General features: G+C 44.1%; 7 protein-coding genes and 1 long non-coding RNA gene across 39 annotated transcripts; 6 read left to right on the forward strand and 2 right to left on the reverse strand.

Moving 5' to 3' along the window:
* Positions 1–7,599: 7,599 nt before the first annotated feature.
* LOC117639723 lies at positions 7,600–13,857 on the reverse strand. Its single transcript, XM_034375599.1, has 6 exons — positions 13,691–13,857; positions 12,767–13,022; positions 12,585–12,674; positions 11,801–12,222; positions 11,622–11,681; positions 7,600–7,750 (listed from the first exon to the last, which is right to left on the reverse strand). Exons 1-6 carry the CDS (start codon positions 13,840–13,842, stop codon positions 7,600–7,602), a joined length of 1,131 nt encoding a protein of 376 aa, XP_034231490.1. The 5' UTR covers positions 13,843–13,857.
* A 5,358-nt stretch (positions 13,858–19,215) lies between these two features.
* Positions 19,216–24,794, forward strand: LOC117639554. 7 transcript variants are annotated; one of them, XM_034375341.1, is made up of 4 exons: positions 19,216–19,241; positions 21,899–22,191; positions 23,424–23,574; positions 24,197–24,794. In XM_034375341.1, exons 1-4 carry the CDS (start codon positions 19,231–19,233, stop codon positions 24,285–24,287), a joined length of 546 nt encoding a protein of 181 aa, XP_034231232.1. In that variant the 5' UTR covers positions 19,216–19,230; the 3' UTR covers positions 24,288–24,794. The 7 variants fall into 7 exon arrangements, with proteins under 7 accessions (XP_034231232.1, XP_034231234.1, XP_034231233.1 ...); XM_034375343.1 differs by lacking the exon at positions 19,216–19,241 and adding an exon at positions 19,494–19,746 and having other exon boundaries at positions 21,902–22,191; XM_034375342.1 differs by lacking the exon at positions 19,216–19,241 and adding an exon at positions 19,496–19,746.
* A 2,869-nt stretch (positions 24,795–27,663) lies between these two features.
* On the forward strand, positions 27,664–44,582 carry LOC117639234 (dynamin-1-like protein). Of its 14 annotated transcripts, XM_034374694.1 has the most exons (13): positions 27,664–28,099; positions 28,654–28,759; positions 32,039–32,159; positions 33,794–33,911; positions 34,610–34,833; positions 35,129–35,339; positions 36,369–36,469; positions 36,540–36,686; positions 36,774–36,934; positions 40,692–41,049; positions 41,457–41,679; positions 42,726–42,931; positions 44,206–44,582. In XM_034374694.1, the coding sequence occupies exons 1-13, from the start codon at positions 27,853–27,855 to the stop codon at positions 44,248–44,250; spliced, it is 2,268 nt and encodes a 755-aa protein (XP_034230585.1). In that variant the 5' UTR covers positions 27,664–27,852; the 3' UTR covers positions 44,251–44,582. The 14 variants fall into 14 exon arrangements, with proteins under 14 accessions (XP_034230585.1, XP_034230587.1, XP_034230590.1 ...); XM_034374696.1 differs by lacking the exons at positions 27,664–28,099; positions 28,654–28,759 and adding an exon at positions 28,967–29,095; XM_034374699.1 differs by lacking the exons at positions 27,664–28,099; positions 28,654–28,759 and adding an exon at positions 29,170–29,273.
* LOC117639240 lies at positions 37,529–57,097 on the reverse strand. Its single transcript, XR_004587358.1, has 3 exons — positions 57,087–57,097; positions 54,135–54,136; positions 37,529–37,834 (listed from the first exon to the last, which is right to left on the reverse strand). It is a non-coding gene; the product is annotated as an uncharacterized LOC117639240 (long non-coding RNA).
* LOC117639239 lies at positions 45,214–47,306 on the forward strand. The gene is made up of 3 exons (XM_034374723.1): positions 45,214–45,466; positions 46,388–46,538; positions 47,152–47,306. Exons 1-3 carry the CDS (start codon positions 45,229–45,231, stop codon positions 47,240–47,242), a joined length of 480 nt encoding a protein of 159 aa, XP_034230614.1. The 5' UTR covers positions 45,214–45,228; the 3' UTR covers positions 47,243–47,306.
* LOC117639236 (dynamin-1-like protein) lies at positions 51,502–73,004 on the forward strand. 13 transcript variants are annotated; one of them, XM_034374708.1, is made up of 12 exons: positions 51,502–51,781; positions 55,639–55,759; positions 57,719–57,836; positions 59,466–59,677; positions 64,766–64,976; positions 67,466–67,566; positions 67,637–67,783; positions 67,871–68,034; positions 68,546–68,903; positions 70,210–70,498; positions 70,754–70,959; positions 71,937–73,004. In XM_034374708.1, the coding sequence occupies exons 2-12, from the start codon at positions 55,652–55,654 to the stop codon at positions 71,979–71,981; spliced, it is 1,959 nt and encodes a 652-aa protein (XP_034230599.1). In that variant the 5' UTR covers positions 51,502–51,781; positions 55,639–55,651; the 3' UTR covers positions 71,982–73,004. The 13 variants fall into 13 exon arrangements, with proteins under 13 accessions (XP_034230599.1, XP_034230601.1, XP_034230610.1 ...); XM_034374710.1 differs by lacking the exon at positions 51,502–51,781 and adding an exon at positions 51,902–52,116; XM_034374719.1 differs by lacking the exon at positions 51,502–51,781 and adding an exon at positions 52,174–52,195.
* A 479-nt stretch (positions 73,005–73,483) lies between these two features.
* On the forward strand, positions 73,484–86,701 carry LOC117639238 (dynamin-1-like protein). Its single transcript, XM_034374722.1, has 12 exons — positions 73,484–73,611; positions 77,128–77,248; positions 79,640–79,772; positions 80,774–80,979; positions 81,120–81,330; positions 82,073–82,173; positions 82,868–83,014; positions 83,253–83,416; positions 83,507–83,864; positions 84,544–84,799; positions 85,584–85,789; positions 86,087–86,701. The coding sequence occupies exons 2-12, from the start codon at positions 77,135–77,137 to the stop codon at positions 86,129–86,131; spliced, it is 1,941 nt and encodes a 646-aa protein (XP_034230613.1). The 5' UTR covers positions 73,484–73,611; positions 77,128–77,134; the 3' UTR covers positions 86,132–86,701.
* Positions 86,702–90,336: 3,635 nt separating this feature from the next.
* On the forward strand, positions 90,337–103,869 carry LOC117639544 (dynamin-1-like protein). Its single transcript, XM_034375326.1, has 12 exons — positions 90,337–90,513; positions 91,096–91,216; positions 92,081–92,213; positions 93,883–94,085; positions 94,981–95,191; positions 96,794–96,894; positions 96,975–97,121; positions 98,064–98,227; positions 98,942–99,302; positions 100,106–100,355; positions 101,744–101,952; positions 103,736–103,869. The coding sequence occupies exons 2-12, from the start codon at positions 91,109–91,111 to the stop codon at positions 103,784–103,786; spliced, it is 1,938 nt and encodes a 645-aa protein (XP_034231217.1). The 5' UTR covers positions 90,337–90,513; positions 91,096–91,108; the 3' UTR covers positions 103,787–103,869.
* Positions 103,870–112,027: the final 8,158 nt, after the last annotated feature.

Here is a 112,027-nt window from a genome sequence, read left to right on the forward strand (position 1 = left end):
GGTTGTGGCGTCCTGAAAGTTCAACCATAAGATTGCTGCACCAAACCATCCGTAACGTACAAATCCTGTGTCCGTAAAAACTTGCACGGCAGAAAAAAAAACAGTATCCGGATTTCCCGGGCCCAACCTGGGAAAGGGTCCTCTTTTTCCAAGATGGGCCTGGAAAACCCGGACACTGTTTTTGCCGTGTTTATACGGACACAGGTTTTGTACGTTATGGATTGGTGCAGCCATTTTATGGTTTAACTTTCAGGACGCTACAGTCTTTGCAATCATGTCTAACGCGCCTGTATTGCAAACAATATGAGCAAAATCAACTAAGACGGACCACTTCTTCCGGTGACCCTCTCCGATTTGCCTGATTTTTTGTAGGCTTAATAACTACCTAAAGGAGAGTCAAAAGCCAAAATATTAGGTCCGGCAAAAATTTATTGACCGAGATATGGCCAATTTAAAGTTTAATTTTTGGGGGAAAAAACAAAAATTGGGTTTTGGACTAATTTTACACTTTTATGGGAGAGGGCTAAAATTTGGGCACCTTATGTAAAATTGACCAAAGGGAAAAAGAATATGACCTCAGATTTGACCCCCGACGAATACCTGCAGAGTAAACCCCCCAAAACCCTTCAAAACACCTAAAAAAACAGTTTTTTTTTTTTGGGGGTTTTGGGGAAAAAAATGTGGACAAAAACTTCTGATGATCTTATCTTGTAGAAAATGACGCGATGAATCGAATGAGACCACGCGCAGATTTTTATGTCAAACCGTTTAGGAGATATAGTGATCAAAGTATGCAAATTTTGCCATTTATTCTTTAAAAAAAGGAGGTTTTGAGCATAGTTTAACGTTATCTGCCTTCTTGGTGTGGTGGGTGATCCTATTTGTAAAAAAGACGCGCTGAATCGATTGAGACCCGCACAGAGTTGTATCTCAAAACCCTTTTGGAATATAGTGGTTTTAAAATGTGGGGACGGGAGAGCTCCTGTAAACACCCGACAAGGCAGGCCCGCCAAACACGCCGTTGGGGGGGCGGGCCCACCGTGCCCATACTTTAAACCACCATATCTCCTAAACGATTTGAGATACAACTCTGTGCGTGGTCTCAATCGATTCAGCGCGTCTTTTTCTACAAAAAACGATCACCCACACACACCAAGAAGGCAGATAACGTCAAACTATGCTCAAAACCTCCATTTTTTTAAAAAATAAATGGCAAAATTTGCATACTTTGATCAGCTATATCTCCTAAACGGTTTGACATAAAAAACTGCGCGTGGTCTCATTCGATTCATCGCGTCATTTTTTACAAGATAAGATCATCAGAAGTTTTTTTTCCACATATTTTTTCCCCGAAACCCCAAGAAAAAATGTTTTTTTTTGGTGTTTTGAAGGTGTTTTGGGGGTTTTCTCTGCAGGGATTCGTCGGAGGTCAAATCTGAGGTCATATTTTTGTTCCTTGGTCAATTTTACATAAAGGGGACCAAATTTTAGCCCCCTACCCTGAAAAGTGTAAAATTAGTCCAAATACCCAAATTTTTGTTTTTCCTCCAAAAATTTAAAATTAAGTTGGCCATATCTCGGTCAATAAATTTTTTTCCGGACCTAATATTTTTGGGTTTAGACTCTCCTTTAGGTAGTTATTAAGCCTACAAAAAATCAGGCAAATCGGAGAGGGTCACCGGAAGAAGTGGTCCGTCTTAGTTGATTTTGCTCTATACATCCGTGTTTTTGCTGCACAAGTCTAGTCGTCACGTGCAAACTCGGTATCCGTGCGCTCATAAAAGGCTACGAACGAAGCTTCTGCTTTGTAACTACTAAGGTAATGCAGGCATTGCTAAAATTGCTTCACATATTACGACGGATTTTGATCATCATAGTACGAAGCATTTCTCAGTAGAACTCCAATGCCTTTGTTCTCCTCATTTTACAAAGCGATAGTTTGTAGGCTTTTTCAGTGGGCAATTTATTCTTTTTCTGCTGGCTTAGGTCGTTGTTTCCATCTGGTCGTGGATTGTACACTGTACAGCGACTGTTAAAAGTGCAGTGAGAGCGGAGTGACGGTCTAGTTTTCGTTGCACTTTTCGCAGTTCTGGCCGTACTTTTTACAATCTCTGTTCCTTAGTTGTCTTAATTTTGTTTGCGGTGTAATCCCCGGCCCGCTCTGGGGCAAGGGCCTTTCCCGGAGCGCCGGGCAGCAGCCGGGAGATTCCTGGAAGGACGGAGGCTGGGCTGCTCGGCACTTCGGGGAAGCCTCCCGGACCGAAGCTGTGCTGCTGCACTGTTGTGTTGCTACTCAGTAGAGCTTACTCTGCAAAATCAACTGTGAACTCAGTACATTCTCTTTAGTGTGTACTCAAGAGTACGCTCCTGAGGCATCCGGAGGTGTGCGCTGGTCTGAGCACATTACCGCAAGAGTGCGCTTGTGAGCACACGCCGAATAGAGTGAACTGAACACAGTGGTGGCTCTGTGTCTTGACGAAATAAGGTCGCCGCACTCTGCAGTCCTAACGGATGCAGAGTTTGTGCGTTACGGATGGTTTTGTGCGGCCATGATAAGAAGTGAGTTCTGATGGTAATGCAGTGGTTTGTCCGCGAAGCAAAGAGTTTGGTGTCCTGTAAGAATGAGAATACGCCTTTTTTTTCTTTACGCTTGCGGACATCAAGTCCTTTTAATTACGCTCTAAAACATGTGTGTACCGCAAACTTCGTTTCATAGCCGCTCAGGATTATCCGTCGCGTACAAATTCTGTATCCGTAACACACCAAATATTTCTACACAAATTTTGTACGAGATCAGTTTTTTTTTGTGCACACGACATTTTCGTACAAAATTTCTACGGAAAGTTCGTGTGCACAAAAAACTATGATGTCTCGTAGAAAATTTTACATTACATTTAGTGAAAGATTGGAGGAATCACCAAGACTACTGTTCCACTGTCATCCCAGGAGCGTGTGATCACGTTGAAACGAACGTTCTTCTGGGCACTGTGTCACATTTGTGTGTCTGTGGATAAGCTAATTTCTGGCCGATTCGCATCCCAGCGAATGTGATACAGCTCAAAGGAACGTGACTGTCACATTCGTTAACGTGATGTCACGTTTCTGTTCTAAGAGTGACGATAGCGCACGCTGCTCTGGGCTGAGGATTGTCGAAAGTTGTTGCGCCAACTCATTCTATTGAGGCACGAAACCCCGTTGGCCCCGAGACATGCAGTACCTGAGTCCGCCAAATTCAGTCATTTTCGGCGTTGACACTTCTGCAGGGCTCGCACACACCGAAGTCCTCACGGACACACGATTTGTACGTTACGGTCCGTGGTATAGTGCAGCGATAATACGGGTATTATGGCTGCACTGTACTAACTGTAACGTACAAACCCTGTATCCGTTAGGACTTATGTGTGCAGATAGTTTTGAGCATCTATGGTTACTGCGTCGACGCAGGAGCTGCGTAGGAACACGGTGACAGTCAATGTTCTGGTGTTAATGGTTTCGACATAGACCCTGGCAAACTTATACCACAGTCCCTCAGCCAAGTGGATATCGCGTTCTTTGTGAACAGTGATAGCTGCAGTTCTCTCTATTGTAATTGATTCCGGTACGTAGAGATGTGCGGCATGCTCAGCAACACTAACACACGTAAGGATGACATGGTTTTCTAAGCGTGTCACTTATACAGATGTGTGAGTACACTGAGACAAGGTGGTGCCCTGAAACTGACCGACTAAGTCGCCCGCCCCAGTTTTTAGGGCGACTTGAGTCGCCTACTTTCTGGACGACACAGTCGCCTAGTTTCTGGGCGACACAGTCGCCTAGTTTTAGGGCATCTTGGTCGCAAATACAGAGCTTACTTATCTATGCTGGCCCAAGGCATTGCACACAAGTTTGCCTGCACATGGATAAACTCAATGATTTCACATTTGGGTGGCGTCAGAGATGCCCCGAATCTAGGCGCAATACACTCTACAAAAAATGTCCTGTCAACGCCGTTAATTTATTACCAATGTTTGCTGTTATGCAATTCACGGCGTTTGCTGTGAACTAGTTCACGGCGTTCACTGTGATCTCGGTTACAGTGTTCACTGTGATCTGGCCACAGTAAACGCCGTGAATTGGGGCCTGATTTGCAGTACTTCTGTGCTTAGCGGCGTCAAACTCACAGTGTTTACTGGGGACCAGATCTCAGTGAACACCGCGAACAAGATCACAGTGAATCCCGTGAGCAGATCACAGTAAACGCTGTGAATTGACCTACAGTGAAAACTGGTAATAAATTAACGGCATTTACAGAACATTTTTGGTAGAGTGTAGGTGCCCCGAATCTGGGCAGCAGTGGTTTACATTAGGTCGGACCAACCCCAAAGGTGCTCAGGTTGAGGGCGCCTTGGGCCAGCATTCATAAGTAAGCTCTGTATTTACGACCAAGATGCCCTAAAACTAGGCGACTGTGTCGCCCAGAAACTAGGCGACTGTGTCGCCCAGAAAGTAGGCGACTCAAGTCGCCCTAAAAACTGGGGCGGGCCACAGAATCAGCAGCAATTTTAACTATACACATAATTGCATTTAGAACAAACAAACTAGGCCAACAAAATATTACAGAGATTTCTAACATTACCCATTACCTTTGGATTCTCTTTTGGGTATTCCCACTTATGGACAACATCCATGTAAAAACGCCAGACTGCGGAGATTTTATCTGGGAACCCTAAGTTAGATGAGAAGGCAGCTGTCATGACCGCATCAATCACGCAGGCGCAGGCCATCTCCCTCTTTGCTGGAGCAGAGGACTTCTCTCTGAAAAAGGACTTTTATCTAGAAGTCCTCTGCTCCTAACACTGTCGCCTGGTTCGAAGTGCTCCTGATCCTTAGAACAGGGCATTCACCAATGGGAATTTCCTGCAAACAAGGATATGAAGTTACTGGTAGCCAAACAATGAGGGGCAATCTGCAACACGATGCAGCTACTTACATCATTGATGAGCACCCATCATCTACGGAGCTCTTTCACTAGATAGGGCAAGTACATAATGGCAAAGTCTGTGCTATATTCTGCAACGGAAATAAGAGCATTACTTATGTGCAACAAGAATCAAATATACAGGAAACTCGTAAAGCAGATACCCACCATCCTTGTTCGCAAGTCCATAACACTGTAGCCTATAAAGCTCCGCAGACTCCCTGACCCTGCTGCTTTGGGCCTCAAACACAACCTGCACAGAAAAACAAACAGTGTTATGACTGTCACATGGATTTGACGAAAAGATAATTTCAGAAATATGTGCTTACCTGGTCTACCCTGTCCTTTCTCCAGAAGGCAGCTGTCCGGAGCTCCTTCACTAGGTACGGCAAATACATTATGGCAAAGTCCGTGCCTCAAACACTATCTGCACAGAAAAACAAACAGTATATTATGAATGTCATGTGGATTTGACAAAAAGACAAACTGAAAAATATGTGCTTATCTGGCCTACACTTGCTACACTGGCAAAAAGATACGGAAAATTCTGTTAATTTTTTTTGCCAGGATTCTCCGTAGCCCTCTTATCAATATTCTCCGTAGGCTCTTACAGTATTCTCCGTAGGGCCGCACAGTATTCTCCGTAGGACCACACAGTCTTCTCCGTAGGACCTGGAAGACTGTATAGGCCTACGGAGAATACTGTGTGGTCCTACGGAGAATACTGTGCAGTCCTACGGAAAATACTGTAAGAGACTACGGAGAATATTGACAAGGGGGCTACGGAGAATTACCACAAGCTGTTTACAGAATTTTCCGTAGCTTTTTGCCACAGTGTATATGCTTGGGAAAAGTCAATAGTGGGTATGCGATGCACAGCTGACAGATTTACCTTTTTAGGAGAAGGGGATCAATCTCCTTCCGCCTAGGTGGAGTTGGATCAGGGCGTTTCTTAGGCCGGTGAGGAAATTGGAAAACTCCAGCTTTCCCAAGTTCCTGCTCCTCCTGCGACGACACACTAGGTGCTCTCTTCCTAGAACAAGAAAGTCACCAGTGCATAAGGCTGTGCCATGTAGACTTCTTCGGAAAGATCTTCATGCAGAAAGACGGTTTTAACGTCCAAGTGTGCAATTTTGAGGTTGAAATTTACAGCGACAGAGAACATTGTTCTTAGGGACTCCTTAGTCTCACTACTGGTGCGTATACTTTAAATAATCCACCCCACACTGATGGGTAAAGCCCTTTGCAACCAGTACATAGTAGTGCCATCAGCATTTACTTTGAGCCCTTCTGCCACGCGCGTCGCACCTTGTGCACGCGCTCACTGTGCCGTCGGCAGTGGCCTTAGACGGGTCCAGGGGGTCCCAGGGGCCTCCGGCTGGCACTAAGTTTCGTTTTCTTTTCTGTAGACTGTCCAGATGGTGCTTTTGCAAAGTCTTCCAGATTAACAGGGTTTTTCTTAAACATGGGAAGAGTATCAATAAATCCTATGACTAACTCAGCTAAAGACGGTAATAAATAAAAATCGGCACAGCCTTTGATTAGGGCATACGCATCACTATAAGCGTGGTGAGCTACTAATACAATTGCTTTTTCAAATTTTCTCAAGAAAACAAGAAATGAATTAATCACAGTGAAGAGGGATGAGCAGGTCACTGCGTTACCTTTGTAACACAGTTCACCCTCAATAATTGACAGAGAACTCACTCCAGTCGCGTACTCAGTGATATCCTTGGGAGGATATGCATACTTTTGCGGGGGTTCATACATTTCTACTTAATTGCTCGTCGCTACAGAAAATGGTAAAGGTCTCTAGCTGCTCTCACTGCGTGTGCGAGGCAAGAACCATTGTGCGGCGCTTCAGGGAGATCACGGTAAAAACGTTACCTGGTTTTCCCAGGAAGCCTATGGTAGAAGCATGGGCGCTTTCCAGGGAGTTCCTGGGAAAACCAGGAACCGTTTTCACCGTGATGTCTGGGTTGAATATAGTTCTATTTAACTGGATTTGAGTGATGTTGAGCGATAAGAGAGCAGGAGAAAAGAAACGTCACTAACGCGGGTGCGGTCCAAAACTTGCTCTCGACGGCTTCTTTCTTCGATTCCCGCAGCAGCACCTCCACCACCACGTCCGGGCACATGGTGACGGTCCCGTCCCGCTGGGTGCTGGCCGCCGTCCTCTCCACTTGTACTCCGCGTTCACGCCACGCAGAATGGCCGCAATCTCGTCCAGGGTCGGGGGTCTGGACGCGTTGATCTTGGACAGCGCGTCCTTGACCCTGAAGACCAGCACCTCCAGGGAGCCGGTTCCCTGCTTGGCGCCCAGGAGATCGTCGAGCAGGGACAACTTCCTGTGGATGCCCGTGCCCTCGAAGGCCTTACAGAGGCAGCCCCATCCATACCCCTTTGGTGGTGTTGGCCCCCCGGACGTTCGATGCTGAGGACCAGCTTGGTCCTTGCCTTGCTATCCCTCTTCACGGCAGCCGGGACTTCAGCGTTTGGCTCGCTGGTGAGGCAGTCCTTGATTTCCTCGAGGCTGAGGTAGAGATCTATTAGACACTTCCAATCACTCCAGTTCTCGACCCCTCGGAGCTTTTCAATCCGCGGCAGCGTTGTGTTGACCGTGATGGCCATCAGTGGTGTAACTAAGATATTCCTGTGAGGTCAGAGGTGCTTCCTGGCTGCTCAGGTGGCTCATCATCAGAATCTGAGACGAAAAGGAGGGAATGAAGATCACTTATAAGAACATTGTCATCTTCCTCACAGTTCGAACTTCTGCTCAGAGTTGAAGACAGCCTGTTTACAATCGCAGTCTTATATGCTGCAACGAACAAAGTGCATGTTGGGCTGTCATTTGTGACTCCACATGTTGTCTTATCATTGAAAATTTTTTTCCAGAGCATCTTGATTGAACTGTCTCAGATGCAAAAATTTAAAAGCAGATTGGTTGAGCAGGTTCTTTAAGTGTAGCCACAGATCTCTCATCCCCTTCACTGTACGCTCCAGCCCTGAGACACAGGGTGGTCGATCTTTTACTAGTTTTCCAGTGTCCTTTTTCCGCTCAACGAACACCATACTTTTAGCATCCTCAATTATGTCTTCCCATTCTTCCAGATGCTTCCTGGCTGCTCAGGTGGCTCATCATCAGAGCCTGAGAGAAAAAAGAGGGAATGAAGATCACTTATAAGAACATTGTCATCTTCCTTACAGTTCGAACTTCTGCTCAGAGTTGAAGACAGCCTGTTTACAATCGCAGTCTTACGGAGTCACTCCTCTTGTGGAGGCCCGCGCATAGGAGACGTGGTATGGTAGCGTGACTGTTAACAGCTTGTGTTCTATATAACTCGTAACGGCCGGCTGTTCAACTGCCTAGCAGAGGCGGCAAGGCGCGTTACTCGCGGCGGACACAGGGGTGCACACTGTATGGCTCAGAGGTGCCACAAGGTCCGATACGAGTCCAGGCGGCCGGGGTGCTAGTCACCGCTAGGGCTACACAGGACTTGGGAGGAGAATGAGGTTACAACGCGGCTGAGGCCCTGAGGCGGAAAAGACGAATAGCAAGGGGGGTCTAACTTAACTGTATTGATATGTCACATCCAATGTTCAGAGGAGAAGGGTAAAGTAACAAGGCAGTGGTTATAATTGAAATTGACACTACTATATTGAATCTAAATTGTCACACGAGCACTTTACAGAAGAGAGATGATGGGCGGTACACACTCACGTTGTTCACAGAGGGTTGACGAACGCTGGCACAGAGAAACAGCAGGGGTGGTGAACACTGAGTTGCGCTGCACTATTTCACTGAGCACTGTCACAGGAGTAAATCACAAGTCTCCAATTTCACTGAAAGTTCACAAGTTCTACACTGTCACAGAAGTTCACTATTTCACCGCACACGGTCCACTAGAAATCACACACGCACGCACTGTCACACTACGCTCTGCTCCGCTACTCCGGGTTGTCTGACGTGCTGCTGCCGAGCGCGGAACGCTTTTCTAGGGCCGGCAGCGGCCGTGTGCATTTGGGCCGTGTGCATTGTTTGCACGCCCTTCTGCCCTGCGGCCCGCTGCCCTGGCCACCCCGTGACCGGGGATATTCCGCCCCGCTAACGGGTTCAACCGATAACGCGGCTGGAATGACCCGGCTCCAGTTTGAACAACGGTGTTTGTTCCGGCAGAGCAGTCAAGTCGACCTTTGTCCTATTTAGATATGTAGTGGGTGAATCCGGGCGGATTCGCCTCTCTACAATGCTGCAACGAACAAAGTGCAGGTCGGGCTGTCATTTGTGACTCCATATGTTGTCTTATCATTGAAAAATTTTTTCCAGAGCATCTTGATTGAACTGTCTCAGATGCAAAAATTTAAAAGCAGATTGGTTGAGCAGGTTCTTTAAGTGTAGCCACAGATCTCTCATCCCCTTCACTGTACGCTCCAGCCCTGAGACACAGGGTGGTCGATCTTTTACTAGTTTTCCAGTGTCCTTTTTCCGCTCAACGAACACCATACTTTTAGCATCCTCAATTATGTCTTCCCATTCTTCCAGATGCTTCCTGGCTGCTCAGGTGGCTCATCATCAGAGCCTGAGAGAAAAAAGAGGGAATGAAGATCACTTATAAGAACATTGTCATCTTCCTTACAGTTCGAAATTCTGCTCAGAGTTTAAGACAGCCTGTTTACAATCGCAGTCTTATATGCTGCAACGAACAAAGTGCAGGTCGGGCTGTCATTTGTGACTCCATATGTTGTCTTATCATTGAAAAAAAAAATTTCCAGAGCATCTTGATTGATCTGTCTCAGATGCAAAAATTTAAAAGCAGATTGGTTGAGCAGGTTCCTTAAGTGTAGCCACAGATCTCTCATCCCCTTCACTGTACGCTCCAGCCCTGAGACACAGGGTGGTCGATCTTTTACTAGTTTTCCAGTGTCCTTTTTCCGCTTAACGAACACCATACTTTTAGCATCCTCAATTATATCTTCCCATTCTTCCAGATGCCGGGTGCTTGTACCCACGTCCTTTCTGTACATTTTCACATCCTTTACATTGGCAGGTGCGTTTGTCCGGTGGCGCCTTGTTTCTGGAGCCATGGTTTTTGATTTCACTGAGACAATGCCACTGCACTTGGTTTCATTGCACTGCACTCGCGATCCAAGGTGGCGCACACCACGAGACACTGCGGGTCTATACTTTCTGTTTCTTTCCACTTGTTTTTTCTCGCCTCCTCATTCAAGAGTGCGTTCAGAGTGGTGCGTTGGTTCATGAACTGGTCTTCTAGCGAGAAATGTAAAGCCAGCTTCTGCAGTACTTCGACATCTTTTGCAGCTTCATGGGCACCATCAGAAGGCAGGTGCACGAACTCACTATCTATGATATCTCACAGAGTATTTAGTAACCCGTATTGGATATTAGCAGGTGAAAAGACCGCTTTTCCCGGCCACCTTTTCCTGTCTCGATTTTCCAACATGGTTAAGGAAAATAAATGCCAACAGAAATTTAGCAATTTTCCATATAATTCACAATACCCCCCGCCCCGTACAATTGACAGTTACGACCCCCTCCACGAATAGGTCACGCAGCCCTCCTTGTAAGATCGCGTGTCGTCAATAGTTGTGGTGACCTCCGACCTCATGCGGCGGCGGGCCCACTCGAACAACCACCGCTCCTCTCCTTCTTCCAGGTGCATTTCCAGCTGGTCCGACCAGCCGTCGTGGTCCCGGGCCACCATGACCCAGGACCTTACCATGCGGCCGCGACGCCGCCGCAGCTGGCACTGGTGGATTTTTAGCGACACCGGCGGCAGGGGGACAAACCAGGAAGCGGGGAACCCACCCACGCACTGTTCCCCCCACATGTCATGCTGGTGTCCCTCAAACACCTCCTTTTCCCTGTTGTGAGGGACGAAGTGATGCCCCCTCCCTGGAAACAGAACACCCTTAGAATCCGCCCTTAGCACCCCACTCCCGAGAACTGTAGTCCAATACTTACGGTTTAGGTAGCACAGCCCCCACCGGCCACAGAAAAGGCGAAAGCCCCCCCTTTTCCAGGTGGACTCCCCACTGAGGATAGGCAGCTTGCACAGGCTGTCAAACGACTCCATAACGAACGAAAACGCGGGCCTGGTTCAGGGCCACAGACAGCACGGTTTTTAGATAAGCTAGCACTAAGTGGGAATCCTGCAGATACACTGTGAAACAAACACTATATTTACTCACCTCTGTTCGAGGTTAAAACTCCAGTGCACAGCGACGCAACGACAGCGCTGACCTTCACTGGCGACGGCGAACACACGGCAGGAGACGGCAGTCCAACGACGAGGAGCGTGCAAGCGACAGAGACGAAGCCCAGCGAGATACTACCACCCTCGCCACTTCGTAGCAGCCCTTGGCCGTCCCCGCCGCGGCGCGGACGCGCTTCGTGGTGATAGCCTTCTCCCGCTTCGCCACGTAGCCCTTGAGCACCTTGTCCGGCGTCCGGCCCTGCTGCAGTTTCCGCATCACGCCCAAAGCGTAGCTGGGGCCTCGGTTGGTTGCCAGGCCTGCGATGTCACACCGCCGGCCGACACGGCAAAAGTACCGCCTGGGATTCCCAGGCGGTGCCTGGAAAATAGGCCCTTTTGCCCATGATGCGCCTGGGAATCCCAGGCGGTACTTTTGCCGTGCGAATGACCCATCGCGAGAGTTGTCCACGCCCTTGTGACCATTCATCTTCGCTACCTTGGTCATGTACCTGTAAACACAAGCAGCCGAAAGTTACGACACTTCTAGCCGTTTAAAGAGACTGCACTGGGCTGCCTCAATTTGGTCAAAAATATCCACGAGATACTGGCCTCCTTGAACCGTTCTTACCTTTCGCAATCATTGGTGTTTTCGTTGAAAACCAGTGATGCCGCGTGGACAAGCAGCTTCTGCTCCACCTGCTCACACATGGCCTTGAACACGGTCCCAGCCTCCTCGACGAGGTCTTGCTCGCCTTTGTCCTTCCTCTTGCAGTAGCGCTCATCGCAGTTTCCGTGCCGGCCAAGCACATGGTAGGGCAGGTTGGCGAGGTCCTTCTTGAGCTGGGCCAGGGCGGTCTCGCTCACCTTCCAGCGGTCGTTTGGGCACAGCTCACGCTGCAACTTGCCGGCCGCCGCGATGGCCTTGCGCGCCCCCGTGACAAGGTGGTCCGCACGGGGGATGATGTCGCCAGGGGTGTTTGAAGTCATCACCTTCCTCTCCGCCAGGGGCAGCTTCCTGTTGTAGGAGGCAATCTCTTGGTCAGAAACCATCTGCAAACAAAGAGAAATGTCAAACAAATGCAATGAATCATAGTCAGCTCAAACAAATGCGGTTTCTTACATCCCACTCGGAAATCACATGAAAAACCCTAAAAGACTTTACCTACAACTTTTTTTTTCTATCACAGACCGTAGTCGATCCACGATTGTGAACATTTCATTGGGCTCTCCTTTTTTGTCTAGAAATTTTTTTTGTTTAATCATGGTGTTTCTTGTGTCCGCTCACTTTAACAGTTAGGTCAGAAACGGCATAACAAAAGAACAAACACAGGTTTCGTTTTTTTTCTTTCATCATTGCTGTATTTGACTGGATGTGCCTTGTAACTGCATTCGTAATTTATATTGTCCATTGCCTGAAAAACCAAGGCACAAACACTTGCATATAGGTCACTTACTGATGAATTGACCTGATGTGGATTGGGCTGCATGGGAACTTGACATGCCTGAAAGTTGAAACAAGTGAACTTATGAATGAGGAAATGAAAAGTCATTGAAAGCAGACCAATCACATAAACTAAGCAGTGGCGGTGCTTGCATCATCAACCGGAGGAGCGGCAGAGGTACCAGCAATAAAGAACTGTTTTGTCACTTGTGTGACGGTGTTCCACCACACATTGTGCCGGTACATGAACCCTATCCTAAGGAGGCCTTTAACTGTGGAACCAGCAGAATGGTATATCACCTTTTTGGTCTTCTGGGTCATAGTAATCTGTCTCCGTGGCTGCTCCAACGCTGTCACTGCCTTGATGGTCTTCAGGTGTTGCGCCGTCATTAGTTCCATTAAACGGAACCAGGCGCGGATACACGGGGGGGGCAAAGGGTGTTTTGCCCCCCCCCCAGAAGCTAAGGCATGCTGAAAAAAAATCGCGCATTTTGCCCTGTCATTGACCAGTGGAACTGGTAGAACTGCAAAATTTTCTCAGCTCGCTTCGCTCGCAAACAATTTACTTTTACCAACCTAAATATCTTTAAGAACCGCAAATTTTCTCAGCTCGCAAACGAACGCTGACCACCCTGGAAAGTCGTAAGAACCGCAAATGTTTTTAGTGCTCACTTCGCTTGCAAACAAATTACGCGTTTACCACTCTAAAAAGTCTTAAGAAGCGCAAATTTTCTGAGCTCGCTTCGCTCGCAAACAAATAACGTTTGCCACCCTATAAAGCCCTAAGAACCGCAAATTTTCTGAAGCTCGCTTCGCTCGCACACGTTTAGCACCAAAAGATCCTTAAAACCGCAAATTTTCTGAGCTTGCTTCGCTCGCAAACAATTTACGTTTACCACTCCTTTAATACATTCAATCGTGTTAAAAATTGATTTAAAAAAAGCACCTGCAGAACCTCCTGATAAGAAGGCAACCCTCATTGCCGTGCTTGTCTTCGTCCGGCGGCCCCTGAAAGTAGGCAACCCACCATGTTTGCCCCCCCCAGGACGGACGTCCAGATCCGCGTCTGAACGGAACAGAAGTTTCTGGCACACTACGGACACCACAACTGTAGGTGCCTCTTCAGGGTGGCACTGCCCGAGGAGGAACAGGGCTTCGGCCCTGGTGTCCGCAGTGCCCAGAAACTTCAGGACACTTGATTGAGCCCTCTCCACAAAGATGTGAGGCATGTTGGCAATACTTTGGTGGAGTCACTGGTAGCCAACGAATGTGACGTCATATTCGTTGGAGTGAGAATTTTGTCACGTTCGTTTGAATATGATGTCATATTCGTTTGAACGAGACTCGGCCGTTTAAGTAGGGCGCCACATTCGTTTGAATGTTGATCAACATTCAAACGAATGTGACATGATATTTAAACGAACGGGACGAAATTAACATTCGAACGAATATGACGTCACATTCGTTGGTTTCCAGTGGTGGGCTAAACAGTCTCACGATTAAGAGGTCGACAAACTGTGCTCACTCAGGACTGGCACAGTTGTCGACCAGTTGCTGCACAAATTGTGTGGGGCCATCCATGCCCCGCAAGGCTTTCCTCAGGTCCTGCAAGGCCTGAGGAGCCAAATCTCTGGCCCAAGAGGAGAATGTGCTCACGCTGGGTAGTTGACTTAGGAGATGTGAAAGATAGAATCAGAAAAGATGAATGAATACGGAATGTGAGAATGAGAAGTTTGTAATGTTGACATGGCCAGAACTGTGTTCAGATGCATACCTTCCCAGACGTGGGTTTTCATGTGCTCCGCATACCCTCCAACGGTCTTGTACCGATTAGGGCAGCGGACACATTTAACAATCACACTCTCCTCACGGAAAAAAATACTCAGTCAGTCCAACCAAATTTTGGTTAGCGCAACCGATGCTTCGGTTGGTTTTGGCCCAACTAAGATGTTCCGTACCAGTAACGAAAATTTCGTCAGAAGAGCAGAAAAGTTTGTTGCCTCAACGAATCCATCGTTGCGGTAGCAAATTGGATCGTTGCAGTAGCTGACTCTTAAATCGGTCGTGCCAACCAATGAATTCACTGCTGCAACAAACTTTCCGCTCTTCTAACAAATTTTTCGCTCTTCGAACGCAATGTTCGTTAATGGTACAAAAAATCTTAGTTGGGCCAAAACCAACCGAAACATTGGTTGCACAAACTAATTATTTTTTTCCGTGTTTGGGCCCTTCTTGGGGTTGAGGGGATGAGCCGGGGCCGGGTTGCGGTCGGTGCCAACTTCCACGGTGGAGATCGACGAGTCAAAGTCCAACTCATCGAAATCCTCGAGGAAGCTGATACCTTCCCACAAAATCGAGTTCGCCGAGTCGTTAAGTAAGTCGTCGTAGTCACCCATAGTCTTTGTTTCAGTCAGTCATTCAAAGGTGCAACTAACCCCTTCCCATTGAATACTCCCTAGAACACAATACACTCACAAAGCGATGAAATGACGTCAATTTAACCACGATCTTACCTCAAGTGCAATCAGATTGACATCAAGACGTCCATTAAGAGTGTTTCGTGTTCCTTTGAAGCATTCAAAACCCTCAACAAGTCGCTCGACGCCCGGCCCTCCTTCCTCGTCCACCCACGCCACCAACGCCACCCAACTCCCGCCACCTGCCTGTCCGCCCCCACCAACCCCCTCTCCCCCGGGTCGTTCCACCGCAGCAGAAAAGGCCATGACCAGAACCGGACGCAGTGAGCTTCAGGCGGCGCCGACCAGACACCACTCCAGTAACAAAGGTCCTACTTCATGCTCTATTACCCCCGAAGAATCGATTTTCACTGACTCTCGAGAGTCGACTCCGATTACTCGACTCCTTGGCCCGAAGAATGGACTCCTGCACACTTAAAGTTTTTGTACAAATTTTGTACGAGACATCACAGTTTTTTGTGCACACGATCTTTTCGTACAAATTTGCACAAAATTTTGTACAATTTTGTACGAAAATGGTGAAATATGTGCAGTTTTTCGTACGAAAATTGTACGAAAATTACGTGTGCACTAAAATCTGTGATGTCTCGTACAAAATTGTATAGCATTGAGTGTGCAATGCAGCCGCAGGCCGTCTGTCGTCTGTCCACTGTCCGTCCGTCCACGTGCCTCGCCGCTGCTCCCGACTGGCCGCTGTCTCAGCAGAACCGCTTATCGCAGAAATGCGCCACAACGACACCGGCTGGAACCCAAGGACCGACCACACGGACATCACGAGGACAGCACGCAGGAACACTCACATCTCAGGAACGTGACATCACGTTGTAATGAGTGAGACAAAATTTTACGCTCCTTTGAGCATTGTCACAATTGCCGGGAAGTGAATCGGCCATAAGCTGGGCTAATGTGACACAACGCTCAAAGGAACGTGACATTTTGTCACATTCGTTTCAGCGCGATGTCACGTTCACGGAAAGAGAGTGAAATTGGAAATCAAATCAACGTAGTGAAGGCAGGGTGGAATGTCAAAGCATGGGGAGATGACGTAGGGGGACAGTAGAACTTAATTTGAATTGAGTCGCAGTGAAGGAGCTGCAAGGGAATAGCGGTCAAGGAAACGCTAGTATAGAATTTTATGGGTAGACCCCGCAGTAGAAGCCCGCGTTAAGCGTAACGTTACACAATTTTTTTTTTCTGAACGCCAATTTTACCTTAAGTAGCTGACATGAAATGTGGTCTCACACATATTGGCGAAACGTCACGCGGGTCCTTTTGAACACCTAGGGAGAATGTTGTGCCACGCGGACGGCATCTTCGCACTGAAAACCCACATTTCCTTCAGTTTTCAGTGGTGCATCCAATGAGGAAAATGACCCATGAGGAAAATTGGACTTTGCATTTTATCGGCAAACAGCGGACAAAGCGAAAAGGGGTGGGGAGGGGGGGAGGAATGCGCTGCTGCTGGCTGTGTGATAAGGAGCCAGGCCCGACGGGGCATGCCCCGGCCGCCTCATGCAGCACGATTCTGACGTCACCTTGTCTCTCTCACACCCGAGATGTTATTGAGTTAATCTATTTCGGGACGTTAAATTTTTTAGAGCAGATGAACTCTGTATTGCGAATATTGACTCGATTTTCCGCAAGAACGGTTGAAGTTGTGTGGTTCCCCGATCGAAAATGGTGTAAATAAACCTGCACTGGGGAAAAAAGTACAGAAACGGTAGTCTGCAAGCTAAGGGGTTTTCTCAGGTCGCCGAGTAAAGAACAAAAGAAATCAAAACGTCAAGAACCACGGGAAATGTTCTTACTGGTCCCTGGCTTTTTGATGACTTTTGGTCTTCACTCGGCGATCGTCGTGCGAAAGCGTCTATTTGTCCGTACCTGCCAACTATGAAACTTGCTTCCTTCTTGTGCAAATAAAGACGGGCCGTCCTTTCTTTTTCTTTCGTACTTCCGTACTTCCGTAGTATATTCTGTACATTTTCTGTGCGAAAGAACCGGTTTTTCAACATTGCGTAGGTTCAACAGAGACAGCGATAAAACCTCGTCTTGCTACTCAAGAGGTCAGACTTCTTGCCAAGTTTTTGTCAGACGTAAGGGTCTCGAAAAGTTTTGGTCAGACAGAAAAGTCTCGCCACGGCAAGACTTTTCTGTCTGACTGCGGTAAAGGCCCTAATTAACGTGCGTCAAAATTGTCAGACAAAAATGTCTCGTCGCAAAATGGCGACACTTTCCTGTCTGTAAATTTATAGTGGTTAGGCAGGAAAGTCTCGCCATTATGTGGCGAGACATTTTTTTTCTGACTGTTTTGGCGAGACCCTTCAGGTCTGACCTATAAACTTGGCAAGAACTTCACATCTGGTCTCGCCGGCGCAAATTCTTTCCATGTAATTTGCAGTGTTTCCATTACACTGAAAATCCAGAGGCCTTTATCCTAGGAGTCCCGAAGCGGGACAAAAAGTCTCCCCAAGTTTTGGTCAGATCTGAAAGTCTCGCCAAAATATTATCAGCTCAAAAAAATCCTACGACTAGACATTGCCGGCGGACGGACCATCGAACAAGCTCCATGATAACGCACGTAAATCCTGAATGTTTTTGTGTAAATTTTGTACGAGACATCACATTTCTTGGAGCGGACGAGCTTTTCGTACATATTTGTTGGCAATTTTGCACGAAAATGGTGAAATCTGAGCAGTTTTTCGTACAAAATTGGTGCGAAAAGTTCGGGTGCCCAAAAAACTGTGCTGTCTCGAACAAAATTGTAAATAACGTTTTGTGTGTAGGATTCCGAATTCAAGCCTGTCTCTCCTTCGGAGAGGCGGTAGGCGTGATTTCAAGATTTTCAGCGTTTGTCTCAGTTTATCGCCGGCAAGGTCCGTGTCACATGGCAGAGGAGGAGGGGCGACGGGGTATGCGCATTGTTCGAGTGAGACCGATTCTGATCCAGTCGGTATCGACGCCGGCTATTCGCCTGCACTCGGATCGCCACACGGACCAACAAGTTCCAAGAAGTAGGGCCGCCACCGCGCGACGCGTCGTGGACACACTGAATGTTACGTACAATTTTTTACGAGACATGACGTTTTTAGAGCACACGAACTTTTCGTACAAATTTTGTGCGAAAAACTGCACAAATTTGACCATTGTTGTGCAAAGTTGTGTACAAATTTGTACGATAAGTTCGTCAGCACAAAAAACTGTGATGTACAAAATTTGTACAAAAAACATTTAGAGTGTGGTGCAAGGCCGAGTGAGGCATTCGTGCCGGCGACGAGCTGGGCGTCAAAACACCGCAACGCGACCCCAAGCGGGGCAGGAGGTGGCGACAGGGACTCGCTCGCTGACTCATGCCTGGACTGCGCGCTGAGAAAATATTGTTTCATTTGAAGACATCACTTGTGCACACGAACTTTTCGTAAAAATTTGTAAGCGGTTTCGTACAAAACGGGGGAAGTTTGTGCAGTTTCTCGTAAAAATAATTGTACGAAAATTCCGTGTGCGCAAAAAACTGTGATGTCTCGTACAAAATTGTACATAACATTTAGTGTGTGGAATTAAGAAAAGAGGGAAACGAAGGGTGGGTGGCCTGTGAAAGCGAGAGAAAAACCACACCCAACTTGTTTGGATTACTGTACGCGGCTGAAGCAGCGGCCAGCAGACCGCGGTCATAATTTCACACAAGCGTGCCGTCCGTCGCTCGCTCTCTCTCGCACCCACGCGCGAAGTCTCACGAGTGCGAGAGAGACTCACCGACGACGGGGCTGTGTAGATTCCGTTGCTGCCAGCGCAGCAGCCGTGGCGATAGTGCGGGGAATAGTGTCCAGACCGGGGTCTCGGCCAAGGCCTTGACCTCAGCATTACGATCGAAACCAAGGGGGCAACCACTCAATTTTCTTTCACACACAGGATTCTTTCACGGAACGGATTTTGCTCCAAAATTATGCAAGATTTTGCAGTGTTTTGATGGAATTTCTCGAGATTTCACCAGATCACGAAGGGATTTCACAAGATTTCTACCGATGTTGCGCAAGATTTCGGCTATCCCAGTGTACGCAGGATTTCGCGAGTGGTTGTCCCCTCGATCGAAACGGTTTCCGAACAGATATCGGATCTGACCGTCAAGCACAGCCCATCACAGCAATGCCAGACTGGTTGGTTCATGACTACTTTCGTTCTTCACTCGGCTATGACGGAAATGGTCTATTAAGTTACGCAGATCTGGACTTTAATCAGGCCCGGGTGAACCTATTTCTGTCCGAAAGCAGTTACGGTATTCCCCGCACCACGGCGGCGGGAGTCACAGCAGCGCCGGTGGCTCCTCTCCCCCACTCTCCCCTTCCCTTTTCCTCCCCGTCGCCCTCTTCCCCTCTCCTGTCCGTCCCCCTCCTCTTCCCCCTCCCTCCTGCGAGCCCACACTGCCGCCGCCGCGCCGTCACTGCCTGTGCCCTGTGCCTCGCTCGGCTGGCTCGGGCTCGGCTCAGACAGTTGACGCGTGCACATAGCAGAAGGACGCCTCAGCCGCGCAGTTCGCGATCGCTGTCTCGTCGTGCGACCCACTGTAGTGCCACCAACAAGAAGGTGACAAGAACCACTACAAGTTCCTCCAGCCAACCGTCGTCTCCCGTCTACTTCTTGAGGATTTGAGGAGTCTGTGAGGTAACAGTGATAAACGTGTGTTACGCAGGCGCTTCGCATTTAGAAGACGATCCCTTCATTTGATGCACGTGCAAAGTGCTTTCGGTCTCGATAGATTGCAGAGCAAAGAGTGAAAAGAGTTATAGAGCATTCTAGTCGTCGGCGAGTTAAGATCAAGAATCAAAAAACCGGAAATGGCGCCGGCTACTTAACTACCGCGATCTTTCCGATGCATTTGTTCTAAACTTTTTTGAAGCGTTCCTGTCTCAAAAGAAATTCAATCGGTTTCAAATTCTTTTTGGTAAAGGAAATATTCATATTTGTCGATGTTTTTAGTTGAATTCGGTTACTGGCTTCTCCCTCTCCTGCTTTTGTTCCTTGATCGACGACGACGTGACTGCGCTGATGGTTGTTTTACTCGCATATACTGGAAAAGGACATCACCGCCCGAATCGATTGGTTCCTCGCCTAGTACATACTTATCTTTTGAGGTTGCGTACATCTTATGCACCTTTCTGCGCAAAGAGTACGTAGTGATGCGTTATATATTACTCAGCTTACGTATACTCCAATGTCTTTAAAAGAAATTTCCCAAAACGGAAGAAAATGGCGCAAGCATGATACGAAGGGTGTTTCTATTCGTATTACGAAGGTTTTCCTTTGTATTTTACTGTGAAATGTTAAGATTCTTATTTCGAAGAAGCTTCGTATCATGCTTCCGCCGCATTCCTTTTAAACAGCTCAATTGTCATTGTGAGACATTTAAAGTGTGCTTGCTTGCGCCATTTTCTTAGTTTTGGGAAATTTCTTTTAAAGACATGCAAAATTATGCAGGAAAAAGTCCACGAGAGTCAAGTTTTCACGCTTGATTGACTTGAGATGACGTCATCGGTGGCGTCAGTCAATCGTCATTTCGAGGATGCAGTTCGGGTGGCACTGCTGCTCTCCTTTCGCCCTCAGTTTGATTAGATGAAACGACCGGAAGTATTCCGTGCTGTCGTCTTCGTGCTATTGCTGGTCTTAGAGTGAAGATAAGAGTTTTCGGAGCCGACAAGGCATCGTTCACTGCAGTTAGTGGGTGCTGTTCGCACCGCCTTTCTCGGCTTGCGTGGAAAACGTAGCGTAAGGAGCTCCCGATTAAGGGTATTCCGACAGTTCGGAATCATACGTGCAAGAAAGGTAAAACGCTTCCTCTGTTGTTTCCGGTTGGACTGAGGACTGTGCACAGTCATGGAAGTGTAAAGTTTCTTCCGCTGGTTCTGACGGCATTTGAGAATCAGCAGGGGTCGGTAACTTAGAAGTTGATGAGTTGGTTTTAATTATCAAAAATTTTCACGTTTATGAGCATTTTCGAGTATCCCGAAAATGGTGGAAGTCAAAATGATGCGACCGTTCTTCACGAGGACCTTGGCATGTGTTACATTTGTTATTCTTTCGTTCGAGGCGACCAGACGCTTCCTTCCCGGCGAAAGTAATTTAACTTAGAAATAATTAGATGTAAAATGTTGCTTTTAACTTAACTATCATTTTCGGCCATAAGGAGGTGTCTAGTCGTTTCCAGTCTTGGCGTAACTAGAATCCCCCATGTCAACACCTTTGCAAGGAACCTAATCACATCATTTTTGCTTCCACCGATTTCGTGATATGCTCAATAATGCTCCAAAACGTGAATTTTTTTTGGTTTAGTGACGGACCCTGGAATCAAGATACAGTAGGAATGTTAATAAATAGGAGGCGATTGTTTTCCTTGCTGGTTCCTGTTCTGGACTGCATCTGGGCAATCTTGTTGTAGAATTACCATTATGGAACAAACTGAGGGCGGCCATCAGGAAGCTGAACCCACAGTTCCGTTCATGCTGATTTAGCATCTGATGCACCCAACCGGCCGCTACTCCATCGGGAACACTCTCATTCCAGGAACGTGACATCACGTTGAAATGGATTTGACGAAATGTCACGTTCCTTTTGTGTCACATTTGTTTCGACGTGAATCGGCCAGTAATTAGCTCATTCACGTTGAAACGCATGTGTCAAATGCTCTAAGGAACGTGACATTTTCTCACATTCGTTTCAACGCGATGTCACGTTCCGGGAATGCGAGTAAAGTGTTTTCTTAAAGAGGCAAATGGAGTTACCTGGGTTACGGTGTGTTCACCCGTCGCTTTGCTTTCAGCAGGATGGCCGAGAAAGCTTTGGGATTCGAGGGCTACGAAGAGAAGAGTCGGCCGTCACCGCCGCCGAAGTACGATGAAGCTCATCTCCACCAGTACCCTCAGCGCGGTGATGGTTTCTCCACCCCGCCGTACCAGCTCAACCAGCACCCACCCCAGCACGGTGGTGGGTTCTCAAACCCGCCGCATCAACTCATGCAGTATCCGCCTCAAGATGGTGGTGTTGTCCCCAACGCGCCGCTACTCACCCCTCAACCACCAGCCCCAGCCCCAGTCACCAACGTGACGATAAACGGTAAGGTTTGTTGCAAGTGGGAGTAGCTCTGAATTTCAGTGTCCAGATTTTTTCATTCTGCATGAATTTTTGATGAATTTTAAAGAACTGCGGTGAAAGTTTCATTAGTTTCGATATGAACTTCATTCATTTTGTAAGAATATCTTTAAACTTAAGATAAATTTCACCAAATTTCAGGTAATTTGACTTCATTCAAGATTTCCTAGTTGAAGGTTTTTTGAGTTCCTTCCCTTTGGTTAGTCTGTGCTCAAGTGACGAATGTACACTGGTAAAAACGAAGGCACAAACACTTTGTCCTTGTATGGTGCTAACGATATATGCCCCTGAAACGGCTGAAATCGGTCTATGCTCATGGAAGTAGGCGAGAATTAGTGGGAACTTCATTCTATTCTGCATTCCTTTAAAAGTGTGACTTGAAACTAAAAGCAATTTGCCGAGGGGGAAATCACTCCTAAAACCTGCGACCCGACTATTACGCCTATGACGCTTTATTACGCCTCAAAATATTGGGATTTAGCTGAAAACAGACCAAAAAACCCTTAAAATAGATTAAATTTTGAGAATTTCGGCTATTACGCTACTATTACGCACACACTACAAATCCTAAGGTCAGATTTCTCGCCACTCCGGGGGCAAGACATAAAAGTCTCGCCAAGATTTGGTCAGACCTGAAAGTCTCGCCAAAATTTGGTCAGACAAAAAAGTCTCGCCTTAAAACGGTCATACACAAAAGTCTGACCCCAAAATGGCGAGACTTTTGTGTCTGACCGCCACCTGAAGGCCGTAATGCGCCGGACGGTTACGGCCTTAAGGCCGTGGTCAGACACAAAAGTCTCGCCATTTTGGGGTCAGACTTTTGTGTATGACCGTTTTGTGGCGAGACTTTTTTGTGTGACCAAATTTTGGCGAGACTTTCAGGTCTGACCAAATCTTGGCGAGACTTTAATGTCTCGCCATATTTTGGCGTGAAGTCTTTCCATCCAAATTGCAGTGCACTATTACGTGTGCTATTACGGACACAGTGACCCGACCATTACGCGAGTGCTTTCCCCCTCGCAATTTGTGTTTCATGATACAAAGTTTTGAAGATTTATGTCACAGCTAAAATACACTTCTGTGACTCCAAGACACGTACAGTCAATAATTTTAGACGAATTTTGTGGCGGTGAGAACGTCATTGCCTGGGGGAGTATATTCTTGATGTACCTGATTTTTGTGTTCTTTGATCGCAGCCTCTCCACCAGCAGCGCAGCAGCCCGTCATCGTCAACAACATCGTCGGTGGCGGCATGATGGCGTGCTCCAAGTGCGGCTCCAACTTCGTCTCGGTCAAGATGGAGTCCTCCTGTAAGACCCACTGCTGCTGCCTCATTTGTTGCTTCACGTAAGTCCTAAATACTTCTAGCAGAACCGTTCTGTCAAACCAAGTGTGGAAGACTGTGCCCAAAAATACTATGAGAGTTTATTGAGTGGTAATAAAATAAAATTTGATCCACTCACAGAATCGACGTTGACTTCGATTATATGGCATTTGTAATTTATGCAGCAGTTGTAAATGATTATGCCTTTTTATTTTTGACAATTTTGTCAGCACTTATTCACTTTTTCACTTGTCTTCAATAGTCTCTGAAATGCTTGCACCGGTGCATGTACTGTAAGCTCAAATTTCAACTAGACATTTAGAGTGTGGGTCTGCCTGGTGTCACGGCGCACAGTGGGCCAGAAGACCGACGCCGCCGGCCCAAATTCTAGACGCGTTTTGAGCTCCTGAGTCGCTGCATGGGACTCCAACCGAATATGTGACCCCACCAATGGATAGCTCTCCGATCGAGAAATCCATTGGTGGGGTACGTTTGGTTCCCCGTTTAGCGGCAATGGAGCTCAAAACGCGTCCAGAATTTTAGCCGCCTCCACTGATCTTCTGGCCTACTGTGCGGCGTTAGTTATTTCCAGGACCGCTCTTTAAATAATAAAATAATATCGCTTTTCTTTTTGTTTTTCGCCAGGCTCCCGTTTTGCTTCTTCCTGCCCTACTGCTGCGATTGGTGCAAGAAGCCCGTGCAGAGATGCAGCCGCTGCAAGGCCAAGCTTGGCTAATGCAACCGCAGCTGCTGCACCCGAAGTGAGGAGCGTCGGATAGTTGAAGAAAATTCGCATGCGAGGCTCTGTTGTTCTAGGTGCTTACACAAAGTATTTCTTCAAAACCATGATTTAAAACCTACACTGCCTCCGATCTCTCTGCGGGGATCAAGTTGGGGTTCCACTTCGCTGAAAGATGTCTTGTGTTATGTCCTTTCGACGTGTATTATTTGTAATCTCTTCGTAGAATTGCCCACGCCGATTGAACAAGCATTCATCGTTTTTACTGGCTACAAATCTGACAGCTAGCGTGGTTTTGTTTATATTTAGGGGTCACCGGAGTAATGTTTGAATTACTAATGTGTTTGCTTTTAAGACTGTGTGCGTTGTTTTAGTTTGCGTGTTACGCATTTATTTTTAGTAACGATCGTAGCAATATTGGTCCATCTGTCCCTGTGTAACGGCTAGATGATCTTTTTATTAGCTGTTGTCATGAGACACCCATTAACAACAGTACATGTTTCGTTCAGAGCTCTCTGTTCGCATTTTAATTTTGTGTCGGAGAATGTGTGTATCACCTTTTTGTTGTTATTTTCAACTCATTATTTCTCTACACTGCTTAAGTGGATTTGTATTGGTTGTTTAATCTTTCCTATTCTGTAAATTTCTTGCCTACCCTGATGGCAGAGTTGTTTTTACGTTAAGTATCGCTGCTGAACGATCCCTGCTCTTGGAGGCCGTCTGTCTTAAAACATTTAGATCATATTTTTAAATAAATTCTTATGTTTAATTTGTCTTAGTAGTGGAAACATTTCTTTAAACTCCCTTGTAGTCCTAAAAAAAATTCGTCATTGACTCCACGCAATCTCAAATGAGATCTGTCGCAACTATTTCAGTAAAATTACAACTCAGTTTGGGAAAAGGAACACAGGCTCTTACAATGCGGGCAAGATAAACAACACTGTAAAGCCAGCAGTAAGTTTGCTTGATACAAATTTGGAAAGCTTGAAAACTTACGCTTGCCACATTTTGGAGTATTTCGGGGCCAAGATTCCTAATTTTTTGGCAAGCAAACTCACTGCTTACTTTGCTGTGAAGTTTGTCAAACCACAGGGTTATAGACTTGCCCAAAGTTGCTTGAATGGGTGTCATAATATGCTGTTGAAGTGGCATAGCATTCATTCAAGGTCGAAATTAGCCACAAACATAGAAAAAAGGCAGCGAAAATAGTAATTTTGAAGTCCAAACTTGCCGCCAGGATCTAGCTTGGAGACACTTAGCAGCATCCTCAATTCATTTCTTATGGTGAGAGTGGCTTCAAACTTTCAAGTCAAGCGTCTGAATTCTTACTCAGTTGTAAAACAATCACTCAGCGGTCAGTTGTTTGGAAAGTTGGAAAGCTCATTCGCTAGAGTCACTACCATATTAAATTAACAAAAACTTTTGACAGTTCTGGTTCAAGCCTTGCTTGAAATTTCGTCTTCAATGACTGGCTGACGCTATTTGGTTCAGATTTCTCAATGTCAAGCCTAATTTCCTTTACAGGTTTAAAAAAAGATTGATAGAAGGACAAACTAGACACTTTGTAAAATTTTACATTTTCTGACAAGTGAAACGTGACTTTGAAAATTTCCTGGCTAAAATCTGCAGACTTTATCTCAAGCAGGAACTGTCACACTTGTGAAACGATTTAAGACATGACTTAAAGTCGATGTTTGACTACTTTCAGTACCGTCAACGAGGGGAATCTAGGCCACCATGGTGGGTAATAGACCACCCCTGAAATTCTTCTCAATGATTGTCTTCAGCCAAGTAATATACGAGTTTGGATGCTAGTGACAGAAACGCTTTTCGAGGTCATTGCTACACTGTTAAAAATGGTCGTAGACAAAAAATAAGGTGAGTGAAAATTTAGTTGTTCCAAAACAAAGAACCAAAGCTGCTCAATTAAAGTGCATTATGGGTAACGATCTATTTCGTTCTTCTAAGTTATAAGAAAATTACTATTATTTAAAGTACCATGAAAAATAAATTTAGCGACAAAAGTACTCAATGAATACTTGTCGCAGACATTACACAATCTTTTTGACTTACAATACTTGTTGTTGCCTTGTTGGCCAACGAGTTGTTTTTGAGGGTGGACTGTTGATGTGTAAGTTTCTCATTGTGGAATTATCCTTTAGTTCCACAACAAATCTTAGGACAAAATTTTTATCAGAGTACGCGGCATCACCATTAGAGAAGGAATATCGGGGGTGGTCCATATTACCCGCTTTTACGCTAGGTGAAAAAGGAGCATGCATAAAATGTGTACTGTAATCATAGAGCATGATTTATGAATTGAACTTAAACTACAGACAGACCCTTCGAGGAAGTTTTACAGAGGAATACCGCTTGCGCCGCGAACTTAAATTTGTGCACTCAAAACAGTCTATGAGGAAAGTGAAGGCATTAAAGAACTGCTTTGTTTAATGACGAAATGCTTAATGTTACGAAGGGTTTAGATTCATAACACGAAGCAATTCCTCGTAGATTTCGTTTTCTTCGTGTTGCGAAGCGATGCTCTTCGTTAAGGGGGCTAAAGCACTTTGTAAAAATTTTCTTTTGATGTAGACGGATCAAGATTTTACAATTTCTGTGTTAATACCCTTTTAGATAATTGAGTAAGCTTCATTTTGACTTAAAGGAAAGTGACTTAGGACATTTATTGGAGATTTAGTCGAAACGTTTAAAATTTTGGTTCTCGTAAGATTTTGTTCGCACACTTGCTCAGATCTGTGGGGGAAAAATCAGGGAGACTCATCCCTAGTAGTGTCATAGAATTGACTACAATGGGCTTTACATCTACAATAGTTTTCAAGAAAAAAAATAAAAACAATTTTTTTAACAAATTTTTTAACAAAAAATTGTTTTTATTTTTTTTCTTGAAAACTATTGCAGATATAAAGCCCATTGTAGTCAATTCTATGACACTACTAGGGATGAGTCTCCCTGATTTTTTCCCCACAGATCTGAGCAAGTATGCGAACAAAATCTTACGAGAACCAAAATTTTAAACGTTTCGACTAAATCTCCAAAAAATGTCCAAAGTCACTTTCCTTTAAGCCAAAATGAAGCTTACTCAATTATCTAAAAGGGTTTTAACACAGAAATTGTAAAATCTTAATCCATCTACATAAAAAAAAAATTTTTACAAAGTGTGTTTAACATGTATGAGCCCCCTTAAAGCGTGAAAATCTTGTAATAGCGTAAGGAAACTCATCTGAGCGGAAGGAACTGATCGCCACCCGAGGTATAAGGGACCAACAAGGCGGTCCAAATATTACGTCACCCCCGAGGGGTCGGCAACTCACATATTACTTCGTACGCGGTGGCTATATTACCCGTATACAGGGTGAGTTTTTTCGATGTGTCAATAATTTGTAGGAAGTTTAGGCACCCCTAGCGGATCATTTTTCGCTAGTGAACTAGTGGGCGCAAACGTCTAGTTACTGAGATAATAAGTGTTTTGTAATTTACCTTCGCGCCCACGAGGTAGGCTCTCGCCGCCACTGAGGGTGGTGGGAACTCCCGAGTGGGTGTCATGGGACTCGCAGTACCCGAGGGAGTGCCACTGACTTCACGGAGAAACCGTGGAGTCCTGCCACCCTCGCTAAGACAGCCGCGCGAGATCCACTGTTACGCAGGCCACCACGACAGCCACTTGAGACCCTCGGCAACCCCTCTGAAAAGTCAATTGAAAGGTCCGCCGCACCCCTGCGACCTTCGTTGCATCCCCGCTAGACCCACGACATCCTCTCGTGAGGTCTTGAGATCCTCAGTGGCCGCAGGTGTGTATCTGGCAGGTGCGAATGCCCAATTCTAAATATCATTTATCTCCGTACCTAGACGTTTGCGCCCACTAGTTCATTGGTGAAAAGAGATCCTCTTGAGGTGCGCAAGCTACCTACAAATTATTGACACATTGTAAAAACTCACCCTGTATTACCTGTATATTACCATATATTACTTGCATATTACCACAATTTCGCCTCAATAATACCCCTATATTACTACATATTACTTTGTATTACTTCATATTACACATATATTACCTATATTACTGGTAATATTCGTATACTCCCTCGTACACGACCAAGGGAATTCCCGTTGCCGACCCCTCGGTCACCCCTCTTAGGTCTCTTGTTGACACCCCCCCCTCCCCCACCGGGCGATGACGTAATTTTTGCACGACGGCCTGTGGAGTGTGAGATTTGAGCGAGCTACAGCCCCATTCTCCCAATAACCCGGCACTCGCTTGTCGATCGCCCCCAGCAAATATTGCAAGGGTCAGGCAACCGTACGACACCATCGTCACCCGTCCGTGCGCCTCTGTTCGAAACAGAGAACAATCCGTGTGTTGGAACGCAGTGGACGCCTCCCTCAGCCAGTCTCCGTGCACTACCTTCGGCGGTTCCCGAGAGCCGAGTCGCTGTGGACACCAAATTAAGGTAATGTTTCATCGCGCTCACACCGTAAAACGGTCCCAGGTTTTCCCAAAAGCTCCCTGGAAATCGCGTACTAGTAAAAGCTACGTGGGACAACCAGGAACCGTTTTTTCGTGCATTATCCTGAATGGGGGAGGGCAGAATACGCAATACGCCCCGACCGTAACAGGAGATTTTTTTATCTGTACGCGGGAGAACTGGCAGGTGCTGCTGTTCGGCGTATGTCGTTTCACTTGAGCGTCAGTGTTGCCGTCGGTAAAACTGCGTGTAGTGAATGCACATTGCCGAGTACCCTTTCAGAAATGGTGTTTTTTGACAATCTTGGAATAAGGGATCGTGGTATGTAATGTACAGTTGAGTTGAAGAAGAAATGTGGGTTTACTGTGAACCCCTGGACCGGAAGGCAAAGAGACTAAGCAAGTCCTGATACACTGCTTCTCGTGCGCAGACCTCTCTTTCACTGACTTGTCCTTTTTCTTCAACTTCCGGTTCAGGACTTCGTAACAATAGCCTGTCGGTAAACGCCCTCTGACCCTTTGACTTGACAGACGCCCAAGCCCCGTGACATACTTGCGAAGTCTGTCGCACATTTCACTTCTCGAGTTCAGTTCCGTTGACACTGCCGTGTGGAGTTCTTATTGGCCTCGTCTCACATCGGGCGCTCGTCCTGCTGCTCAGCGAACACTGGCCATTTCTTGTACGGCTTCACTGTTATCCCGTTTTATCCTTCGGGTTCCATATCCGTCTGTTCAGCTTCTTCTACAGCTTATAGTCTTGCGTTGCTGAAGGTATCGCGTTGAATTATGAAGAATTGACGCATAACCGTGATTGTGCTGAATTGCACAGGGCGGCGCTTTAGTTAAGAATTGAACTGCGGCGGCAGTCAACAATCAACATCTGCAGCAGATCATAGAAGTCAGTAATCGCTACTATCTAGATGTGTGCTCCTTTTCCCTTTCGAATGAGGGAGGCTCAACAATACGAATAGCTGTCTCAACCCTGATTGTGGTTCGGTTTGGAACCATTTCAGAGTTTCCGGTCTACGGCCTACTCTCCACTTGGGTTTCAATCTTCTGTCAGGGCTTTATTAGTGGGCAGGCATCAACCATTGAAGTGCTCGATAAATTGCTGGTTAATCTGGGAGGCCATCGAGACAGTGGTGTCAGAATCTTGAACTCCTTCGGCGAGTAGAGTATTGTAGTAGTTGTTGCCGATCGATGAACGAGGAAGAACTAAACCGGAACATTACCCAGCGGAATTGTACGAGTGGATTACTTTCAGAGTTTTCCGAAGCGTATCTCCTCTAAAAGCACTATCGCTGCTTTCAAATACTGTTTGACAGAGGAAGTAAAATTATTTGTTAACATTTCTCCCTTTAACCGGGCTTGCAAGGGCGTTTCGCCTCGCGTAACAGCTACGGTGTAAAGTTTCAAAATCCTACCTGCACCTGCTACTATTCTCATTATACATTACTCTCGTAATCGTCTTCGTTCTTCGTAGACGCTAATTTCTGTCTGATTCACATCCGAAAGAATCACTGTCATTCATTTTGCGATACTTTTACTACAAATTTTTGCGATAAAACCGAGTTTGCGATTCCCACGATTTATCGCACCCGGGAGTGCGATAATTTTATAATTTTTGCGATAGAAGAGCGTTTTGTAGGAACTTTAATCACGTTTTTTCTGCGATAACTTTTTATTGCAGATTTTTAGTTGTCATGATTGCTAAAATATGTGATAAGTTTTTTATTTCAAAATATAGACAGTGGTTATCGCAGTTTGAGTAACGGTGAAGCGACGCAATGCTCAGAAGAACGTGACGTTTTGTCAACTTCGTTTCAACGCGATGTCAGGGTCCTGGAATGGGAGGGCATAGGACTCAATGGCAATGTATTATCTTTCATCGCTGTTGGGGGCCGTCTCTAAAATATGCAACGCTTTTTGAGGCCATTTCTGCCCCCCCCCCCAAAAAAAAAAAAAATTAAAAAAAGGTGCGTTACGTTTAACAAATTGCCAAAACATAAAAAACCGCACAGAAACTGTCAAAACGTACGATGCAGCCGCAATTGAACGCATTGAAGTCGAGGGGGAAAGCACTCGCGTAATAGTCGGGTCACTCTGTCCGTAATAGCACGCGTGATAGTATGCGTTAATAGTAGCGTACTCTACAAATCAAAGAGTGTACATGGTACGCTCTAACTGGAGCATGCCTGCAAGCACGCTCTTACTAGCGCATGCCTGCCAAGCATGCACTAACTAGTGCATACATGCCATGTACACGCTAACTGAAGCATACATTTACTGCATAAGGGGTAGGGAGTTTTCTGCATCAGGAAGCGTGTACATGGCATGTATGCACTAGTTAGTGCATGCTTGGCAGGCATGCGCTAGCTAGAGCGTGCTTGCAGGCATGCTCCAGTTAGAGCATACTATGTACACTCCTCGATTTGTAGAGTAATAGCCGAAATTCTCAAAATTTGATCTACTATAGGGTTTTTTTTGGTCTTTTTTCAACTCAATCCCAATATATTGAGGCGTACTAGAGCGTTACAGACGTAATAGTCGGGTCGCAGGTCTTAAGAGTGATTTCCCCCTCGATTGAAGTATAGGTGTACGGGTCGTTCGTAACATAATTTTCTTACGAAGGTGGCATAAGTCTCCGATGAAACGTGACGTCACATTCGTTGAACAACAGTTTCTCAACTGACAAGGTAGGTGTACGGCAGACCGTGTCTTGTCGTAACAGGCTTCGCGATGCTGCGCCAGTTTCGACAATCCACGCCTGGCGTTACACCTACCTTGGCCTGCGGCGCTTGCCTAATTTGCGTGATTGAAGGTCAAAACAGCATTTGATTTCGTGCCTAGGGCTGCATTGGCCTGACTTTTTAACTTGTCGAGGCTGGGGGGCTAGACCCCCATTGGCCTGACCTTTTAACTCGTCGGGGCAGGGGGGCTCCGCCCCCCAGACCCCCCTTCCTTCAGGACAGAAATGATCTGCCTGCAGAAAACTCGATTTTTCGCCGTTTTTAGGTGTTTTTCGGCTATAAAAACCGAACCAGTTGAGCTAGGATAGTGAAATTTCGCGTGTGCCGAGCCAAGGACATACCAAAAAAGTGTGCAAAATCTCACCGAGATCGGCCGAGCCGTTCAGGAGGAGTAGCGCGGACACACACACACACACACACACACACACGCACGAAGACAGGAAAAATTTTTCAACCCCACCTGAGTAACAGGCTTCGCTATCGCTCAGCCAATTAATTCTCTTTTTTGTTTCCAGGTGCACTTCCATCATGGGGATGCAGAATTTGCTGTCCAAATTGAATGTAATTCAAGATATTTTCTCTAAACTTGGTTATGATCCGATAGAGCTTCCCATTATTGCAGTCGTGGGCTTTCAGGTATGTAACTAAAATAAGTTCGTCTGGTCTGATTTCTAGGTGTTATTTACATTGTGTGAATTCACACCAAATGATTATATTTGTGCATAAGCTTGGCATGAACCTGAGCATGCGTTTCAAAATGCACGTATCTGTACGCAACTGCGCACGAAAATGTGTGTTGTTGCCAGTGAAATTCGTGCTTTTTGAAACGCGTGCTCAGTTTCGTTCAAAGCTTGTGCACAATCAAGATGTGCCCTAAAATATCGAATATGTGGACCTTCAAAATAAGTATTATTCAATCAATGTCTTTGTAGTGTGTACTCCTGATGAGTGTTAGCATTTATGCTCTCAGATTTGATGGCATGCAATTTGCCCCCATGTTTCCTGTCGTTAAAGCCCCGTTTTATTAAAAAAATTGTTTTTTCCCTTCAATTACCAGAGCCACATTGTCGCTTCAAAACTTAACTGACCGAAGAATCCATTAAAAGTTGATGTCCTCGCTCCCTTTCAAAGGAATTTTAGTATGTTCTATTCGACGAAATTAATATTTTCATCATTCATTTTAATGAATGGCACCAAGCACTTTCAGGAAGCTGATTTGACAATAACTCTGTTATCAAAAGAAAGTTACTGCAATTTTATGGAGGTTCGGGACATAAAATTTCAGTTGGATTTCGGTAAATGAAAATTCTTATCGACAACTTCACTTTGGTAATTTCTGTCGTTGAACCTTATTGTCTAATGGAAGCTTGAATTATCAGAAAATTACACTGGTAAAACCTAAGCGTGATATCACCCTCTGTTTTCAAGCGTTATCTGTTGCGCTTGAACTGAAGCGTAGCAGGATCATCCTCCAAGATTCCCAAAAGAAGATTCTCCTATCTGAATGCTGAAGGAAAATTCTAGCCTACGCTTACGCTTCATTTCAAGCGTAACATGTACACACTCTACAAAAAATGTCCTGTTAACGCCGTTAATTTATTACCAATGTTTGCTGTTAAGCAATTCACGGCGTTTGCTGTGAACTAGTTCACGGCGTTCACTGTGATCTTGGTTACAGTGTTCACTGTGATCTGGCCACAGTAAACGCCGTGAATTGGAGCCTGATTTGCAGCACTTCGGTGCTCAGCGGCGTCAAACTCAGTGTTTACTGTGAACCAGATCACAGTGAACACCGTAAACAAGATCACAGTGAATCGCGTGATCAGATAACAGTAAACGCTTTGAATTGACCTACAGTGAAAACTGGTAATAAATTAACGGCATTGACAGGACATTTTTGGTAGAGTGGCACGCGTAACTTAATGCTCGACTCAAGCGAGATGCACTTTTGTTTTACCCTTGTTATTGGCAAGAGGCGAATAAACTCCTTTTATCAATCACACTCATTCCAGGAACGTGACATCACAGTCAAACGTATGTGACCAAATGTCACGTGCGATTGAGCACTGTGTCACATTCGTTGAAATGTGATTAAGCATTATTTTCGTCTGATTCAGATTCCCATTCAAACGAATCTGACACAATGCTTTAAGGAACGTGACATTTTGTCACATTCGTTTCTACGTGATGTCCCGTTCCGGCAATGAGTGATGTGACGTCAAAGCCTAACAATAACGTGAACATAACCATAACTTGCGATTTTGTTTCAGAGCGCGGGCAAGTCGTCAGTGCTGGAGACGTTGGTGGGCCGGTCTTGCCTGCCACGAGGCTCTGGACTAGTGACGCGCTGCCCTCTGATAATTCAGCTGCACCATGTTCCCAGTAGCAGTAAGTTATCTAAACTCAACTCAAGCTTCAGTTGTGAGAAACTCACTGATTGTCATGAGACGTGACAACGACGCCTCCTAATTTAATAGTTTTAACTGTAGATTCAAGACAATCTTAGCTGTAAGAGCAGATCCAAGACAATCCTAACTGTCAGAGCAAGTCCTAGACAATCCCAACTGTTAGTGCAGAGGTACCTAAAAGTCTTCATAAACTATCTTCGTTTGAAATCAGTAAATCGCGATATCTCTAAAATCTATGTCCACGTGGCCTATTTAGTGCATGCCAAACCAACGAACTCTTGGAAATTCATCTCTTCAGTTTGGATGAAACCTTTTTTTAGGGGAGGGGTGGCGTGGTTAAGCATGCGCTTGTAAGTGTGTTCTCAGTCGACAGTTCGGTTTGTAGTGTAGCGAAGTTTTCACTTTGGTCAGAATCATGACATTTTCTTTACGTTATCGTACTTACTGGAAGTTTTAGATTTTTTTTTCCGACAATGGTCTTTTTCTTAAAAAGAGCTGGGGAGCTCGATGGAAATAGTTTCGAGATGTCGCCACTGTGGCAGTTTGAATTATTCTGTTAGGACGCGTCGAAGTGAACTAAGGCCCCTTTCATCAGCCGCTTCAACGTGCCATTTGCTTTATCTTAATAATCGCAAGGTTCCTTCATTTGGCATTTCATGCGGTAACTTTGTGTTTCAGAGAACGTCTATGATCATGAAGAGTGGCGAAACGAATGGGTTAAGTTTTCGCACGCTCCAAATAGTACGTTTTACGACGATGAGGAAATTCAGAAAGAAATAGAGGCGGAGACTGACCGTTTGGCCGGTAAAAACCAAAACATCATATCAACACCGATAACCATGAAAGTGTATTCGCCCAATGTGGTGAATCTGACGCTCGTCGATCTGCCGGGCCTCACCAAGGTATGCGGTTCGCCTGACAAGTCATCCTAATCCTTCTTTGCATTGCGAAGTATTATTCTGCAACTTGCAATGAAAATGCTGCGCAACGTTACAAACCAATGTTCGCTACGTTGCGCACATTTTCCTTCAACGTACGATCTACTTCTCTGCAATGCGAAGAAAACAGGTTCGCAATGGAGTTCGTAGTTCAAAGCCGGAGAATTCTTCGCACTGCAAAGTACTTTTCTTTGCAAGCTTTCAAGAGTGCTTCTCATTGTTTCCGTCTCTGCTCGTTACACTACGTTGTTTCTTTCAGGTCGCCGTTGGTGACCAGCCTGAGAACATAGAGGAACAGGTCGAAGAGCTGATCATGGATTACATCACACCTTCTTCTACCATCATCTTGGCAGTGGTGGCGGCCAATACAGATATGGCGACAAGTGAATGTCTGAAACTCGCCAAACGGGTGGATCCGACAGGGGAGCGTACGATTGCAGTCGTAACGAAAATTGATCTTATGGATCGAGGTAAGCCGCACGTCGTGTACGTAGGCAGACGGAATCTACTCGCGAAACTGAAATGCTTGCCTGTAGTCAGGTACAAGCGCTGTAAGCTGTAAGTACATAGGAATCCTAGGCGAACCCTGGAAAAAAGTGAATTTTCCAGGAGCCGTCTGGGAATGCAGGGTACTGGCGTTTGCCGTGTAGATTCATGATAGATAAATCAATTGCCAGGCATGCTACAAACTATGGCGTGTGCACGCGTTAGCTGATGCGCGCATCGGCTAGAAATCCTAACTGTCTGCAAAGTCCGTACTTACATATGATCTAGGAAGCGGAAGAAGGGAATAACTTGACTTATCTCCAAGTCCAGATGGTTTTTCATCTCAACTCCAATTAATCTGACTGATTGCCTAGCAGATTAGGAGGAAATGATTAATAGGAAAGGATATTGTAACTGAACCTATTTCACAATGCAAATTTCATCTGAAAATGGAGTAACTCAACGGATAGCTCTCATGGCCCTGTTATGGCGAAAGGAGGTAACTTCACTCGTATTTTAATGAACACAATGTGAAAGGAGGGCTCTTAACTTGCGTCCCTTTAGTTCAGATCACTAAGAAGTTACTCCTAAAATGTACCACATTGCAAGAAAAAGTGAGAATAGAACTACAAGAGTTCAACAAAAACTGTACAATTAAAGTAGGACAGGGATTGTAGCAAGTACAACGAGGATTGTACAAACCACAACGAGGCCTGGACTGCACAGCACTCGTCATGCCAGGCAATTGGACTTTAAAAGTACTATAAGTTCCTGATGAAAAATTTTACAGGACTTTGTGTACTTTTGTTGTGGTTTTTTTCTTGCATGCAGAGCAATATAAACTGCGGAGACCTCAGCTTTCCTTGAATTGTCTCCACTTCGCTCGGGTGATCGAAGAGAACATGTCTCAGTAGTCCATTGGTGGTCTTACAGTTTTGAAATTCTCATTTCCTCGATGAGAGGTCACGGCTATTCTGAACATGCATTTAAACCTCGTCGATATCTGTTTGAAGGTACCAATGCCGCGGACATACTATCAGGCATGATCATCCCTGTCAAATTAGGAATCATTGGTGTGATGAACAGATCGCAATATGATCTAAATCAGAAAACGGTAATTATCTTTAATTGTGTCCAATCCTTGTCGGGTACAGTTCAGTTTTGAACGGTTCTTATTGTTCCAGAGCGTGAAAGAGATGCGCCGAAAGGAAAGACAATTCTTTGAAGAACATTACAGGGCTATTGCTGACAGAGCTGGTGCTGAGTATCTGGCTACTAGGCTTGAAGAACTACTTTCAAATCACATCAGTCGATGCCTTCCTCATGTCCAGGCAAGAGTTAAATTTCTTTCTCACTCCTAAATCAAACAAGTGAGGGATCTAATCCTCGTTTCATTCTATGAATGTTGTGTGTTTCAGAATAAACTACGAGAAGAGATTAAAATCTGTGCAAAGATTCTGAAAGAATACGGTGATTCTTTGCCTGACAAGAAATCAGCTCTGATAAGCGTTGTAAATGACTTCAGTAAACAGTTCAAAGATCTGTGTGATAAGGGACCTGCCCATCTATCCTTAGAATTGTAAGTATACTTACGTACGTTCAGCGGGGTTTCGTATTTTTATCGACTTTGTCACGTAGTTAAGTCGTTTCTACAGCTGTAGAATTGGAATGTTTTATGGTATGTTGGACACACCAGCTTACTGGTACTTTGACAAAGTGACGAAAGTCCACAATCTCTTATTTTTCAGGAGAGTCAAAACAAGTCTAAAATTTGAGCTGCAAAATAGAGTTTTGGGATTTGATGGTTGAGTTTAACACCATAGAATCCTGAAGGCATGAGTGTTCTTTAGGTTCAAGAGCCATTGCAATCGGCAGCTTAGTTCCCGAGATAGTGGACATTCGCCATTTCTCAGCGTACGAAAATGAGGTCAAAACGACGAAAGTCCAACCGTACTTTGACAAAACGACGAAAGTCCAACCGTACTTTGATAAAACGACGAAAGTCCATACGTAATTTGACAATATGGCGAAAGTCCACCTTTACTGCTAACACAAATAAAATGAAACTTTTCAACTCTGGCATGTTTTATGTTCATGCCGTCACTGAACTCATGAATAATTATCTTAATTGGAAAGCAATAGTTACCTACGACCGGTTTTGCAGTTGGGACTTTCGTCATATTGTCAAAGTACGGTTGGACTTTCGTCGTTTTGTCAAAGAACGGCTGGACTTTCGTCATTTTGTCAAAGTACAGTTGGACTTTCGTCATTTTGTCAAAGTACGGCTGGACTTTCGTCATTTTGTCAAAGTACAGTTGGACTTTCGTCATTTTGAAGTATTTTCCTACGCTGAATCTATTAGAGATATCGACATATGCTTTTCACCAGTCGACAGAAAATCAAAAGTTCTAGAACGCAGCCAAAAATCTCATTTTAACAAAATTTTGGACTTTCGTCACTCTGTCAAAGTATCAGTGAGCTAACCCAGGGGGTGGCAACGGCCTAGGCGGCGCGTGAAACGATGCTCCCCGCTCGGGCCGGCGAGCGACGAGCGGCCGACCGCTGTGCACGGTGTCACTAAAATCAACATAACTTCATCAAAACTTCATCAAATTGAAAAACCCAGGTCATTTTCAGCATCTACACAAAATTTCCCATTTGTATGTAGTCATGGTTTACAGTTTTAGACCCGTTCAAAATGTTAAATCTCGATTTATAATCAAATTTACCGGCAATTTTAGCCAATTCAATATTTTGCAACGACGAAAAAAGTTATTTCCGTTCGTTTTAGGTCCATACATGCAGCGAGCCGATTGTTGGCCTCCACTTCCCCTATTGCGTAAGCATACTGGAATGCCGATACGACATCTGTGACGGTCACGGTGGCCCATAATGTAATTTGCAAAATTAGACCAAAAGCAGTTAGACTGACTTTGGGAATATTTTTCGTAGCTCTTTCGCACTTGTTTATCGTTCTGCAATAGCCTATACCACGCAGAATTTAATTCTCTATCGCCCTGTGGTAACGGTTTTTCAAACGGACGTTTCAGTTTTCACATTTCGAATTAGTTTTAAAACACTGCAAACTAACCCTAAAAGTACACGTATTTGGTAAAGCTTCACTTGAATAAACTAGGTGTCGTATCGCAAATCTGACTTCACCACGTTGTAGAGCGGACAATTCTACATGCCCCCGTCAAGTTTCATCACAATCGGTTGATTAGTTTGATGATAGCATTCAATTTTCGGCAACTATGACGACATAACCGCCGCAGCGATTTCTCATACTTCGGCTGCGTGACCCGACTCGTCGCCAAGCCCAAAAGCGTCGTCTGCCTTTTCAAATATCTTTGAAGCATTCAAACCAATCAACCGATTGTGATGAAACTTAACGGGGGCATGTAGAATTGTCCGCTCTACAACGTGGTGAAGTCAGATTTGCGATACGACACCTAGTTTATTCAAGTGAAGCTTTACCAAATACGTGTACTTTTAGGGTTAGTTTGCAGTGTTATAAAACTAATTCGAAATGTGAAAACTGAAACGTCCGATGGAAAAACCGTTACCACAGGGCGATAGAGAATTAAATTCTGCGTGGTATAGGCTATTGCAGAACGATAAACAAGTGCGAAAGAGCTACGAAAAATATTCCCAAAGTCAGTCTAACTGCTTTTGGTCTAATTTTGCAAATTACATTATGGGCCACCGTGACCGTCACAGATGTCGTATCGACATTCCAGTATGCTTACGCAATAGGGAAAGTGGAGGCCAACAATCGGCTCGCTGCATGTATGGACCTAAAACGAACGGAAATAACTTTTTTCGTCGTTGCAAAATATTGAATTGGCTAAAATTGCCGGTAAATTTGATTATAAATCGAGATTTAACATTTTGAACGGGTCTAAAACTGTAAACCATGACTACATACAAATAGGAAATTTTGTGTAGATGCTGAAAATGACCTGGGTTTTTCAATTTGATGAAGTTTTGATGTGGTTATGTTGATTTTAGTGACACCGTGCACAGTGGTCGGCCGCGCGTCGCTCGCCGGCCCGAGCGGGGAGCATCGTTTCACGCGCCGCCTAGGCCGTTGCCACCCCCTGGCTAACCATTCATTTCAACGGGAGTGGTTCAGTTTGAAGGCCCAGAATCATGTTGAAAATTTTTATAAGACTTAACATGTTTTGAATGCAGTGAAATTATTAGACTTTTTATGCCCCGATCCGAAGGCAATGTGGACCGGATTGAGATAAGTCATGTAGTGTGTTAACCTTCTCACATCATCCTGAAAGAATTACATTTTTAGTCGAAACACCCATTTTTATTCAGAACATACTAAGAAGTAAATTGACAACTTTGAAAACGGCTCTTGCCTTACTGCTTTGAAGTTGGGATGGGAGGGGTAGTGTTATGCTTCGAAAGCTTCATGACCACGGTGCGTGATGAAAACCGGGTAATAGGCGAGCCAACTCGACCCCTCCCCTCAAAGTGCCTCACCCTGCCCCGCCTCACACCCTTGCCAGCCTGCCGCCGCTGAGCATGGTGAGCGTGCAGCAGTAGCACGCTCCAGCTAGCAGGTAGCGGCAGCAGTCAGACCCTACCCCCCGCCCTGCCCTAAGGTCATATGGAAGATAGGTCTATCCGCAGACCTATCTTCCATATGACCTTACCCTGCCCTCCACCGCCCGCGCTGCCCTCCAAAGCGAACCCACCACCTCGTGCGGGTTGGGGGGGCTGGTGCGGGCTTTATACAATGGGCTTTATATCTGCAATAGTTTTCAAAAAAAAAAAAAAACAATTTTTTTAACAATTTTTTAAACAAATTTTTTAACAAAAAACTGTTTTTATTTTTTTTTCTTGAAAACTATTGCAGATGTAAAGCCAATTGTAGTCAATTCTATGGCACTACTAGGGATGAGTCTCCCTGATTTCCCCCCCACAGATCTGAGAAAGTGTGGGAACAAAATCTTACGAGAACCAAAATTTTAAACGTTTCGACTAAATCTCCAGAAAATGTCCAAGGTCACTTTACTTCAAGCCAAAATGAAGCTTACTCAATTATCTGAAAGGGTTTTAACACGGAAATTGTGAAATCTTCATCCGTCTACTACATCAAAAAATTTTTTTACAAAGTGCTTTTAACATGTATGAGCCCCCTTAAGCTTTTTGAGCGGGCCAAAAAAGTTCAAAATTTTTCTGAAGCTCGTTACGTAAAGTTTCGTCAGAATCCAAGACATCGAGTTCGGAACCTTGGGTGGCTGGGGAAAAATTACACAATCCACGATGGCTTGGTCCAAATCGTTCCTAATAACTTAAGTCTCACCATTTCCTTACAGAGTAGGTGGCGCCAAACTGCGCGACATTCTGCACGTTAAACTAGAAACGGCCTTGACAATGGCGGCTCCTTGCAAATCTTACACCACTGATGAAGTTTTGATTGCCATGCGACAGTCAAATGTTTTAGAGTCACCATTTTTGGTTACACAGTTATCATTTGAGAAACTGATGATACCTCTGATAGAGGCAATGCAAGGGCCGACCGTGGCGTCTGTGGAAGCCGTTCAAGACGAATTGATGAAAATGTGCCAGTTATGCATCCCGACGCAAGCTCAACGTTACCCACGCCTCAAACAAGCTATAATCGAAGCGGTGGACCAAACTCTTGAAAAATGGGTTGAGAAGGCCAAAATTATGGTAAGTCCCAGCAAAACTTTTTGGAGTTGTGTCCCACCCTTCAAACTAGAGTGCATCTACAGATTCATAGTTGCACTCCGGAAACCTTCCAAACTATTTTAGGTCTTACAAAGTAAAGCAGCTTATTATAACGTAGTATTTTGAGCCTACATAAGCTTACAAAGAAAATGCTTCGTAATTTACGAACTATTTCTTCGTATAACAAAGTTAATTAGTTTGTACTACGTATGCTGAAAGTATTTTGCAAGGTTTTAAGCGTGTGAACGTACACACCTACAGATGCATACTTGGCTGAGTCTCAACCCTATTGGAACGTCCTTTGCGTTTAAGCTGTGGCTCTCACTTTGTGTGTGTGCGTGCGTGCGCGCTCTTGTGTATTTATATGACGGTATTTTATCCCTTTTCAGGTGGAAGAGTTTGTGGCGTCTGAATGCAGCCACATAATGTATCATCGAATACCTAGCGACGAAGATGATATTCATCACGAGCATTTCAATGAGGGTGGTACAATGAGGCTCAAACTTGAAAGGGAAAATAAAAAGGTGGAAAATGAAGGACGAGCCGGAATGGACTCTCAACTTGAATTATTGAATATGTCTAGTGAGGACGAGAAGCAGATCGACACTATAGGTAAGTTATAGAAGGGCATTGCAAACTGTTCGAAATCATACCGAATCTACCTTGATTCGATTCTTTTCGTTTGCTAATATTCGATGGTGAATAGTTCGGATCCAACGACACACTGCTTCTTCTTAGAATTTTTGATCGTAAAACGCCGATTATGCCATTGCAATCTGAAACGTTCGTTTCGAATCTGAACTTAGTGGAGTTTGAGTCGAGTCATCAATTCTTAATCAGATTTGATTTGAAAAATTCTGAGTTGATTCTATTCGATTCGAAGTGACAATCCTTGATTCGCTCAGCCCTAAGCTATTCAAGCAATCATTCCAATGAGGTCCCACTCCTCTCTTTGAGGTGAATCCATTTCTCTCACGCTTATTTATTCATTTCCGCTCCTATGGGTGGTCACAGACACAGGAACTTACTTGGATTGGCGAAGAAAAACAATGCTCAGTGGTGAAATATAGGCATAGAAACTATGATCTAAGGGGCCGTAAACGATTCACGCCTCTGGAAAGGCGTGAATTCTTCTATGCCCTTGAGAGGGACGTGAATTAGTATAGGCCTTCAAGGCAAAAATGGATGCCTTTCGAAAGGCATTATCTTATTGTGCCCTTAAAGGGCGTGAAAGACTGTTAATGCCCCCAGGGGCGTGGTCGTTATGCCTTTGTTTAACCAGTGCTCCCTCAGCCTGTTGATGCATACTTCGCGATGAACATCTTTCGGGGCGGTTATCTGAGCAGTGGAATCGGGCACTCTGTGAATCCAAGTGGTAGACAGTCTCGCACTATTCTGTACGAACTACTGTCTCACGCTTGCAAGTGTGAGCCACGTTTTCCCACACTTGCAAGTGTGAGGCATCGGCGTCTTACACTCGTAAGCGTGAGGCATAGTGGTCCGCTCTAAATGCAGTGAAACTGCCTCTTACTTGGATTTGCAGTGCCGGTGCATGTTCTGTCATGGGCTGGACGACACTACACTTCCACGCCGCGTGCTTCATTCACATTTCTTAGCATTTTTCTGAAGTGATGGCAACTATCTTTTTCCGATTTCAGGTAGAATGATTGACCACTATCACCGCTTGGTAGCACGAACTTTGCAGGACTGCTCAGCCAAAGCAGTAGTCAAGTTCCTCATGAAGAAAGTCCGGGACTCGCTGCCCTTGTCCCTTTTCACTGACCTGGAAGGAGATTTGGATCGTTTGTTTGAGGAAAACGCAGACGTAGAACGCAAGCGTCGCGAAACCCGCGAGAAGAAAGACGTAAGTAGTTCCCACACCACCGTTCATTGGCATTGAATGATATGCGATGGATGCCCTTGCGTAACTACTGACACCGGTCGCCTTTGTGCGTGTTCCACTTTTCAGGGCACCTTGTCGCCCAGTTTCTGGGCACCTATGTCGCCGGGTGACATACGCTCATGTCGCCTAGTCTCAGGGTGCACCAAGCATCTTGCCTTCACCATGGCTCCACTGCAAACCTAACTGTCTACTAACTAAGTACACACTTACAAATGCATGCTTGCAAGTACACAGTTACATGCGTTTGTAACTGTGTTCTTGCAAGCATGCATTTGCAAGTGTGTACTTGGCCAAGCTTGCGTTTAGACAGTTAGGTTTGTAGTGTCGGCAGCGTCAAAAGGTCGCAAAGGTGTCATGAAGCTGGGCAACTGTGCATGCTTGGCACGCGAGCAAGATGATTTGTGGGCCATGGGGCTGCGTCAAAGGTGCCAAGAAACGGAGTGACACTTGGTGCCCTACACACACTGAAAAAACAAACGTGGTCTAGACCACACCAACTGCTGTGGTCAAATTGACGCGTCCTAATAGAAAAATCCTAACTGCTAGGGTATTCAAGACAATCCTAACTTTTCGTGTCAATGCAGAACTATCCTAACTGCTACGTGAAAAGCGGTGTTTTCTCAAAGTCCGTGACGCCAACATACTTCATAAAATTACTCGTCGAAGGGTTTGTTACAGAGTTTCATCCTTATATAAATACGTGGACATAGTATCTCAGGTATGTCGAGATTCTCTGATTTGCAGTGAAGATACTTTATGAACACTTGTAGGTACCTCTGCACTTAGGATAGTTCTAAATCTGCACTGACAGTTAGGATTGTCTTGGATCAGCTCTGGCAGTAAGGATTGTCTTGGATCTGCTCTCACAGTTAAGCTAGGATTATTCTAGTATTAGGACGCGTGGAAATGGATGCAATTTTGACCGCATCAGTTGGTGTGGCCTAGACCACGTTTAGTGCGTTTAGTGTGGTCATTGATGGAAAGACCACTCCAAACGTCGTCTAGACCACACCAAACGTGGCCAAACGTGGTCTAGACCACACCAACTGATGCGGTCAAAATGGCACCCATTTGACTACACCAGTGGTGTGGTCTAGACCACGTTTGGTTTTTCAGTGGAGTGAAGCAGGCGACAGGCGCCTAGTTTCAGGGCTATGCCAAATTAGGAGTACAGAGCATACCAGAAACCACAATCATGAGAGCTCATACACGTTAAATTTGTTGTTTTCTTTTAGGCGCTGACGGACGCGCTACGAGTCATCGTAGACCTGGAAGATTAATTGAAGTTTAGTTACAAGTGCTATTCTATTTGCTAGGTTTTGTTGCACTCTCATCCCAAAGAAATTTTTCATTTTCAAAAACCAGTTATTCACGTGGGATGAAAAGATTCTTTTGACTTCGAATATTTGTGTGCTGTTTCAAAAAAGCTGCTTCACTCATGTAACAGATTTTCCTTCTTAATGGAAAGGTTTGCTAGCGACACCGATCGTTTATGAAATAATCGTGACGTGAGAGCAGTTGGTTCCTCGTGTTTGACTGACGTGTTTCTAGCAACCCGAGACTGTTTGATTTAGGTTTACAAAAATAAAGTTTTGGGGTTATTTTTCGCAAAGTAAATGCCTATGAGTTATTCCATTTAAGGCCTCACATCTACTTTAAACCGAGGTTTAACATCATTTTAAATACTCATTTGAACACAAATTTTTTGGGAAGATAAGTTGTGATCTAACCTAACCTAGTCCAAAGTAGAATCAATATCCTTGGAATGATTCGCCGTGAAATAAAGGGGGAATCATCGTCTAATCGATAGAAATAATCGTTTTTTGTAAAGCTCGTACCCAGGCGAAGTTGTAGGGCTCCGAAATGAAAGATGAGTTTCAGTTTTTGGGGTGTCAAACAATTAAGGAAGATGTGTCATCTAACAAAGGCCTCTGCAGTTCAACAAGGATGAAGACCGACATCTATGTGTGGCGGGATATCTCAGGCGTCACGGAATCTGTAAGAGTTTTCAAGTTTCTGTATCTGCCGCGGGGCAAACAACTTGAATTTTGGTGTACATTTCTCTTGAAATAACGTGAATTAATGTTGAAATAACGGCGAAGTAACGTAAAATAACGTGAAATAACCTGATGTAACGCGAATTAACGTTGAAATATTCATGAAATAACTTTGAAATAACAATGAAATAACGTGGTGCAATATGGCTATCGCATTGCACGTATGGTGCGATATCTCAGCTGCATTGCACCATACGTGCTATGCTCATAGCGTTCGGAATCTCAGTGGAAGCTCATCTCCACCAGTACCCTCAGCGCGGTGATGGTTTCTCCACCCCGCCGCACCAGCTCAACCAGCACCCACCCCAGCACGGTGGTGGGTTCTCAAACCCGCCGCATCAACTCATGCAGTATCCGCTTCAAGATGGTGGTGTTGTCCCCAACGCGCCGCTACTCACCACTCAACCACCAGCCCCAGTTACCAACGTGACGTTAAACGGTAAGGTTTAAACCTTAAACACTGAAATTCAAAGCTACTCCCACTTGCATCAATTGTTGCAAGTGGGAGTAGCTTTGAATTTCAGTGTCCAGATTTTTTCATTCTGCATGAATTTTTGATGAATTTTAAAGAACTGCGGTGAAAGTTTCATTAGTTTCGATATGAACTTCATTCATTTTGTAAGAATATCTTTAAACTTAAGATAAATTTCACCAAATTTGAGGTAATTTGACTTCATTCAAGATTTCCTAGTTGAAGGTTTTTTGAGTTCCTTCCCTTTGGTTAGTCTGTGCTCAAGTGACGAATGTACACTGGTAAAAACGAAGGCACAAACACTTTATCCTTGCATGGTGCTAACGATTTATGCCCCTGAAACGGCTGAAATCGGTCTATGCTCATGGAAGTAGGCGAGAATTAGTGGGAACTTCATTCTATTCTGCATTCCTTTAAAAGTGTGATTTGAAACTAAAAGCAATTTGTGTTTCATGATACAAAGTTTTGAAGATTTATGTCAAAGCTGAAATAAACTGCTGTGACTCCAAGACACGTACAGTCAATATTTTTAGACGAATTTTGTGGCGGTGAGAACGTAATTGCCTGCACTGAAAACGTAATGGTCGGACACATGGCCAAATTATGGCGTCACGCCGAAAAACGGCGTGACATGCCGTCATTTGGCGTGGATGACCACGCGTTTTATGAGACAAGTCACGCCAAAAAGCGGCATGACAGGAAATTCACACCAAAAATTGGCGTGAATTTTTGAGTCACGCCGATTTTTGGCGTGACTTTTCTGTCATGCCGTTTATTGGCATGACACTTTATTCACGCCCCTGCAGCGGCGCGAAGTCACGCCGGTAGATTTTCAGTGTGGGGAAGCATATTCTTGATGTACCTGATTTTTGTGTTCTTTGATCGCAGCCTCTCCACCAGCAGCGCAGCAGCCCGTCATCGTCAACAACATCGTCGGTGGTGGCATGATGGCGTGCTCCAAGTGCGGCTCCAACTTCGTCTCGGTCAAGATGGAGTCCTCCTGCAAGACCCACTGCTGCTGCCTCATTTGTTGCTTCACGTAAGTCCTAAATACTTCTAGCAGAACCGTTCTGCCAAACCAAGTGTGGAAGACTGTGCCCAAAAATACTATGAGAGTTTATTGAGTGGTAATAAAATAAAATTTGACCCACTCACGGACAAGACGTTGACTTCGATTATATGGCATTAGTAATTTGTGCAGCAGTTGTAAATGATTATACCTTTTTATTTTTGACAATTTTGTCCGCACTTACTCACTTTTTCACTTGTCTTCAGAAGTCTCTGAATGCTTTCACCGAATGTGCTGTAACGTAGCTCAAATTTCAACTTAAGTCATTTAGAGTGTGGGTGTCACGGCGCACAGTGGGCCAGAAGACCGACCCCGCCGGCCAAAATTCTGGACGCGTTTTGAGCTCCAGTCGCTGCATGGGACTCGAACCGGACGTGTGACCCCACCGAACGATGAATCCATTGGTGGGGTCACTGCCGGTCACACGTTTGGTTCCCCGTTTAGCGGCAATGGAGCTCAAAACGGGTCCAGAATTTTAGCCGCCTCCACTGGTCTTCTGGCCTACTGTGCGGCGTCACTGTTATTTCCAAGACCGCTCTTTGACTAATTAAGTAATATCGCTTTTCTTTTTGTTTTTCGCCAGGCTCCCGTTTTGCTTCTTCCTGCCCTACTGCTGCGATTGGTGCAAGAAGCCCGTGCAGAGATGCAGCCGCTGCAAGGCCAAGCTTGGCTAATGCAACCGCAGCTGCTGCACCCGAAGTGAGGAGCGTCGGATAGTTAAGGAAATTCGCATGCGAGGCTCTGTTGATCTAGGTGTTTACTCAAAGTATTTCTACAAAACCATGTTTTAAAACCTACACTGCCTCCGATCTCTCTGCGGGGATCAAGTTGGGGTTCCACGTGGTTGAAAGATGTCTTGTGTTATGTCCTTTCGACGTGTATTATTTGAACATCTCTTTGTAGAATTGCCACGCCGATTGAACAAGCATTCATCGTTTTTACTGGCTACAAATCTGACAGCTAGCGTGGTTTTGTTTATATTTAGGGGTCTCTGGAGTGATGTTTGAATTACTAATGTGTTTGCTTTTAAGACTGTGTGCGTTCTTTTAGTTTGCGTGTTACGCATTTATTTTTAGTAACGATCGTAGCAATAATGGTCCATCTGTCCCTGTGTAACGGCTAATGATCTTTTTATTAGCTGTTGTCATGTGACACCCTTTAAGGGGGCTCATACATGTTAAAAGCACTTTTCTAAAAAAAAATTTTGATGTAGACGGATTAAGATTTTACAATTTCTGTGTTAAAATCATTTTAGATAATTGAGTAAGCTTCATTTTGGCTCAAGGGAAAGTGACTTTGGACATTTTTTAGAGATTTAGTCGAAACGTTTAAAATTTTGCTTCTCGTAAGATTTTGTTCGCATACTTGCTCAGATCTGTGGGGAAAAAATCAGGGAGACTCATCCCCAGTAGTGTCATAGAATTGACTACAATGGGCTTTATATCTGCAATAGTTTTCAAGAAAAAAAATAAAAACAATTTTTTGTTCAAAAATTTGTTTAAAAAATGGTTTAAAAAATTGTTTTTATTTTTTTTCTTGAAAACTATTGCAGATATAAAGCCCATTGTAGTCAATTCTATGACACTACTGGGGATGAGTCTCCCTGATTTTTTCCCCACAGATCTGAGCAAGTATGCGAACAAAATCTTACGAGAAGCAAAATTTTAAACGTTTCGACTAAATCTCTAAAAAATGTCCAAAGTCACTTTCCCTTGAGCCAAAATGAAGCTTACTCAATTATCTAAAATGATTTTAACACAGAAATTGTAAAATCTTAATCCGTCTACATCAAAATTTTTTTTTAGAAAAGTGCTTTTAACATGTATGAGCCCCCTTAAGGGGGGACCCTGGTGAAACTTTCAAGTAGGCTTCAAAATAATCCCAGAAAGTTGAAACTTTGCTTAATTATGAGGTTCATTATGGTGAGTTCCCAAAACAAAATTCAACCCAAAATGTTGAACGGTCTCTGAGAAAAGTGGCTTTTTAGTGTTTTTTGGAGCGTTGGGGAAAAATCTTCCTGCGTCTTTCATTGGGACGGAAAGGCTTGAAAATTTTTTTGGGTTATCCTAAAGATGTATAGAAGAGATTTTAGTGACGGAATTTTCAAATTCAACTTCTGTCCTGAGATATGAGTTTTCAAATTTCAACATTAATAAAAAAGTGATTTTTTTCCCTTTTTTCAAACTTTTAGGTGTGTTTTAAAAAAAGTAGGGCTGATATCAAGATCCCGTCACTAAAATTTGTCGACAAGTCATCAATGAATAGAGTCCATGCAAGACCACTCATGTAGGTGTCAACCAGGAACGCAGGAAGTCTTTCTACGACAAATTTTTTTGTCGACTGAGCAAAGCTGTGAAGTTGAGCGTAGAAGCCAACAACAACTGATCTCAATGTTATTTCCTTCCAAATGATAAAGAAACTACCCACTTAGCTTAAAGGTGTTCAACCTGTTGAATTTGAAACCTTCTATGCACATTTTTATCTATGAACTGTGAAAATACTATTTTTTGGAATTTTGGTGATTTTTTCACCAGGGTCCCCCCTTAACAACAGTACATGTTTTGTTCAGAGTTCCTGTTCGCATTTAAATTTTGTGTCGGAGAATGTGTGTATCATCTTTTTGTTGTCATTTTTAACTCATTATTTCTTTACACTGCTTAAGTGGATTTGTATTGGTTGTTAAATCTTTCCTATTCTGTAAATTTCTTGTCTACCCTGATGGCAGAGTTGTTTTTACGTTAAGTATCGCTGCTGAACGATCCCTGCTTTTGGAGGCCGACGGTCTTAAAACATAAAGATCATATTTTTAAATAAATTCTTATGTTTAATTTGTCTTAGTAGTGGAAACATTTCTTTTAACTCCCTTGTAGTCCTAAAAAAATTCGTCATTGACTCCACGCAATCTCAGATGAGATCTGTCGCAATTATTTCGGTAAAGTTACAACTCAGTTTGGGAAAAGGAACACAGGCTCTTACAATGCGGGCATTTATTATATAAATAACACTGTAAAGCCAGTGCCCAAGGAGAACAGGTAGTCAAACTAACTCAAATCATACTAACATCAAAGATGCTCATTTTGAGATCATGTTGACATACTTAGGACTTTTTTGTTCTCCCTAGGTGGTAAGTTTGCTTGACACAAATTTGGAAAGCTGCACTGCAAACATAACAGGCTACTAACACACTTACAAGTGCATGCTTGCAAGTACACACTTCCAAACGCGTGCTTGGCCAAGTACACACTTGCAAACGCATGCTTGACGCATGGAGTTATAAGGCATCAGGCATGCGTTTAAAAGGGTAACTTGCAAGCATGCATTCTTAAGTGTGTGCTTGGCCAATCATGCGTTTGTAAGTGTGTACTTGAAGCACTCATTTGTAAGTGTGTACTTGGTAGACAGTTAGGTTTAGCAAGCTTTGACCTGAAATCTTACGCTTGCCAAATTTTGGCAAGCTGGGAGTATTTCCTGGCCAAGATTCCTTTTTTTAGTGACAAGCAAACTCACTGCTTACTTTGCAGTGAAGTTTGTCCAACTACAGGGTTACAGGCTTGCCCAAAGATGCTTGAATGGGCGTTCATAATACGCTGTTGGAGTGGCATGTATCTCGAGCATGAACTGTCACACTTGTGTAACGATTTAAGACATGACTTAAAGTCGATGTTTGACTACTTTCAGTACTGTCAACGAGGGGAATCTAGGCCGCCAGTGAGTAATGTGGACCACCCCTGAAATTCTTCTGAATGATCGTCTTGGAGCCAAGTAGTATACGAGTTCGGATGCTAGTGACAGACGCTTTTCGAGTTAAAATCTGGTTGAGCACAAAAAATCAGGTGAGTGAAAATTTGGTTGTTCCAAAACAAAGAACCAAAGCAGAATAAATGTCGTTGAAACTGAAGCGACAATTAGCCATTGGAGAACAAAATTCTTATCACCATAAACGATATAATTACTGAGTAAACAACATCTTTTGCTATTATCTGCTCAATTAAAGTACATCAAGAATAATCATCTATTTCGTTCTTTTAAGTTATAAGAAAATTACTATTATTTCACGTACCCTGAAAAATAAATTTAGCGATAAGAGTACTCCATGAATACTTGGCGCAGACATTACAAAATTTTTTTGACTCACAATACTTGTCGTTGACTAACGGTTGGTCAACGAGTTGTTTTTGTAGGTGGACTGTTGATGCGTAAGTTTGTCATTGCGCAATCATCCTTCAGTCGCAGTATGACTTTGGTATACAAGCTATTTGTTCCACAACAAATCTTGTCGCTAAAAAAATTAGCAATAAATGTGTCGCTAAGTTTCGACAAAAAAATTTTCTGTGTAGGCGGCATCACCAATAGCGAGAAGAATATCCGGGGTGGTCCATATTACCCGCTTTTACGGTAGGTGAAAAAGGAGCACGCATAAAATGTGTACTGAAATCATAGAGCATGATTTATGAATTTAACTTTAACTACACCCTTGGAGGGAGTTTTTCAAAGGAATACCGCTCGCGCCGCGAACTTAGAATACACTCAAAACGAGGAAAGTGAAGGCATTACAGCACTGCTTTGTATAATGACGAGATGCTTAATGTTACGAAGGGTTTAGATTCATAACACGAAGCAATTCCCCGTAGATTTCGTTTCTTTCGCTTTCTTCGTGTTGCGAAGCGATGCTTTTCTTGTAATAGCGTAAGGAAAACTCAGTATGAATGCACTTTCCACATTTCACGCCACGGTTGTTGTAACAGGCTTCGCCAGTTGCGATAATGCACGCCCGGCGAGAGAGAGAGAGACATAGAGAGAGAGATAGAGAAAACGAACTTAACGCCACCCGAGTATGGGACCAACAAGGCGGTCCAGATATTACGTCACCCCTCTCAGGTCTCTTGTTGACCCCCCCCCCCCACACACACACACACCACCACCGGGCGATGACGTTTGCACGACGCCCTAAAGAGTGTGAGATTTGAGCGAGCTACAGCTCCAGGTCTCCTAATAACCCGGCACTCGCTTGACGATCGGCCTCAGCAAATATTGCAAGGTTCAGGCAACCGTGCGTCGCCATCGCCACCCGCCCGTGCGCCTCTGTTCAATACAGGGAACAATCCGCTTGTGTTGGTACGCAGTGGACGCCCCACCCAGTCACCGTCCACTACCTTCGGCGGTTCCCGAGAGCCGAGTGGCTGTCGACACCAACGCGATCATAGGAATTAAAGGTAATGCTTCATCGCGCTCACACCGAAAAAACGGTCCCAGGTTTTCCCAGAAACTCCCTGGAAATCGCGTATGTCATTACTAAAAGCTACGTGGGACAACCAGCAACCGTTTTTTCGTGCATTATCCTGTATGGGAAAGGGCAGGCTACGCAGTACGTCTCGGCCGATAGAAGATTTTCCCTCCGAGTGGGGTATAAATGCCGTGCTGCTGCGGCGTATGCCTTTTCACTTCAGCGTTAATGTTCCCGACAGTATAACTGCGTCTAGTGAATGCACATTGCCGAGTGCTACTTTCAGACGTGTGATTCTTGTCAACCTTAGGATAAGGAATCGAGGTATGTAATGTACAGCTGAGTTGAAGAAGAAATGCAGTCTATCTCATTACATCCCGCGACCGGAAGTCAAAGAGACTAAGCAAGTCCTTACACTGCTTCTCGTGCGCAGACATCTCTTTTTCTTACTTGCTCTTGTTCTTCAACTTCCGGTTCAGGACTTCGTTACCATAGCCTGTTGAAGTTTCGGTAAACGGGCCCTTTGACCCTTTGGCAGACGCCCAACCCCCGCTACATTCTTGCTGTGTCTGTCTTGTGCGTATTTCTTTTTTCAAGTTCTGTTCAGTTGACACTTCCGGTTGGAATTCTCATTCGCCTCCTCTCACATCGGTCGCTCTTCATGCTGGTTAGCGATTACTGGCCATTTCCGGTACGGCTGCACTGTAATCTTTCGGGCGCCCTTCATATTATCGTATGGTTAGCTGCCTGCTTGAGGTTCTTCTGCTGCTTATGATTTTGTGTTGCAGAAGGTATCGCGTTGCTTTAAGGAGAATAGACGTAAACCATGATTATGTTGAATTGAGCATTCTAGTCGTCGTCGATCGAAGAACAAAAAGAAGAACCCTCTTTCTCTTCGATCGGCGATGACTTCAATACTCCATTGTACCTTAGTCCAAAATTGACCTGCGACGGAAGTCAGAAACCAATTTCTGCAGCAGAACACTGACGGCAATAATCGCTACTGATGTGTGCTCCTTTTCCCTCACGAATGAGGGAGGCTGAAGTGTACGAATTGCTGTCGCAACCTTAATTGTGGTTTAGGACTATATCAGGGTTTCCGGTCTACAACGTACTCTCCACTAGTCTTCTCGTAGGGCTCTGCTAGTGTGCAGGCGTCAACCATAGAAGTGCTCGGTGAATTGTTGATTCATCTGGCTGGAAGGCCACCGAGAAGGTGATATCAGAACCTTGAACTGCTTTACCTAACTCATCTTCATATACAGTTCCAAAGCTCCTCTTCGACTGTCCTCTTCCGCTGCAACATTTCAGCGCTGTGTTATGCCTCGCGCTATTGGCTTTGACCTCTGGTTCTGCCGTATGTTAATTCATCAGAAGTGAACCAGAGTGTTCCGCAGGGTTTAGAGGTTTTGGTGCGATTGGGAACTGAACTCAGCGGCTTTCACTGTCCGGGTAAGCTGCCGATCGGTGTAATCGGGAAATACCTAAACTGCTGCGTTCATTCTTTCCATCTCAGCCACACTGCGCCGGAAGTCACTGCTATGAGCACCTTCTAAAGAAAAAGGAATTTATAGGGCAGTAAGCAGGAACAGGCCATTCAGCTCTTTCAGTCATCAATATTTCTGTATTTGAACTCGGCTGGTGGAGGTAGAACGTGAGCGATTAAGGATGTAGATTGTGGTCTTCCTACTTCCGGTATAGGTTTGATCCCACTCACACCCGTTTGGGACATGCATTGCTGAAACCGGAAAGAGCGCAGGCAACATATCCTTACAAACCTGTTCGAGTGCATTAGTCTAGAAGCGTCCCAAGTCGTCACTTTAAAGTACACTCTAAAAAAAGTTACTGAATTTTGTATCATTTTTGATGCAGGATTTTGTATTACAAGCATTGGTTACAAATATTTGTAAAGGTGATATAGAATTTTGTAACAGATGTGCCGGTTACAGAAAAATGAATCATTTTGGAGCTTGATACAGAAATTTGTTACATGAAGGTTACAATATTATGTTTGTAACATAACTGATACAGAAAATTGTAACTGGATACTAAACTCTGTACCAAAGATTAAACGATAATGTTTTAACGGCAAAATTGAACAGCAGTGGCCATAGAGACAAGTTAAACTTAGAGTTTTCATGTGCTTTTATTTTTCCCGACTCTGAATAAGAGATTCAGTCTCGTGTATGCTTGGCTGGCAAGGCCTCCGTCCCCTTACCGCGCGCGCCTCACGTCACCGGCTACCTGCGCCGCTCCCTCCATGGCGTCCGCACAGCGCAGTTGGTAGCGTTGCGGGCCGCCAACCCGGAGTCTGGGGTTCGATTCCCGACTTCCCAGAGTACATCTGGGAAAGTTGTGACTTGAAGAATGGCATAAGGATCTTCAATTAGACCCACGGAGGCTATGTTCGAGCAAAATTCTCATTTTGAAGCTTGATTGGGAAGAATTACGACTGTTTACAAATTTTGTAACCGTTACGAAATTCTGTAACCAAGTTACAAAGAAAAAAAACTGTATCCATCGTGATACTAATTTCTGTAACACATGTTATTGAAAAAGCTGCGTAACCATGTTACAAAATTCTGTACTGATATTTTTTAGAGTGTAATTTAACCTGCTTCAAATATCAATTTAGGAAGCGTATATCGGGTTCGTTGCCTACTCTCTTTCCTCCCAGCCTCCGGTTTTGCTCTTCAGTCGGGGTCGACCTGAATGCTCAATTTCAACGAAAGTCGTCAGTAGACACTTCTAGCAAGGCCTGGAGTGAAGAACAAGAAGATAAACATAAGCCGGAAACAGTTGCCGAATTACGCTTACGCTTATTTCTTGCTGACGAATGTTTATTCTCAATCCAAAAGTTCAAGGAAGCTTCATTTTTTAATACAATTTGATCTAAACCTGCCAAAAGCCCCGAAAAGGGCCGATTTCTTGTACTGTTTCCGGCTTATGTTCTTCTTCTTGTTCTTCACTTCAGGCCCCGCCAGAAGTGTCTATCACCTGCCGGTCTAAACGACTATCATATGAAATTTACTCAGCTCGTGCTTTGTACTTTCGTAGCCTTCGCTTTCTAGTTCCACTTACTTCATCTATGAAACTTCACATGGCATTCCGTTACCTCTGTCAACGCGTCTGAAAGAAAGAAACTTATCTGTAGTAGAAATTTCCCTCAACCTGATCGTCAGGCGATGCATTTCATCCCTGATATTCGAATTTGGGTTTTCTCGTCTTGACGATTTCGTATGTCAAGTCAGGCCTTGTTGGATTACTATTTAAATTAAGTCAAAGTTATTTGCAATCATTTTAGCTGCTGATCCTATTCTGGGTCACCCTTTTTTTTTCAAGTTCACATACATAGCCTTGTTATTGATGAATTATCCTATTTAACTTCGAAGCAGCAATTAATAACCTTAACTGCGCTAGCGCACAGGCCCCGTCCATCGTCCCAATTTACTTAGCCTCTCCAGAAGGCTGTTTCGGCCCTAACATGAATTTTACAACCTCACTGCAAGAAGAAAAAGACAACTAAAGTACACAAATTACTGGCAATTTTTTTTATCAGGAATTTATCGTACTTTTAAAGTTCAACAATTGTGACGAGTGCTGGGCAGTCCAGGCCTAGTAGTTTGTGTAATTCTCGTTGTACTTTATACAATCCCTGTTGCACTTCTAATGTACAGTTTTTGTTGTACTTTTAATGTACAGTTTTTGTTGTACTTTTGTTGTACTATTCACACTCTTTCTTGCCGTGCAGTAGCCCCCAGCATTGGGGCTGGGTCAGATGGGACGTGACGTCACATTCGTCGTAAAACAGGTGATAATCTGATTTATTCACTGTTATGTTTCCAGTTGAACTTCAATCATGGCGATGAAGAATTTGCTGTCGAAATTGAATGTCATTCAAGATACTTTCTCTAAACTACAATATGATCCGATAGAGCTTCCCAGGATTGTAGTCGTGGGCTCGCAGGTATGTAACTAAAATAATTTCATCTGGTCTGATAGGTGTTTACTTCACATTAAATTGTTATGTGGTTGTTTTTTCTGAAGCTTGGCAAGAATATGTGCATGCATTTCAAAATGCACGAATCTGTGCGCAACTGCGCACGAAAATGTGTGCATTGTTGCGCATGAAATTCGTGCATTTTGATACTTGTGCTCAGTTTCGTTCAAAGCTCATGCATTAAAAGCTACATCGTAATTTTGTGCGTCATTATTCCGCTCCATAGAACTTGAGATGTGTTCTAAAATACCGAATATGTGGACCTACACAATAAGTACTTTTCAATGAGTATCCGTCTTTGTAGGGTGTACAGCCTAGCATTTATTAGAATTTCTTAGAATGTCTGTACAAGGGTTTGACAGCATGCTATTTGTCCCCATGTTCCGTAAAGCTCCGTTTTATTAAAAAAATTGTTTCCCCCCGTGAATTATCAGAGGTTACTTGTTGCTTCAAGATTTAACTTACCGAAGAATCCGTTTTAAGTTGATTTTCTCGCTGTCTTTCGAAGGAATACCAGTACGTTCTTTTAGAAGAAATAAATATTGTCATTAATTTTAATGTTTATGGTGAGATGGTATCAGCAGATATACATTCTCACCAGATATAATCTCACCAATTATAATCCCACCACATATAAATCTCACGAGATATAAATCTCACCAGATATACAGTAATTAATTTTATTTGTTTAAACGCATATTCGCACGAGATATAAATCCCACCAGATATACAGTAATTATTTTTTTTAAATAAATATATATGCAGCTGTCCCTGCTCTTGCGACGCAACGCAACTACACTGCATACTCGACAGTGTGCTCAGTACACGCTATTTGACCTGTACTCACAAGTACACTCTAACGAGCTTCGCTAAATACACTCCAATGAGAGTGTGCTCAGATTAGTATAATCCAACGAGTGTGCTCAGGTCAGTAAACACTTAACGTAGTTCCCTTAAAACGAATGAAGCTGAGAACACGCTTGTGGGACTGTTCTCTTGGGTACACGCTAAAGAGAGTGTACAAGTGCGTTCAATCAAGACAGAGTTGACTTTGCAGAGTAGAGCACTTCAGATACCCGTTCCATACATATATAAACTGCAGTTCTGCAAACATGTTAACCTGCATTGCATATGATATGTTTTTATTGTTATACCTGGTGAGAATTATATTTTGTGGGAATTATATTTAGTGGGAATTATATCTGGTGAGACGGTTAATTTTAAAATATAAATATCTGTATATCTGGTGGGATTTATATTTCGTGTGAATATGCGTTTATAAAAATAAAATTACTAGATGTATATCTGGTGAGATTTATATCTGGCGGGATTATATCTGGTGGGAATGTATATCTGGTGAGGTAACCCCTTTATGGTAACAAGCACTTTCAGAGAGCTGAATTGACTTTTTGTTAAGTTTCATATCGTTTTTTCCTACGCTCTTGAGGGTGCTGTTGACGAAAATAGAATCCATTCTGACCCCGACCCACAGTTAAGTCCCATCATTAGTGTAGATTTTGATCACCACGGGCTATTTTTTGTGGAAATCAAACCCATTAGAGTAGTTGAGCTAACGCCGGACAAGAAGAAGAAAGGAAGAAATGCTTCAAGAACATGGCCGCCGAAGGCTCCTGATAGGTCCTAGCAGCCGACAAAGCCCCTGGCGGCCATGTTCTTGAAGCATTGTTCTTCCTTTCTTCTTGTCCGGCGTTAGCTCAACTACTCTATTCTACGGTTTGTCAAGGAAAGCAGTCTGCCGAAGGCAGGCTAGCGCCGCAGGCCAAAGGCAGGTGAATACGCCAGGCGTGGATTGTTGAAACTGGCGTAGCAGTGCGAAGCCTGTTACGGCAAGACACGGTCTGGCGTACACCTACCGTGTAGCTTGACAGTGACGTGTACTAGTCATAACTTGTCATTGTATTTCAGAGCGCTGGCAAGTCGTCAGTGCTGGAGTCGTTGGTGGGCCGGTCTTGCCTGCCACGAGGATCCGGGCTCGTTACTCGCTGCCCTCTGATACTTCAGCTGCACCACGTGCCCCGTGGCAGTAAGTTATCTCAACTCAACTAAAGCTTAAGCTGCGTCAAACTCACGGACGTCATGAGAATGATGCAATTTAAGGCCACATGAGGAATATTCAGTGATATTTAGTTTTTTCTATGTCTAGTAATTCAATTGTTTTTATTGAATTTTAAAAATTGAATTATTTATCATAGTTAAGATTAAATATCACGGAATATTCCTTATGTGGCCTTAAATTGCATCATTCTCAGTATAACTAGCAAGTCTGGTTCTAAATTTTTCAAGACGAAGCTTTACATTCGTCGAAATATGACTGCTGACTCGAATCGAAGCAAATCTAGGTGACAATCATTAATGGGTTGGTCTCTTTTGGAAACTTTAATATCTCCCAAAGTATTTAGTTAACCGCATTGGCACTTGGCAGGTGAAAAGAGAACATAACGATAAGTCTTTGGTGAAATTTTGAGCACTTTTGGTAATGACGTCAAATTTTTAGAAATATTTTTTTTTATTTTTAACAACAAGAAAATTCTGAAAAAAGAAATTTGTTTTACCAAAAATTTTTTTGACTCAAAAGCTATAGGTATACCAAGTTTGGTCCTAATCCATGAGGTGTTGGCAAATGACTTGCCCATGAGGTCTGGAATCTGCCTACTGCAGACTGATCATGAATTATCGTCAGTGCATATCAGTGCACTGCCATACCTCTGAAATGCAATGTCTACGTATTAATGTAAGGATGAAATTTTTTAACAACTGTTCAGAAAAGTTTATGTAGTATGTGGGCGTCACGATCTTTGAGAAAAGACCGCTTTTCACGTCATGTCCAGTTTGGATGGTTTTGATCTACTCTGGCAGTTAAGACTTTCGTAGGAGGCGTCAAACATTTATGTACTATTCATTATTTAACCCGCACATCCACTAATATTCACACTAAATGTTTATGTAGCATTTTGCACGTGCCACTTGCACGATTTTGTGCATGCGGGGAATTTGCGTAATATTGTGCGTGAAAATGCATAAATTTATGCGAATCTCTGCACAATTTTATGCAAAACGTCACGCAGGTCTAAAATCGTGCGTCATACGACGTGTAAAGTTCTTTGTAAACATTTAGTGTGGTTATTCACTGAGAATGAAAAAGTCATGATCAATATCCAATTTTGGGCGAGGTTTACTTTCTCACCCAAATTTGGGCGAGGAATGTTTCCTCGCCCAATTTGGGCGAGGAAAGCTTTCTCGCCCAAATTTGGGTGAGAAAGTGTGTATCAGCTCCCTATATAGCACCATAGTATTATGACCCAAATTTGGGTGAGGAAAGTTTCCTCACCCAAATTTGGGCGAGGAAAATTTCCTCACCCAAATTTGGGCGAGGAAAATTTCCTCACCCAAATTTGGGTAATAAAGAATTCCTCACCCAAAATTTTAGTCATGATCATGACTCTTTCATTCTCAGTGTTGCTTAAGTATCAGATCGTACAAGCCTCTTGTTGCTGGCATTTGATTGGAATGCTCTTGTAGCAGTCATTCGTCATTGGAGCGTCGTTACAAGTGAACAAAGTCCCTTCTCAACAGCCGATTCACGTGCCACTTGGTTCCTGCATAATCGCAATGTTTCTCTTTTGGTGTATTATGCGGTAAATTTGTGTTTCAGGCAACCCCTATGACCACGACGAGTGGGCAAAGTTTCTGCACGACCCAGATCGTATGTATTTCGGCGATGAGGAGATTCAAAATGAAATAATGGCGGAGACTATCCGTTTGGCCGGCAACAACCAAAACATAATATCGACACCGATCACCCTGAAAGTTTACTCGCCCGAAGTGGTGAATCTGACGCTCGTCGATCTGCCGGGCCTAACCAAGGTATGCATCTCCTCGCACTCTAGGAAGTGGTAGCCATTACCCTCAAATTTGGTCCTAAAGTAGGGACAGTGCGGGGAAAAACTGGACAGGAGAAGAACTGTACACCATATTTTACTTCACATACCGCATGCTCAGACTTACTTACTATCATACTTTAAAGTAGTTCAATTGAACCGCTGATGCCACGGAACAACTTTGGACGATTGTCATGCCTGTGCTTGCGGTATTTGAGTTAGGGTGTTCAGTTCTTCACCTGTCAAGTTCTTCCCCGCAGTGACCCTTCTAGAGGAAAAACGATTTACCGGAAGATCATCCACACGAACTTTTGACCTCTTTGACTGGTAACTGAGCTGTAAATAATTTTGTTCCTTTGTTTCAATTCGGAAGTTCCGTTTGCTAGTGTTCATTTCCATGTTAGAAGTATCAAAATCCGTAACTTGTGGCGGTTTGCTTATCAATTTAAATCTAACGCTTTAAGTTGTTCTATCAATAAATATAATATTTGGGCAAAACTGTTTTTGAACTTGCCGTTAAAGGCACTACAGTTGTAAGACAGGATATTGTTTTTAGTTAGTGAACAGTTTTGTGTATTTTTAACCTCTAATAATCGCTACATAATGTGATGCTGAAGATTGAACCTTCTTCTTTGTTTTTTGTTCCGATAACCCCTTTTCAATTGTATTCAGAAATAAGGTTTCTGCATCATGAACCTTCAACCTGCTTAACACATTTTGTTCGCGGTGGTGACATACATTCATTTACGTTTTTGAAATTTCTGTCTCAATTGTGAAATTTTGCCTTTTTCACAATTGAAAGTGAATGCACTGACTGACTTGTTTGCAAGGTACAGTGGATACCGTTTCTTGGGATAGAGCCACGGTAGTATCCCTGGGAACGGTGGAAACCCTCTTTCGGAATACCCTTTACAAATGGCATTAGAACTACGACCAACACCTCCATATCTCTCAGAGCGTACCGATGGCTCCTAGGAACAAAGGCCGATGTCGCGCGCTCCCTGGTAGGAGGCACGATGTCCCGCGCTGCCTGGTAGAAAGACCGATGTCAAGCGCTGTCTGAAACGGCCATCGTTTGACAAGTTATATCTCCTAAACCGTTAGAGTTACACTGAGAAAAAAGTCTGGTTAAAAGTACCGGACCAATCCTAGTTAAACGAGTACTAGTTACTCATACGAGAATCCTAGTAACTCTCACCAGATGATCAGGTGCAGTAACCAGATCGGGTGTTGTGACATTTACCAGGTGTCTGGTTAATAATCCTGGTAAATTTTACCAGACTGTTCCGTAATTGGCACCATACGTAAAACTTCGAAATATTCGTTTCAATTGAAATGTTCGGGTGTCAAAAAGTAAACTGCAACTGGTTTCGTTATTTTCGGAGTCTTAAATCCGAAAGAAACACTGGGAGTATTTCCCTGAGCCAGACACGTAGAGAGTCACCTGGTGGGGATCCCCTGCACCCACAGGCGACGTGGTGGCGCAGTGGTAACGTGCCCGTCTCACAAGTGTGAGATCCCGGTTCGAATCTGGAGGAGAGGAGGAGGGAAAAAAACAATTCAGAGGTTGTTCGTTAGCGAAATCGACGTCACATCAGGTTTCATCACTGGGGCAAACCAGGGCCAATCAGCAGAGCCCAAAATGGACCATCGACGATTTGGCCCATTTTTGGCTCAAATGTTACCTACCCATAGGTAAACATCGGGGTAAAATTTCAGCCACCTAGGTGTCTTTTCATAGGAGTTATGGGCAATCTTATTTTTTGATTTTTTTTCTTAAGTGGTTTTTGACCAAATTGCTACTTTTTCCCAAAAAATCCCTCTCAAGTCTACAGTTTTACCCCTAGTTGGCTGAAAACTCTCTTTCCCAACGTAAAATTGCATGAGGAATTCGTTTTCGGGGCCCCAAAACGGAGCCCTGGGCAGTCTATCATAGAGAAAAACGCCAATTTTGACGAAAATCACTTTTTTTAAGGTTTTACGTCGGTGCGTTTTAAAGCTACCCCCGAATCCAAACTTGGTCCACTCTATGCGGGAAATCGTACCTCATACCACCACCTAAAATAGCACGGCTCGACATTTGGGTGGTATGGGTATGGTTTGGGCGCTGCAGCCTTGGGAATTTTTAAATTATGAAAAACTAGAAAATTTCCCCCCTTACGTCGAGGTCAACCCTCATGCATTGGCTGTTTCGGGTTCGACTGAGGCCCCGCGGTAATATTTAAGTTAAAAAGGGCCCTTCTTACCCCTCACTACCATCACTGACCCTCTGAGAAGCGCACTGAGGTCACTTTTGGGTCCATGGCTGCAGCCAAAATGACAGAATTGACGAAACGCTTGAAGGGTAGGAAAAATTATCCTACGCGCCATGCGGGGGGGGCTGTTCTGGTCTAATAAAACATGTAGTCTAACATCTGCTTCTTTTATTTTGAAGGGGGTAATGATCACAATTTTGACAAATTTGGCAGTTAGATAAAATACTAAGCTAGGAACAAAACTTGGCTCATTATACATTGAACTAATTCGTAAATTGTTGATCATTACACTAAACTAAAAACAAAAACTTTGCTTAACACGTTCACGACCGGACTCTTTTTGGGCAAACTTCCGCTCGGGGCCGGCCCAAAAACCATGCATCTCTCAGACCTCGCGACTTGATATAAGCACGAATCATGCAATAACAAAACCAACCAGCCGAAGAAAAATCTGGGAACCCCGTGCCCGGACGACGGTCGCGAGGGCCATGCCCATTCACGGGGGTAGGGGGTTCCCGTGTGGACGCCGAACGACATAAGATGCGGGAACGCAGTACGGAAACACGGTTCTCAGTCAAAATGAGTACCAAAATCATTTTATTTTCCGAAAAAAAAGGAAGAAAACGCAAAAAGTCTCATTTTGAAGCTTGTATGGCCCTTTTTGAGTCCGGGAACCGTGTACCCGGACGGTCCTCTGGGGCATGTCCAGTTCGGGAACACCCGTACGTAAAAGCGGCCCCCGCAAGCTAAATGAGGGTATTTTCGGAATCAGCGGAGGGACCCCCGGCCATTCGCACACTTTTTGACCTGTTTTTAGCTGTTTTCAACCAATCCGATTTCCACACGGCCTTCTTGACGTGCAGCAGAATCGGGCCGTGTCAAAATCGAGTTGGTTGTAACAGCTCAAACCAAGTCGAAAAGTGTGCGAATGGCCGGGCTCGATGCGCTGATTCCGAAAATACCCTCATTTAGCTTGCTGGGCCGCTTTTAGTACGGGAACGGTGTTGCCGGACTGGACATGTCTCTGACGACCGTCCGGGAATCATGTTCCCGTACCAAATTCATCGAACGAGGTCCGTTCGAAAGTAACTTGCGTCTTTCGTAGAGGCGGTTCCAAAAAACGTGTCTCATGATCGTGATAATTCTGTGAGGCGAAATCGGAAAATCGGATTTGCCGGAAACGGTGTTCCCGGGTGGTCGTCTGGACTAGTTTTCCCCTGGGTTAAGCAAAGTTGTGTTCTTAGTTTAGTGTAATGATCAGCAATTTACGATATTAGTTCAATGTATAAGAGCCAAGTTTTTTTCCTAGCTTAGTATTTTTTCTAACTGCCAAATTTGTCAAAATTGTGATCATTACCCTCTTCAAAATAAAAGAAGCAGATGTTAGACTACATGTTTTATTAGACCAGAACAGGCCCCCGCATGGCGCGTAGGATAATTTGCCTACCCTTCAAGCGTTTCGTCAATTCTGTCATTTTGGCTGCAGCCATGGACCCAAAAATGACCTCAGTGCGCTTCTCAGAGGGTCAGTGATGGTAGTGAGGGGTAAGAAGGACCTTTCTAACTTAAATCTTACCGCGGGGCCTCAGTCGAACCCGAAACAGCCAATGCATGAGGGTTGACCTCGACGTAAGGGGGAATTTGCTAGTTTTTCATAATTTAAAAGTTCCCAAGGCTGCAGCGCCCAAACCATACCCATACCACCCAAATGTCGAGCCGTGCTATTTTAGGTGGTGGTATGAGGTACGATTTCCCCATAGAGTGGACCAAGTTTGGATTCGGGGGTAGCTTTAAAACGCACCGACGTAAAAAACCCTTAAAAAAAAATGATTTTTCGTCAAAATTGGCGTTTTTTTCTATGATAGACTGCCCAGGGCTCCGTTTGGGCCCTGAAATCGAATTCCCCATGCAATTTTACGTTTAAATGAGAGTTTTCACCAAATAGGGGTTTAAAAATGAGACTTGAGAGGGATTTTGGAAAATGTAGCAATTTGGTCAAAAAACCCCTTAAGAAAAAAAATCAAAAACTAAGATTGCCCATAACTCCTATGAAACGACACCTAGGTGGCTGAAATTTACCCCGATGTTTTCCTATGGGTAGGTAACATTTGAGCCAAAAATGGGCCAAATCGTCGATGGTCCATTTTGGGCTCTGCTGATTGGCCCTGGTTTGCCCCCACTACGAAAAAATATTTTATTAAATTTTGGACTTCTTACTTCAGTTTTGTAAGCACATTAATAACCAGGATGTTTTGGGAAAAACTACCAGAAGGGGGCCTGGCGGCATTGTGAGGATAACTATAAAAACTGGTACGGTTTTTCTAGACTGAGGCCAACTAGACAGTTTAGTATTTTTTACCAGAATTTAGTTGAGTTATATTCTATCAGACAGTCTGGTATTTGGTACCAGGATTCTGGTTATCGTTACTAGACTTTTTTTTCAGTGTAGGTCGGTACTGTAAGCGAGCCGATTGTAGATCTAAGTTGGAACTAAAATCGGCTCGCTTACAGTACCGACCTAACTCTAACGGTTTAGGAGATATAACTTGTCAAACGATGGCCGTTTTAGACAGCGCTTGACATCGGTCTTTCTACCAGGCAGCGCGGGACATCGTGCCTTCTACCAGGGAGCGGGCGACATCGGCCTTACGCGGTAGTGCCTCTTTCTATCTGAAATAATCTCTCATCGCTGGTCCAGTCTCAAGCCGTTGGGTCGCGAACGGGACGGGGATCATCTGCTGTGCCTCATATTACTTTCTTCTCAATAACTGCCCTCAGCCTCATTGTCTCTGATCGTTCTACCACGTCGCTTCTTTCAGGTCGCTGTCGGTGACCAGCCTGAGAACATAGAGGAACAGGTCGAAGAGCTGATCATGGATTACATCGCACCTGCTTCTACCATCATCTTGGCGGTAATGACGGCCACTGCAGATATGGCAACGAGTGAAAGTCTGAAACTCGCCAAACGGGTGGATCCGACAGGGGAGCGTACGATTGCCGTCGTAACGAAAATAGATCTCATGGATCGAGGTAAGCCGCACGTCGTGTTTGTATGCCGACGGAATCTACTCGGGAATATCATATGCTTGCTAAGTCGTACCTCATGTGCACTGTTATTCAACGAATGTGACGTCACATTCGTTAGAATGTGAATTTTGTCACGTTCGTTTGAACGTGACACGGCCATTATGCGGCCGTCTGATGCGGGTGCACTGAGAAAAAAGTCTGGTTAAAAGTACCAGACCAATCCTAGTTAAACGAGTACTAGTTACTCATACGAGAATCCTAGTAACTCTCACCAGATGATCAGTTGCAGTAACCAGATCGGGTGTTGTGACATTTACCAGGTGTCTGGTTAATAATCCTGGTAAATTTTACCAGACTGTTCCGTAATTGGCACCATACGTAAAACTTCGAAATATTCGTTTTAATTGAAATGTTCGGGTGTCAAAAAGTAAACTGCAACCGGTTTCGTTATTTTCGGAGTCTTAAATCCGAAAGAAACACTGGGAGTATTTCCCTGAGCCAGACACGTAGAGAGTCACCTGGTGGGGATCCCCTCGACCCACAGGCGACGTGGTGGCGCAGTGGTAACGTGCCCGTCTCACAAGTGTGAGATCCCGGTTCGAATCCGGAGAGGAGGAGGGAAAAAAACAATTCAGAGGTTGTTCGTTAACGAAATCGACGTCACATCAGGTTTCATCACTACGAAAAAATATTTTATTAAATTTTGGACTTCTTATTTCAGTTTTGTAAGCACATTAACTAACCAGGATGTTTGGTAAAAACTACCAGAAGGGGACCTGGCGGCATTGTGAGGATAACTATAAATCTGGTACGGTTTACTAGACTGAGGCCAACTAGACAGTTTAGTACTTTTTACCAGAATTCTAGTTGAGTTATATTCTATCAGACAGTCTGGTATTTGGTACCAGGATTCTGGTTATCGTTACTAGACTTTTTTTTCAGTGTGTCACATTCGTTTAAGCGTGGATCAACATTCAAATGGATGTGACAAAATTCACATTCTAACGAATGTGACGTCATTCGTTCAATAACAGTGTCGTCAAGTAAAAGGTGCAAAGTACTTCCTTTCATGCCTTTGGAAGGTTGCATCCTCGTAGAGACCACTCTAAATTATTACCACTGAAAACTTAAGGAGAGGTTCTACTGAAAATATTGCATTTTTCAAATTGAGCCCTAGTGTAAACATTTGTTGCAGATGTCAAGTACTACATAGTTAGCAGTCAAACATGAAATTTAGAGCCCAATACCTTCCTCAAAATCCAGTCGGAGAGGTTTTTTCAACCTATTTTAGCAGTATCTCAAATTCTCCTACGCAAAGTTTTTCAACGTAAACTGATGTTCTGGACATTTTTCACTTCTTAGGCTCATATGCAAGAAAGCGTGGCATCACCGAGACATGGGACCCAGCAAATTTATTTTGGCATTGCTTTTCAGAAAAAAACAAACTTTAAAATATCAAGATTTTTACCATTGTCTTGCAATATTAGTGACATGCGATCATCAAAACACAGCCTATGATTTTGTAGTGGTCCCAGCATCTTACTAATGCCACGGTTTATCAAGTATGAACCAAAGAAGTGAAAAATGCCCAGAACATCAGTTTACGTTGAAATACTTTGCGAGGAGAATTTTTGAAGTTACGACAAGAAATAGCAGAAAATTCCTCTTCGACTGGATTTGGGGCTAAGTATTGCTCTCCTAACTTCAAATTTTACAACTTACAATGAAATACTTCAAATTTACAATGAATTTTGATAGTGGGACTCACTTTGAAGAAAGTAAGATTTTCAGTAGAACCTCCCCTTAATGGTCGGACACATGACCGGCGTGACAAAAAGTCACACCAGAAAGTGGCATGACAAGAAATCTCGCTGAAAAACTGCACGTTATTTGAGTCACGCCGTCATTTGGCGTGTATTACTATGCTTTTCATGAGAAAAGCCATCCCTTAAACCGGCATGACAAGAAATTCACACCTCATATTAGCGGGAATTTTTGACTCACTTAAGTAACTTGAACGACCTGTGGTAATTTCGGTGAGGCTGCGCCATCGACCTGCATGGAAGTCGAGTTACACTACTCCTGTCCTAAGTTATCTCATGGTTTGGGTAACTTTGAACAGGTGTGGCGTACGAACAATTCAATGCAGGCCTATAGGGCTGTTATGCCGAAACAACCTCAAGTCACTCCTTGTAACCTGGAAGAAAGGTTCCTCCCATTCTGAACACACTGGTAAAACAAAGGCATAAAAATTACGCCCTTTAGGGCATAAATACTCTTTTACGCCCTTGCAAGGGCATAAATCGTTTAATGCCCTTGGGAAGGGCGTAAATGGTATAGGAATTTCAAGCAAAATTTTAATGCCCTTCCCAAAGGCATTAACGATTTATGCCCTTTAAGGGCGTAAATCGTTTACGCCCTTAAAGGGCATAATTTTTATGCCTTTGTTTCACCAGTGCATGCCTTTAAATCTAGACAATATCTGTTTAAAGGTACCAATGCCGCAGACATATTAGCAGGCATGGTCATTCCAGTCAAACTAGGAATCATTGGTGTGGTAAACAGATCCCAACATGATTTAAACTCCAAAATGGTAATCATGCTTCATTGTGTCCTATCCTTCACGGAATAGTTCAGTTTTTGAATGAGTCTTATTGTTTCAGAGTTTGAGAGAAATGCGTCGTAAGGAAAGTCAATTCTTTGAAGAACATTACAGGGATATTGCTGCCAGAGCTGGTTCTGCGCATCTGGCTGCTCGGCTTGAAGAACTGCTTTCGAATCACATCAATCGATGCATTCCTGATGTCCAGGTAAGAGTTCGATTTCTTTCTCACTCCCAAATCAAACAAATAAGGGACCAAATCCCCGTTTCATGATACAAATGTGGTTTCTTTCAGAATAAACTACGAGAAGGGATAACAAACTGTACTAAGATTCTGGAAGAATGTGGTGAATTCCTGCATGACAAGAAATCTGCTTTGATGAGCATCGTGACGGACTTCAGTAAACAGTTCCAAAGTCTGTGTGATGAGGGATCTGCAGACTATCAATCCTTGGAATTGTAAGTACGACGCACGCTCAGCGGAATTTCCACTTTTTTATACTGACTTGACCACTTTCCGGATAAGTCCTGTAGCTTTAAAATTGGAATGTTTTACGGTATATTTGATACACAAACTATCCATGCACTGCAATGGGAGTGGTTCAGATTTAAAGCCTAGACTTACTTGGAAATTGAAACTTAAGAAATTCTGTATGCAATGAAATTTTAGACTCTTTATGCACGAAGGCCATGTCGACCGGATTGAGATGTGTTATCATGCATCTGTTTACTATCTCATTTCATCCTGGGGGGATGACATTTTCACGAGAAAAACCCGTTTTCGTTCAGAACAATCTAAAAAGCTAAGTTGATATGTAGAAAACTGCTCTTGTTTTACTGGCACTCAAGTTGGAATGGAAAGGGGTGTTTATGTTACATTTTAAAGCTCAAAGACCACGCTGTTAACGCACCACGTTGCGTAATGAAAGCATTAACTACAATCATACCGAATCTGACGATTTCCTCACAGGGTTGGTGGTGCCAAACTGTGCGACATTCTGCACGGTAAACTAGAAAAGGCCTTAACAATGGCTGCCCCTTGCAAATCTTACACCACGGATGAAGTTTTGGTTGCCATGCGGCAGTCTAATGTTTTAAAGCCACCATTTTTGGTTTCTCAGTTAGCATTTGAGAAACTGATGAAACCTCTGATAAAGACTATGAAAGGGCCGACCGTGGCGTCTGTGGAAGCCGTTCAAGAGGAATTGATGAACATGTGTCAGTCATGCATCCCGGCGCAAGCTCATCGTTTCCCACGCCTTAAACAAGATATAACCCGAGCAATGAAGGAAACTATTGAAAAATGGGTTGAAAAGGTCAAGATGATGGTAAGTCCAAGCAACACTTTCTGAAGTTGTATCCTTGTTGCGACACCGAGGTTCTGGCAAAGCTCACTCACTTTACGCTCAAAAAGGCCGCTCAAAACAGTTATCCGGCCCCATATCTCATCTTTATTCTTCCCTTCCATTTGTTTCCGTTCCATTCTCTATCTTAACCAAATTAATATGTGGTTTCATGCGCATGAGCTTTGCTCAAAAATGATGGGAAACGTAGTGAACTTTGATATACGTGGAAGACAAACCATGTCTGGTCATTGCGGCATCCGGAAGCTTCTATCTAAAATTCAATATGCTCCCCCGCTGCGTCGTCCCTGGAACCATTGCCGTCTCCCTGCGCTCGGTGAAGCTGTTCCTTTTCAAGCCTTGGTCGGAAAATTGAAATTTTCTCGAATTTTGAGTATATTGTACAGTGTCTTCTTTCTAAATATGTCCAAACCATTTAAAAATATTTAATATTTAGTCGTAGAAAGCATGAGGTACATTCCGCTAGGCGGAGGTTCCGGCCAGCTCCGTTGCGGGTGAATTACGACTGCATGCGTTTTAAATTCACGAATTTGGTATGAAACTGCGCGAAAATAAAGTCGCGTTCATACTGAGTGTTCTACACCACTCTACAAACTGAAGTGTGTACTCAGTATGCATCTACAGGTGCATTCTTACAAGTTAACACATACAGATGCATACTTAGCTGAGTACACATCTACAAATGCATACTTAGCTGAGTACACATCTACAAATGCATACTCAGCTGAGTACACTCCTACAGATGCATACTTGGCTGAGTACACACCTACAGATGCATACCTAACCTCTCCAAGTATGCATCTGCAGATGTGTACTCAGCCAAGTATGCATCTGTAGATGTGTACTCAGCTAAGTATGCATCTGTAGGTACTGAGTACACACTTCAGTTAGCAGAGCAAGCAATACGACCCCAAAATTTTTTTCAAGTATGCGCTGCTTTAGGGATTGATAGTTCCATCCAGCATCAAATCCTGAAAAATTCACAAGAATTCCCATCGTGCACTCCCGGAAACGTTGTTCGAAGTTCGCCACACGGTAAACACGGAACCTGGTTTTCCCAGGAGGCTAATGGTGAAGGCATAGGCGATTTCCAGGGAGTTCCTGGAAAAACCAGGAACAGTTTTTACCGTGCATTTTGGATGGAACGTCCTTATTGCGTCTAAGCTGTGCCCCTAATTCTTTGTGTGTGTGTGTGTGTGTGTGTGTGTGTGTGTGCGCGCGCGCACGCGTGCGTGTAAGTTTTTTTCTTAAGTATGCTTCTTTTTTTTAGGTGGAAGAGTTTGTGGCGTCAGAATGCAGCCACATAACTTATCATCGAATATCTGGTGTGGTAATGAATGATATCTTGGCAAATGGTGAGTCTGAAGAGGGAGAATGTGAGAGTGACGAAGATGATAGTATTGATCACACTACGCATTTCAATGAGGGTGGTGCTATGAAGCTACAGCTTGTGAGGCAATTCAAAGAGGAGAAACATAAAGATAAACGAGCCGAAATTGCCTCTCAGGTTGACCTATTGACAATGTCCAGTAAGGACAAAAAGCAGATCAACATTCTAGGTAAGTTATGTAAGCCAGTGCTAACTGTTTGAAAACCGAATCAACCCTTCGGTTTGTTGTCTAATCTTGTCCATTCAATGTCAAATAGTTAGGATCCAATATAACATATTAAATCACTACGTAGGTTTTTCTGCGCGCTTATGCACGAAATAGGGTATTCCAATGCTCTTCCAGAACGGAAGTGATTTGGCAGAGTTTGCATGCATTTCTAAGTATTTTCCTGAAGTGATGACGACTATCTTTTTCCGATTTCAGGTAGTATGATTGACCATTACCACCGATTAGTCGCACAAACTTTGCAAGACTGCTCGGCTAAAGCTGTAGTCAATTTCCTCGTGACGAAGGTGCGGGACTCGCTGCCCTTGGGGCTTTTTTCTGATCTGCAAGGAGATTTGGATCGTTTGTTTGAGGAAAACCCAGAAATAGATCGCAAGCGTCGAGAAACCTGCAAGAGAGAAATGGTAAGTAATGTTGTAGTTTCCGCACCGAATGGCATTTAATGACGACATACGATAGATGCCCGCTCCAAAGTTGGCATGCCTGAAACCGGGCGCCTCTATCGCGTGTTCCTCTGTTCGGTGCGTCAAATGTCGCCCCGTTACTGAGCAGGTGTGTCGCCAACACACTCAAAACCGTACGAAGTATTTTGAGCACACTCAGTGCAAACTAATAAACTTTTTCATACGAAAAGATGGTTCGTAAATTACGATAATTATTTTTATTGAAAGCTAATATATGCTCCAAATACTTTCTTATAACAAGCTGCTTTTGTTTGCAATGTCTAAAACAGTTTGGGAGGTTTTCAGAGTTAAGTGTCCCGGTAGGGTGGGCCGTCAAACGCAAATTTTCAATATTGCAAACGTATAATAGCGTAATACTTGATGGCATCACAGACTCAACGCGACCTGCGCACAGTGGGCCAGAAGACCGGTGAGGCGGCCAAAACTCTAGACGCGTTTTGAGCTCCAGAGTCGCTAAATGAGACTCAAACCGGACGTGTGACCCCACCAATGAATTCCTCGTTCGGAGAGCAATCCATTGATGGGGTCACACGCTTGGTTCGAGCCTCATTAAGCGACTCTGGAGCTCAAAACGCGTCTAGAGTTTTGGCCGCCTCACCGATCTTCTGACCCACTGTGCTGCCCCTGGTCTGTAACTTAAAGTTTGACCCTCGCGCATCAACGTTAAAGATTCAAATTTTGACTTTTTGAGTTTTCTTGAAAAAGTGCGAAAAGCAGGGTTTCCGACAAAGGTTGTCCAAAAACCACTCGGCCCGCCCTAGTACCTAGAAACTGAGTTACATTTGGCACCCTCAACAGAGGAGTTGGCAAGAAAGGCCCCTAGCTTCAGGGCTATGCCACATTTGGAGTGTAGAGCATGCCAGAAGCCACCATCATGGGAGGAGCTCACACACGTTAAATTTTTTGTTCTCTTTCAGGCGCTGTCGGAGGCTCTACGAGTCATCACAGACCTCGAAGATTAATTGCAAGAAGTTAAGCTACAAGAACTGTTCCTTTTGCTAGGTGTGCTGCACTCTCATCCCAATGAATAACCATTTTCAAAATTAAGTCATTCATGTGGGGTGAAAGGATTCTTGTGACTTCGAATATTGTGTGCTATTTTAATGAGGCAGCTTCACTCATGTAACAGATTTTTCTTTTTAATGGAAAGGTTAGCCAAGGACACCGTTCGTGCGTCTTGATGTCAGATCAAAATGGGTCGTACGCACATGGAAAACCGAAAAACTGATGCTGCCTTTGTTAATTTTTCTTCAAATTTATTTTATTTAATCTTCATTTTATTCTGAGAACTTAAATGTTATGGTTGATCTTTGCATGTGTTGAGGGTATCATATGCTTAGTGGGTGGTTATTATGCTAGCTGAGGGAACTAAAAAGGGTTATTTAGTTTCGTCAGGATTTAATTTTATGGAGGTACGATATTTTTACGTTTTTTTACAATATGTGTATCTGGGCCAAGTCTTAATTAAGATGAAGAGTGTTCAATTCATATATGTTTACGTGTTTTGTTCTTATGTCATTTTACTTATCTTTGAATAATACTAATATTTTTAGAAAATAAGCTTGACGGGAGAACATTTCGTTCTATAGTATCGTGTTTGACTCTGTGTGCTTACATGTTGGGGTTGATCTTTGCATGTGTGGAGGGTATCATGATTCGTAGTTTACTTGAAGGAATTAAGGAAGGATCAGCTAGTTTCTTCAGGATATAATTTTATGGAAGTTCAATATTCCTGTGGTTTTTTACAATATGTGTATCTGGGCCAAGACTTGATCAAGATGAAGAGTGTTCAATTCATATATTTTTACTGGTTTTGTATTAACGTCTTTTTACCTATCTTTTAATAATACTAACATTTTCACTCAATAGGCTTGACGTGAGAACAGTTCGTTCCTTAGTATCGTGTTTGACTGACGTGTTCTCAGCAAGCCGAAACTGTTTCATTTAGGTTAACTGAAATAAACTTTTGTCGTTTCTTTCACTAAGCGTGTACTTACTGCATATGGCCTCTCGCCACATTGCCCTCTGATCATCCTGATGTTTTGTGGCCATATTACCCATCTAAAAAGACTAAGAATGACAAAGTATCATGCCCGGCTAAAATCAAAATGTTGATTTTTTCTCTTGTATCGCATAGAAAACTTACATTCTCATTTGTACTGCGTTGTAAGGAAACCTTTTCTTTCCCTTAGTGAAACGAATCTAGGGACAGAGAATGGAGTTACCATTTTCGTACGGGTTTTCACGCTGCCGAAGACGCATTTTCCTGGTTTCATCTGCGCTGCATCCCGCGGTGGCTGCTGCTAGCTTTGCTGCCTGCTCGCTCGGCAAGCCGCCGACGCGAGGCGCCGGGCTGCCTTTATCAGCCCAGGGAGCTGACGCCGCGCATTCCCGCAGCGTCCGGTGTGCGGACTGCGTTGGGGCTGTGGGCACCGTCTGGCCGGGAGGAGGGGAAGGGGTCTGGGTCAGTCAGTCCAGTCAGTCCGCCGGGTCCCTCGACACGGTCAAGACGCACTGCGACGCGCGGCTGCTCGTGAAGAGGAAAGATCAGCGTCCGTGCCGTGGGTAGTCGGAGTGCTACGATTGCAAAGTGTGAGTAATGAATGGATATCAAACAGACGTCAAATGCGTTTCCGTGGGGGGAGAAAATTGGATTCAGGAACGCTCAGGCTCGTATTCAGACTCTGAAAAAGGAGGGCGCTATATTGGTTTACGGCGGAAAGCACCCATGGAGGTGGGTATTCCCCGCCGGGGTATTCACGTCTGCAAAGGCTGCGATTTGGATACGGGAGTGAGTTCGGTTCTCCGTCGGTTTTTGACGGGCTGGCACGCAAAGGCGACCGACTAAAATTTTGCGAACCCGCAGAATGTGCTCAAAAGTGCAAGATTTCGGCTGCATTTGCCACATACGTTGCCTACTTCCAGGCGGTTGTTATCGGGGGGTCTGCCAATGGCTATTGAGTGTGCGTGTTGTGTACTCAATTCAGCCATCATTTTCACCATCTCGCAGGCGTTTGTCTCACAAATTGACTACATACGGGCGTTTTCAGCTAAAATCTAAGTAGGTGCGCGTGAGTGTATAGGCTGGACGCGCTCATTGAGTGCAAGAAGTGGCAGGCCCCTTGACTCGCTACAACTCACTTAGATTTTAGCTGAAAAACGCGTGTGTGTAGGCACGAACGCCTGCAAGTAGGCCAAAAGCTTGGCTGAATTCAGTGTAGGCTGTACGTGGACAACGAGTGCAAGTGGCAGGCCCCTTGTTTTTAATGCGTAATCAGATTTGAACGAGAACCGCGTTCTTGGGCTCCTCTGAACACAACCATTCACCAGCCATTCACGGCAAAAGGGGGGCACTGCACTATCAGAAAAAAAGTCCGTAAATTTACGGAGAAAGTTACTCTAATTTTGGGAATGGAGGCTCCGTAAATTTTCCATATTTTTACGGAGATTTTCCGTATTTTTACGGAGATGTACCGCATTTTTGCAGAAATAAACGCATTTTAACGGTTTACTTCCCTTCGGTATTAATGCAAACAGTGTCCTTTTAGACGAAAGTGATATTCTCCAAAACTGTTTGAAGATCCACTTGACCACATGCCATTAGGATCGGATGAATGGACACAAACCCAAAGGCGAGGTCGCTTTAGGGAAGGCGTACTCTTGGAACACCTAGGTCACCCAACCCATCGATAACGTGAATTAGTCTGTTCTTTTTGATAAGTATGGCTTCTATTTCATTTATATACGTAACTTCCATACTTTTACGAAGAAAATCCATAATTCAAAAAAACGGAGATCTCCGTTTAATTTTCGTATTTTTACGGAGTTTTCTGACAGTGTGAGAAAACCTTACAAACTATTTTGGGCCTTATAAAGGAAAGTAGTTTGTATAACAAAGTATTTTGAGCATACGTAAGCTTACAAAGAAAATACTTCGTAATTTACGAACTATTTCTTCGTATAACAAAGTATTTTAGTTTGTTAAACGTATGCTCAAAATACTTCGTAAGGTTTTAAGAGGGAGGGGGGCTTCCTGCTTTTGAGTGATGGCACTTCGTCGCGTAATCTGCCTGTAAGAAGGCGAAGCGAAATGGGTCCTTTTTCTGAGTGTAGACAGACTATCGAAATTTGGATGCGACGCAGCCTATCGAATCAAATCCCCCCGCCCCCGAGCGAGGGTGAGTGAGTTATTTTACGAAAGAAAAGAAACAAAGATAACGGTCTCCGCTACCACTCTGCTTTTAGGGTTTAACTCGCGCTGCTCGCTGGGGGCTCCGCCCCCAGACCCCCGCATGTGTGGGGCGCGTGCCGAAGTATTTTCAGTACGTCCAAGGTGACCAAAGGCAAATTTTCCAAGGAAGTAAATGTACTGCTTCTTTGAAAGGTCTATTTAACAACTTTTGACCATATAATTAAGCTACTTTTACTGCCCAAATAGATAGCTTTTATTGCATTGGCTACTGTGGCAGTCAATGGGTGCACACAAGGTCCGGAAAATATTGAAGACTGCTTTGACAAGGATAGAGGTGAATGGAAAAAACCGAAAGTCTCTACGACCACCCCTTGACCCCAAACATTTCTATGAGTGAGTCAGTCAGTGTCAGTCGGATTGCCGGTGACGGGACCCGATTGCGGCACAGTTTCGGAAATGTCTCGACCAGACCTGCCGATAGAGCGAATAAAAATTCAGTCCGTCGGTCCCCTTTTTTAAAGATTGAGTGGATTTTGTTAATTTAAGGCCTTTTTAATCGTTTTGAGAATGTTGCCGGTGACGGGGACCCGATTGTGGCATAGTTTCGGAAATGTCTCGACCAGGCCTACCGATGGGGCGAATAAAAATTTTTAGTCGGTCGGTCCCCTTTTTTTGAAGATTGAGTGGATTTTGTTGAATTTAGGCCTATTTTATCGTTTTGAGGATGTTGCCGGTGACGGGGACCCGATTGTGGCATAGTTTCGGAAATGTCTCGACAAGACCTACCGATGGGGCGAATAAAAATTTTTAGTCGGTCGGTCCCCTTTTTTGAAGATTGAGTGGATTTTGTTGAATTTAGGCCTATTTTATCGTTTTCAGGATGTTGCCGGTGACGGGGACCCGATTGCGGCACACTTTCGGAAATGTTTCGACCAGACCTACCAATAGGGCGAATAAAAATTTTCAGTCGGTCGGTCCCCTTTTATGAAGATTGAGTGGATTTTGTTGAATTTAGGCCTATTTTATCGTTTTCAGGATGTTGCCGGTGACGGGGACCCGATTGCGGCACACTTTCGGAAATGTTTCGACCAGACCTACCAATAGGGCGAATAAAAATTTTCAGTCGGTCGGTCCCCTTTTATGAAGATTGAGTGGATTTTGTTGAATTTAGGCCTATTTTATCGTTTTCAGGATGTTGCCGGTGACGGGGACCCGATTGCGGCACACTTTCGGAAATGTTTCGACCAGACCTACCAATAGGGCGAATAAAAATTTTCAGTCGGTCGGTCCCCTTTTATGAAGATTGAGTGGATTTTGTTGAATTTTGGCCTATTTTATCGTTTTTGAGGATGTTGCCGGTGACGGGGACCCGATTGCGGCACAGTTTCAGAAATGTCTCGACCAGACCTACCGATGGGGCGAATAAAAATTTTCAGTCGGTCGGTCCCCTTTTTTGAAGATTGAGTAGGTTTTGTTGAAATTAGGCCTATTTTATCGTTTTTGAGGATGTTGCCGGTGACGGGGACCCGATTGCGGCACAGTTTCGGAAATGTCTCGACCAGACCTACCGATGGGGCAAATAAAAATTTTTAGTCGGTCGGTCCCCTTTTTTGAAGATTGAGTAGGTTTGCTCGGAAACTGTGAGAAATTTGTTCCCCTTTTTTGAAGATAAAGTAGGTTTACTCGGAAACGGTGAGGAATTTTCAACTTTTGGGATTTTTCCCAATCTAACCATAAAATTTGGAATCGAATGGAAAAAACCGCAAGTCTCTACGACCACTCCTTCACCCCAAACATTTCTATGAGTGAGTGAGTCAGTGAGTGAGTGAGTGAGTGAGTCAGTCGGATTGGGGCTTTATAGGTTCTTGATGACATTCCTGGACTTTTAGTGAACTTGTGACCTTGTGATTATCCAGGCCAAACATGGCGATGAGAAGAGACTTGCTGCCCAAGCTGAACAAAATACAGGATTTATTTTCCACGCTGGGAAATAATGATCCGATCGAATTGCCGAAAATCGTCGTCGTCGGCAACCAGGTGAGTGCTATTGTTTAATGCTCACTGAGACGGAGAATTAAAGGGTCATAATCGACCAGGACTCAAGTTTTGGGTGAGGCCTTAATTTATAAAATCATTTACCAAAATTTGGGCGATAGGTTTTCTTGGAGCTTACCCAAATTTGGCTGATAATACTGCCTAGCTATATGCGGGCAGCAGCAGCTTTACCTTCTCACGCCCAAGTTTGGGTGAGGAAAGGTCCAAAGCCCAAACTACCTTCAGTCCTTTACCTTGCTTGCCCAAAGTATGGTATTCTATTTCGTTCTTAGTCCCTTAAAAGAGCGAGATCGCATCACAACACTGAGAATGAATTGGTCACCACCATCACCCTTTAAATGGGTGATGCAACTTCGTTGCCCAAATTTTGGTGACGAAAAATTCATCACCCGAATTTTGGTAACAGGCGTTTGGTCGCCCAAATTTGGGTAACGCCGTCGGCGACGCCGTGAGGTTCCCGATGACGTCCTTCCGGGGCCACCACGATGACCGGAGGCCTCAACGCCCCATTGGGTCATCGTGGTGGCCCCGGAAGAGCGTCATCGGGGACCTCACGGCGTCGTCGACGGCGTTACCCAAATTTGGGCGACGGTTTTATGACTGCCCAAAATTTGGTCACCGCGGGCTCGTCACCCAAACTTGGGCAACGGTGCGTGCGTTACCCAATGAAAGGGCGATGGTGGTGACTCTTCCATTCTCAGTGAAGCCGTTAAGAAAATATAGCGAGTAATACTGTACAGGGTGCTTTCGCTCACTCCGGACAGAAGAAAAGTTGAGATGAGGGACATTAGGGGGGCCCACTTTTTTTTTAAGTTTCAAAACTTGAGGAGCACCGTCCAGATTCTGAAAGTAGGTGTAAAATCATGAATTTTGATATAAATATGATTAGATTTGGACCATGCACTGTGCGAAAAAACCACAGTGAATCCCGTTAATTTTTTTGCCGGGATTTACTGTAGTTCAGAACACAGGATTTACCGTGCCTGGCTACAGTATCTTCTGTACCTGGAACAGGATATTCCGTACTCCACTCCTGTGGTACAGTAAATCCCGTACAAAGTACAGTAGATCCTGTTAAAAAAGTACAGTAAATCCTGTACCCTGAACTTCAGTGTCAGCTGTACTAATCACTACAGGATTTACTGTGATTTTTTCCCACAGTGTGTTTAGGGGTCCATCAACGCACCTGAACTTTAAAGAAAAATTGAAAATGGATTGGTTCACTAAAATCGATGCTGTTTCGAGAGTCTTTGACCGATTTTCGATTGCAAACGGCGATCTTTTCATAAAAGTGCGTTTCACTCGATGAGGTACATTACATGACGATCAAACGCATTGCCTATTTTCCAGGGGCGTACAATCTCGTTTTTAGCCCCTAAATCCAACATGTTCTTGCGTTTCGAAGGTGTTTCAGTCGTCCGATCGTATTGCTTGGGGCACCATTCGACGCGCCTGATCAAAACCTTTCAAAAAATGTCTCGGGCGTCAAAATCGGTTAGGTTGCCTACTGTACAGGAGCAAAAAACCACTGAAATTTGCCGGTAAAGTGCACTTTTGTGATACAAAATATCTGGTTTAGCATCTGGTCAGATTATTTGTGGTGCCATTAGACGCGACTGGTCAAAAACTTTCGAAAACCGTCGCAGACGTCCAAATCCGGTGGGTTGCCTATCCTCCAGACGAATTTTTGACATTCGACATTTTTTGCTTGTAGGGTCGGCAACCCACCGGATTTTGGACGTCTGCGACGGTTATCGAAAGTTTTTGACCAGGTGCGTCAAATGGCACCACAAAAAATCCGACCAGAAGCCAAACCAGATATTTTGTAACACAAAAGTGCACTTTTCCGGCAAATTTCAGTGTTTTTTGCTCCTGTACGGTAGGCAACCTAACCGATTTTGACGCCCGAGACATTTTTTGAAAGGTTTTGATCAGGCGCGTCGAATGGTGCCCCAAGCAATACGATCGGACGACTGAAACACCTTCGAAACGCAAGAACATGTTGGATTTAGGGGCTAAAAACGAGATTGTACGCCCCTGGAAAATAGGCAATGCGTTTGATCGTCATGTAATGTACATCATCGAGTGAAACGCACTTTTCCGAAAAGATCGCCGTTTTGCAATCGAAAATCGGTCAAAGGCTCTCGAAACAGCATCGATTTTAGTAAACCAGTCCATTTTCAATTTTTCTTTGAAGTTCAGGTGCGTTGATGGACCCCTAAACATGGTCCAAATCTAATCATATTTATATAAAAATTCATGATTTTACACCTACTTTCAGAATCTGAACGGCGCTCCTCAATTTTTGAAACTTTAAAAAAAAGTGGGCCACCCTAAGGGACATACAATTATAACGTGCCGTTTCTGTTGCAGAGTGCAGGCAAAAGTTCGGTGCTTGAGTCTTTGGTGGGCAAGTCATTTCTGCCGCGTGGCTGCGGCCTCGTCACTCGCTGCCCTCTGGTGCTCCAGCTAAACCACATCCCCGTGGGCCACACACGGCGTGAGGGTCAGTTCTCTAGGAACCACACTGTTTTTCGCAGAATGTGACGTCACGTTCGTTTGAATACAATGTCACAAACGTTTGATCATCCATTGATTGGGGTGTCACATAAGTTTGAACGTGGATCAGCATTGAAACTAATGTGACGTCATATTGAAACGAACGTGACACAATTCCAATTCTCACATCACATTCGTTGAATAACAGTACAAGGCTGAATAACAGTGGTCGCATGTAGCCGTTGTCGATTTCACTCCGTTTTGGCTAAATTTCAAATAATACGAATTTTAACCGAGTTGATCGGTTTTTACGAGAACTGTGAGCGTTCCTCTTACACATTCCTCAACCTTCCTGGTGTTTCTAGGTTGCTATACCTAATTTCTTGTTGCAGTAAAAGAGCCATTTCATGTTGAGTTCCAAAAAATAAACAAAAAAAAACAAATCTTTTTTGACCAAACTTTTTTTTTCTATTTTGGTGGATGGGGATTTCATAATCGTACTTCTATTGTTTTTCTATGTTAGTCTTACTGCATCGCAGCTTAAAACTTTTTTTAAATGAAAGTTTGAGTTGATTAAGAGTATAAAGCCACAACTTTTCAATAATTATTAAAGAAACTCAATCCAGTGTTCTTTGGGTGGAAGGCTGGGCCAGAATAAAAGTACACTCTGAGCCTTTTACTGACTTTTTCTCATTAGCAGACGCATTTCAGTAAGCAACTTTAACCATAATACTTCGTATTCCGTTCTCAAATACCTAAAAAAAATAATTTAAATTCACGGAGAAGACGATATATTAGTAGGGTAATTAGCAATTGCTAAGTAATACTGAGAAAAAATACTAAGTATTATGGTAGCTTACAGAAATGCGTCTGCTAATGAGATACGTATAGCTGAGAGTGTGTTAGTGTGTTGGGCAGGTTCTGAGAGCGTTCCCTTTGCACGCCGTGATGATTTGACGAGGGACGCTTTCTTCATTTGGTGGTTCACACGGGGACGGTGTGTTGCAGGTATCTATCACTATGAGGAATGGGGAACGTTCCTTCACTCCGGAGATCGTATTTTTGAACTGGAGGAAATTTGCGAGGAAATTGAGGCTGAGACAAATCGCTTGGCGGGATCGAACAAAGGCATCGTCTCAACTCCCATCACCCTGAAGGTGTTCTCACCCAACGTGGTGAACCTTACTCTGGTGGACCTACCAGGCATGACGAAGGTACGCATGCATCCTTCAGAACGATGCGTTTTTTCGTGGGTGGTTGTCAAACATCAGCAATCCCTTGCTTCCCAATTTCGCAGCTTGCTGAAAAGTAGTGCTGTTTACCTTTTAAGTCCGTTTCTGTCTCTTTCTGGAAGGTGCCTACGGGTGATCAGCCTCGGGACATCGAAGAGCAGATAGAAGGGCTGATTTTACAGTACATCGAAAGCCCTTTGACCATCATCTTGGCGGTGGTGACTGCCAATACAGATATGGTGACCAACGACAGCCTCAAGCTGGCCAAACGTGTCGATCCGGAGGGAGAACGTACGCTGGCCGTAGTCACCAAAATCGACCTCATGGACAAAGGTAATCTCGGTACACTCTCAGCCCCAGTGACATTTTTGTCAATTTATTGTTTTTTTTCTCTCTCTTGTTTATAAAGTAATTTAGCAGTCTCCAAATGTACTATTTTCTCGTTAGCTTTGTTCGTCTTATAAAGGATTTAATCCTTTTAACTTGACTTTCTGTCAATAATGGTGTGTAGTTCTTATATGTACGTGGCATATTAAAAATCCAATCTTTAAAACGCTGAAAACTGTGAAAAGGTAAATAGAAAGAAGTATATTTAAAATACTTAAAAAGTAAGAGAGGATAAGTCAATACAAGGATGAGAGTGTACATTTGTTCATGTTTCTGTGAGATTACTTGACACAAAATTTGAGGCCTTACACTGCAAGTCCAAGTGTGAGATAGTCCCACGCTATTTAGTGTGAACCACAATGTGTCTCACGCTTGTAAGTGAGAGACACAGATGCCTTACACTTTTAAACGTGCGAGACACGGTTTGTCTCACACTTGCAAGCGTGGGTCTTGTGGCGATGAACCACAGCCAGGGAACCATAAGCAGCAAGTAGGACAGATCGTGTCTCAAACTAAACTTGTAAAGGTGAGACAAACGCTGTCTCACACGCTAGCGTGGGACAAACGTGGCTAACACATGTAAACGTGAGACATTATGGTTCGCACTAAATCGTGTGAGACTGTCTCACACTTTGATTTGCAGTGTAGAAATTTTCTTTTTGATCGAACTAACGCCTTTTGATTGAAGGCACGGACGCTAGGGATGTCCTGAACGGTAAGGTCATCCCTGTAAAACGTGGAATTGTTGGTGTGGTCAACAGGTCCCAAAAGGACATCGATGAAAACAAGGTAATCATTATTTATTTTAATTTCATTCAGCAAGATACTTTGTCGCATTAGGAACATTCTAACTAAAAGCAAACCTGTAAGCGAGTAGAGTCCCAATCTTAAAAATTAGATGGGGAATGTTGATACAGCAGAACAGGAAATCTAGAGTCTTACCTGCCTCTGAATCTTCTTAAAGAAGTACCAATTTTAGCATTATATTTTAACAGTACTTGTACCAAGCAAATATCAACCTTAACGTATGGTCTGGGCATTTTTCACTTCTTTTTTGTAACAAAGAGTGGCGTAGAAAGAGCTGATAAAGGGACTCAGTTTAAACACAGCAAGATTTTCAGTATCACCTGCCTTTGCAGCCAGTCTGCAAACTGCAGTGTGTTCTCAGTAAACACCTGTACGCACATACTTCAAGCATAGATCCGTAGAAGTGAACGCTTGGCCAGAATGCATTTACAGCTGTGTAGGGGTGAAAACTTAGATAAGAACTCGTCTTCAGATGTGAGCTTGGCAAGCATGCGTCTGTAGATACGAGCTTAAGTCTGCCGTTTACAGCTGCATGCTTGTGACAACTCATCTGTATATTCTTTCTCAATGGCCGATTTTCAGACCAGCACATGCATGCTTGTCAACATGCCGTAAATTGCATCACTCAAGGGAGAAAATAATTCTGATTGATTATGATTCTTTCTCGTTGCTACAGAGTGTAGAGAATGCTGTTAGAATGGAAAAAAGGTACTTTGAAGAACACTACAAAGAAATAGCTTCTCTTCATGGTTGTCAGTACCTCGCGGTGAAGTTAAGTGTGCTGCTTTCCGACCACATCAATTCATGCCTTCCTGATGTGCAGGTAAGAGTTCGAGTTGTCCGATTAAGAGAGGTGATGGGACATAGGACATTGCTTACGCATTCCTTGTATTAGTCTTAATGACCAGGATTTAGGCGTTACTGTATCCCTCTTTTTGAGCCCGCAAAAGTTGGAAAATATTAAGAAATTTCTGCTTTATCACGCAATTTTAGGGATCGGTACCCGACGCGACAGATTTTCCTCAGTATTTACTTAATACTTCTGTGCTCTCTGGTTTCAGAAAAAAATTCTTCAAGAAATTGCCGAGTGTACTAAAACTCTCGAGACGTGTGGTGACTTTGTTACTGACAAGAAGTCAGCTCTGATGAGCATTATCAATGGCTTCAGTGAACAGTTCCGATCACTTTGTGACAAAGGATCCCCAGATCTACAATCAATTAAGCTGTAAGTGCAAATATGACTGCTTGGTGAATTGCCTGGAACCCGTGAGCTTTGAAGGTTGTTCCTCTGACACTTATGACGATTCCTTTGCAGAACCGGAGGTGCTAAGCTGTGCGACATTCTCCACAGCAGACTGGAGAAAATCTTAGCCAGCAGGGAACCTTGCAAATCGTACACGACTGATGAAGTTATTGTGGCCATCCGTCAGTCCAATGTCCTGACGCCACCCCTGTTCGTTTCCCAGTTGGCATTTGAGAAACTGATCAAACCGCTGATCAAAAATATGGAGAAGCCTGCCCTGGATTGTGTGGAGGCCGTGCAAAGAGAAATGAGCATCATGTGTCAACTCAGCATTCCGGCGCAGCTGAAACGATTTCCGCCCCTGAGGCAAGCGGTCGTCAAAGTCGTGCATGGAATGATCAACGAGAGGGCCGAGAAGGCCATTCAGATGGTGAGCTTCAACATTTTTTCTATACTCTGCAAACGCACTCTGAAAAGTCAACAGTGTACTCATGAGTTCACTCTCTCTAGCGTGTACTTACAAGTACATTCTCTTTTAGGCTTTATCGTGTGCTCTCGAGTTCACTCCCACGAACGTGTACCCAGTTGCATAAATTTTCATGAGGGCAAGTCAAAAACTGCAAGAAAAAGGGTCGAAATTTCAGTTTCTGATGAGTTTGCTGTTAGCAGGGCTCTTTTTCTTGCGCTTTTTCTTGCAGTTTTTGACATGTTTCGTATTGAAGGAGTTGTCCTTCAGGGCTCTTCTTACTCTCAAACGAAAGCTTAAAAAATTTCGCTTATTTTGTGACACCAGTCGTAACGCTTATTTAGCGTGTACATGCCAGACACACTCTACTCTAGCGTGTGCTTGGATGATTGCTGTAAATAAGAATGTGTAAATACTGTAAATGAAAGTGTACTATGTACACACTTAAGTTTCCAGAATGTGTGTACTGTAGTTTGCTGCATGCCTTGCCGGCATACATTAGTCATGCAAGCCATGCAGCAAAGGAGTGCCTGCCTGGTAGGCATGCAACGAAATACTCCGGTGTCCTACCAAAACTTAAGTACAACGCACAGTGAACGCTTACGAGGTTAAGTAATTTATTTCAATGTTTCCTATTTGCCAGGTTCAAGACCTCGTGACTGCCGAGATGGGTCACATAACGTACGACCGCATTGATGCCAATGAATTGAAAAAACTTCTGACTATGGAAAATGCAGTTATACCTTTTTGTGTTGTGCCTTTCCGTAAGGGTGAAAAAATTGAGACAGAACTCAATAAGGAATTAATGAGGGCGGAAGGGAATGACAAGGCGGATGTTGTGTCCCGTTTGGAGTTGTTGACGATGTCTAATAAAGACAGAGTGCATGTCATCATGTTGGGTGAGTTATTATGACACATTGAGATGCAAAGTTAATGTGGATCGAGCCGTTTCTTGCGACTTTCGTTTCTTTAAAAGTTACCTTGATTGTCATTTGAAGCGCTCTCTCTCTCTCTCTCTCTCTCTCTCTCTCTCTCTCTCTCTCTCTCTCTCTCTCTCTCTCTCTCTCTCTCCAAGAAATGGCGAAAAGCCGTCTAGAGTTGAGAAAACGATTTTCGTAGTTTGAAGTGCTTCTACCCTAAAACATAGATGCTCTTGTTTTGAAATTCACTCATATTTCGACCGTTTTTATTTTTTAAATTGTGTTTTTATTTGCTTTCAAATGATCCTAGGCATGTGTTGTGCACCTCAAATCCAGCTGTTGGACAGGCATGTAAAGCGTGGGACAAACCGAGTTCCACGTTTACAAGCGTGGGACAGTTTGTCCTACGTTAATTAGAGCACGCCTGTCCGAGGGGGTAAACACTCGCTTAATACCCTGTAAATAAAGACCGTGTATTGTGCGTAATACTCGGGAACGTTATACCATTTTTGGGTCAAATATGCCAAATTTTGGCATTTTAAGGCCGTAATAAACGTGTAATATCCCCGTAATTTACCGTAATACCGCGTAATAGCGGATTGTTTCTACACGATTTCTTGAAGTGGTTACCCCCTCGTGCCTGTCCCACACCAGGGATTTGCAGTGTAAATGAATGTGTCCAGGACAATCGTAGGCGTAACCGCCTTCTCCCGTCGATCACGAGAACAAATATGCCACTTGAGATCTTCGTTTATTGTTTTAGGTAAGATGCTCGACCTATACTACAAACTCGTGGCGGAGACAACGCAGGACTTCACTGCGAAGGTGGTCGTGACCTTCCTGGTGCAGGCAGTGCGGGACTCGCTGGCCGTGCATCTCACGTCTGAGCTCCAGGAAGTGTACAAGAATCTGTTTGAGGAAAAGGCGGATATTGCTCATATTCGTCAAACAACATTCAAGAGACGTGATGTAAGTTATGTTATGCAGCCAAAGGTAGACTTTAAGAGTGAAGTGTTTTACACTGTTATTCAACAAACGTGACGTCATGTGACTTTCGTCTCGTTCGTTTGAATACGATGTCACATTCGAATGAGAACGTGACAGGGCGTTTAATTAGCAAGTCACATACGTTTCAACGTCGATCAACATTCAAACGAATGTGATATCATATTCCAACTAGCGGGACAAAACTCACTTACTAAAAAATGTGTCGTCACATTTGTTGAATGTAGCATTTATTCTTATTTTCCAATTTGTTTCCCTCAGGTTCTGGAGAAGGCACTGGAAGTCATCATTGAATTAGAAGATTAAAGGGTGGTCACTATTTCATCACTATTGAATGTTTTCTTTGCTTGTTGTATTCTATGATCTCTTCGATCTTCGACCTAGGTTTAAGTTTGCTGTTTAAGACGAGGGGATTTGTTTTCGGTTTTTTAATGTATAGCCCCTGATAAACGATTCATATTGTTATAATCATTTCTTTACATATGCATGATGTGTACCGTTAAAACAATGCTGCATCATCGTCAAGGATGCTATCTAGCTTTTGTGAGTTTTAATGTTATGTATTATTTTTTGGAGTGAGTGTACAATATCGCTTTTTACGTAACAGGATACTACCTGGTCTCAATTGGTTCTTCTCGCCGAAGGGAAAAAAATGTTCCTTTTTGTAACTTTTATTTCTTTAAAGGCCTTCCGTTTGTCCTGTTATGTTTTTGTTTATTAACAATTGATCTTCATTTCATTTTCGTGCTGCGTGTTTGCGTTAGCTTCACGTAATAATGAGATGCTCCTCCATTACAATCGATTTTGTCCTTTACATTGTTTACTGTTGTGTCTCATGAATTTGTACCTATAAGTAGGCCACATATGTTTTTTTTATCGTTTTTATCAAATAAATTTTCGTACTTAAGTATTATGTGTACTGAAATGTTTTCTCGAGTTGAGCTTGCATGACTTCATGTCCCACTATGAAAACCACTTCACATGCACTTTGAATCCCTATCGCTATTATTTCGTTGCTGGGTTGTGACTCGCATGAGTAAATCCGGAAATGAAGACAGCTTTCTCAATGGCCTGATACAATGGCGCTTGAAAATTGTTTTTGTTCAATGATGTCCACACAGTTGCTGTTACCAACAAGTTAGAATAAGTCCAAACCGCTTGGCACTGGTTCTGCTGCTCTGAAAACTAAAAGCAACTTAATAGGGTATTTCCGACGAAACTAGACCGGAACCCCAAGCAGTAGAAATATCTGGATCCGGTATGGGAAATCTGGTCTCCAGAAGCCTGAGAGTATGCAAAATCGGTTGTGCGAATGACCTGCGCACTCCTGATTTCACTGAGATTGCAAGAGTCACCACCCTCGCTCTTTTATTGGGTGACGCACGCATCGTCGCTCATATTTGGGTGACGAGCCAGCGGTGACCAAATTGTGGGCAGTCATAAAATTGTCGCCCAAATTTGGGTAACGTCGTCGGCGACGCCGTGAGGTCCCCGAAGACCGCCATGTGGCGTTGAGGCCTCCGGTCATCGTGGTGGCCCCGGAAGGACGTCATCGGGGACCTCACGGCGTCGCCGACGACGTTACCCGAATTTGGGCGACCTACCGCAGGGGTGTGCAACTCGCCTCTGGCGGGCGACGGGCGCCTTGCGGGCGCCGGGGCACCAGGCGCGGGCACTCGGCTGTTGGCTGTGGGCTGGCCGCCTGCGTAGCCGAGCTCGCACAGCGCTAGCTGGCTGGCTCGCTGCGCTCAGCGAGCGGTTCGATCCCAGCCAAACCAGCGCGCCGCTCAGCCGCATCCGTCCTTTTTCCCATATGCCGCCCTGAGAGTGAGAGAGACGGCCGATGTGCTCGCTTCGTCCAATCGAGTTCACACCTCAGCGTCGGTCGCCCAGCCGCACTGCCGCCAGTCGTAGACCAGACAGCCCGGGCCGGCCCCGGCTCAAGCCTTGGCTCGGCAGCACCCGCGCGGCTCGAGCGTCTGCCCGCCGGGCGACTTCGGCGCCCGGGGCAGCGCCCGGGGCGCCTGAGTTGCACACCCCTGACCTACCGCCTGTTACCAAATATAGGGTGATAAATTTTTTGTCACCCAAAACCGGGCAAAGAAGTTGCATCACCCATTTAAAGGGCGATGCGGTGACATTCTTTCTCAGTGTTCTCATACCGGATCCAGATGTTTCTACTTTCTACTGCTTGGGGTTCCGGTCAAGTAGCGTCGAAGTACCTTATTCAACTACCATCAAGTATGAGCCGAGGGCGGGACACCTCGACGGTGCGTCCGGTCACGGTCACCAGACAGACGAGCGCCGTAACCCGAAACTTGGAGATAAGCGGGAGTAGCGCTATGTCGAGGCGTCCTCACCGCCAGACAGCTCCGGCCTTCCGAGAAGGATTTTCCCGCATTCTCCCGGCGCTTGCAGGCCGTGCAGCGACAAACAAGCGGTGGGTTTTCTAGTTTCCGCGAATGTGTTCTCGGCAGTGCTCTGCCGGAAAGAGGCCGGGACCCAACAATTTTTTTTCTCGACCACAAGGTTGAGAACCGCTGACTTAGGGGGCTCGCTACTGAGGCGGATAGTGAGTCTGCGGGCAGCGCAGTGCGCGCGGGACACCACTGACAACTCCTCCCCGTGTACAGTTGGCGTAAACAATGGCACCCCTTAAAATGCCCAAATTTGGCACATTTGGCCTTGGCCCAAAACTGGTATTACGTTGTGGGACGCGTAATACACGGTTTTTGTGTACAGGATATTACAAGAGTGTCTACCCCCTCGAGGCACCCCCTCGCGCGCGAAAGCATGCGCGGAACATTGACAATCCCTCCCCGCGTACAGTGTCACAAAGCGCGTGGATCAGTAGTATTCCCGCCCCGCTCCCTTCCCAGCCACGAGGGCACTGGTAGGTAAGCCAACGAATGTCGCGTGGGGTCGCGGCGCACAGTGGGCCAAAAGACCGGTGGAGGCGGTCAAAATCCCGCATGCGTTTTGAGCTCCAGAGTCGCCAAACGGGAGTCGAATCGGACGTGTGACCCCACCAATGGATAGCTCTCCGCACGAGGAACCTATTGGTGGGGTCACACGTTTGGTACGAGCCCTGTTTAGCGACTCTGGAGCTCAAAACGCGCCTAGAGTTTTGGCCGCCTCCGCCGGTCTTCTAGCCCACTGTGCGGCATCTTCCCGGGCTGGCTGCCAGGCCGAGCACTGCCGCTGCCGGGAACACATTCGCGGAAACTGGAAAACACAAAACACACCGCCTGTTTGTCGCTGCACGGGTGCTCGGAGCGGCCTGCAAGCGCCGTGAGAAAGCGGGAAAATCCTTCTCGGAAGGTTAGGAAGGATCAACTTGGGGGGGGGGGGGGGGCTGCAAGTGCCCTAAAGGCCTAGCATTTGAGAGTTTCGATTTCACGGTCTGTGATTCCTAAAACTCCAAAATATTTCGTTGTTTCTTTTTTTTTTTCGGAAAATTTTGCCGCTTGATGGGTTTTAGCGCACATTTTAGTTTCTGTAAAGGCCATTCTAGTCGCCGATCGAAGAGCAAGAGGAATATCAAAACCAAAGTCGGGAAGAAAGGGAATACGTAGTGATCCAGGATAAAGTGAGAAATGTAGACAAATGTTTTTGATTCCTTTGCCAAAAAGTATTTGAAACAGACAAAAGTGCTTTTGGAGGAGATAGCCCTGCGCTTTGGAAAACTCTAAACCTTATCCACTCGTAGAAGTCTGCGAGGTTATGTTGGTGGTGCCAGTTCCGATTTTGTTCTTCCTCTTGTTTTTCGATCGGCGACGACTAGGATGCTCTATTGCCTCCTTTTTGCGATTGCTTCACGGCGTGCGGGGAATACTGCCAGTCTCTGAGTGACTCAGCCCAGCCGGTGGCCAACGTGACGATAGAGCGCCACATTTTGTGTGTGTGTGTGTGTTGGTGTGTGTGTGTGTGCGTGTGTGTGTGTTCATGTGTGCGCGCATGTGAGTTTCGAGGAGGCGGGCGGTGGGGAAAATGACGGGTAGGAGGGGGGGGGGACATTTCCAGTCCCCACTCTCATCAGGTTGGCTGAACTGTGTCGGCGCACCCGCGATTTGAAACTTGCCATCTGTGCGCCTTGCCCCTCCTGCTCCTTTGAACCCAAGAGGGAAGAGGCTCGAGGGAGCTCCCGTGAGTCTCCCCCCCCCCCAAATTTGCAACATTGAAAGTCCTTATACGTCCATCATCTAACAGGCTGCCTTGAAAATAAAAAGTTCGCATGCAAAGGTTGGCTGTGGAGCTGCGGACGGAGCCGCGTGGTGACCCACTGTAAGATTGAGTGTATACAACGAATGTGGTGCAAGATTTCTGCTATATTTGTCACTCCTGTTGCCTACCTACAGGCGTTTTCGCCTGCAGAATGTGGAAATGTGTTCAAATTTTGTACAATGTATGTGGGCAGTTATTCCCCGCTCGCGGACGGGGCACAATCAGCACGCCCAGTCCGTGCGAGGTATTCCCCTCGTGCATGCTCAGCTGGCAAGCCGACACCAGCCGGCGGCGGCGACGCGACGTCTGCAGCGCTCGCGTCGAGGCGTCGTCGGCTCAGGCTCGGCTCCACATCCGCACACAGTGTGATCTTGGCTGCTCGGAGCGACAGACGTGTGCTTCGCCCATCGCCCCGCTCTCTCCTTCGCAGACTAGTGTCCACGTCTCGCAGTACTCGAGCCCCGGTAAGTTGATGAAATCAAGCAGCGCCACGCTCGCACAGTAAAAACTCTACGAAGAATCGCTTCGTAAGACGAAGAAAATGAAGGCATTGTAAAATCTACGAAGAAATGCTTCGTATTATGAAGGAAAATCCTTCGCAATACGAAGAATTTCTTCATAATACGAAGCGATTCTACAATGCCTTCATTTTCTTCGTAGTTATGAAGCAAAATCTTCGTAGGCTTTTAAGAGTGCGAGACGCTTCGCATTTGAAAGGTACCGTAAATTTCTGCAGAAGCGAAAAGGAGCTCTGCTATTGGTCGGGTTCGGCTCGGCTCTTCCCCCCACTCCCTTTTAGCTTGACGAGTCGAGTTTTGCCATGGAACAGCGATTTTGACAGTTAATTTCTCCAAATTGGCCATTAACTTTTTAACCACATTACAACATTAGAATCACCGTTCAAAGTTCTACTAGTCTGCAAAACACCAGCCATTTGGCGCGGGGCATCGACTTCCTCTTCTCTGGTCAAGATTGGATGGGGTCGTGTGTCTTTGATTTTTTTGACTTTACTAATGTCTTTTCATACTTTGAATCTTTTTTTCCAGAATCCTACCGAACATGGCGATGAAGAGCTTGCTTGATAAGCTCAACAAGATCCAGGACTTGTTCTCGACGCTTCGATATGAGCCAATTGAGTTGCCGAAAATAGTGGTGGTTGGCACCCAGGTACGTGAACCAAAACTTGAAAAACTGACTCGGGCTAGTCTTGTACGAATACATTGTAAACAGACGAAGTTTTTATACAAAATAGGATGCAAATTTGCTCCGTTGTGTCCAATTTCACGTCAAATCGCACAGGTGTGTGTGCGAAAAATCGTGAGATGATAAAATGTATTTTTAAAATAGTACACACTAAATTTATATGAAGTTTTTAGTGCATAAGCTTTGGACAAAACTGTGCATGCGTTTTAAGACGTAGGGATAGGTGCGTGACTACACTCAAAATATGGGGTGCCCAGCAACTGGGCGCCTTTGTCGCCCGCCCCACTTTTTAGGGTGCCAAATGTCGCCCAGTTCCTGGGCACCTTTGACACTCAGTCTCGGGGTGGACAAACCATTAAGAAACCTGCCTTCACCCATGGCTCAGCAGGCGACTGAGGTGCCGAAGGTGCCCAGAATCTAGGCACCTTAGTCGCCCAGGATCTAGACACCTAAGCATGCTCTACCGTGGGAGAGGGCCGGTTACTGTATGATTTGTCCACCCCGAGACTGGGCGACAAAGGTGCCCAAAAACTGGGCGACATTTGGCACCCTAAAAAGTGGGGCGGGCGACAAAGGCGCCCAATTGCTGGGCACCCCGTATTTAGAGTGTAAGCACGAAAGTGTGCGTTGTTGTGCACGAATCTGCGCGTTTCACGCGCATGCTCAATTTCTGTGCAAGCAATGCACAAAAAAGTACGTAGTAGTTCAGTGTGTATGACTGAACCACGTGTAAAATTTCGTTAGTTGAAAACTGAATGCGTGCGACTTGACCTCCATTTAATTTTTATTATTGTTATTTTAATTGTTATTTCCTTATTTTTGATTCAGAGTGCCGGCAAGAGCTCCGTCCTGGAGTCCTTGGTGAAGAGGTCCTTCCTGCCGCGCGGCACGGGCATCGTCACCCGCTGTCCGCTGGTCCTTCAACTCAACCACTGCCCCTTGGGTGACGCACGGCGAAAGGGTAAGACCATTAGGCGAGAAATTTTTCGGGTGAGGGAGCGCACTTTTTCGAGATTATGAAAAATAGGCTTGCGCTTGCAAACCCCTTTGCACGGATCAAAAGAGCATGAAATTTAGGGTGCACTAGGAAAAGAAGCCTACACTGGGAGAAATAATGAAGATTGTGGCTGTTAAACCTAATGCCACTCTCCACTGTTTACCGAAAGAAGGTGTTTACCGTACCCTGGGATACAGCAGACACTGTGCCTGAAGGAACGGCGTTCACTGTATCCCGGGAACCTACATGCACTGTACCTTGGAAACTGTTCAGACACGGCATTCAGTATAACTGTAAAATAAAGGTGAAATTTCAAAATCACGATAGGAGCGATTCGATGACGGAAATGAATTCATCTCAACGAGACGAACAAAAAAATGATAAGCATGTTATGGCCTCAGACTCGAAATTCAACAGATATCGGCATCAAAAGCTTAAAAAAGTAGGATTTTGGACCATAATTTGATAAATCCGATGTTTTGGAGTCCAAAATCCTTCTTTTTTAGACTTCTGACCACGATTTCCGCTGAATTGCGAGTCTGAGACCATGATATGCTTATCATTATTTGTTCGCCTTGCTAAGATAAATTCATTTCCGTCATCAAATCGTTCCTATCGTGATTTTGGAATTTCACCTTTATTTTACAGGTATACTGAATGCAGTGTCTGAACAGTTTCCAAGGTACAGCGGATGCGGGTTCCCAGGGTACAGTTAACGCCGTTCCTTCAAGCACAGTGTACGGTAAACACCTTCTTTCGATGAACAGTGGAGAGTGGCATTAGGTTTGACAGCCACAATCTTCATTATTTCTCCCAGTGTAGCGTGATCGGTCCCCTAAATATAAACCACACACGGCAATGGTGCATGCATGAATGGTGTGAATTTTAGGCACATCTGTCGATGCTCGTTCGTGCTCACCAGGTGACTCAACTTGTCCTACGCCTATCGCCATTTGCTATTTCATTGGACAATTTGTGTCACCTGGTGGGCACAAAATTGTAGCATCCACGGATGTGCTGAAAATTGCATCATTCATGGGACTTAAAGAGTCCCATAGCTTTTAATGCGTCAGGCTGTGCCAACTTCACGGAGCTGAGTCACCTGCCATTTAGTGTATTGGCCATTGCCATCCGCTGTCATGAGCCAAAATGTCTCATGGTGCAAGTGAAATGAGAAAGGGTATGCCCCAACCATGCAGCAACCTATGGTTCTCTGTGGTTTAATGCCACGGGTAAACTTTCTTACGGATATACCACGTATGCGCAATACACACCATTTCGTGCAAACATGATAACAGATGGATTTTGCTTGTGATACGGATGATTTCACTCGTAACACAAAGCATTCTTCGGCCGCACACGGATGATTTTGTAGGTTACGGACGTCCGTACACGAAAACCTTTCTGTTGCGGGAAAAACCATCTTCATTACAAGCTAAATCCACCAGTAATTGTGATTTGCACAAAACTTCAGACGCATATACTTGGTTGAGTACACACGTACAGATTCATACGTTATATGGGTGTGTGTGTGTGTACCAAACGGTACCAAAGCTACTTATGCATCTGTATTACTTCGCAAGGTTTTCTGAGTCAAAAATCTGGTGAATCCTGTGAAATCTGTGTGTTTTAGGTATCGAGCACGAGGAATGGGGTACGTTCCTGCACTCTGGAGATCGCATTTTCAATCTGGACGAAGTACGTGACGAAATCGATGCTGAAACGACTCGCAATGCGGGCTCCAACAAAGGCATCGTTCCGACTCCCATCACCCTGAAGGTGTACTCGCCCCACGTGGTCAACCTGACGCTCGTGGACCTACCCGGCATAACTAAGGTAAATTCATGGAGCATGCCTGCACGTACAGCACCAGGAAAGGAGCATGCTTTCTAACTTGGCAATGCCAAGTAATGCCTGGTGCCGCCTGCACCACGTGGCCTGCTCTCTCAAACTCGTACACTGCGACAAGACTGCTGAGAAGGTTCTTTATTCTTTTGCCATAATTCTGTACCTTACCCAAAACCCAGAGCTTCCGAAACCTTAAAACCAATGTCCTTTTGAAAGTGGGAGATTAAAAATTGCTGTTGTTGGCTGAGCGATAGCGAAGCCTGTTACTCCAGTGCGGTTGAAAAGTTTTTTCTGTCTGTCTGTCTGTCTGTCTGTCTGTCTGTGTACACTACTCCTCCTGAACGGCTCGGCTGATCTGGCTGAGATTTTGCAGGCTTATTGGGTATGTTCTTGGCTCGGCACACGCGAAATTTCACTATCCTAGCTCACGTGGTTCAGTTTTTATAGCCGAAAAACTCCTAAAAAACGGCGAAAAATCGAGTTTTCTGCAGGCAGATCTGTCCTGTTTTGATGGAAGGGGGGTCTGGGGGGCTCCGCCCCCCAGCTTCGACAAGTTTAAAAGTTACAAGGGTCAAGATCGTGTTCTTTGTAGATGAAGCAACTCTACAGAAGTAACCGACGGTGGACAAGCATTGCCTGCCGAAGGCAGGCTAGCGCCGCAGGCCAAGGTAGGTGCGCCAGGCGCGGATTGGGGGAACAGGCAGCGAGACATCGCGAAGCCTGTTACGACAAGACGCGGTCTGGCGTAAACCTACCTTGTTTTTTAAATGCTATCTCTCAACGGAAGGATAGAGTTGCCCAGAACAAATGACCAAATTTCTATTTCTGATAAGACGCCTATCGTTTTTTTTTGTTTTGCATTAATAATGTTGTTTTCTTGTAGGTGGCCATTGGAGATCAGCCTGAGGATATCGAAGAACAGATACAAAAGCTGATTTTCCAGTACATCGAGAATCCTTTGACTATCATCTTGGCTGTGGTGACTGCTAATACAGACATGGCGACCAACGAGAGTCTGAAGCTGGCCAAAACTGTCGACCCGGAGGGGGAACGTACGCTTGCAGTCTTAACCAAAGTCGACCTCATGGACGAAGGTAAACCTTGGGCAAACACAATTTCATTATTTTCCATCATTCACATTCCGTGACATGGACACCCTCACTCAAAAAAGTAGTGCACCATCACTCGCGGAACGTGACATCAACTTGAAACGAGCGCGACGGGAACTGAGCCTCCTAAACCGTGTACGGAGTACTATTATCGGTATTATTCATCCTTTGATCCTTCGGGTCCTTTGACTTGAGTTCTGTTCCGCGCGCGCGGTTTTCTGACCACTCGGATGGTTTTGATTCAATCAGATTCGTTCCTAAATGAAACCTACAGACTTAAATGACGCACGGTATGATGAAAAAGACACAAAATAGCAAGTATTATAGTGTTATTGGTACTATCAGTATTATCGGTATTATTGATGTTGCGTACGGAGTATTATTGAAATCATCCCCCCCTTGATGACAACGTTCCTTTGAGTCACGCTCATTTTAATGTGGACAAGATAATATATGGCTCATTCACAACGAGAGTGACACCCCGCTTAATGGAGCGTAACATTTTGTCACGCACGCTTCAATGTGATGCACGCGATGTCACGTTCCTGGAATGAGAGTGTACATGAGAGATCAATTTGACTCAATTTTTCGCATTACGGAGTAATATATCTTGTCACGAGGGAAAGGACCTTGCTCCGTAAGACGAAGCATTTCTTTGTAGATATACAATGCCTTTTCGGACGTTTTCCAGTGCTTCGATTTTATTCATATTCTGGTCATGTTACCGGGGATCCTGGTGAAACTTGCGAGTAGGCTTTAAAAAAAGGTCAGTGAGACGAAACGTTGCTCAATTGTTAGGTCCATTATGGTAGGGTTCCAGAACAAAATTCAATCCAAAATGTTGAACGGGTTCTTAGATAAAGACCACTTCAGTGTTTGTTAGAGGGTTAGGAAAAAATCTTCCTGCGTCTTTCATTCGGATGGAAAGTCTTTATATTTTTTGGGGTTATCCTTGGATTTTAGTGGGGAAATTTTCAAACTCATCTCGGATTCAAGCTCCTGTTACAAGTAAGAAATTTTTAAAGTTAAATAATTTTAAAAAGTAATTTTTTTTGGCATTTTTTTCCAAACTTTTTTGTGTTTGAGGATAAAAGTAGGGCTCACATTGAGAAATCTTCTCTTAAATTCGTCTAAAAGTCATCAAAGAATAAATTCCATGCTAGACAACTCGTGTTTGTGTCAACCAGGCACGTATGTAGTCTTTCTACAACAAACTGTTTTGTCGTGTCGACCGTGCAGTGAAGTTGAGCGCATAATCCAACAACATCTGATCTTAGTGTTATTTCTTTTCAAATGATAAAGAAACTACCCGCTTAGCTTAAAGGTCTTTAACCTGTTGAGTAGTCGGAAACTCTTCTATGCACATTTTTATCTAAGAGCTTTAAAAATACTGTTTTGGACAATTTTGGCAATTTTTTCACCTGGTCCGCCCCCTTATGTATTAATTCACCAGGTGAAACACCAGCCAAACTTATGCTACTGAGTCTTTCGCCGCTAAACATAAGGTGTTAAAATGTAAGATTAAGCCCGGGAGCCGAACGGTCCCACGCCATTACTGACCTTGACCTTGTTGCTGTCTGTTTCAAGGGACCGATGCAAGAGATATGTTGAAAGGACTGGTTATACCGGTCAAACTTGGCATTGTTGGAGTTATCAACAGATCACAGAAGGACATCAATGATAATAAGGTAAAAATTGTATTAATTAATAGCGTTTTCACCGATGAAAAATGTGACTTGACTTTGAATGGTGCTCTTGATTGTTAAAGACGATGGAAGATGCTCTTCAATACGAAGCAGACTACTTTCAAAAGAAATACAAGGAAATGGCATCAAGAACTGGCTCTCCTTACCTTGCCAAAAAGTTGAGCATGTTGCTTTCAGACCATATCAACAAGAACCTTCCTGACGTTGAGGTAAGAGATCACACAGTAAAGTCCTTACGGATAGCGTGTTTGTAGGTTACGGATAGTTTTGTGCAGCCGTATTACGGATCGAATTTTGTTTGTAATACGGATATTTTTGTCCGTAATACAAAGGTTTTGATGTCCGTAATTTACAGATTATTTCGTTGCAACGTACGGATTCCCAAATCGTTGTATTACGGACAAAAACATCCATATTACAAATAAAATTCGATCCGTAATATGGCTGCACAAAACTATCCGTAACTTACAAACACGGTATCCGTAAGGACTTTAGCGTGCACCGATAATAATTAGTTTAATTCATAGTAAAAGGGTACTGCATGTTAAGCACGAAATTTTCATAGCACTCGCGGAGTGACGATATTGAGTGCAAGGCGTAAAAATGCATTTTTAAAGGGGTCGCCCTTGCCGATTTACTTGTAGAATAGGTGGAGGATTTTACATCAACCTAAGTTTGGCAAAAGTTGTACAAGGCTTCGCGCGCGGTTAGCTTGAAACAATAGACACTTCTAGCGAGGCCTGAAGTGAAGAACAAGAAGAAGAACATAGACCGGAAACAGTTCAATGAATCGGCCTTTTTCGGGGGTTTTGGCAGGTTTAAATCAAATTGTATTATAAAATTAAGCTTCCTTGAATTTTTGGATTGAGAATAAACATTCGTCATCAAGAAATATGCATAATTTGGCAACTGTTTCCGGCTTATGTTCTTCTTGTTCTTCACTCCAGGCCCTGCTAGAAGTGTCTATTGCTGACCCACAATTGGTCTAAAAATCGATTATAGGCCAAAACAGCCTATTTTTAAAACAGCCTTCGCTGTTCCTTGCTGAACTTTTGACGCTTTTGACAGACACGGTGTCAGATGTGGGCGCAGTAGTTCATACAAGTTGTCCAAGCTTTATTTGAATTAATGTTTTTCGTTCTTGATTTCAGAATAAGATCCGCATAGAAATGGAAGAGTGCTCAAAGATTCTACTTGAATGTGGAGAATCTATAACGGACAAGAGGGCTACTCTGATGAATGTTGTGAACAAGTTTAGTCAAGCTTTCTGTTCGCTGTGTGACAAAGGATCGCAGAACCTTAAATCCATGAAACTGTAAGTATATCCAGACGCTTTGTCGCAATGACGTATTTTAAGGACAGAGAAGTTTTTCGTTCTTTGACATTCATGGGTGTCAAACCGATTCACGATAAGCTGGATTTAGACTATTTTTGCCACTTTTCAATTGAAATGATTGAATCATTACATTCGTTGGTTTAACATAGGATACCACAGTATCCTCCATACACTGCAAATTGGATGGAAAGCCGAAATAGTCTCGCCAAGTTTTGGTCAGACCTGGAAGTGTCGTCAAAATTTGGTCAGGCAAAAAAGTCTCGCCACAAAATGTCAGGCACAAAAGTCTCACCAAGAAAAGGCGAGACTTTTGTGTCTGACCAAGGGCTTAAGGCAACCGTCCGGCGCATTACGGCCTTAAAGTGGCGGTCCGACATAAAAGTCTCGCCATTTTGTGGTGAGACTTTTTGTGACTGACCGTTTTGTGCCGATACTTTTATGTCTGACCAAATTTTGGCGATGCTTTTAGATCTGACCCAAACTTGGCGAGACTTTTATGTCTCGCCTCGGGAGTGGCGAGAAGTCTGACCTCGGGAGTGGCGAGAAGTCTGACCTTTGAATTTGCAGTGTAGGACCTGCAATGTTAAAAGAATTTTCCGTAGTTTGTTCGAGTTTGTTGCCACAGTGGAACTATCTCAGATTTAGGCGGTTAAAACGAGGAAATGCAGGAGTCACTTGATATTTTATTTGCAGAACTGGTGGAGCAAAACTGTGTGACATTCTTCACAGCAGATTGGAGAAAGTCTTCGCTAGGTGTGAGCCTTGCAAATCCTACACCACCGATCAAGTTGTAATAGCACTCAGACAGTCAAACGGTCTCAAGCCCCCATTCTTCGTGTCCGAGGTAGCCTTTGAGACGTTGGTGAAACCACTGATAAAGAATATGGAGAAACCTGCCCTGGCGTGCGTGGATGCCGTGAAGAGGGAACTTGGCAGCATGTGCCAACTTAGCATCTCAGAGCAGCTGAAACTTCGATTTCCGGAGCTGAAGCAAGCCCTGATAAAAATCGTATTGGGAATTGTGGAGAAACGGGCCCAGAAAGCAATCCAAATGGTAAGAAAATTTATGCATATTTTTACTGCTGTTTCTCCGAGAACATGCGCTCAACTCAATGTTTGCGGGCCCTCAAACATTGAGTTGAGCGCATGGGGACCCTACGTTCATTATCGTGAGTTTGCATATCAATATTCAATCCACTATGTTGAACGGTTTCTTAGAAAAGTACCACTTTAGTGTTTTTTAAAACTTAAGGAAAATACGAGGGGGAAAATCTTCCTCCGTCTTTCATTGGGACGGAAAATCTAGAAATTTTTTGAGTGTTACCTTTAAGAGGTATACAAGAGATTTAAGGGAGGAAATTTTCAAATTAAACTCTTATTCAAAGTTCAAAATTTTTAAATTTTGATAATTTTAACATGTAAACTTTCTGTGTGTGTTTTTCTTATAAATCTTTTTTCTGTCTGTAGACAAAAGTGGGGCTCATATTGAGAAATCCTCTCTTAGATTTGTCTACAAGTCATCAAAGAATAAATTCCATGCTATTCAACTCATGTATGTGTCAACCAGGAACGTGTAGTCTTTCTGCGGCAAAATGTTTTGTCGACTGAGTAAAGTTGAGCGCATAAGCCAACAACATCTGATCTTAATGTTATTTCTTTTCACATGATAAAGAAACTACACGCTTAGCTCAAAGGTGTTCAACCTGTTAAGTGGTCTGAGACCCTTCTATGCACATTTTTGTATAAAAATTTGGAAATACTGTTTTGGGCTATTTTGGCCATTTTTTCTCCAGGGTCCCCCTTCCCCCTTAAGCGTAACCTCTACAAGTAGTGCATTATTTATTTTCTTTTTCTCAGATAAAAGACTTGGTCTCTATTGAGGCTGGGCATATTACATACTATCGAATCGATGTTCTGAAGGAAGAATTCCAAAAAGTAATGACAGATGAAGGCAGAGATGATGTAGTACCCTTTCCAAGGGGTAAATTGGAGAATGAGCTTCGGTCCCGCTTAAGAGTGGCAGGCGACGAAGAAAAATCCGATATTACAGCTCAATTAAACTTGTTAACAATGTCAGACAAGGACAAAAAACATGTCATCATTTTGGGTAAGCTATGTTCCCACAGCTATTCCAACTAAATTGATCGGCACGGCACGCATCAAAGTTCTTAAATCTGGAGCATTGTCTTGATGGTTTTGGAAACTGAAGAAACTTAGTCATTCGTCTTTCCTTCAGGACCTCACATTGCTAAATTAATTGATGTACTGCGGTTCACGTTGTTTTTAAGCAATCTACAGAAATAATACTGTACGATTCCCTTGGATCGGTAGCTTTTCTGGTCTTAACCTCAGAAAGGTTAAGAGGCTCCGCAGCCGTTTCCTTACAAATATTTAATTTAACGTTTGTTTTTTTTTTAGAAATGTTTGATCTGATTTGCTCTTTAGAACTCTACAACATAAGATCAAAATCGATGTTTACGAGCTCGGAGGTTACCTACCCCAGCGGTTCTCAACCTTGGGGTCGCGAAAAAATTTCGAGGGGTCGCGAAAAAATTTCGAGGGGTCGCGGCGAGGTAACTGGGGTCGCTTGGCGTTGCGGCGGTTTCCCAGCTGACCCACACGCCGAAGCACTGGCGGGAACAACTTTTAAGTTGATCAAAACGGTCACAAATGTCTTTTTGGGCCGACTTTAAGCAGCCACTGCGTCTGATCCGAGGCGGTATTTCGTCCTCCCGCAACGGGAAATTGGTCTTTGGACCTCCCTTTAGCATGCGTTTGTTACGGAGTGCGATTATCTGACTTAGTTTGGGAGCAGTATTGCCGCAAAGTTGATCAAAACGGTCACAAATGTCTGAAAAATCGTGTATTGATCAACTTTGCGGCAATACTGCTCCCAAACTAAGGCAGATAATCGCACTCCGTAACAAACGCATGCTAAAGGAAGGTCCAAAGGCCAATTTTCCGTTGCGGGAGGACGAAATACCGCTTCGGATCAGACGCAGTGGCTGCTTAAAGTCGGCCCAAAACACGATTTTTCAAAGATATTTGTGACCGTTTTGATCAATTTTGCGGCAATACTGCTCCCAAACTAAGGTGGATTTTCGCACTTGATACAAAGTGCGAAAATCCACCTTAGTTTGGGAGCAGTATTGCCGCAAAATTGATCAAAACGGTCACAAATATCTTTGAAAAATCGTGTTTTGGGCCGACTTTAAGCAGCCACTGCGTCTGATCCGAAGCGGGCATGCTAAGGGGTCGCGTGGGGTTGCGAAATTTTTCCTGAGGTCGCGAAAATTTTTGGCTGCAAATATGGGTCGCGAACCGAAAAAGGCTGAGAACCGCTTACCTACCCCCATAATTTAATCACTTGACAAATTTAAAAGTCTTCCTTCATTTGTATTCCTAATGGTTGGATTTTGATGCATAAACTAGTCGCCACATTATGGACTTCTATATGGAGACAGAGATCAACGTCAACTCTCTACTTTTTTTTAGGTATGATGCTCGACCACTACTACAAAATAGTGGCAGAAACCATGCAGGACTCAACAGCCAAGGCGGTCGTGACGTTCCTCGTGAATGAAGTCCGAGAATCGCTCAATGCTGAGCTGTGTGTGGCTCTCATGCAAGGAGAATTGGATGATCTGTTTCATGAGCAGGAGGACATTACCGACAAGCGTCAAGCCACTTACGCCAAACTACATGTAAGTTTCGTGTACAGCCATCATTTGGAACAACCGCGCACTTTCACCATTTTCATCGGCACACTCTTAACTCCTTACGCACAGCATGTATCTGTAATACAGACAGTTTTGTGCATACACAATTGATCCAGGAAGCGGAAGAAGGGAACAATTCGGCTTATCTCCAAATTGAGTTTTTATCTTATTATTGTGCCTCAGGATGGTTTGCATCATCACACCAAATTGTTTGACCCAATTCCTGACGGTTTAGGAGAAAATCCACATAAAAAATAGATATAACTCAACTTGACCCCTTTCACGGTCTAAATTTTATTGGAAAATGGAGGTAACTCAACCGAAGTCCACAAAACTCCATTGCACAGAATGGCAAAAGGAGATAACTCAACTTGTGTCTTTAAGAATCTAGTGTAAAAAGAATCAACTCAACTTGACTCCTCATCACTAGGTGGAAAAAAGAGGTAACTCCAAAAATGTGGCCACAGAAATACAGACTCTATGCGGACCTCAGCTCCACTTGAATTGTCTCCAAATTCCGCCTTGTTTGGGCACTGGAAACTGGAAACGTAAGGGTCGGACACATGGCCAAATCATCTCTACAAACTGAAGTGTGTACTCAGTATGCATCTACAGATGCATACTTGCAAGCTGAGTACACATCTACAGATGCATACTCAGCTGAGTACACGTCTACAGATGCATACTCAGCTGAGTACACATCTGCAGATGCATACTTGGAGAGGTGAGGTATGCATCTGTAGATGTGTACTCAGCTGAGTATGCATCGATGATCAGTAGGTGTGTACATGCAAGTATGCATCTGTTGTGCATACTGATTACACACTTCAGTATGTAGAGAGGGCGTGACAAGTCACGCCAAACATTGGCGTGACACGAAATTCACGCCGATAAACGGCGTGACATGTGAGTCACGCCGTTATTTGGCGTGAATGATAACGCGTTTTAAGAGACAAGTCATGCCAAAAAGCGGCATGACAAGAAATTAACGCCAAAACTTGGCGTGAATTTTATAGTCACGCCGATTTTAGGCGTGACTTTTGTGCCATGCCGTTTTTTGGCGTGACACATTATTCACGCCTCTGCAGCGGCACGAAGTCACGCCGATAGATTTTCAGTGGGAGAACTAAGTAAACATGGTTCCGCAGTCCATTCCACCAAAAATGTAAATCACAGAAACCGTCTACAGGGGGTTGCTACACTTTTGAAAAGTTTCAGAGTTATGTCTTAGGCTTTCTTGACAAAAATGCAATTACATCATTCATCTGATGCAAATAGTTTTTGGTGTCTCCTGAAAAATGATGAAAATTGGATCCCCTTCTTCCGCTTCATGGATCAATAATTACGGATGAGTTTCCCGTAATACAAATGTTTTCATGTCCGCAACATACAAACAAAATCATTTGGAAGGTACGGACAAAGAAATTTTTGTATTATGGGTGAAATCATACATATTCCAAGCTAAATCCATCTGTAATCCTGTTTGCACAAAATATCGGAAAGAAGTTTACCGTGCAGACTTTTCTTGTGAATGCTAGCCTCTCTACTTTGCTAAACCAAGTGTGGGCCACCTTTTGGGCCATTATCTGTAATCATAGAGTTCCCTCGCGTGCACCAAGCTGGTCTACGCTGTAAGACCTAAACAAAATGGTCCACACTTGGTTCAAAACTAGCAATAGACTAGATTGAAACAAGTTCATTTTGAGTGGACTTCTGCAATGAGGTTGTGTTCTTACGTAATTGATACCTTTGTGTTTATTCCTCTCAGGTTCTCGAGCAGTCTCTTCAAGTCATTTCAGGGATCACCAGCCATTGTTAAGCCCTATACTGGGCACCGATCATTGACTCTTGACATTTCGTGACACAATTTTCTGAGAAAATAAAACATATGATACGAACAAATTCGCCAAATTTCTGTTATTATTCCCTTTGCCCTAAACTAGGTCTGTGACTGGACACAAATGGCAAGGGGCGTTCCCTAGCTAAGTTATGCAGGGGCACTTTTTGGACAAACGGAACAATAAGGGGTGCAACCATAAGGCAAACAAAACCTTCAAAATCTCACACAAGGCAAATTTTCTCCCAAAGGTTTCGATATTTTTTTGTAACAAATTACATATTTTAATTTTCGAGAGTAGGTTAATCACTGAAAATGTAATGGTCGGACACATGGCCAATTTATGGCGTGACAAAAAGTCACGCCAAAAATTGGCGTGACACGAAATTCGCGCCGGTAGACGGCGTGACATGTCAGTCACGCCTTCATTTGGCGTCCCAGTCTCAGGAAAATTCTGAACATATGGGATCATATTCGGCACCAGAATCCGGGGCAAGTCGATACTCTCAAAACCTTGCAAAGAATGTGTTCACATTACAAACCACATGGTTTGCAGCTGACGAAGAGTTTGACTTGATTCACGGTAAAAACGGTTCCTGGTTTTCCCAGGAACCCCCTGGAAATCGCCTATGTCTTCGCCATAGGGCTCCTGGGAAAACCAGGTACCGTTTTTGCCGTGTTGTATTACGAACTGGTATCTCGCAATTTTGAGAACTTTGCTTGCAAATTGCAAAGCACTTGTTCGCAAAGTGCGGTGATTTGCAATACTGATGCATTTCAAAAAAGTGAGACTGCGCAAGCTTACACACTGAGAAAACCTTACAAACTATTTTGGGCCTTACCGTAAACCGGGGTAACTTGAGACAATATTTTACGTTTTTTGGACCGTGCGTCCACAAAACTGCTCTCACCAACCCGAATCCCAACTATGTTTTATTTCACGTGATTACATTCGGTTTGGACCCCACGAAGTTTTTGGAGGTCTCCTAAAATGAGAGTAACGGGCCTCTAAAGTTGTCTCAAGTTACCCCGTCATTTGGGGTAACTTGAGACACACCTAGTTTTTACTTTGATTTTTCACGGAAGTGGGTTTCTTGCCAGTCCATACTGATTTTCTGAGACATTTAACTCATTTTCAATGAAAAGTACTACTTGTGGAATATATTAGAAGATTTTTGATCCATATATTAAGATTTTTTCATCAAGGTTACATTTGGTCATTTGAGGGATAACGGCACTTCAGAAGCGCAAAGATTCTCCCATTTCACATCCAACTCTGTCAACTAAGTACAGCGATTCTCTCATTTCACATCCAACCCTGACACCTGTTAAGACATTTTTCTTAATTTCTAAGTACACAAGTCCATTCCTGCAAAGGTATATAGTCTTAGACAATTTTTAAAATTTATTCAAAATCCTTAAACTATTTTTACAGTTGTTTTTCTTCAAAAAATCGACTGTTCTTGGGCTATAAATTGTCCGATTTCAATGACATTTAGCTCGTTGGAAAGGTAATTAAATTCCCCATCTTTTGAGACTTCAGGATTGATTATATCTCATCTGGTCCGTGTGCAGTTGAGAAAACACTCCAACTTTAAGCTGCATAAGTGTACGACGTCAGTTCACTTGAAATCTCCTCCAAAGGGCCATAGAACCAACTTCAGGAGCCCCCGGCAGTGCAAAAGGTCACTCCTGACGAAAACTTGATTGAACTTTTGGAACTGGTGCTCTAGTATGCTGAAGCACTAATTTTCGTGAAAACTTCACCCCAAATGTTTTTGGACAAATTGTGAACGAGACATTACAGTTTCTCGTGTACACGAACTTTTCGTACAAATTTCTACGCGATTTTGCACAAAGTTAAAATTTGCTAAGTTTTTCGTACAAACGCGCCACCTTACCGAAGCAGACCAATCTCTTAACGTATCATGGCACGGGCGCATGAACGGAAGTTAGGCTGCATGTTTCCCTCTTGGACAAAAAGGTGCGCCGCGGATTGAATCTTACATTTAAATGAGTTCTGATAAACAACGGATTCGTCGGATCAGCTCCCATACCTCGTTCATTCAAATACGCCGAGAGTTGAATCGCGTTGACTGCACTCTCAGCACGTTACTGACTTTATTGCTCATTTTGTCAGTACTTATATTAGAAATTTGAGCAACCATAATACGTACTTTTCCTTTTCTAAATAACTACTTACGAAATTTTAAATAATGTACTGACAATTTGGCTACGCTTTGTACAAATTCATAAAGGAAATTAGTCATACCCACTTGAAAAATACTAGTATTGTTGCTTATACGCACTGGTAAAAGTAAAGCGTAACTATGCATGAGTCAAGCATACAGTTACGCTAGAAATGAAGCATACTCAGGAAATTCCCCCATGCATAGTCGGAATCTTGGCAGATGAGCCTAACCTAATTACGCTTGAAAACAGAGGGTTATTCTACGCTTTAGTTTTACCAATGCGAATATGTAAGCAATGAGAAAAAAGACAGTAACGTGCTGAGAGTGTGAGAAACTTGGAACGTGTGTCAGGTAGAACCGCGATTCGACGGCCGATGACTTGACAGAAGTATGAATGATGAAACGTAGAGTTTGATAGACTGCGGTAGAACACTAAGTAATTAATAAAGGAAAAAGAAGTCAATCAACTGGGAACGTGTCACTAACGTAAACTTTAAACTTAAGCGATAAAAAAACTATAAGAAGTTTTAACTTTTGGTGACTACCGGAACTCCTGTGAAAGGGCCAATTCTGCTACTGTTTCCGCTTCTAACTTCTTAATTGCAAATTCAGATGGATGGGATAGAGCGGCTCGCGGTTGCTGAATATTCAGAGTAGAATCTGACTGAAGTACATCTCATAGTGTAAATAACTCATTCGATTACCACCTATAGGTGATGAGTCACTTCCGGTTCTGTCCCGCTTACTTCGGGTCCCAGACACGTCCGGAGCTGCTCCCTAGACCCAAGCATCTTGTTCGTGTTATTCATACGTGATCAACTGACCCCCTCCAGAGAAGGTCCATCGCTAGGTGCTGGCGAGTCGGAGAGCTGCTTCAGCATTCTTACGCCAACCGACACAGCTGGTGGCCGGGATTGCGTCAGAAGACGCTGCATCATCAACTGCTCCCGCTCCTTTGTTACGGACTCTTCAAGGTAAGCGCACACTACACACCAACCTTTGAATGTTTGCGACCACATCCGTTAGAAAACTGTATTTTAAGCTTTACGGTACTCAGTCCCCTTTGACCCTTGTGTCGAATAACTGTTAACAGGAAATATCCTCAGTATTGTATGAGAAAAGGAGCTGTGCCCCTGTACGCTAGTGTTAAAGGCTCCATGTCACGCACATGCGGTTTCACCTTTTGGAAAAAGATAGGGCTCGTCAAAACAGGAAGTCAGAATTGAAGTCAGTGTTTAGCTCATCGTATTTTATACAAGGCTATAAGGCTTAAGTATGGAAATTTACTACGGACCGATTAATGGCACCTCTGGCGTAACATAGGGCCTTTTGTTTGGAGATCTTTTCTCAGGGGTCGGGGGCAGGAGCGTTTTTCCTTCATATAACGTAAAGAGCAGGGATATTAAAGTACTCCAAAGAAGCTCTGGCCAGGAAGAAGAACTAAAACGGAAGTCAGTAATGACAGTTCCTAGGAGATGAACGCGGCGGATGGCGACTGGAGCTCATGCGCCGCGTATATTTCACTTAGAAATTATAATTGCTGACTTCCGTTTTTGTTCTTCTTCTTCCGGGCCAGAGCTTCTTTGGAGTACCGTGTATTTGTATTTGGTACTAGTGACATTGTGTTGATATACAATGATTGTAAACTGAGTGCACTGACAATTTCCTAGCCAGAAATGCCTTGCAGTGATACCAAGCTCATTCTCAGCTTTATGACACAATACTGTCGTACAGAAAGATTTGTGAAATGAAACTTCCCACAAGGTACTGAGTATGAAGAAACAGCACTGAGTGATCTTGGGAGTGTACCCTTTGACTTTTCCAGAACCGCCTAGATTGGTCCCACCATTACCAGATGGTATCAGTCATTCGGGAGTAACTCACTTCCCTTTTGGCCCAGTTCATTCACTTTCCACAGGAAACTAAACTGGCTAGTCGCAAATTGTTATTGGTTTCCTCTTCAATTCCATCATTTTTACAAGATCTGAGCCGTAAATGAATCACCAGGGTGGGTGGTAGAACGGAAGTCTGAAGGCACCATATAGGCTTTGTTTCACCGGTGGATCCAAGCTAAGATTTAGGAACTCTTAGGGTACATTGTAAACTATTGTAATGTTGTATCTGATGCGTCTAGCGTCTAAATTCCATGGCAGTTTACGGTTTACCACAAACAACATGCATAGCGACTGTTGACTTCCGGTCCAGGATCCGCGAAAGTACTTAATAGGGTACTTTCGTAGATCCTGAACCGGAAGCAAGCAGACCAGCAGACGCCAAATTGGCCGGAAACTAACCTCTCTTCGGATCTAAAACTGTAGCCGAGCTGTGCAAATATTGCTCGCGAAACACACATGCACTGCAAGCAAGTATCAAACGACTGTTTATGTTCAAGTGTGGCCGATACGTTTGACTAACGTCTCTTTCCCATGTCAAGTTTGGATCTACTTCCGCCAACACTGTTATTCAAATTGCGATAACCACTGCCTATATTTAGCAATAAAACACTTATCACAGTTTTTTGCTATGATGACTACGAACAATTTGCAATAAAAAATTTATAGCTAAATTTTGCAATAAAGTATCACATTTTTGCGATAATGACTGCGAAGAAAATGCAATAAAAAGTTATCGCAAAAAATAATGTGATAAAAGTTACTACAAAACGCTCTTCTATAGCAAAAATTATGGGGTGGTTATTGCAAAAAAATTGCAATAACAAAATTATCGCACTCCAGGGTGCGATAAATCGTGGGAATCGCAAACTCGGTTTTATCGCAAAAATTTGTAGTAAAAGTATCGCAAAATGAATGACAGTGAACATGGCGTCTGTGTGCTTCCGGTTCAGGGATCTACGAAAGTACCCTATTGTGATGTCCCTGAATGTTGCCCTGCATCCGTCCGAAAAAGACTTATTCTAGTCTAAGAACGACTGAAGAACAGGAATAATCTCAAAACTAGAATTTGAGTGGATCGGGAGTAGTAGTTTTGTGATCCTTCTTGTTCTTCTCTCGCTGACCATCAAAACAGACTACCCTAGGTGTCCGAAGTTACCCCCGCTGATGGCATTATGGGAAATTTTCCTTTTATGTACTTCAAGAGTGCAGGAGTGCACACTGGTAAAACTTGAGCGTAGTTCTACGCTTCATTCGCGTACAAACTGTACGCTTCACGAAGAGCGTACACTGTGAGAAAAAAGTACGGAAAAAGTACGGAACATGTCTGGTCAATAATTTGCCTGGACCGTCCGTACTTTGCCAACTACGGAACGTTCCGTACCTATTTTCCGTACCCATTTACATGGGTTCATATGGAGCAAGTACGGAACGTTCCGTACTTTTCTCCGTACCTTCGTACTATATTTTTCTGTACCATTTCCGTATAAAAGTACGGAATTTTTTACAGTGTAATACTACGCCTTAATTTTACCAGTGAGGGAAGTCATCAACCTATCGGGGCCTTTCTGTTGTAGATGGAGTGCAACGTTTGTCTGCAGCGGTACGACTCGAAGGAGCGCCGTCCCAAGGTAGTGCCAGTGTGCGGCCACTCTTTCTGCCTGCGATGCCTCAAGCAGCTTGGCACCAAAGCGTGTCCTCTAGACGGCAAGGTACGTACTCAGCAGTTTTCTTCCAGTCTGTTGGCCAGTAGTGTGTGAAGAAATTTATTCAAACGTGAAACGAACTTTCGTTAATGACTGTTTTTGCCTTTCTTTGTAAGGCACACAAGTTCCGTATTACGAAGGAAAATGGCCCATAATATGTTTGCACAAAACTTTTAGTATTGTATCAAAAAGTGGTGTTTGTTTATCAAGTTTTTAAGGTGCCTAGTTTTCATTGAAAGCGCTTTATAGTGTCTTAAAAGCTATTTGAGGCTTGAAACATTTTCTTTTCTTCACAGATGCACTAGCATGTGTTCTCTCTCTCTCTCTCTCTCTCTCTCTCTCTCTCTCTCTCTCTCTCTCTCTCTCTCTCTCTCTCTCTCTCTCTCTCTCTCTCTCAAGGCGGTACTTAACAACTGTTTTGACATTCAGGTCTTCAAAACTGCACCCGAGAGTTTCGTGGACAATTTTGGCCTCATTCAAGCATTAAACATGTAAGTCTAATTGCATGGGGACAAGATGGTTGTTTGATGTTTGAATCTCTAGACACTCTGGGCAGACCACGGGTGTTGCGGTGCCTCTAAAAAGATATAAATAGTCTATTTTCATAAACAGTATCAAAAATTTATTATTCTTTATCACCCAAATGTGGTTTAGAATCATCGGGCGAGGAAGGTTTCCCCACCCGGGGTTATAATACTCTCTAGTCATCACTGTTTTTCAACGAATGTGACGCGATGTGACGTCATTCGTTACAATGCGAATTTTGTCACGATCGTTGGAACATGATGTCACATTCGGCTGAACGTGACACGGCCATGAAATTAGGGCGTCACATTCGTTTGAACGTGCATCAACATTCACACAAATGTGGCATCACATTAAAACGAACGTGTCTAAATTCACATTTTAACGAATATGACGTCACATTCGTTGAATAAGAGTGATTAGGGTGGCCACCCTTCATCGACCTAATGTGTTTCAGGAAACCTTAACCCCCTCACCTCAATTTCGGTGCTAAAACAATCCTGTCGTAGGTTTGACCAGCGGGTGGAAACTCTGTTGCCAAAAACGGCATGCAAAGGTTTTTTGTGCAGCTTAGATCTCGGAACCCACAGGTGGTAGGTGAAATCCGAGGTCATATTTCGAATCCTCATGAAATTTCACTCGGCGTAGGACATGTTTAGTGCCAGGGGCAAAGGAAATGGTCAGTCATTTTGCCATGAGAAAGTAAAAAAACAGGTGAAAAACGCTCTGGGACCAGGATCGAAATTTACGCTTTATCCCGAAAATTGCTATTTGGTCATGCTTATAATGTGTGAGAACGGTATGGCCAATTCAAATTCTGAGTACAGATATGAATTCAGCGTGCTTTCGTGTGTGCATTCCACCTATAGGTTTCAAAGAAGGAGGGTCTGTACCCTTTAGAACACGCAGTCAACGGCAGACTGTTTTGTAATTTGATGCAATACAATCGCTGCATACCCTCTCACAGTTTCACGGCAACGGTTTTCTGTTATTTTGGTGTGTTGACCACTCCCAGGCAGCGTAATGCACAGGAAATTTCCTCAGGATTCAGAAAATGACCTCAGAATTTACCTACGAGGTCCCGTTCTCTTGCATTAAGTGTTACCACAAAACAATGGAACGTTTCGATCATGGTCCCACAGCGTTTTTTCTCCTTTTTTTCTTTTTCTCATTGCAAAATGACCGACCATTTCCTTGACCTCCCGCTCTAAACATACCCGACGCCGAGTGAAATTTTCTGAGGATTCCAAATATGACCTCGGATTTCTCCTACCACCTCTGGGTTCCGAGATCTAAGGTGCACCTAAAACCTTTGCATGTCTTTTTCCGCAATAGAGTTTCCACCCGCTGGTTTGACTGATAACTTATATCCCGTCCAAGATTCGGTTTGTGATCAAGACTCTTTGACCCTCAGTGTGATTAACGGTGTTGTGCTTGCTCAGACACAGTGGGCCAGAAGGCCGGTGGAGGTGGTCTAAATTTTGGACGCGTCTTAGAGCCAGGGCCACTAAATGGGACTCAACCGAACGTGTGACCCCACCAATGGAGTGCTCTCCGAACGAGGAATCCATTGGTGTGGGTCACACGCTCGGCTCAAGTCCCATGTCGCGACTCTAGCTCGAAATGCCTACCTATGACCGCCTGGTCTTCTGGCCCACTGTGCCAGGCCCCCTGACCCCTCCCTCGTCCGGCTGTGGTGCCGGCGGTGCAACAAGGACGGCAGCGAGGGCTGCGCGGACGACCACCCAGTGTGCAGCCTCAAGAGGGCGCGCCTCGACGACTCGGGGCTGCTGCTGGGGAAGCTGCAGCAGGGCGAGGCGGGGCTGGACGCGCTGCAGGACGCCCTGGACGTGTTCGCCGAACCGGAGCAGAAAGTGCGCCCCGCCGGTGGGAGGGCCCAGGGGCCGA

Source organism: Thrips palmi, unplaced genomic scaffold (genome assembly GCF_012932325.1).
Source record: "Thrips palmi isolate BJ-2018 unplaced genomic scaffold, TpBJ-2018v1 HiC_scaffold_11, whole genome shotgun sequence".
In the NCBI taxonomy this organism is placed as follows: domain Eukaryota; kingdom Metazoa; phylum Arthropoda; class Insecta; order Thysanoptera; family Thripidae; genus Thrips; species Thrips palmi.

Bases quoted from the DNA above. Each gene is read 5' to 3' on its own strand.
- LOC117639723 (XM_034375599.1), bottom strand. From the start codon at position 13,842: ATGCCTCACATCTTTGTGGAGAGGGCTCAATCAAGTGTCCTGAAGTTT. The intron at 11,682-11,800 runs GTAAGAACGGTT...TTGTGTTTACAG, and splicing joins AACACCAATGATTGCGAAAG to GTACATGACCAAGGTAGCGA. The intron at 7,751-11,621 runs GTCATTCGCACG...GATTGTAAACAG, and splicing joins GTGGACAACTCTCGCGATGG to GCTGTCTTCAACTCTGAGCA.
- LOC117639554 (XM_034375341.1), top strand. The intron at 22,192-23,423 runs GTAAGGTTTGTT...CTTTGATCGCAG, and splicing joins CACCAACGTGACGATAAACG to CCTCTCCACCAGCAGCGCAG. The intron at 23,575-24,196 runs GTAAGTCCTAAA...GTTTTTCGCCAG, and splicing joins TGCCTCATTTGTTGCTTCAC to GCTCCCGTTTTGCTTCTTCC.
- LOC117639234 (XM_034374694.1), top strand. From the start codon at position 27,853: ATGGGACTCGCAGTACCCGAGGGAGTGCCACTGACTTCACGGAGAAAC. The intron at 32,160-33,793 runs GTATGTAACTAA...ATTTTGTTTCAG, and splicing joins TTGCAGTCGTGGGCTTTCAG to AGCGCGGGCAAGTCGTCAGT. The intron at 34,834-35,128 runs GTATGCGGTTCG...TGTTTCTTTCAG, and splicing joins ATCTGCCGGGCCTCACCAAG to GTCGCCGTTGGTGACCAGCC.
- LOC117639239 (XM_034374723.1), top strand. From the start codon at position 45,229: ATGCTCATAGCGTTCGGAATCTCAGTGGAAGCTCATCTCCACCAGTAC. The intron at 45,467-46,387 runs GTAAGGTTTAAA...CTTTGATCGCAG, and splicing joins TACCAACGTGACGTTAAACG to CCTCTCCACCAGCAGCGCAG. The intron at 46,539-47,151 runs GTAAGTCCTAAA...GTTTTTCGCCAG, and splicing joins TGCCTCATTTGTTGCTTCAC to GCTCCCGTTTTGCTTCTTCC.
- LOC117639236 (XM_034374708.1), top strand. From the start codon at position 55,652: ATGGCGATGAAGAATTTGCTGTCGAAATTGAATGTCATTCAAGATACT. The intron at 67,784-67,870 runs GTAAGAGTTCGA...GGTTTCTTTCAG, and splicing joins GATGCATTCCTGATGTCCAG to AATAAACTACGAGAAGGGAT. The intron at 70,499-70,753 runs GTAAGTTATGTA...TTCCGATTTCAG, and splicing joins AAAGCAGATCAACATTCTAG to GTAGTATGATTGACCATTAC.
- LOC117639238 (XM_034374722.1), top strand. From the start codon at position 77,135: ATGGCGATGAGAAGAGACTTGCTGCCCAAGCTGAACAAAATACAGGAT. The intron at 79,773-80,773 runs GTCAGTTCTCTA...GGTGTGTTGCAG, and splicing joins GGGCCACACACGGCGTGAGG to GTATCTATCACTATGAGGAA. The intron at 81,331-82,072 runs GTAATCTCGGTA...TTTTGATTGAAG, and splicing joins AATCGACCTCATGGACAAAG to GCACGGACGCTAGGGATGTC.
- LOC117639544 (XM_034375326.1), top strand. From the start codon at position 91,109: ATGGCGATGAAGAGCTTGCTTGATAAGCTCAACAAGATCCAGGACTTG. The intron at 92,214-93,882 runs GTAAGACCATTA...TGTGTGTTTTAG, and splicing joins GGGTGACGCACGGCGAAAGG to GTATCGAGCACGAGGAATGG. The intron at 98,228-98,941 runs GTAAGTATATCC...TTTTATTTGCAG, and splicing joins AACCTTAAATCCATGAAACT to AACTGGTGGAGCAAAACTGT.